General features: G+C 43.4%; 3 protein-coding genes across 4 annotated transcripts; 1 reads left to right on the top strand and 2 right to left on the bottom strand.

Moving 5' to 3' along the window:
* The first annotated feature begins 18,258 nt into the window (after positions 1-18,258).
* On the top strand, positions 18,259-73,994 carry LOC129866626 (filamin-C-like). The gene is made up of 42 exons (XM_055939388.1): positions 18,259-19,010; positions 25,925-26,173; positions 30,378-30,475; positions 33,937-34,093; positions 34,799-34,995; positions 35,545-35,707; positions 35,885-36,085; positions 38,068-38,332; positions 38,540-38,676; positions 38,921-39,114; positions 39,251-39,508; positions 39,791-39,914; positions 40,284-40,444; positions 42,167-42,548; positions 42,799-43,061; positions 43,297-43,575; positions 43,786-44,104; positions 44,457-44,630; positions 45,910-46,072; positions 46,654-46,814; positions 50,957-51,124; positions 51,269-51,389; positions 51,540-51,696; positions 51,771-51,960; positions 52,042-52,310; positions 56,354-56,450; positions 56,737-56,877; positions 58,139-58,267; positions 58,492-58,665; positions 59,008-59,169; positions 59,473-59,676; positions 59,970-60,122; positions 60,409-60,531; positions 66,604-66,861; positions 67,212-67,484; positions 67,690-67,827; positions 69,128-69,243; positions 69,677-69,809; positions 70,073-70,249; positions 72,163-72,381; positions 72,912-73,124; positions 73,224-73,994. Exons 1-42 carry the CDS (start codon positions 18,626-18,628, stop codon positions 73,409-73,411), a joined length of 8,133 nt encoding a protein of 2,710 aa, XP_055795363.1. The 5' UTR covers positions 18,259-18,625; the 3' UTR covers positions 73,412-73,994.
* A 5,620-nt stretch (positions 73,995-79,614) lies between these two features.
* Positions 79,615-87,583, bottom strand: LOC129866625 (uncharacterized). Of its 2 annotated transcripts, none has more exons than XR_008761500.1 (2): positions 80,244-87,583; positions 79,615-79,670 (listed from the first exon to the last, which is right to left on the bottom strand). XR_008761500.1 is itself a non-coding variant. In XM_055939387.1 (2 exons), the coding sequence occupies exon 2, from the start codon at positions 86,516-86,518 to the stop codon at positions 82,418-82,420; it is 4,101 nt and encodes a 1,366-aa protein (XP_055795362.1). In that variant the 5' UTR covers positions 86,519-86,776; positions 87,350-87,583; the 3' UTR covers positions 79,615-82,417. The 2 variants fall into 2 exon arrangements, 1 of the variants encoding a protein (XP_055795362.1); XM_055939387.1 differs by having other exon boundaries at positions 79,615-86,776; positions 87,350-87,583.
* Positions 87,584-107,995: 20,412 nt separating this feature from the next.
* Positions 107,996-130,527, bottom strand: LOC129866624 (5'-nucleotidase domain-containing protein 3-like). The gene is made up of 14 exons (XM_055939386.1): positions 130,033-130,527; positions 126,527-126,711; positions 124,222-124,296; positions 122,829-122,884; positions 121,926-122,016; positions 121,430-121,567; positions 117,342-117,402; positions 116,866-116,968; positions 116,262-116,363; positions 115,947-116,028; positions 115,756-115,842; positions 115,475-115,615; positions 111,314-111,378; positions 107,996-111,002 (listed from the first exon to the last, which is right to left on the bottom strand). The coding sequence occupies exons 1-14, from the start codon at positions 130,343-130,345 to the stop codon at positions 110,738-110,740; spliced, it is 1,764 nt and encodes a 587-aa protein (XP_055795361.1). The 5' UTR covers positions 130,346-130,527; the 3' UTR covers positions 107,996-110,737.
* Between the last annotated feature and the right edge of the window lie 2,168 nt (positions 130,528-132,695).

Raw genomic sequence — 132,695 nt, 5'->3', positions numbered from 1 at the left:
ATAGTGTGAGGATGTCATTTTTGGGTCCATCTTGGGTTCTATTTCATCACACTGAAACCCAGTCACATCACATAAACAGAAAAATGGCACCAAACAAGAGATCCCAGGATGCCTCATACACATCATGTAGGCTGCACATCTTGTGTGATCCCTATTGTCTTTAATGCATTGTGCTCCAGTTTTGTAACCGGGGCTGCTGTAAACATCTAACACTATAACATGATCAGGGTTGGGGTGTACCCGATTACATGTAATCACATGTAATCAGTTACATGTAATTGAATTACACTAAAACTTGAACTGTAATCAGAGGCGTCATTGCCCATAGGGGGCACGTGCCCACTCAGATTTGTCCAGTTCAATGTATTTACTTTTAAATCTTGTTGCTGTTTCTCTGTAGTAATAATAGCCACCTAGAAAAATTAATGAAGTTGGTTTTAGCTAGCCCAGATTGAGAGATTGGGAACCAATCTCATTTCAAGATATCAATCAAGTTAGTGTAGCTAGCTTGTCTGACTGGCATGCCTGCTGGCAAGTTTGGTAGACTTTAGTAATGCAAACAATAACTAAATGTATTGAATAAGATACAAATAGTTCAAGAGGATACAAACAGCTCAAGAGGTATGCTTACATACGCAGGAAAATTGACAATTTTTTTTTACATACAATTAAGCATAATGAATATGGCTCTAGATTGCAGGAAAAAAACTGTTTCAGGTGTTTAAAAAATGCAAAAGTCTCTAACTGGCAGCCATGTAATCAGTTATGGTACCAGCAAAAATATTGTAATCAGATTACAGATCTTGCAATACTTTAAAATTCCGAAAGGATGTTTGCAACAAAAAAAACAACATTATGATGCATTTCTGTTTTCTCAATGACATTCAATTCAGTATGGAAAAAAGGCCCAAGTTTAAGTTTGCTCCACCTGAGTGAGTCTGACCACAAGTCAGAGAGCACTATGATGACACGTAAAATGCGTTTGATGGATCGTTTTTGTATTCTTCTACATCCTCTTACGCAGAAAGTAATAAGAGTACGTTACTGAGTTTGGGTAATCCAAAGGTTAGGTTACTGATTCAAATTTAGGGCAGGTAGCTAGTAATTGTAAACGATTACATTTAGAAAGCCTAGTCTACAACCCACTGCCCCACGTGATAAAATGGATAGAAAAGAGCAAGAGCCGTTGCAGAATCCCAATAGTTATAACAACACTATACATGGAATGTGTTGTACTTCCTTCTCTCATGATAATGTTTGTATGGGGGCTAATGACATGAGAGGTTTAGGATAACTGATTGTGTGGGGGACAGCTCATCTGCCACCTGTGATTCATAGCCTGCATCCCCCTTAAAGGGATGTGACTGAGTATAATCTAACTCAATGTCTCCCCCTTGTGACTTTTGCTTAGAAATGCAGTTGTCATCATTGAGTATGGGCACATGCACACAATAATATGATTATTGTGAATTGTCAGATGAATATAATAGTTTGATTTAAACGTTTACATGATTTGCACAAATAATGATTTCTATTATTCCTATTTAGGACACATCTGAAATCAGGTTACCTGATGATGGGACTGATAAATGCAGAAAAATCGGCAATCAAAATGAACATTCTGCCACAGCGACCATGTTATTTTTGGGAAGCCTTTTCGATAAAGTTTGTGTGTTAACATTATTTCTAAGATGCATTCTCTCAGGTTTTTCCCGAACTCACTTCACTCGCGTAAAAGAGGGAAGCTCGTGTTGCTGGTGCTAGCACATGCACAGAAATACACAGCTGGAAATGTTTACATGTCCTAGTAATTCGAAAGATTACCCAGAAAACCTGGCAGTGGTGGAAAAGCACCCAATTGTCATACTTGAGTAAAATTAAAGCTACGTAAATAGAAAATGACTCAAGTAAAAGTGAAATTCACCCAGTAAAATACTACTTGAGTAAAAGTCTAAAAGTACACTCTAAACTAAAAGTTACCTGGAGTATCCTTTAGAGGTTCTTCAAATTTAAACTGTGGGGGAACCCCTATAAGTTTTTCGAAGAACCATAACATTAGCTAGCTAGCTTATATACAAGCAAACCTGATATGTTTGATGCATGTTGCTAGCTTGCTTTCAATATTATTTCAACTCAAACTGGCTAGCTACTGTAAGATCCCTGCTAAATAATCAAGTCAACTAGCTATCTAGCAGTTTAGGGCTTTAGCTAACCTCCAAAAAGATGCCAACAAGCAACAACATTATTGTGTATTTTCTAGGGCAAAAATAACGATCATCAGATAAGGATGCAGTGGCCAGACACCAGTCCCGTTTCAGAGTAACGGAGGACATAACCACCATTTATAATGTAACCAGAGCTGTTTGTGTCTTGTATGTTGTAAGGAGGTGCTCCCCATCCATGGACTATCAATGGACTACTCTTGGGCCAGGGTGAGTAATGCCAATCAGTGTCATGCTGCTACATGTCCCTTGTGAATTAGCTGTGAATCATAATCTCTGGTTGGCTATGTTCAACCGTGTCTTTTATGTTGGCTTCCATGACTGTATGGTCACAGTCTTTCTCTCTCTCCCTCACTCTCGTTCTCTGTGATTGGAGCTGGGTTAGATCTGTAAGTCAGGCTCCTTCATGACCAGTATCTGTGATGAGAGGAGCCTGGAGCTGATGTACTGGCACTGGCAAACACCTCAAAAGGGACAAAAAGTGATTACTAATAAGATAGGACATCACAAGTGTTTAGTAATATCAGACCCAGAATCCCCTTTATTCGCCAAATACATTTGCATGTACAGGAACTTGACTCAATAAACAGAATTTACAGGCAGACAAACTGAATTTACAGACAAGGTAACACCACCGCATGTGTCACGAATACATGTGTCACTCATGTCTACCTCGATTTTCAACAGATGGAAGACAGGAGAGAGGATTTGGTCACGGAGTCCTCTGACTGAAAGACAGGTTGATACTGATGTCTGAATTGGGAAAGACCTCATACTCAGCATTCAAATTAGACAATTAGCCATTTGTACACACTGTATATAGACTTTCTTTTTTTCTATTGTGTTATTGACTGTACGCTTGTTTATTCCATGTGTAACTCTGTGTTGTTGTTTGTGTCGCACTGCTTTGCTTTATCTTGGCCAGGTCGCAGTTGTATATGAGAACTTGTTCTCAACTAGCTTACCTGGTTAAATAAAGGTGTAATCAAAAAGAAAGAAATAAAAAACCAAGACACATCTACTCCTTTTTATTGACTTTTTTGATCCGCCAGATTTCAGTAGCAGAGAGGTAGACGAAGCTGTTAAGGATTGAACTTTTTCTCTAAGTGGTTGCAAGGTGAAATTATTAGCTGATTTGGGTAAAAAGTTGTATGATTTCACGTAGCCACTGTCTTCTCTCTCCTCATAATTTTGGCCCTCAGTGTCGGTGAGTATCCTAGCAACGGTTCCATTTTGGAATCTCAATAATGACACAGAGAGCTGTTTTTAGAAGAGAGCAGGCGAGGGGTTACTTAAATTGCTCGCTTCCTAGAGAATAGTAGACCCGATTTTAAAAAACGTTTCGGATTTGACAAGCCGAGAAGTAGGGGAAGATGAAAACATATTTTTGTCTAACTTGTTAGTGGTCAAAACGGTAGTGAGTTGGAAAGTAATGAATTTACTTGCTTCTGAAATTATTAGAAAGAGACAGGTAATTGGCTATGAAAACAGCTCTAGTTACAGATTGGTATGCTCGATTTCAAATCCGATTTTTGTTTTGACAAGCAGAGAAGTAGGGAAAGATGTCATACCTTTGAACTTTTTTCTTTAACTTCTTCCATTAATGGTCAAAACGGCAGTTGTTTGGAAAATTTTAAAAGCAAGTGGTAATACAGTTACAAAAACAGCTGTACCGTAAGTTCTGTAGTGAATATAAATGAATAGCAGAATTGTTTTATTTATTTAACCAGACAAGTCAGTTAAGAACACATTCTTATTACAATGACAGCCTACTGGGGAACCTTGTCCGCTCAGGGATTCGATCCAGGAACATTTCAGTTACTGGCCCAATGCTCTAACCACTAGGCTACCTGCCGAAAAGTAGTTGAATATCCCATATTATATCTAACTTTTTGTCTAACTTGCTGATATAGTGGTCAAAACAGAAGTTGCATGCAAAAATGTTATTGATGCGATTACTTAAACTGCTGTAACTGTTGATCCGAATAAAAGCAAGATTTTCTTAAGTGACAATCATATAACTAAACAGAATGTGAGTGTGAAAGAGTCAGTGAGAGTATGCATGTGAAAATATATCTATTTTATATATATATATATATATATATATACACACAGTTGAAGTCGGAAGTTTACATACACCTTAGCCAAATACATTTAAAGTCAGTTTTTCACAATTCCTGACATTTAATCCAAGTACAACTTCCCTGTTTTAGGTCAGTTATGATCACCACTTTATTTTAAGAATGTGAAATGTCAGAATAATAGTAGAGAGAATGATTTATTTCAGCTTTTATTTCTTTCATCACAATTTCAGTGGGTCAGAAGTTTACATACACTCAATTAGTATTTGTAGGCCTCCTTGCTCGCACACACTTTTTCAGTTCTGCCCACAAATTTTCTCTAGGATTGAGGTCAGGGATTTGTGATGGCCACTCCAATACCTTGACTTTGTTGTTCTTAAGCCATTTTGCCACAACTTTGGAAGTATGCTTGGGGTCATTGTCCATTTGGAAGACCCATTTGCAACCAAGCTTTAACTTCCTGACTGATGTCTTGAGATGTTGCTTCAATATATCCACATAATTCTCCTGCCTCATGATGCCATCTATTTTGTGAAGTGCACCTGTCCCTCCTGCAGCAAAGCACCCCCACAACATGATGCTGCCACCCCCGTTCTTCACGGTTGGGATGGTGTTCCTCGGCTTGCAAGCCTCCCACTTTTCCCTCCAAACATACCGATGGTCATTATGGCCAAACAGTTCTATTTTTGTTTCATCAGACCAGAGGACATTTCTCCAAAAAGTACGATCTTTGTCCCCATGTGCATTTGCAAAACGTAGTCTGGCTTTTTTATGGCGGTTTTGGAGCAGTGGCTTCTTCCTTGCTGAGCGGCCTTTCAGGTTATGTCGATATAGGACTCGTTTTACGATGGATATACAGTTGAAGTCGGAAATTTACATACACTTATGTTGGAGTCATTAAAACTAATTTTTAAACCACTCCACAAATTTCTTGTTAACTTCTCTAGGGTACGTGGGACGGTAGCGTCCCACCTGGCCAACATCCAGTCAAATTGCAGAGCGCCAATTTCAAAAACAGAAATACTCATTATAAAAATTCATAAAACATACAAGTGTTATACATCGGCTTAAAGATGAACCTCTTGTTAATCCAACCACAGTGTCAGATTTCAAAAAGGCTTTACGGCGAAAGCATCCCATGCGATTATCTGAGAACAGCGCCCAGTAGACAAATAGAAGTTACAAAAGTCAGAAATAGCGATAAAATTAATCACTTACCTTTGATGATCTTCATATGGTTGCACTCACAAGACTCCCATTTACTCAATAAATGTTCGTTTTGTTCGATAAAGTCCCTCTTTATATTCAAAAACCTCCGTTTTGTTGGCGCGTTTCGTTCAGTAAACCACAGGCTTAAAACCTGTTGAGGACAGAGGGCGCTGTTTTCACTTTGGGGGAAAATCGTGCCAAATTTAAACGGCCTCGTACTCAATTCTTGCTCGTACAATATGCATATTATTATTACTATTGGATAGAAAACACTCTCTAGTTTCTAAAACCGTATGAATTTTATCTGTGAGTAAAACAGAACTCCTTTTGCAGCAAACTTCCTGACAGGAAGTGGAAAATCTGAAATGGATGCACTCTTCTAGGGGCTGCCTATTAAAGTCCTTGTTATTTATTAGTTTAGATGCACTTCATACGTCTTCCACTAGATGTCGACAAAGAGTGAAAGAAGAAATGGAGTGTGGCCTCGAATTATAGCTCTTGGCATGACGTGTCACCAGTTTCCTGTTTTCTGGAGAGCGCGAGGAGGCACCTGGATTTGCCTTCTGATAAGCTGACGTTATGGATGACTAATATCTCCGGCTTTGATTTTTATTTTTTAAATTTCATCCCCTTTTCCCCCCAATTTTCGTGGTATCCAATCGCTAGTAATTACTATCTTGTCTCATCGCTACAACTCCCGTACGGGCTCGGGAGAGACGAAGGTCGAAAGCCATGCGTCCTCCGAAGCACAACCCAACCAAGCCGCACTGCTTCTTTAACACAGCGCGCCTCCAACCCGGAAGCCAGCCGCACCAATGTGTCGGAGGAAACACCGTGCACCTGGCCCCCCTTGGTTAGCGTGCACTGCGCCCAGCCCGCCACAGGAGTCGCTGGAGCGCAATGAGACAAGGATATCCCTACCGGCCAAACCCTCCCTAACCCGGACGACGCTATGCCAATTGTGCGTCGCCCCACGGACCTCCCGGTCGCGGCCGGCTACGACAGAGCCTGGGGGCGAACCCAGAGACTCTGGTGGCGCAGTTAGCATTGCGATGCAGTGCCCTAGACCACTGTGCCACCCGGGAGGCCTGCGGCTTTGATTTTATTTGATACATGTAACAATATCATCGTAAAGTATGTTTTTTCAATATAGTTTAATCAGATTATTTAAATATTTTCGGGAGTTTTGCCGTGTTCCGTTCTCTTCCGTTTGTTGACATGGAGAGATTCGCGCCACTTGGCAAGTGTGCTTGCTAAATCGAGAGGGAAAAAGGCCGTTCTAAATCCAAACAACGATTGTTACCAACAAAGGACCCCTTGTACAACATTCTGATGAAAGATCAGCAAAACTAGGACCCATTTTATGATGCTATTTCATATATCTGTCGAACATGTTGTACTAGTCGTTTGCACCCAGCTTTTGGGTACTCTCTCGCTATAACTAAGCTGTATGTCGTAATGAAGTTATTTTTAGAATTCTAACACGGCGATTGCATTAAGAACTAGTGTATCTATCATTTCCTATACAACATGTATTTTTTAGTTATGTTTATGAATAGTCATTTGGTCAGAATGTGTGTGTCAGAAAAAAAATCCGGACGTTGTGGGAAAAAGATGCTACCTTAGCACAATGTATAACCACTGATTTCAGCTCTAAATATGCACATTTTCGAACAAAACATAAGTGTATGTATAACCTGATGTTATAGGACTGTCATCTGATGAACCTTATCAAGGTTAGTCAAAAATTATATATCTTTTGCTGGTTTGTCACAATCGCTAACTTTTACTGCTGGTAAATGGCTTGTGTTTCTGGCTATTGTGGTAAGCTAATATAATGCTATATTGTGTTTTCGCTGTAAAACACTTAAGAAATCGGAAATATTTGCTGGATTCACAAGATGCTTGTCTTTCATTTGCTGTACACTATGTATTTTTCAGAAATGTTTTATGATGAGTATTTAGGTATTTGACGTTGGTGTCTGTAATTATTCTGTCTGCTTTCGGTGCAATTTCTGATTGTAGCTGCAATGTAAACTATGATTTATACCTGAAATATGCACATTTTTCGAACAAAACATAGATTTATTGAATAACATGTTATAAGACTGTCATCTGATGAAGTTGTTTGTTGGTTAGTTTGGTTGGTTCTTGGTTAGTTAGGTTGGCTTTGTGCATGCTACCTGTGCTGTGAAAAATGTCTGTCCTTTTTTGTATTTGGTGGTGAGCTAACATAAATATACGTGGTGTTTTCGCTGTAAAACATTTTAAAAATCGGACATGTACACATCTTGTGAATCCAGCCAACCTTTCATTTGCTGTATTGGACTTGTTAATGTGTGGAAGTTAAATATTTCTAAAAAATATATTTTGAATTTCGCGCTCTGCCTTTTCAGTGGAATGTGGGAGAAGTTCTGCTGGCGGAACGCCTGAGCAGTACAGGTTAAAGGCAGTCACAACAGGCAGACGAAAAATCCAAAAAGTATCAGTAAAGTTCATAGAAACATGTCAAACGATGTTTATAATCAATCCTCAGGTTGTTTTTAGTCATAATAATCAATAATATTCGTCAACATAAAAGGAGAACAAGAAAGGCGCGCGAAACAGCTCTGGGGATTTTCCCAGACCACTCATTCAGAGTCGTCTTACTCCCTCATTTGTCAGAAAACAAGCCTGAAACAATTTCTAAAGACTGTTGACATCTAGTGGAAGCCACAGGAAGTGGAATTTGAGTCCTAAGTCTAAGGAATCTATATAGGCAGTCAATGGAAAACTACACAAAAAAAAATCCCACTTCCTGGATGGATTTTTCTCAGGTTTTCAACTGACATATCAGTTCTGTTATACTCAAAGACATTATTTTAACCGTTTTGGAAAATTTAGAGTGTTTTCTATCCAAATCTACCAATTATTGTCAGCGTGTGCGCAACTGGTCGAAAGAAGTCAGGTGCAGGAGTGCAGAGATGAGTGAACAGGCACACTTTAATCAGGTATAGGAAAAACAGCCGGACGCAACTGCGTCACAACATTCCGGCCCAAGGAAAAAGCGATAGCGCACAAATTACACAAACTGGTACAAAATACAAAACCACGGGGTACAATAATACCCGGCGCAAAATCAGCCTTAAGCATCACACACGTAACGACCGAACAATACCACACACAGACATGGGGGGGAACAGAGAAAAATATAAACGTAGAGTAATGAGGGGATGTACACCAGGTGTGCAGGAAAACAAGACAAAACAAAACAAATGGAAAATGAAAAGGTGGAGCGGCGATGGCTAGAAGACCGGTGACGTCGACCGCCGAACGCCACCCGAACAAGGAGAGGGACCGACTTCGGCGGGAGTCGCTACAATTATATGCATATCCTAGCTTCTGGGCCTGAGAAACAGGCAGTTTACTTTGGGCACGCTTTTCATCCGGAGGTGAAAATAGTGCCCCCTACCCAAGTGAGGTTAACAAACTATAGCTTTGGCAAGTCGGTTAGGACATCTACTTGTGCATGACATAAGTCATTTTTCCGACAATTGTTTACAGACAATTTCACTTATAATTCACTGTATCACAATTCCAGTTGGTCAGAAGTTTACATACACTAAGTTGACTGTGCCTTTAAACAGCTTAGAATATTCCAGAAAATGATATCATGGCTTTAGAAGCTTCTGATAGGCTGATTGACATCATTTGAGTCAATTGGAAGTGTACCTGTGGATGTAGGCCTACCTTCAAACTCAGTGCCTATTTGCTTGACATCATGGGAAAATCAAAGGAAATCAGCCAAGACATCAGAAGAAATTGTAGACCTGTCACAACCGTTGTGTAAATTATTAGACCAAGGTGCAGCGTGAGTAGAGTTCCACATTTTAATAATAGTGAAACTTCCAAAAACAACAAAGATATAACGATCGTGAAACATGTAGCGCACATAGGCACTCAGGTGGGAAAAAGGACACACTAAGTATGATCCCCAATTAGAGGTAACGATTCTCAGCTGCCTCCAATTGGGAACCATACACACACACACCAATATAGAAACACAAAACCTAGAAACCCACACAGTCACAACCTGACCTAAAACACCATGGAGAACCCAGACGGCGCTCTATGGTCAGGGCGTGACAGTGTCCCCCCACCCCCCCCCCCAAAGGTGCGGACTCTGACCGCAAACCCTGAAACTAGATGGGGAGGGTTAGGGTGGGCAACTAGCGTCAGTGGCGGCTCCGATGAGGGACGTAGCACCCGCTCAGACGACGGATCCGGCCATGGAGCCGGGCTGAACGCCGTGCCCGGACTGGGCACCGGCGCAGAGGAAGGCTCTGGCCATGGAGCGGGACTGGACGCCGTGCCTGGACTGAACACCGGCGCAGAGGAAGGCTCCGGACATGGAGCGGGACTGGACGCCGTACCCTGGACTGGGCATCGGCGCAGTGGAAGGCTCTGGCCATAGCACCGGCGCAGGAAGCTCCAGGCCGTGGACCGTCACTGGAAGCTCCGGGCCGTGGACCGTCACTGGAGTCCCGGACCGTATACAGTCACTTGAGGCTCTGGACTGTGAACCGTCGCTGGAAGCTATGGACTGTGAACCGTCGCTGGAAGCTCTGGACTGTGAACCGTCGCTGGAAGCTCTGGACTGTGAACTGTCGCTGGAGTCTCCGGACCGTGGACAGTCGCTGGAGGCTCTGGACTGTGAACTGTCGCTGGAGTCTCCGGACCGTGGACAGTCGCTGGAGGCTCTGAACTGTGAACCGTCGCTTGAAGCTCTGGACTGTGAACCGTCACTGGAAGCTCTGGACTGAACCATCACTGGAGGTACCGGGCTGGGAAGGCCCACTGGAGGCCTGGTGCGTGGAGCCGGCACAGGTTTCACCGGACTGATGACACGCTCCTCAAAACGCCTGCACTGCAGCATACTCCTAGCCAACATCTCTCTCCGAGACACCACCAAAACAACCGCTATGTGGATGTCGGCTAAAGCGGACGTGATTGAATAGAGCCCCAAGCGAGGGAGAGTGTGCATGTGGGTACACATGCATGTGATAAATACCTGTATCACCTGTCGTGACCGGTGTAGCAGATACAGGGGCAAACTGCAGCTGTGAAGACTGTGGTTGAGCTAATAGGGGTGTCAAATCTAAAAGAGAGAGGAACAATTTTCTTAAGTTAAAATAATTACAGAACAAAACAGAGTGAGTGATTCAGTAAACGTGTGTTTGATAATTATCTGGGCCACATCACACTGCTTCAGGTCTACAAGCCTCTGGAAGTTCCAGCGTGCCATTCCAGGCCTGGAACAGGTTGGTGGAAAGACAGTTACCTCTCACCCACTGAGCGGGTTGGCAGATCTGAAAAATGGGCACAATATAATTTGAATGACAAAGCCTTGACTACACACTAACCTAAACAGAACAGACTATGGAAGGTGCACAGTAGTATAGAGCCATGACTACATGGAACTCTATTCAACATTAAGAAACTCATGCAAGCAGTCAAATTTGATTTAAAAAACAGATAAAAATACACCTTATGGGACAGCGGGGACTGTGAAGAGACACATGCATACACACAATAACATACGCACGTGTACACACACGTACACAAGGATTTTGTCGTTGTAGATATGTGGTAGTAGAGTAGTGGCCTGAGGGCACACACTTAATGTGTTGTGAATGTATTGTAATGTTTTTAAAATTGCATAACTGCCTTAATTTTGCTGGACTCGAAGAAGAGTAACTGCTGTCTTGGCAGCAGCTAATGGGGATCCATAATAAATACAATAAAACAAATGAATTAAGATTGGGTGTGTATGTCTGGCAACCCACACAGCAGACTTCATTTTCCCAACTGCTCATTGTACTTGCCCTTGCAATCTGATGTGTGTGTGTGTTCTGTGCTATTATGACTCAGAAGTCTCAACCTGACCACATCACTGTAGTAGGCCATTCAGTGATTAGCTTGGGAAAAATTACTATCAACAGTGTACATTAAAAAGTATATCCAATATTTAGATCTGGATTGACAAGTAGGCTAAACCATGTGAAGTTACAAACCTCTAGGGCTTAGTCTACACTCAAGTTAAATAAAGGATGCTGGACATGAGCTCTAAGACCATGCCTCAGGACTACCTGGCCGGACGACTCCTGGCTGTCCCTTTCTCCAGTCCACCTAGTCATGCTGCTGATCCAGTCTCTGCCGTTTCTGTCTGCAGCTATGGAACCCTGACCTGCTCAAGGCTCACCGGAGATACTACCTTGTCCCAGACCCGCTGTTTGATCCTGTCTCTCTCTACCGGACCTACTGTCTCAACCTCTAAATGCTCAGCTATGAAGAGTCAACTGGCATTTACTCCTGAGGTGCTGAACTATTGCACCCTCTATAAACCTCTGTTATTTGTTACCGCTGGTCATCTATGAATGTTTAAACATCTTGAAGAATAATCTGGCTAAATGTCTGGCCACCCCTTAGAGCCTGGTTCCTCTCTAGGTTTCTTCTACATCTGCACTGCTTGCTCTTTGGGGTTTTAGGCTGGGTATCTGTATTAGCACTTTGTGATAACTGCTGATGTAAAAGGGGCTTTATATAATACATTTGATAGATTGCTTGTATATGCTTCTTTTCATGTCAGTAAATCTAAACAGGACATTGAGTTGTCTTATTTTCTCAATAGGAAGTTGTACCTTAAGCAAACACTTTTTCCTAGTCTTTCCCGCTCGGGACAGGGTGCTTCAGGTTTGGCAATGGAGGGCCTAGAGAATTGGAATATTAACAATAATTAGTGTCCACATTTATGAATGAAATTCAATATGGGTTTGCTGTGTATCGCATCTGATTGAGAATTGCTGATGGTATAGTGTATATGTCTATTTTCTTTTGAAAATCTGCCACCAAACCACACAATTCTATCTAGCGAGAGTGCACACAACCATTAGCTTATTTTACCAAGTCAAAAATAACATAATTTTGTCAAGGGAGCCAACGAATAACAACGACGCTAGCTACTGCACCCCATATCAACCAACTTGCCAACTAGTAGTGAGAAGGCTATATTGTCAATCAGTAATACTGTAACGTTAATTCTTGCCTACTGTACATCTCAATATTATCCACCTAGCTAGCTAGTGATAGCTTAGCTAGCTCCAAAGAAACAACCAATGAATGACAACAGGCTTTAAAAAAAAATATCTATCTAGCTTGTATGATTGCATGTAAAAACAACTTTACAGATGATTACAAAGTTAGAAAACAAAGTTGACTTACCAGTATGCTGCTCTCTCGGGAACCCAAACCGGCTGCGCGCGTGCGCCATCGTGCATAACTTTATTTTGCCTCACCACACCAAACGCGATCACGACACGCAGGTTAAAATATCAAAACAAACTCTGAACCAATTACATTAATTTGGGGACAGGTCAAAAGCATTACACACTTATGGCAATTTAGCTAGCTAGCTTGCACTTGCTAGCTAATTTGTACTATTTAGCTAGCTTGCTGTTGCTACCTACTTTGTCCTGGGATATAAACATTGAGTTGTTATTTTACCTTAAATGCACAAGGTCCTCTACTCGTGCACGCCAACGAGCGTCTGAGTTGCCAAGCGCTAAAATAGAAGTCAGTTATTTTTCTGATGCAGCTTGCGCTGCAAGTCCTGCCTCTCCCATCTCCTCATTGGTTATAGAAGCAGGTACGCACATGCCAACTCCTCAAGACGAACGAGGTCGGTGGCGGAAATCCACCTAATTTATGAAAGTTGCCAATCGCAATATAAAGTCAAGAGAAGTAAAAGCCTAGGAGGAGAGATGACTAGAAACGATGCTGAACTAGCGGCATGGTAGAGAGGGCCTAAAACATGACTTTTGGCCAAGTTCAGGAAAATCTGCTCAAAAATATGTTTCAAATTTAAATTTGTGACCCAGAAACGGTGTCTCCCGTCATGCTGAACTAGCGGCATGGTGGAGAGGGCCTAAAACATGATTTTCGGACATGTTCATGAAAAACTGCTCAAAAATATATGTTTCAAATTCGTGACCCAAAAACAGTGTCTTCCGTCATGCTGAAACAGCAGCATGGTGGAGAAGGCATAAAACATGACCATGTTCATGTAAAACTGCTCAAAAATATGTAAAAAAAATTGGACCCAGAAACGGTGTCACCCGTCATTCTGAACTAGCGGCATGGTGGAGAGGGCCTAAAACATAACTTTCAGCCATGTTCATGAAAAACTGCTCAAAAATACATTTCAAATTTGTGACACAGAAAAGGTGTCTCCCGTCATGCTGAATTAGCGGCATGGTGGAGAGGGCCTAAAACATGACTATCAGCTATGTTCATTAAAAACCACTCAAAAATATATTTCAAATTCGTGACTCAGAAAGAAAAAAAATCACAAGATAATTATTTACAAGTTAATGGCAAGCTAATTACAGAAAATAGCTTACGGTTGTGTCACGCTCTGACCATAGAGAGCCCTCGGGGTTCTCTATGGTGTTTTAGGTCAGGGTGTGACTGGGGGGTTTTCTAGGTATTGTGTTTCTATGTTGGTGTGTGTGTATGGTTCCCAATTGGAGGCAGCTGATATCGTTACCTCTAATTGGGGATCATACTTAGTGTGTTCCTTTTCCCACCTGCGATTTGGGATATTGTTTTGTATGTGTGCTACGTATTTCACATCGTTATATCTTTGTTTCGTTTTTTAAAGTTTCACAAGCATTAAAATGTGGAACTCTACTCACGCTGCGCCTTGGTCCAATTATTTATGTGACGATTGTGACAGAATATCCCACCATTACAGGACCAAGCAGCGTGCCAAGGAGGTGAAGGAGAGTTGGACATGGGAAGAGATACTGGGTGACGGATGTGGTGGTTGAGGGATAGGGTCTTAAGGTAGACAAACATACATATTTCTGTCCAAATACCTTTCACAATTGCCTCATACAACCTTTGGATTGCTGCCATTGAGGTCTGATTCATCATACCACTGTGACGACAAAATGTTATCCTTCTTCATCTTGCTGAGGAGTAGCAGGGGGTACACTCCTACCTTGTGGAACCTATGTACCTGGAATCATTCATGACAAAATAACTTCAGGAAACACAACAAATATCAGTCAAAGAATGACATTTAGATTTACAGTCTTAAATGACACAATGAGACAACAACAAATAAGTGCATAGGGCCGATCATATCCCTAAACAAGAAATGTAGAACTCTTTTTAGAGGAAAACATAATAAAGCTTACCAGCGTGTTTGCTTTATTAACCAAGGTTGCATATCTTCCATGTTTCATTGTCTTATTTGCCCATTCATCTGTAGCTTTCATTTTTTGTGCCTCGTACTTGACCTTTAGCTGTATTGTCACACCACAGAACTTGCACTTCTTTGATGCTACTCCTGTTGATGTGTTACAACTAGGACACAGCTTACGGCTGGAGCCAGGGGCCATTCTGCATGAAAGGTGGATACGAAAATGTCAGAAAGAATAGCCTTATACACATAACTTTGACTGATGGAATGCACCAGGGAGGTCCACTCTGGCAATGGGCTTGAATTAACAAGGAGAACTAGAGATTGTGAGATAAAAACTATACTAACAATAGCAATTAATGAAGAGAGTTTGGCCAACTAAGGAGCTGATGTTGAGTTCACATGAAACATCAAGCCCTGACCCTTCTCAAACCCACTAAAGAAGTGCTGTGTGTGTGTTTGAAGGTGACATGGGTTTCAATGACTCAATCATATGGGTCCGATCTGATAATGGACCTCGCCTAGTAATAAAACTAAGCCTGAGGCTTTAACATGCCACACTGTAACGTAATGTGTCATACTAACTGTTGACTACTATTGTAACCTCGATGTAGGCTACCTGCCATGCCAATGGGAAGAAAGCTGAGTTAAAAGAGAAAAAGTTTCCACTTACTTAAAATGCAGCCAGAGGATAGATCAAGAGATCTGTACAAAGAGGATGTATAGGAAGAAAGAGAGAGATAGATAGAGAGACTAAAGGTGTCAGCCGTAGGTCTGAGTGGTCTGAAGAGAAGGATGGTAGGTGTGAAGGGTCTTTATTTGAAGCTGCAAAGTAAAGAGAATAGAACAAGTTTTGAATTGCATTTCACAGCTGTATATGTAGGATACTTATTTTTATTTTTAAATGTAACTGAGCATTAAAATGTACTTAATTTGTAAGTGGATTACATCGCAAAGAATACAGGTGGTGTATAAAAATGTAAAGAATGTGAATGATGGATAACAAGATGACCATTCACTGTGGATGGGAGCATTGCTGTCTGGTGGTTCCAATTCATCCATTGTTTGGAATTGTTTTCTCCACAAGATCTAAAACTGTCTAATTTAGAAAGACATTGCAAAGACAAGTTGAACTAGCTCTATTAGGCAGGGGTTTCAAACTCATTCCACAGAGGGCCGAGTGTCTGCTAGTTTTTTTTTCCATTTTTTTTTCCATTTCAATGAACACCTGGACAACCTAACCTGGACAACTTAACCAGGTGAGGGGAGTTCCTTAGTCGTTTGTGACCTTCATTTATCAATCAAGGGTGGGGCAAAAACCTGCAGACACTCAGACCTCCCATGGTAGGAGTTTGACACGTGGATTAAAGTAATTAACCACTCAAACGAGTTTAATCAGGTGTGTAGATGTTGCCCAGAACAAAACCCTGCGCCCACCATGAAACTCCATAGACTGTAGCCTAGCTCGCTAGCTAGCTAGCTGAAACTGTTGAGTAGGCTTATAGCTAAGATTTTGATTGAAAACCTTGACAGATCAGTGAAAATGCATAGTGGATTGAGAAATGTCGTAAAAAGCAATAAATCAATCTCCATAACATTACATACTAGCGATTAGAACCACATGGTTTATTTGCATACTTCACTTACCGGGAAAGAGAATGATGGCATGGGAGGATCGGGTACGTTCCAAGTTGTCTTCTTTGTTGAAGTCATGATGCGCATTTGTTTTGTAGGTCAAATTTACACAGATTCTGCACAGAATAAGAATATACATTCAAACTGCCTGGAAAAGCGTTTCTTAGATTCATTTAATTTTATATTCTTATATAAACTGAACAACACAGAAAGTAACCTCCTCTGCAGCCAATTGTGTTGACGAGCTGGAACGCGCTCCGCATTACATTGGGTTGAAGTTGCATATGTACAGTACTGATCTTGGGTCAGTTTTCCGTTATTTTCTCGTACGACTTGGGGAGAGAAAGCAACATCACCCGCAAGGGTTTTGATCGGCCAAAATATGTTTTCTGACTGCAATGAGCACAACACCCACAAATAATAAGTGAAATCAAGCATAGAAAACAGTATTTGCCATTGATAATGTATTTAAATGTTCCCTGGAAAATATCCCAAAGAGTGCCATTACTTGGAGTAATCTCTGAACAGTTTCAAAATGCCTACTTGTTGAATATCATCTTGTCTGCGGCAAATAAATGTATCGGAAGAGTGGAGTGGAAGATTAAATGCATTTCTTTCAATGGAAAAATCACCCATAAAATAAATCTGAAGACAGGTGTAGGCTATGTATGTAGGCTGCTATTACACATACTAATGCCTCGTTCAGGTACTATCGGAGTACTCGGGAATTCCTAGTTCCGACTGGGAAGTTTCACTTGAATGACCCTCCAAATAGGAATTACAAGTGGGAAATTAGAAAATGATGTGGCCAATCTTATTGGTTTAAGAATTGTTCAGACTTCAAAAGCACTTGAACACAATCATGTCGGAGTTACAACTTCCCATTTTCCCATTTCCCACGAGAAAGTGAAGCCAGCATAATACTGCATTCAAGTGCTAGTCGGTACTAGGAAACTGACATTTCTGACTTGCTAACTGGTTGAACGCGTTACAGTAGCCTAAGTATATAACATGAGTGACATGACCGTAATAATAATTCATGGAAAGGCCTTGGAAAGGCCATAAGTGTAAGCCAACATAATTTATTATTTTACATTAACCTGTTTACCATGCATTATGAAGAAAATTGTGTAATTTAGGCTCCACGAAATATATAATGGGTTATGAAGAAAATCGTGTACGGTTGCCTACATGACAAAAAGGCCTTCTGATTACAAGTGCACCAGTATCCAAAGTATTAAGCGAAATCAAGCACAGAAAACAGCATTGGCATTAATAAAACAATATTTCCCACGAATGAAGTCGCACGTAAATGTGCGTCTTTTCTCAAAAATTCTGTTCAGCAAGTCTAAAACAGTACATATAGGCATACAACGACACATTTTAAAACATTCTTAAACAAAGACAACATTTCCGTATATTCATAACGTTGAATTAGCCATTAAGAAGAACAAAAATGAAATATGAATTATCACGTCGATATGGTTGTTGCAAAGGCTTGTGTAGCCTACTGGTTAAATTTGTGTATTTTCGCACGAATTAAGAAGCACATAAATTCGTGTCTTTTCCCAGACAAAAACGCACAAAAACGCACGAAATGTGCTGAAATGCATTATGTAAATATATGCACGAATTGATTGTGAGACTGTGTTGCGACCCACAGTGAATGAATCGCTGCCATATCATCCCTTACGGCCAATCCCGACTCCTCCCGTTATTCACATATAGAAAATAGTCTATGATTGTAGTTATGACATGGGTGTGACGTAGTCCCATGGTCCCTTTATATACTCCACTCTTGCACACCTCACACCATTCAAGTTGAACTGACTTACTTTCATACAGAACTCAATGAACTACTGTGCGTGAAACTGCTGCTTTACTACTCACCAGCATCATTTCTCAAAAAGTGACATTATTCTCTAAGCCTATCTATTAAGAAGCAGAAACTACATTTGTCAAGCCACTGCCAATTAACAACCAGTGACCGGCTGTAAATCGGACTGTAAATCGGACCATTTAATTCATCATTGTCCTGCCTAACAAGAAGTGGCTTCTTCACATCCGAAAAGTCTTCGGGAAACATTTTCTTAAACTCATCCCTCTTAAATGTTTAACTTTTACCACAGCGAATAGTGCGCACGCTTGGCATCGACACGCGAAACTTTTTTGCAGATAATTTCACACATCGGTCTATCTTTCGGTATAAAAATCCACACACAGAAACCGCCACCATGTCAAGCAATAATGCACATTACTATGACTACAGCCATCCACCACAGTACTACCGGGGCACTGACAACTCTGAAGGGGACGAGGAAGACGAGATGCCGGCTACAGAGAAGGACCTTGCCGAGGATGCGCCATGGAAGAAAATACAACAGAACACTTTTACCAGGTGGTGCAATGAGCACCTCAAGTGCATCAACAAGAGCATCACTGACTTGCAGAAGGATGTTGGCGACGGTTTAAAGCTGATCGGGCTCCTGGAAGTTCTGAGTCAGAAGAAGATGTACAGAAAGCACCACAATAGGCCCAACTTCAGACAGATGAAACTGGAAAATGTGTCGGTGGCTCTTGAATTCTTGGACAGGGAACACATCAAGTTGGTATCTATTGGTAAGGGATAATTAAGCTTTTGGGGCAATTCTTTATTTATTGTTATTCATCTTTGAGAGAGAGGGGGAGAGAGAGGCGAGAGAGAAGGAGAGGGAGTTCAATCAAACTCCAGTGCATAATCGGGACAGAGGGAATAACAGAACAGAACAATACATGTGCCTATTTATTTTAACAAAATATATCAAAAATAATAGCTTTTTTACTGATTCCTAAATCTATTTTCTTTAGGTTACAATATAGACTCTACAGAAATGAATTCATCAATTATTAATTAATCAATGGATAATACATTCATTATAGACTGTGAGTGTCATTTCACAAAATATTTGTACTTTACATAATACACAGTGGAGTAATAACATGTGTTTACACATTAGTGGATCTTGGATTGTCGACCACATATTATTGAGAGACCAATTTGAATCATTCAGCTGAGTGACTAAACATCCATCCACACTGCAGTATTATGGCACCTCTGTAAATCCAGTTTGCAGTAGAGGTGTGTGGGTAAAATCACAGATGAAGCCAAGCCAAGCCAGTAAAAAATACATATTAGCTTGTGATAATTGGGTTGTTTGCTCTATAACCCATTCGTTCATACGCCAACGTGACATACAATAAGGCCTAGACAACAAAAAGACAAGTCACACATTGGCAGAATAAATTGAACAACACGTACGTTTGTTTCATCACACAACTGGAGAGCAGTCCATGAAGCAAATATTGCACATACCAAACAGTTATATCACCTGCAGTATGGTCAGGCAAGATTTAGAACCACAGAGTTACCGCAAGTCAGCACAAAGACAACAGGAGCAATGCCTCCGCTATTCCAGCACCATTTCATCTTAAACATTTAAACATCATCAAATCAACAAGACTATATATGCTTAGTTTAATACACTGAAAACACACTTAAAGGTACCAAAAACAATTTAGTCAAATCAATGTTGCTAAAAATCATGTGGCTGTCCATGGCACTGATTTCTGTGTGTGTATGTTTGTGTGCATGTGTTTGTGTTTGTGTTTGTGTGCGTGTGTGTGTGTGTGTGTGTGTGTGTGTGTGTGTGTGTGTGTGTGCAGGTAAAACAAAAACAAACTACTTGTAGACTAGGCCATCATCCTCTCGTTCATGTTGGCAAAATGGTCTATGGTTTTGTCATACAGTACACTTTCAGTTTTATTTGTCATAGGCTACCAAGCTAAAAGGCTTGCTAGCCTAAATTCCTCGCATGGGCAACAATGAACCAGCTAAACAGACAGACACACCCACAACACACACACCCCTCTCACTCTGCACTCACTCCGCACCTCATAATCACACTGGCTGAAGGTCAGAGGAGTCAGGCCAAGGGTTCGAGAGACAGGAAATGGGTTTACGTCGACAGCCACTAACTCCACGGCCTGCTTAACACTAAAGTAGCCTGGTGGTCCCAGATCAGTTAGGGCTGCATAGCCAAATCCTATGTTCATTGTTTTGTAGATCAGAGGAATTATGAGAAAGATGATAGGAGTTGGCTATCATACAAAACTGATCTAGGACCAGTCTAGCTGAACAGTGGGTGCATGGCCAGAATCCTCCTGGGATGGTGTTGGTTATGAGGTGAGGTTTAGGCTGGCTGCAAGCATGTGCGATGTGTTAGGGATAATCATAGAGGTATTCTGTTCAAAGAGGTAGCTAAACCCTGGGATGAGTGATTGATTGAGGCATAGATTGCTGAACCTTGGACTATGTGGACCCTGGACTCCCTTAGCAGCAGCTACTAGCTAGACATAGACACATACAGTACTTCCAGTGGGTAGAGCTGGTTGCAATAATGTCATTCTATACTGGCCAGGTTGTGTACTGGTTGAATAAGCAGGGGGCAAACTTAGCAGTAGCTTTAGATAAACAGTTATCTCGGTTAACCCAGAACTAATGCACAATAGTCAGTCGACGAGAGACTAGGTAAACAGAGATACTGAACAGTAGCCTAAGTGTATGTATGAGGTAAGAGGGCATCCTGGACATGTTGGCGTCATACCTGCGAACATTCAAACAAGTTTTAACGTATAAGCCAATTTAAATAATTGACCCAGTTGCACGTGATCAAAAGCTGTTCCCATCATGCAACCTGGTAAATGTAGCCCAATGCTAACGTCACCAGGTAGCTGTGATTATATCCGGTTCAAACTCAATATTAACCAATTAGAATCACTGACGTAATTGGAAGGGATAGAACACTTTACCACGAGAGCGTCCTTAACAGCAGTCATACTGTCAGGCCCTGACCATAGTTTGTTTTGTATGTTTATATGTTTTGTTTGGTCAGGGTGTGATCTGAGTGGGCATTCTATGTTGTTTGTCTAGTTTGTCTATTTCTATGTGTTTGGCCTGATATGGTTCTCAATCAGAGGCAGGTGTTTGTCGTTGTCTCTGATTGGGAGCCATATTTAGGTAGCCTGTTTTGTATTGTGGTTTGTGGGTGATTGTTCCTGTTTCTGTCTTTGTTCACCATACCCAGTGCGGCCTATTCCACCTCGCCGCACTGGCATGGCTACGGTGAGCATTCAGCCAGGTAGGGTTGGGCAGGCTCGGTGCTCGAGACCTGTAGAGCGCCTCCACGGTCCGGTCTATCCGGTGCCTTCTCCACGCACCAGCTTTCCTGTGGCAGCCCCACGCACCAGCTCTCCTGTGGCAGCCCCACGCACCAGCCCACCAGTTCCGGCACCACATACCAGGCCTCCAGTTCCAGCACCCCGCACTCGCCCTGAGGTGCATGAATGAATACTCACCACGCTGCGTATTGGTCCGATATCTCCTACTCCTCCTCAGACGAGGAGGGCGAAGACAGCCGTTACACAGACGGCATCATCTGCGAATGAACGTTTTTAAAAAACGTTTAGCTGACAGATTAGCTGACAGTGTTGCAAGCCTGGCTTCTGGCGATTTTTGCTATTTGCTGCAAGTTCGAATACCAGCAGAGATGTAGGTTTTTTCTTTTGAAATGTAGAATTACATTTATTGTGTGAGCATGTTGAGAAGAGAAGTGCATCCAAAATACATTTACTGAGAAGCTTCTTGTTGGAATTCCACTTGCAGACCGACATAAATAATCGTTGCTACTTCAGTACAGGCTATATTACACAGACGTGTAGGGCTACATTTACATGTACAACCAACGTTTTATACACATTTTTATAATCATCCGCTTCGTCGCATATGCGTGGACCAGCAGTGAACAGTGTTTTCCTTCACAAAAATGCTTGAAATTCTTTAGCAGTGTTTCACCATGAAAGCAGTTATGAATACAGTACATGACAGGACACATGGCTCTCGACCTTCGCCTCCCCCGAGTCCATATGGGAGTTGAATTATTTGGACAAGACTGTAACTACTAATAAAAAGTACAAAAAAAAATATATATATAAAAAATTAGAAAGGCTTTCTTCTGGCATCTCTACCATGATTGGTGGAGTTCTGCACAGATGGTTGTCCTTCTGGAAGGTTCTCGCATCTCCACAGAGGAACTCTGGAGCACTGTCACCTCCCTGACCAAGGCACTTCTCCCCCGATTGCTCAGTTTGGCCGGGCAGCCAGCTCTAGGAAGAGTCTTGGTGGTTCCAAACTTCTTCCATTTAAGAATGATGGAGGCCACTCTGTTCTTGGGGACCTTCAATGCTGCAGAAATGTTTTGGTACCCTTCCCCAGATCTGAGCCTTGACACAATCTTGTCTCTGCGGACAAGTCCTTCATGGCTTGGTTTTTGCTCTGACATGCATTGTCAACTGTGGGACCTTATATAGACAGGTGTGTGCCTTTCCAAATCATGTCAAATTAATTTAATTTACCACCAGGTGGACTCCAATCACGTTGTAGAAACATCTCAAGGATGGTCAATGGGAACAGGATGCACCTGAGCTCAATTTTGAGTCTAATAGCAAAGGGTCTGAATACCTATGTAAATAAGGTATTTGCAACAATTTCCAAAAACCTGTTCTCGCTTTGTCAGAATGGGGTATTGTGTGTAAATTGATGACGATTTTTTTTTTTTTTTTTATATATTTACATTTCAGAATAAGGCTGTAACATAACAAAATGTGGAAAAAGGGAAGGGTTCTGAAAACTTTCCGAATGCACTTTATAGCGTTTAGCAACAAAGAATAGAATATAATCTATGAATTATACATCTGAGAACAGCAATATTTCACACACACATAAATGTACCCATAAGTAATCATTTTTGATGAAAACAAATGTGAAAAATTGGTGAATATAGCGTTTTGGAAAGAAACTCTTCATAGTGACATATTGAGTCATTTCAATATTGATGTGTCACAAAGACACAGACAGAGGGTTTTTGTTTAGAAGGAAATATGCCCTTAACTGTAGTTGACTGCTGAAGAGACACCCAACAAATGAGACATGAAAAGTGCTCTTTATTAAGCACCTTGGCTAGTTATTTCTTTAATTTTGTCTACTGTACAGTATGTTTACATAACCATCTTATGATATGATAAGGGTTAGGACTATGAGAAGCCTAGCTAGCGTTTTCCAGACTCACATTTCACTAAGTAGATGGGTTATTAAACCCATGACACTGGTGACTGATTTCTCTCCCCACACGGCGCAATGAAATTCCTAGTGTGACCGCCGATTTGAGCGGGTAATTGTGAAGGGCATGGGCGTGTGTGTCGTGATGCCCGGGGGTACTCTCTATGGAGAGCGATGGACCTCATGCCTCTGGAATGTCCCAACGTCCTGCAGTATAGTGTCAGCAAAGAAGTTAGGGGTCAATCACACAATGCCCACAAAGTGTGTGTGTTGGGGAGTGGCAGGCGGAGAAGGTGTTTATACTTCAGTCTGACAGAAACGGGACTCGATAACGGCAGCGTTGTCATTCCTCTCCTGACGCCAGCCTCTTGAGGCTTGCTGCAGCAACACAAAGTGAACAGTGAAAACAAACCATGAAATAACTTTTCTGTGGTTGTCACAGCAACTGAGTACGTGATACTGAGTATGTGTCACTGGCACACACCTTTTGATAGGTGGTGATAGGCAGTATTAAAACAACATCAAACCAAACAACCCTCCTGCCTGTTGAGCTTGAAAACCCAGGCAGCGGTGCAGTTCTTGACACAAATCGATGCGCCTGGCACCCCGTTCAAAGGCACTTCAATCTTTTGTCTTGCCCATTCCCTTCCTGAATGGCACACATACACAGTAATCCATGTATTGTATACGCAATGTATATTCCTCTATATTTTTTACTACAAAACATAGAAACCTGCCATGTTCACATATGCTGATGTTGGGCTGGTGCTGTAGATGATGATTATGAAGTTGAAAAATGGCCCTTATATATACAGTTGAAGTCGGAAGTTTACATACACTTAGGTTGGAGTCATTAAAACTCGTTTTTCAACCACTCCACAAATTTCTTGTTAACAAACTATAGTTTTGGCAAGTTGGTTAGGACATCTATTTTGTGCATGACACAAGTAATTTTTCCAACAATGGTTTACAGACAGATTATTTCACTTACAATTCACTGTATCACAATTCCAGTGGGACAGGAGTTTACTTACACTAAATTGACTGTGTCTTTAAACAGCTTGTAAAATTGAAGAAAATTATGTCATGGCTTTAGAAGCTTCTAAAGGGCTAATTGACGTCATTTGGGTCAATTGGAGGTGTATCTGTGGATGTATTTCAAGACCGACCTTCAAACTCAGTGCCTCTTTGCTTGACATCACGGGAAAATCAAAAGAAATCAGTCAAGACCTCAGAAAAAAAAAATGTAGACCTCCACAAATTTTGTTCATCCTTGGGAGCAATTTCCAAACACCTGAAGGTACCACATTCATCTGTACAAACAATAGCATGCAAGTATAAACACCATGGGACCATGCGGCAGTCATACCGCTCAGGAAGGAGACTAAATGACTACTATCTCCTAGAGATGAACGTACTTTGGTGCGTAAAGTTCAAATCAATCCCAGAACAACAGCAAAAGACCTTGTGAAGATTCTGGAGGAAACCGGTACAAAAGCATCTATATCCACAGTAAAACGAGTCCTATAACGACATAACCTGAAAGGCTGCTCAGCAAGGAAGAAGCAACTGCTCCAAAACCGCTACTGCACATGGGGACAAAGATTGTACTTTTTGGAGCAATGTCCTCTGGTCTGGTGAAACAAAAACTGTTTGGCCATAATGACCATCATTATGTTTGGAGGAAAAAGGGGGAGGCTTGCAAGCCAAAGAATACCATCCCAACCGTGAAGCACGGGGGTGGCAGCATCATGTTGTGGGGGTGCTTTGCTGCAGGAGGGACTGGTGCACTTCACAAAATTGATGTCAGGAAAATTATGTGGATATATTGAAGCAACATCTCAAGACATTAGTCAGGAAGTTAAAGGTTGGTCGTAAATGGGCCTCTTTATTGTCCTACTACTTAGTTCATCTACCTGGATTTATCTCACACTAAGATAACTTATTTTCCAAAAGTACTTTCAAATCAATTGAAATACAAGTGCTGTTGACTTAGGGAAGGATTCCATATCAACATACTGTATGTCCTCAGCTGTTGAGCCCAACCATGCCCCATTGTCTGTATGTGGAATACCAGGGATACTCAGTCACTCTTGTGTTGGAGAGGAGTGTCTGGGGTGGGGTGGGGTGGGGTGAGAGAGTGGAAGTCAGGTCAGACTTGATAGATGTGATAGTAAGTCGCTCTGGATAAGAGCGTCTGCTAAATGACTCAAATGTAGACGTAATCACAAGGCCATTTTGTTTATCTAAAGACTCAGATAGAATCAGATACCAAACAGTCAATTTGGCCTGAGAAAAAGCCATACACATAACATTGCTTCTTAACATGATGAATGGGAACTCAAATCTGATTCTAGGTCTGTGTTTCTCTCCCCTCCAGACTCCAAGGCCATCGTGGACGGGAACCTGAAGTTGATCCTGGGTCTGATCTGGACTCTGATCTTGCACTACTCCATCTCCATGCCCATGTGGGAGGACGGGGATGATGAGGAGGCCAAGGAACTGACCCCCAAGCAGAGGCTGCTGGGCTGGATCCAGAACAAGGTGCCTGAGCTGCCCATCAACAACTTCCACCGTGACTGGAGGGACGGCAAGGCCCTAGGAGCCCTGGTAGACAACTGTGCCCCTGGTTAGTACATGTGGATTTCATGTTGCCCGTATATGTCCTCAGGACACACCTCCCTGACAGACACAGCACTCTCTCATGGGAAATTTAGTTCCTGGTAGGATAACATCTCTTCATCAGAACCCAATTACATACAAAACATCACAAATGCTCAAGATATCAATTTCTGGTCGAGGCAGGAATACTAACATCTCGCAACGTTGAAGATAACAATTTCAATTTGAGGCAGAAATGTATATAACATCTTGGAATGTTCAATATACACATTTTTGGTAGACAGAAAATCAAAAAAAAAATTGTATTCATTTTTACACCTTTTTCTCCCCAATTTCATGGTATCCAATTGGTAGTCATAGTCTTGTCTCATCGCTGCAACTCCCGTACGGACTCGGAGAGGCAAAGGTCGAGAGCCATGCATCCTCCGGAACACAACCCAACCAAGCCGCACTGCTTCTTGACACAATGCACATCCAACCCGGAAGCCAGCCGCACCAATGTGTCGGAAGAAACACCGTACACCTGGCGACCGTGTCAGCGTGCATGCGCCCGGCCCCCCACAGGAGTTGTGATGTGACAAGGACATCCCTGCCAACCAAACCCTCACCTAACCCGGACAACGCTGGGCCAATTGTGCACCGCCCCGTGGGTCTCCCGGTCGCAGCCGGCTGCGACATACCCTGGACTCGAACCAGGATCTCTAGTGTCACAGCTAGCAACTGCGATGCAGTCCCTTAGACCACTGCGCCACTCGGGAGCCCCGAGCGACAGAAATTCTATGTAACATCTCGGGATGTTCAAGATACCGATTTCCCTAACTGTGCCCCTGGTAAGAACTGACTCGGGAACAGTTTAGTGCTAGTTAATGTGACTAACGGAGAATGGTAGATCCCTGGTAAGTGCTGTGCCAGGTCATTTCATCTTCCATCAGACACATGTGTGGGAAGTTACTGTGGGGAGATGTCAGTGTCAGCTATGAGTCAGTTGTTGTGTTCGATATGGTATTGCTTACACAGCCTGGCAATGGCAGTGGGCCTCGTTGGCCCTGTTTAGCCAGTGGGACAGAGCGAGAGAGTGGAGAGAGAGGAATACAGAGTGACAGAGACAAGGACAGAGAGAGAAGGTGGGAGAGAGAAGAGAGAGAGAGAGTGATTGAAAAATCAACAGAGCGAGAGAGGAGAGAAAGAGCTCTAGTACGTTCCTACCAGCTGTCCCAGACGAAGTGAAGTAGCTCTCTTCAGCCTCCCCTCACAACACCCCCAAATTTGGGCACGATTCCTCTTTATCTGTCAAGGAAGATGTCCTTATATGCTTGGCATGGCGTTAAAAAGCAGGCCGTTCTGTGCTAGAGATTGATGGCACGAGGATAAGCATTGGAGCAGGAGTGGAGATTCACAGAGATGACTCGTTGACTTGAAACGCCTCCAATTTGACCAGAAGTTACTGCACACTCTGACCCTCTGACATGAAGCTTTAAAATGTCTAATTTTTGAGTTACAGGAGGAGTCTAGAATACTGTGGTTGAATGTTTACATGACTTAGAAAGCCTGACGTGATACAGCGACTTTCAGACACCTAACGAGCTACCTAACGAGCTTGGGGTCACTTAGAAATGTCCTTGTTGCCCATGAAAACATACATGAAATGAGTTGCAAAATGAATAGGAAATGAAGTCAAGACATTGACAAGGTTATAAATAATGATTTTTAATTGAAATAATAATTGTCCTTCAAACTTTGCTTTTGTCAAATAATCCTCCATTTGCAGCAATTGCAGCCTTGCAGAGACCTTTGGCATTCTAGTTGTCAATTTGTTGAGGTAATCGGAAGAGATTTCACCCCGTGCTTCCTGAAGCAACTCCCACAAGTTGGATTGGCTTGATAGGCACTTCTTACGTACCATACGGTCAAGCTGCTCCCACAACTGCTCAATAAGGTTGAGATCTGGTGACTGTGCTGGCCACTCCATTAAGAACACCAGCTGACTGCTTTTTCCCTAAATAGTTATTGCATAGTTTGGAGCTGTGCTTTGGGTCATTGTCGTGTTGTTGGAGAAAATTGGCTCCAATTAAGCGCTGTCCACAGGGTATGGCATGGCATTGCAAAATGGAGTGATAGCCTTCCTTCTTCAAGATCCCTTTTACCCTGTACAAATCTACCACTTTACCACCACTAAAGCACCCCCAGACCATCACAATGCCTCCACCATGCTTGACAGATGGCGTCAAGTACTCCTCTAGCATCTTTTGAAAAATTCTGCGTCTCGCGAATGTTCTTCTTCGTGATCCGAACACCTCAAATGTAGATTTGTCTGTTATGTCTGTTATGGACAAATTTAGATTTGTCCATCACACTTTTTTCCAATCTTCCTCTGTCTGGTGTCTGTGTTATTTTACCCTTAATCCTTTCTTTTTATTGGCCAGTCTGAGATATGGCTTTTTCTTTGCAACTCTGCCTAGAAGGCCAAGATCCCAGAGTCGCCTCTTCAATTTGGATGTTGAGACTGGTGTTTTGCGGGTACTATTTAATGAAGCTGCCAGTTGAGGACATGTGATGCGCCGGTTTCACAAACTAGACACTCTAATGTACTGTCCTCTTGCTCAGTTGTGCACCGGGGCCTCCCAGTCCTCTTTCTATTCTCGTTAGGGCCAGTTTGTGCTGTTCTGTGAAGGGAGTAGTACACAGTGTTGTACCAGATCTTCAGTTTCTTGTCAATTTGTCGCATGGAATAGCCTTCACTTCTCAGAACAAGAATAGACTGACAAGTTTCAGAACAAAGTTCTGTTTCTGGCCATTTTGAGCCTGTAATCAAACCCACAAATGCTGACGCTCCAGATACTCAACTAGTCTAAAGAAGGACAGTTTTATTGCTTCTTTAATCAGAACAACAGTTTTCAGCTATGCTAACATCATTGCAAAAGGGTTTACTAAAGATCAATTAGCCTTTTAAAATGATAAACTTGGATTAGCTAACACAATGTACCATTGGAACACAGGAGTGATGGTTGCTGATAACGGGCCTCTGTACGCCTATGTAGATATTCCATCAAAAATCAGCCATTTCCAGCTACAATAGTCATTTACAACATTAACAATGTCTACACTGTATTTCTCATTAATTTGATGTTATTTTAATGGACAAAAATTTAGCTTTTCTTTCAAAAACAAGGACATTTCTAAGTGACCCCAAACTTTTGAACGGTAGTGTATTTATACTTAACAGACTTATTGTTTTGGTACAGCTAGAGAAATCAGGTAGAACAAGAGTCGTCCCCTCCTTTGTTTGAGAAAGTATTTCTCGTGTATCCCTGACAATATTCCAGCGCCAGATCAATGTAATGTAAACGTTTAAACGTCACGATGATGTTAGAGTAACACAGCAGCTCCACGGTGTCAGTAATAACGACATACTAGACTCCCGTTGAGCTCTGGGTTCTTTGAGTCAGCGAACTCACTGCATTGATAAAAGATAGTTAAGCATTAGCAGCACAAGGCACATCATTTATGGCCTCCTGAGTGGCGGGCACTGCCTCGCAGTGCTAGAGGCGTCACTACAGACCCGGATTTGATCCCGGGTGTATCATAACCGGCCGTGATCGGGAGTCCAATAGGGAGGCGCACAATTGCCCTAGCGTCGTCCCTGTTAGGGGAGGGTTTGGATGGGGTAGGCCGTCATTGTGCATGAGAATTTGTTCTTAACTGACTTACCTAGTTAAATAAAGGTACTTAAAAGAAATACAAAAATAAGCACATAGAAATAGAATTACATTGCGGTCCACACATCGTAGACCCATTGACTTGAATGGGAATGCTAATTCTAGTAAGTCTATTTCTAGTGTTTAGCCTGTTTGCTTTAGCCCTCGGTGTCCGACAGGGAAAGTGAAAGGACGTCTGTTGCTTTAGTTGTTTTGATATTGAAGCCCTTCCATCAAGGAATAGTTAAACATCTTTCTAAACTGACTGGAGGAGAGCAGCATGGGTAAATACATGGTCTCACAGGGTGGTAGGGTGTCAGTAGTAATTAGTAGGAGTGTAGTAATGATGACAATCTTAATTCTTTCTGTTACCAGATAAGACACTTATGCAATTGTTAGAGGATGCCATCTTAACCCTGAGAGGAAGCCATCTTAATCCACTCTAAAACCCCCGTCACTTCCTCCTTTCTCCCTCTCTACTTCTCTCCCGTCGTTTCCCTCTCTCTTTCCCTGTAGGTCTGTGCCCTGACTGGCAGGCCTGGGACCCTAGCCAGCCTGTGGAGAACGCCAGAGAGGCTATGCAGCAGGCTGACAACTGGCTGGGCGTTCCCCAGGTAAGACACACTACTCTGGGGACTACTGTCCACGGAAAGCCCCTTGAGGCTTGTCAAATTTGCAGTTGAACATGTTCAAATCACATGTTCAAATGCAAGTTCACATGTGAAAGTAAATCACATGTGAAAATCTAATTTGCAGTTTCACATGTAAGAAAACTCCACGTGAAAATCTCACTTTCACATGTGGAATTGCAAGTTCAAATGTAGTGATAAAATAGCGTTATTATCCTCACATGTGAAAAGGGGGTGTTAACATGTTGCAGTAGCAATGTTACAGTATGTAATGCCATTCTGGAAGAAGGTAACTTAGACTCTTCGAGTATAATAATTAAGGTGCTTTAAAAATAATAATTTCTTATTTCTGAGCCAGTGTTACTCAATATTCTTGTAATGCTTTTTGTATAAGAAATCTTAAATTACAGCTCAATTTGAGCAAATTATGAATTTGCGATTAATTGTGATTAATCACAGCAGATCCTGCGATAAAGTCAATTACATGTTTTTATCGTTTGACAGCCCTAGTTGACATAAAAAGATAAAAATGCACATGTGAAAGTGTAGTGGACATGAGTCGGTCATGGTTCTTCATGGTCATGTGATGAAGTAGGCCCGCCTGCAACTTCAGAATTTTGTTCCTTTTGTTCGCATGGTCAAGACATTGGCTTTTCCTGTGGGAGACCCGGGTTCTAATCCCGGCAGTTACAAAAGCACACATGAGAAATGTAAAATATCACACGTGAAATGTGAAACCACATACAGGTGAAGTCGGAAGTTTACATACACTTAGGTTGGAGTCAGGCTAGGGTCCTTTTTTCTCAATTTCCGCCTGACTGACATGCCCAAAGTAAACTGCCTGTTGCTCATGCCCTGAAGCCAGGATATGCATATAATTGGTACCATTGGAAAGAAGACACTTTGAAGTTTGTAGAATGTTTTTAATAATGTAAGAGACTATAACACAATAGATATGGTAGGAGAAAATCCAAAGAAAAACCAGAGAGCCCATGCTCTTAAAATGGAAAGTATAGGGAAATAATTGAATCTATCTCCCACAATTCCTATGGCGTCCACTGGGTGTCAGCACTCAATGTTCAAGGTTTCAGGCTTGTTTCTTCCAAAACGAGTAAGAAAAATGAGTTTTACTACAGGGACACGGTCTTGGAAATGCGTGTATGTGCGCGCGATGAAGAGGAGACACATTGAACATACTTCTTTCCGTTTGAATTATTATAGTTTGATTACATTTTAGGATATCTGAGGAGTCAATAGAAAAGAATTTTGACTTGTTTTAACAAAGTTTAGCGGTAGATTTTTGGATTCCTTTCTCTGCATGTTGAACGAGTGGATTAATCAAATCGATGGCACCAACTGAACAGACTTTTTGGGATATAAATGGGCCAAAATTCACCCAACTTATTGTGGGAAGCTTGTGGAAGGCTACCCAAAACGTTTGACCCAAGTTAAACAATTTAATGGCAATGCTACCAAATACTAATTGAGTGTATGTAAACTTCTGACCCACTGGGAATGTGATGAAAGAAATAAAAGCTGAAATAAATATTTCTCCTCTACTAGTGAAAATGTCACGTGATTTTTTTATTTGTCGATTTTTTTTCAATTATGTTAATTTTTTCATAGGATTTGTTCACGTGTTCACACATGTCCGAAAACCACGTGTTTTTTCACGTGATTTATTACGTTTTTTTTGTAGCTGCACGATGTGGAGCTAGTGAATGTAATGCTATGGATGTTTTAGTGAACAGAGGGACAATACATGGCAAGGTTTCACGTTGTCTACTATGTTTCACTTTTACTGTAGTTTAATTTGTTTGAGTGTTGAGCAGGTGCATGATTATAGCATATTATAGATTTATATGCTGAGATGTAGATTTGGCAAATTAAATTCCAATACTGACACTGTCAGATGTACTATTTGAGTGCTTGTTTATCTACTTGTTCACTTGTTTATCTGATACAACACATGCATAGTCTCAGTGAAGCAGGGCCATTCGTGACATGGCATCACCCTAGGGTGTGATTCATGCTGAGATGGCCTCGGGTGTATATCGAGCTGGCCTAGGTTATACTGTATTGAGCTGGCCTCGGGTGTGTATCGTAGTGAGAGATAAGGCCAAAGGTATGTGTCTTGGATTCCCAGGTCCCAGGCCTAGGGGGCTGAATTCTCCCCGGGCTGAGGGCTGTCTTGTGAGATGTAGATGAGGTGTGGGAGAGGGCTTGGCTCTGGGCTAAGTCATGGCTTACTGAGGCCGCCGTGCTGAACCCTGCTGTACTGGGGTCAAGAAATTTACACCACACTGTGATACGGCCAAAAAAACAGGGAGGGAGGGAGATAGTGGAGGAGGAGGGAGTCCATGAAATAGAATAGAAATAGTATCTATGCAATGTGGAAATGTGCCTTATCATTGGTTTACAGAACACATAAACAATAGAGACATCAAATGTATTTTATGTCTGTCTGTTATGTCTATGTCCTCAATAAACAAATGTCTACCCTTTGCCAAGTAGACAGACTATCTACTAGGCCTACTAAGTAATTTAGTCCTGTATCGATTTCTTAAAAACTATTTACAGTAAAGACCAGATAACAATCCTCTTTAAGGGTAAATACAGATGTGCTTTGACCTATGCTTCCCATGGGGCAAAATGGTTTAAGTCAAGTAAGACAATTGTGGCTATATTGACCCCTAACCCAATGTTTCCCAACCATTTTTTTTTGTTTTTATGTGGCACACCTAAAATGTTCCTATTAATTAATTTAGTGGTAATGACCTCCTTCTTGGCAGATCCATACTGCAAATCCTCTATTTTCAGTGACAAATATTTTTTTACAGATTAAATAGGGTTCATTTGAACTATTCTCATAGTTCTTTACTCACGAAGATTAATTTGTGTGTACCTCTTTAAGAGTGTCCCGTGAATCCCCACTAGGAAGATATTTGTTTAGCTCTGGTAAAAAAAAAGTAATTTAATTTTGAACGTTTTGAGCTACAGACGAGCGGTTTTGTGCATCGGGGTGCAATCACGGACACAAAGTGTGTGTTTTGTTTCAGCTAAGCCTAATCAGACTTGCCTGTGTTAATGGTGCTCACAGGCTAAGTAAAATGATAGCCTACAAATCACTTTGCTCATGATGCGCTCCCCTCAAATGATAATGTAACAACAGTCTGAGCGCACCAGACTTGAAACAGTGATACAGATGTAACCATGTACCATTCAATGTATTATCTGAGTGGCACTGTTGCTCCCAAGTCAAAATTCCATATGCATTCCACAGGTCACGTTTATAAGTGAGTGTTCCAAAAAATTAACAAGATCAGGAAAACTTTTGCGGCACACCTGAGTTCCTCAAGGCACCGGATAAAAAATCACTTCCCTAACCCATGACTTTCTGCTTGTTGACTAGGTGAGTAACTTTTCACACTCTCCTTGTGGCCTAGGTGATCAACCCTGAGGAGATTGTAGATCCGGAAGTGGATGAACAGTCCGTGATGACTTACCTGTCCCAGTTCCCTAAGTCTAAACTGAGTTCTGGCGCTCCCCTCAAACCTAAAGGGGTTCAGCTGTACCCCAAAAAAGCCAAGTCTTACGGACCAGGTGGGTACCACTGGGATAGGGACCATACTTTACCACAGTGGTGAGTTGAATCTAGCACTGATTTAGTAGATAAAGAAAGTTTTACTTGCGATAGTTGTGAGGTTGTTTTACCTACTGTAGTTGAATGCACTTGGGAAAAAAGCATCTGCCCAATGACTAAAGTAATGTAAGTGAATCAGGATCTCTGATAAGCAGAATGTATTGTTTCATATACTGCCCATAGACTCAAACACATTTAACTGTCACGACTTCCGCCGAAGTCGGTTCCTCTCCTTGTTCGGGCTGCGTTCGGCGGTTGACGTCACCGGTCTTCTAGCCATCGCCGATCCACCTGTCATTTTCCATTTGTTTTGTCTTGTTTTCCCACACACCTGGTTTACATTCCCTCATTACTTGTCATGCATATAACCCTCTGTTCCCCCCATGTCTGTGTGTGGAATTGTTTGTTGTAAAGTGTTTGTGCACTATGACTGGTTCGCGACGGGTTATTTTGTCCCATATTTTGTTGTTCTGGGTGCCGTTGGTTTTGCTTATTAAACTGCTCCGGTTTTTACCCAGTTCTGCTCTCCTGCGCCTTACTTCCCTGCAGCCAGTCATGCACTTCTTACACTAACTCTCTATTTTACACATATTTTTCTAACTATAAATTCTGCTGGAAATTCGTGAACATTGTACAATGAAGTAATCTTCCTCTCTCTCCCATAGGTATTGAGGCAAATGGTAACATGGTTCTGAAGCCAGCAGTGTTCACAGTGGAAACTCTGGAGGCAGGTCAGGCTGAGGTGCTGGTGTATGTCATTGATCCTGAGGGACACACTGAGGAGGCTAAGGTGGTCTTCAACAACGACAAGAACAGGACCCACACCGTCATTTACATCCCCAAGGTTGAGGGCGCCCACAAGGTAACTGATCACTACCATCAATATCCCATATAGATTTATTTTACTTAACTTTACATTCTTACTTTACTTGACTTTACTATACACACATCTCATCATCACAATGTACTACTAGCCCATTGAAACTCTTTAAAGGAAAACTTAAAGGCCCAATGCAGTCAATATGTATTTTCCCCCTATTTTGTATCATATTGTACAACAGCTGATGAAACTAACACTGTAAAAGTGTGAAAAGATTTGATCAGTGTTATTTCCTGATAGCTGCTGGTTGAAAATACAATCTACACAGGACCTTCTAATCACCAGGTTTGCATGGGTGGCAGTTTCAGCTTTCCATGGTGACATCACCATGCAGTAAATTGGTTAATAAACCAATAACAAAGTCCAAACCTCTGCCAATAACAGCTAATTTTCACACCGCTCCCAAATTTTGCCAATGTAAATCTATTACAGTAAGCTAATTAATTGTTACACAGAAATTATTTGAAATATATATATTTTTTAAGTCTGTATTGGGCCTTTAAAGGAACATTTTACTGGTTCTTTCCTCAGGTGAAAGTGCTGTTTGCTGGGCAGGATATTGATAAGAGCCCCTACACAGTGAACGTGGCCAAGGCCATAGGTGATCCCAACAAGGTCCAGGCCAGAGGACCAGGGCTGGAAGCTACCGGCAACATGGTCAACAAACCCACCTACTTTGACATCTACACTGCAGGTAAGGAGTGGGGACACAGAGGTCAAGGAACACATTAGTAGCAGTGATCAGATGAGTTCCTTGCAAAACTGCTAAAACTAGAGAAGGAATTTACTGTGAGGGCCTAACGTTTCCTTGTTTTGATCACTTGGTTGGTTAACAGTGTTTTGATTGGTCTCTTCCTGTTATCCTGTCCAGGTGCTGGTAACGGTGATGTGACCGTTGTCATCGTGGACCCTGAGGGGAAGAAAGACACGGTGAAACTGATCTTGGAAAACAAGGGGGACAGTGTTTTCCGTTGCACCTACCGGCCCATGTTGGAAGGCCCCCACACCATCCATATCCTGTTTGCCGGTCAGGAGATCCTTAAGAGCCCCTTCAAGGTTCAAATCACAGAGGGTAAGTTAGCACTGAGCCAACTGTCACGACACAAATCACTGTTATTGGCACTACTGTTGCATTGTGTCATTCCGTTGTTGATCTATCACTCGCTAGTTTCACAGTTATTTCAATCACTCGCCGCAGCCAACATGTCGCCACGATGACCAGTCAGTGCTATGTTGAAGTTAAACCAACTTCCTGTCTGTGATGTTTCGCTCCTCCCTCTATCGTGGGTCCTCTTCCAGTTCAGATAAATCCCCAGTCTGCATTCACCTCTCCCTGTGGGGAGAAGGGCCCAGAGGACAAGAAGGGTGGTGTCCCTACCCTCAGAGGCAAAAAGTGTAGACCAAGTTAGTATGGGTTGTCTAGGTGGAGGCCTGCGCCCGTTGGTATGCTAGCCGGGCCCCACTATACCTATGTCCTGTGCCCTATGCCATTTTCCCGATGCCCTGTATGCTTCCTGTGGCCCTCTGAGGGCCAAGAAAGAGTGCCTTGCTTGGGCGGTTGCTACCCTGCCTGTGGCAGCTTGGTGTTGGATACAGATATCTCATACATTTCTATTATGTAGCAAAGTGAATGTTCTTGACTAGTAGGAAACTTTCCAGGAAAGTGATTTTAGTCTCAGTGAGTCACTGCTTCCCAGATTGCATTATGAAATGTTTCATTTTTAAATGTTTTGGCTTGTTGTGTTTCCTTCATTTGGGTTAGTCTTCATAGGTTTGATTGCTTCAATCTTTTAAGTGTAACCAAGCCTGCAATCAATGTTTCTAGTAGACTGAAATGTTGTTACGTCAGTTGTTGCATGGAAGCTCCATTCGTTTCTTCATGCTGCAACCAATACATGGTTGTATTGATATACAGTACTTGTCAAGTTTGGACACACCTACTCATTCAAGGGTTTTTCTTTATTTGTACTATTTTCTACATTGTAGAGTAATAGTGGAGACATCAAAACTATGAAATAACACATATGGAATCATATAGTAACTCAAAAAGTGTTAAACAAATCTAAATATATTTTATATTTTTCATTCTTCAAAGTAGCCACCCTTTGCATTGATGACAGCTTTGCACACTCTTGGCATTCTCTCAACCAGCTTCATGAGGAATGCTTTTACAACAGTCTTGAAGGAGTTCCCACATATGCAGAGCACTTGTTAGCTGCTTTTCCTTCACTCTGCGGTCCAACTCATCCCAAACCATCGTAATTGGGTTGAGGTCGGTGATTGTGGAGGCCAGGTCATCTGATGCAGCACTCCATCACTCTCTTTCTTGGTCAAATAGCCCTTACGTTTTGGGTCATTGTCCTGTTGAAAGACAAATGATAAGCGCAAACCAGATGGGATGGCGTATCACTTCTCTATACCACCCCTACCTTGGCACAACACAACTGATTTGCTCAAATGCATTGAGAAGGAAGGAAATTCCACAAAGTAACTTTTAAGGCGGCACACCTTTTAATTGAAATGCATTCCAGGTGACTACTTCATGAAGCTGGTTGAGAGAATGCCAAGAGTTTGCAAAGCTGTCAGCAAGGCAAAGGGTGGCTACTTTGAAGAATCTCAAATATAAAACACTTTTTGGTTACTACATGATTTCATGTGTTATTTCATAGTTTTGATGTCTTCACTAGTATTCGACAATGTAGAAAATAGTACAAAAAGAAAAACCCTGGAATGAGTAGGTGTGTCCAAACTTTTGACTGGTAATATATGTGTATTATACAATGTGAGTGTACTGCATTCAGAATTGTGATATTCCTATACTGCATTGTGTCAAAGTTCAAAGCTAGCATCCTATGGAATTAATTGACTGATTATGTTCGTTGACCTTAATAATGAAAGTCATTATAGCATCTTGCCTGCATCATGTTTGCATACGACATTGTATCGTATGCGAATGCTCCTGCCAGCTCCATTTGGTCATACACTGCTAGGTTAGTCTGTCAGTCTGTCAGTCGGTGTACCACTCTCCTTAACCACCCCTTTCCTTCTCTCCAGCCATCAATGCCGACACGTGTCGTGCCACGGGCCGAGGCCTTCAGCCAAAAGGGGCGAGGGTCAAGGAGGTGGCAGACTTCAAGGTGTTCACCAAGGGAGCTGGCAACGGAGAGCTCAACGTCTCAGTGACTGGGCCATGTGGAGATGAGGAGCCAGTGAAAGTAAAAGATGTTGGTGATGGTGTCTATGAATGTGAATATCTTCCTAACCAGACTGGTAAATACACCGTCCACATCACCTGGGGAGGACAGCCCATCCCACACAGGTAAGGACTTTCAATAAGCCGTTTTAAATGCTTAGAAATGTGTAGAAATGCTTATTAATTATAATGCTTTTTTAATGTTCGATTAGTGTTTGTTAATGATTCTCATTAATAATAGCATATAAAGTATTTATAAAGTTATCATAATGTGTTTACTACACTTCCCAATGTCCAGCACCTACATAGTCTACTGCAACACGTCTCTTTCAGCCCCTTCGATGTGGAGGTGAGTGAGGTGTCAGGCCCTCAGAAGGTGAGAGCCTGGGGTTCTGGTCTGGTGACCGGCCGGGTGGGCAAGTCGGCTGACTTCGTGGTGGAGGCCATCGGCACGGAAGTGGGAACTCTGGGTAAGTCAAGACATGAGGGACATGGGGCATTATGGGTAGTTGAACAAGTAGAGTAATGGATTAGATGACAGTAACAAAATCAAACTTCTTTAGTGGAATTTATCTTGACATTTTCTAAGAAAAGGCACATTACTTCTTCTTTATAGTCACAAGTACAGTTGGTGTTCTAACAGGTGTGCAGAGGAAAATGACTTATAGGCCTCTTGAGTGATCGGGAGACTAAAGTCAAACGTTCTCTCTCCAGGCTTCTCTATCGAGGGACCATCCCAGGCTAAGATAGAGTGTGATGATAAGGGTGACGGCTCCTGCGATGTCCGCTATTGGCCCACTGAGCCAGATGACTACGCTGTCCATGTCATATGTGATGACGAAGACATCAAGGACAGCCCCTTCATGGCACACATCCTCTCTGCAACCAATGACTGCTTCCCTGAGAAGGTTAGCTCCTCCCACCACACCAGCCTAGCTCCACCCTTACAGGAGTAGTTTTTATGACACACAGATGTACAAACAAACACACACAAATGTAATTGTACCTCTATGCAACACATTAATGTTTACCTCTCTGTTGCAGGTGAAAGCTTTCGGTCCAGGCCTGGAGCCCATAGTGGTCATCGTAAACAAACCAGCAGAGTTCACCATCGATGCCCGCGGGGCTGGCAACGGCCATCTGAAGATCTACGCCAAGGATACAGAGGGCGTCACCATCGACATTAAGATCACTGATAAGGGAGACGGGACCTTCTTGTGTGTGTACGTCCCCATTAAGCCCATCAAACACACCATCCTCATCACCTGGGGAGATGTCAACGTGCCCAACAGCCCCTTCAGGGTGAGTAGGACCGACCCACTGAGATTTGAACCCGGGATCTCCTGTGTGTCACTAAACCGTGTTAGCCCACTGAGCTAAAGCCTAGGCATTAGGTAAAGGACGGGGAGCCAATACAAGTCTTCAGGTCTCAGACAAGTGTACATAAGCCCAGCCAGCGTACTCTTATTTAGGGATAATGATACTCCACTAGAAATGGATATGAGTACTTTAGGTAGCAACAATAGTGTTGTGTGTCAAGTGTTGCCTCTGTCTGAATAACACTGTGTGTTTCTGTGTGTATAGGTGATTGTTGGAGAGGGCTGCCACCCAGACAAGGTCAAGGTGTATGGTCCAAGAGTGGAGAAGACAGGACTCAAGGCCAACGAGCCCAACTTCTTCACTGTGGACTGCGCAGAGGCTGGACAAGGTATGTGTGTTAATAGGAAATACTACTCAAAGTGTTCTTTTTCTTCTTCCTGTAGAGAATCCTGTAGGGTTCCAGGTATAACATTTTCACCCTGTTAGAACCCTTTTAAAACCGTTTCTTCCATAGAGAAGGCAGTTTATTTACATTTTATTTAACCTTGATTTAACTAGGCAAGTCAAATTCTTACGACGACGCTGGGCCAATTGTGCGCCGCCATATGGACGAGCATCGTCTTGCACTTGTTCTGCCAATACCAACCTAACTTTAGTGCCTGCAACGGTAAAAGATCAGAAAGTGATTGATACTGATAGGCACAGTATAATGAGATTTCTTCATATGTAGATATACATATCTATTGACCTCCCACAGGAGACATCAGCATTGGGATCAAGTGTGCTCCAGGAGTGGTGAGTCCAGCCGAGGCTGACATCGACTTTGACATTATCAAGAACGACAATGACACCTTCACCGTCAAGTACACCCCTCCCGGTGCAGGGAAATACACCGTCATGGTGTTGTTCGCTGAGCAGGTGAGACTAAAACTACACTACCCAGGGTCCTTCAGTAGAGAGTTACTGTTACAAGGGACATAAAACGTGGAGACACTGTGGAGGCCCTAATCTAAAGCGCCCAGTTAAATTGTGTTTGAATTATTTTGCCATATTCAATTATTGTATATTTTGCACTCATTTCTCTAATGTGGACAGTTGTTTTACTACCTTACACAATCTTGCATTTTCACCATAACATTTAGTGGAATTCAACATCCTTTTTACCTCGGATTGGTGATGTCAGAATAAAAGTTTAGTCATCATGATAACATAAGATTGATTGCTTAAAACAGATCAATATCTTTGATTTTGTACCGTTGAGTTTGTCACACGTGCTGGGATGCGCCGGACTTAGAACGCGGAGTGGCCAGGAAATGGCACAGAAAATTAGTGGGTGGTCTCTCTATAAAAGTTGCTGGCCACACACCAATACATGGTTTTGACAGTCAAACTAGCAGTTAAAAAGCAACCAACCGTTGTCACTGTTGATATCCTATGCCGCGTCGTGATATGTTGAAGTTAACTAACCGAAAAAGTGATGTGTTCCCTTTTCCGTGATGGCAGCCTCCCAAAATCAACATCCGCCATTCTAAAATATAGAAATAAACAAGTTCTCATCGAACCAACCATGTATAGGTTATTCTAAGTTTCCTTGTGGCCTTTGAATAGTGTTAGTTTAAATAGTGCAACACCCCAAACCTTTGTCCCCTGTTCTATAGATTTTGGCGTAATATCAATGGAAGTGATTAACAAACAAGAAGTGTTGTGTTACACTTACCGGGTTGGCGAGCCACCTGAATACAAATGCAACACTTCAAAATGTGGCTAGCTGTCCTTTACAAATTGTCCTCTAACCAGTAATGTACACATTATTTTGAGATTCCGTGTGGTATTTTTCGCTTTTTTTTCGCTTTCTCCCCCCACTAGCGCCATTGAACTCAACATGACATCGACATGAGTGATTGACAAATAGGTTATGTTTCTCTTTCCGTTTTGGCGACCCCCCAAATCAAAATGCATCACTCCGAAATGTAGCTGTCTGTCATCGGCAGGTTGTTCTTTAACCAGCGATGTAGATAATAACTCCAGTTTCCATGTGTTTTTCTAGTTGTGTTAGTTTCAGCAACGCGTACAACCTGATTTTCTCCCTAATCGATGGTGGTTTTGGTGCAGTTTATAAGGTGCTTGTTTCCAAAAACACAAGTAATATGACTACTATTGTTGCACATTTACTTCATGTGTAGATACGACATTTTATATTTAGGTTTTCAATACAGTATATCACAAATTGTTTCTGCGTATTGGTTATTGATTTGAACATGTTAAATCTGTGTTTTAACATTGGGATTCTTCTCAAAATGTCTTCTCAACAGGAAGCAGCGACAGCATCATTTTCAATTTAAGTTTTAGGAATATAAATTGAACATTCAACATTAATTTGATCAGGTAAAAACTCCTGAATGAGTCCAAAAACGTGATTTGGTTTATTTATTTTGATGATATACCAGAAATGACCAAAACGGGTTTGCCCTGCCTACTGTTACTATGTGGCTTAGCATTGGAACTATAATAATTATAACTATTCATTCTAAGGATGACCCGAATGGCACAAAAGTTGCCGTAGTCGGGATCTCGATTTGTGTTCGAGTTTTTATTTAAAAAATCGTACAGCAGCAAAACCATTCCATATTTGTGTTACAGGAAATCCCAATTAGTCCGTTTAGAGTGAAGGTGAATCCTTCCCATGATGCTGGCAATGTGAGGGCTGAAGGCCCAGGACTCAACAAGACAGGCGTGGAGACGGGCACTCCCACCCACTTCACCATCTTCACAAAGGGAGCAGGCAAGGCCAAGCCAGAGGTCCAGTTCACAGCAGCAGAACTGAAGGGAGAGGCTGTCAGGGACTTTGAGATCATAGACAACCATGACTACTCCTACACCGTTAAGTACGCCGCTGTTCATCAGGGTCAGACGACCATCTCCGTCACCCATGGAGGGGACCCCATTCCCAAGAGCCCCTTCAATATTACTGTGGCTCCTCCTGTAGATCTGGGAAAGGTCAAGGTTACAGGACTGGAAACCAGTAAGTTCTCAACATTGTACACAGTAACTTTGCAACGTAAAGCCCAAAATGTAATTGATTTGAAAACTGGATCTTGTTATCTTATTCATTTTCTTCCACTTGGGACCATGTACATCTGACATTGCCCTAGATTATAGCTATATACCTTAGATAATTCTTATTTGCAATGGTGTTGTCAATAGTTTGAATGAGTAGCTGTTAAAACTGATGAATATATGATTTAAGCGTGTTTGTTCTTGTTATTTTACAGAGGTGGAAGTTGGCAAGGATCAAGAGTTCTACATCAACACCCAGGGAGCCGGAGGACAGGGCGAGGTGGCCGTCAAGATGACCTCCCCCTCTGGCCGACCAATCCCTTACAAGCTGGATTCGGACACAGCCAATGGAGCCCACTCGGTGAAGTACATCCCCCCAGAGGAGGGGCATTACAAGGTGGACGTCAGCTATGATTGCAACCCCGTCCCTGGATCCCCCTTCGCTGTGGAGGGAGTGATGCCTGCTGACCCATCAAAGGTAAAAGTGACTACATTTGACCCTATGAGCTTCAGTGGGATCTATTTTAATGCGAGGCTCATGAAAAGGCAGTAACTGTCCGCTGACTGATACTCCGAAATGTAATCTGTACTGAAGCTTAATGAAGCATTATGGATGTTTTTTTGTCCTAATGTTTACACTACTGGCATTGACTTCTTCTTGCTTCTTCATGACATTATGAGTCTCTCTAACACCTATTAACTTTATCCTTCAGGTGCGCGCATACGGCCCAGGCCTGAAGGGAGGCATTGTGGGTAAACCAGCCCCCTTTGCCATTGACACCAATGGAGCGGGCCCCGGCGGGCTGGGCCTGACTGTGGAGGGGCCGCGCAAGGCTAAGATCGAGTGCCAGGACAATGGACAGGGTACCTGCTCGGTGTCCTACCTGCCTACTGAGGCTGGAGAGTACGCCATCAATATCCTGTTTGGAGAGCAGCACATCCCTGGGTCTCCTTTCAAGGCAGCTGTTAAGCCATGCCTGGACCCCAGCAAGGTGAGATGAGACGATACTTTATTTAATATACGTTATGCCTTCGATATGCCTAGTTATTGATTTACTGACATGCCTATCGGTTGTATATTCAGGCTGATTATATCGTTTATATATTTTCCATGTTTTTTTAGGAATGTATGGCATCAAATGTGAGATTGTATGTTTCTGCATCTGTAAAAATATCAAATAAACCTATCCCTAAACCTACAGGTAACAGCCAGTGGTCCAGGCCTAGATAAAGCCAAGGCAGGGGAACCAGCCTACTTTACAGTGGACTGCACCAGTGCCGGAGAGGCTGAGCTCGCCGTCGAGATCATCTCCGAGTCCGGGGCTCAGGCCGAGGTCCACATCCAGAAGACAGCCGAGGGAACCTTCTCTGTCACCTACATCCCACCTTTCCACGGCACACACACCATCACCATTAAGTACGGGGGTCACGTGGTTCCCAACTTCCCTGCGCTCATCCAAGTGGAGCCGGCTGTTGATACCAGCGGAGTGCAGGTCTATGGACCAGGAGTGCAGCCCAGAGGTAAGGAGGAGTAGTTGTGGAGTGGTTAGGGCATATTACCCCTGCTTAGGTAAAGTAGGCCAAAGGCTCCTATAGCGAAAGGCTACTTAAGCTATTTAACTATAATTTGCTAAATGCCTCAATCTAAGGCTAGCTACCTACTATACACAGTAGTTTACAAGCAAAGCATAGATTACTGATAAAGGCCATATAGCTACGGCTACTATAGCATACTGGCAAAAAGCTACTATAGCTAAAGTATACTTTAGCTTACTGGAAAAGGTTACTCTACCTAACACTACAGTAGCTAACAATTACATGCTAACAATTACAGTAGCTTGCGATCCTTCCTTGCGATCATCCATGTCTATAGGAGTCATCAAGGAGGTTACCACTCACTTCATTGTGGATGCCCGCAAAATGACCGAGACCTTTGGTGACCACTTGAAAGCGTGCATCATCAACCCTTCAGGCACCAACACGGACACCTACATCACAAACAAGGGAGACGGAACCTTCCGAGTGGAATACACCGCCTATGAGGACGGTAAGAACATGTAGAAAATGATAGCTTTCTGATAGCTAAAGTTCGGTTGCTTGGTAGGATATGTTTAATAGCTATCCGACTCCAAGGACCATAAAGGGATAACGTAGATGTACACAGGGCAAGCCCATCACATGTTACTTGCTCTTTTATTCAGTTTTGTTCAACAAGGAATCCTTGAAAAGAGTGATAGCGAGATATTATCAAATCCAATCAAAGTTTATTTGTCACGTGCGCCGAATACAACAGGTGTAGTAGACCTTACAGTGAAATGCTTACTTACAGGCTCTAACCAACAATGCAAAAAAGATATTTGGTGAACAATAGGTAAGTAAAGAAATAAAAACAACAGTAAAAAGACAGTGAAAATAACAGTAGCGAGGCTATATACAGTAGCGAGGCTATATACAGTAGCGAGGCTACATACAGGCACCGGTTAGTCAGGCTGATGAGGTAGTATGTACATGTAGATATGGTTAAAGTGACTATGCATATGTGATGAACAGAGAGTAGCAGTAGCGTAAAAGAGGGTTTGGCGGGTAGTGGGTGGCTGGACAAAATGCAGGTGTTTGAGCGGAGGGTTCATTTAGAACTAGGTAGATAGAGTAGATAGAGAGGGTATAAATACAGAAGGAGGCAGAGGAGGTGATCTGAGGGGTTTAGAGAAGAGAGGCAGAGAGGGGAGAGGGCTTCATAAATAGAGTTAGTGCTGGAACAGAAACGAAGATCAGGTATATATGCTCTGCTCTGTCCTGCTCTGAGCCTCTTCTCTCAGATACAGGAGTAATGGCTAGCTGGAGGTATTCATAGAGTTCGGTCAAGTTAATGTTATTACGGTATAACAACGGGGGGGAAGATGTGTTATTTTTGTGTATTAATGATTAGTCTCACATCTCCATAGTTACCACAAGTCTCATTCATTATCTGAACGAATCTTAGGAAGAAAGGTTCACTCGTGATAAAATATCAGAAATGCACTGAAAATCGTCTTTGATAGATATAACTTAATTGCCCTGCACAGTAAAACCAGCTTGGCCATCATACAAGATCATGTTCAGTATATCTGCCATAAAATCACCTGTAATCATGTGTATCTGTCTACTGAGAACACACACACACACACACACACACACACACACACACACACACACACACACACACACACACACACACACACACACACACACACACACACACACACACACACACACACACACACACACACACACACACACACACACTGTGAGATATTGAAACCATCTGGTTGGTCTGTCTATTCCAGGTATGCACGTGATTGAGGTGCTGTATGACGAGGTGGCCATCCCTAAGAGTCCCTTCAGGGTGTCAGTGGTGGAGGGATGTGACCCCACCCGGGTCAGGGCCTACGGGCCAGGGCTGGAGGGAGGACTCATCAACAAACCCAACTGCTTCACCGTCGAGACCAGGTACAATCACAGCAAAGGAAAAGATTGCATACACACAGCCAATGTTTCTGAACAGGTGCTGGATATCAAATAATCAAATCAAATCAAATGTATTTATATAGCCCTTCTTACATCAGCTGATATCTCAAAGTGCTGTACAGAAACCCAGCCTAAAACCCCAAACAGCAAGCAATGCAGGTGTAGAAGCACGGTGGCTAGGAAAAACTTCCTAGAAAGGCCAAAACCAAGGAAGAAACCTAGAGAGGAACCAGGCTATGAGGGGTGGCCAGTCCTCTTCTGGCTGTGCCGGGTGGAGATTATAACAGAACATGGCCAAGATGTTCAAATGTTCATAGATGACATGTTCAGTAAATGCTAAAAAGAGACTGCACTCTGCAATCTATGCTCCCATGTGGTTTATTGATGACAATGTTTCGAAACATTTTAGCTAGTTAAGCACATACGAACACATGGTCACAGGAAAATCATTCACAAATCCAATGTCTTTCAATTCTTCCAATAATGAGAACGCCTTTCCTATGAAAGCAATGTAATTGATGTGAAATTACCATTTAAAGTTGATCATTGTCTGTGTTCTCTAGGGGTGCTGGTACTGGAGGCCTGGGCATGACCATAGAGGGAGCGTCAGAGGCAAAAATTACCTGTAGAGATAACAAAGATGGCAGCTGCAGCGTAGAATACGTTACCTTCACACCTGGAGAGTACGACGTCAATATTAACTTCGGAGGACACCCCATTCCAGGTAACGCCTCATACACATACAAATTCTAGTTTTATTAGTCGTACGTACAGGATACACATGGTATATATCAAGGATGGGCAGCTGATGGGGGTGGGGGCCACAAAACATCTGAACTCATCATGAGGGGCCGCAGTGGCTCGCGGGTCTGTGTACCCACATCCATTCCCCCACATACAGTCGAAGCCAGCCATAGCCTGGCTGGCTAAATGACTGCGGAGAGAAAAAAAAAGTTTTAAAGTGAATTTCCTGCAATTCTATACATGTTGCGGAGAGAAGATTTATTTTAATTTATTTTTACTTTCATGCAATTTTGCTATGGGGCAGAGAGAATAATTTGCAGTTTAACAGCTAATTTCCTGCAATTCTATTTTGCCATAAGGTGGAGAGACATGTTTGTAGTTTTGATTGTGATATATTAGTGAGCGTGACTAACAAAATCATTGTTAGATCCCGGTCGGTAATTTTACCATGATTACTAGAAGTTTAGATAGCTGGCTAGACATTGGCTAAATTGAGTGACAGTCAGTGACTGACATAACAATAGAAAATCTGCTGATACACAACCAAATTTCGAAATTGTGTATTCTACTATTTTAACTTACCTGACTGAGTCCCCCCCCCCCCCCAAAAAAAAATCTCTATATATACAGTACACTGAACAAAAATATAAACGCAACATGCAACATTTTAAAATATTTTACTGAGTCACAGTTCATATAAGGAAATCAGACAACTGAAAAAAAGTCATTATGCCCTAATCTATGGATTTCACATGACTGGGAATATAGAATGCATCGGTCACAGATACCAAAAAAAGGTAGGGACGTGGATCAGAAAACCAGTCAGTTTCTGGTGTGACCACCATTTGCTTCATGCAGCACGACACATCTCCTTCGCATAGAGTTGATCAGGCTGTTGATTGTGTCCTGTGGAATGCTGTCCCACTCCTCTTCAATGGATGTGCGAACTTGCTGGATATTGGTGGGAACTGAAACACGCAGTCGTAAACGTCGATCCAGACCATCCCTAACATGCTCAATGGGTGACCTGTCTGGTGAGTATGCAGGCGAAGTACTGGGACATTTTCAGCTTCCAGGATTTGTGAAACATGAGGTGATGGCGGCGGATTACGTTGTCCTTAGCTTATACATGCCCATACAATAACTAAACCACCACCATGGGGAACTCTGTTGACAACGTCGACAAGAGCAAAACGGTTGCCCACAGGATGCCATTTGCCCGGTACAGTTGAAAACGTGATTCATCCATGAAGAGCACACTCCTCCAGCGTGCCAGTGGCCATGGAAGGTGAGCATTTGCCCACTGAAGTCGGTTATGACGCCGAGCTGCGGTCAGGTAAAAACCCTGGTGAGGACGACGAGCACGCAGATGAACTTCCCTGAGACGGTTTCTGATAGTTTGTGTAGAAATTCTTCGGTTGTGAAATCCCACAGTTTCATCAGCTGTTTCGTGGCTGGTCTCAGACAATCACGCAGGCGAAGAAGCCGGATGTGGAGGTCCTGGGCTGGCAGGGTTACATGTGGTCTGCGGTTGTAAGGCTGGCTGGACATACTGCCAAATTCTCTAAAATGACGTTGGAGGCGGCAATTAACATTAAGAAATTAACATTAAATTCTCTAGCAACAGCTTTGGCGGACATTTTTGCAGTCAGCATGCCAATTGCACACTCCCTCAAAACTTCAGACATCTATGGCATTGTGTTGTGTGACAAAACTGCACATTTCAAAGTGGCCTTTTACTGTCCCCAGCACAAGGTGCACCTTTGTAATGAGCATGCTGTTTATTCAGCTTCTTGATATGCCACACCTGTCAGGTGGATAGATTATCTTGAGACAAATGCTTCCTAACAGGGATGTAAACAAATTTGTGCACAAAATTTGAGAAAAAAATAAGCTTTTTGTGAGTATGGAACATTTCTGCGATTTATTTTTTTCAGCTCATGAAACATGGGACCGACACTTTACATGTATACAGTGCATTCGAAAAGTATTCAGAACCCACATTTTGTTACATTACAGCATTATTGTACAATTGATTCAATTTTTTTTTCCCTCATCCATCCTTGCCGCAGAAATGTTTTGGTACCCTTCCTCAGATCTGTGCCTCGACACAATCCTGTCTCTGAGCTCTACAGACAATTCCTTTGACCTCATGGCTTGGTTTTTGCTCTGAGATGCACTGTCAACTGTGGGACCTTTATCTAGACAGATGTGTGCCTTTCCAAATCATGTCCAATCAATTAAATTTACCACAGGTGGACCAATCAAGTTGTAGAAACATGATGAATGGAAACAGGGTGCACCTGAGCTCAGTTTCGAGTCTCTGAATACTTATGTAAATAAGCTATTTCCCTATTTTTTATTTTTTATTGGACAAATTTGCAAACATTTCTAAAAACCTGTTTTTGCTTAGTCATTATGGGGTATTTTGCGTAGATTGCTGAGCATTTTTTTTATTTAATAAATTTTGGATTAAGGCTGAAACCAAACAAAATGTGGAAAAAGTCAAGGGGTCTGAATACTTTCTGAAGGCACTATATATATATATTTTTTTTGTGTGTGTGTAGTTTTTGAAAATTGATCCGCGGACCTACTGGCGCCTCACGGGCCGCCAGTTGCCCATCCTTGGTTTACACCGTCCAACGAAATGCTTACTTGCAGGTTCCTTCTCGACAATGCAACAACAATAAGATTTAATAACAGATAAGACTCCTAACATAAAGTGAATGGCTCGGTAGAATAGAATAAACATTTTAGCATAAGTATAATACAGGGATTACCTCTCTGGGATATGTGGGATGCTAGCGTCCCACCGGCCAACATCCAGTGAAAATGCAGAGCGCCAAGTTCAAATAAATTACTATAAAAATTTTCATGAAATCACACATGCAATACACCAAATTAAAGCTACACTTGTTGTGAATCCAGCCAACATGTCAGATTTCAAAAAGGCTTTACGGCGAAAGCAAACGATGGTATTATCTGAGGACAGCACCCCAGTAAACAAACACAGACAATCCTATTTCAACCCTCCAGGCACGACACAAAACGCAGAAATAAAGATATAATTCACGCCTTACCTTTGATAAGCTTCTTCTGTTGGCACTCCAATATGTCCCATAAACATCACAAATGGTCCTTTTGTTCGATTAATTCCGTCGATATATATCCAAAATGTCCATTTATTTGGCGCTTTTGATCCAGAAAAACACCGGTTCCAACTTGCGCAACGTGACAACAAAATATCTCATAAGTTCCCTGTAAGCTTTGTCCAAACATTTCAAACTACTTTTGTCATACAACTTTAGGTATTTTTTTACGTAAATACTCGATAAAATTTAAGACAGGATGATCTGTGTTCAATATCGGAGGAAAACAAAGTGTAGCTAGCTTTCAGGTCACGCGCCTCTAACAAAGAGTACACTTCCCTCGAGCCTCATTCTGAACAGTGCTACTTCTTCATTTCTCAAAGGAAAAACCTCAACCATTTTCTAAAGACTGTTGACATCCAGTGGAAGCGATAGGAACTGCAAGAAGGTCCTTTAGAAATCTGGATTCCCAATGAAAACTCATTGAAAGAGAGTAACCTCAAAAAACAATCGAATTCTGAATGGTTTGTCCTCGGGGTTTCGCCTGCCAAATAAGTTCTGTTATATTCACAGACATGATTCAAACAGTTTTAGAAACTTCAGAGTGTTTTCAATCCAAATCTACTAATAATATGCATATCTTAGCTTCTGGGCCTGAGTAGCAGGCAGTTTACTTTGGACACGCTTTTCATCCGGACGTGAAAATGCTGCCACCTATCCCAGAGAAGTTAACAATTGATAGTCCAATAATTAATAGTCCCTACATAAACGCACATACAAACACATACACTTACACACTGCATGGAGAAGAAGAAGCAGAATCATCACCATAATACAAGTTTCAAGTTTATTTGCTATGCATAATAAATAGTGAAAATCTTACCCCAGCTCTCACGATAAAAACACCATAAAAACACAATATCCAATACTTCTCAATATCTCTCTCTTCTACTGGCTGCCGCTGATTGCCTTCTTCCCTATCATCCTAATAAAAATGCTGACCATACAGTGTCTCTCCATGTGTCTCCTGCAGGCAGTCCGTTCCGCGTGCCAGTGAGGGATGTGGTGGATCCCAGTAAGGTGAAATGTTCAGGCCCAGGTTTGGGTGACGGAGTCAGAGCCCACATACCTCAGACCTTTACTGTGGACTCTACACAGGCAGGACAGGCAAAACTGGAGGTCAGTCTCACAGGACCATCAGGTAAGAGGAACTCTACATACTTTACTTTACTCACACATGCACACGCTCAAGCATAAAAAACACCCATAAACACACACATACACATGAATGTTTACATATAGTGACTTAATTGAATGTAGCTAATCTGTCCTCTTTTCCTCATAGGTTCAGAGCCTGTTGCTGTAAAAAATAACAGTGATGGTACACATACAGTCAACTACACTCCAGTTCATGATGGCCTTTACACTGTGTCAGTTAAATATGGAGACCAGGAGGTTCCTCGCAGGTGAGACAGACTGGACAAAACTCGATTTACCAGAAACCTTACTGTAATATCCTCATTTACTTTTCTGTAGGCATTTCATATATTTTCAATAGGGTCATGAAATATATATTTTTTTTTTTTTGCTCTCTCTCTCTCTCTCTCCATCCACAGTCCATTCAAGGTGAGATCTCAGCCTGGTCATGATGCCAGTAAGGTTTGTGCAAGCGGTCCAGGTCTGGACAAGTCAGGTGTGCCCGCCAGCCTGCCAGTGGAGTTCACCATTGATGCCCGTGACGCAGGAGAGGGACTGCTCACTGTACAAATACTGGTGGGTAACCCCCCCCCCCCGCCGCCCCACACACACCCCACCACACACAATAATAACATCCTCCTCCCCTGTAGGACTCAGAAGGCAAGCCAAAGAAGGCTACCATATATGATAACAGAGATGGGACCTACACAGTGTCCTACGTACCAGACTCCACCGGCCCTTACACCATCATGATCAAGTATGGAGGCGATGAGATCCCCTACTCTCCCTACCACATCTTAGCCTTGCCCACTGGAGACGCCAGCAAGTGTCTTCTCACTGGTACACCTCTCATTTTCCCTTCTCTTCTATTTTATCTTCTCTTTTCAATAGTCTGACAATTTTCTCTTTCCTTATTCCCAGTGTCCATCGGAGGACATGCCTTGGCATCAGGTCTGACTAAGATGCAGGTGCACGAGGAGGCCATCGTCTCTGTGGACGCAAAGGCTGCTGGGAAGGGCAAGGTGACCTGCTCGGTCACAACCCCAGAGGGGGTGAAGCTAGACATGGATGTGCATGAGAACCGTGATGGAACCTTCGACACCTACTACACCGCTCCAGAACCCGGAAAATATGTAATCACCATCCGCTTCGGAGGACAGCACATACCCAAGAGCCCCTTCCATGTTACGGTTGAGTACATATTAGTAATATAGATTTGTGTATTAATTAATATATATACACACTACTATTAAAAAGTTTGGGGTCACTTAGATTTTAAAAGAAAAGCTCATTTTTTGTCCATTAAAATAACATTAAATTGATCAGATATACAGTGTAGACATTGTTAATGTTGTAATTGACTATTGTAGCTGGAAACGGCTGATTTTTTTATGGAATATCTACATAGGCGTACAGAGGCCCATTATCAGCAACCATCACTCCTGTGTTCCAATGGCACGTTGTGTTAGCTAATCCTAGTTTATCATTTTAAAAGGCTAATTGATCATTAGAAAAACCTTTTGCAATTATGTTAGCACAGCTGAAAAATGTTGTCCTGATTAAAGAAGCATTTAAACTGGCCTTATTTAGACTAGTTGAGTATCTGGAGCATCAGCATTTGTGGGTTCGATTACAGGCTCAAAATGGCCAGAAACAAATAACTTTCTTCTGAAACTTGTCAGTATATTCTTGTTCTGAGAAATTAAGGCTTGCTCAGTCGTTTAAAGGGGCCTCCCACTCCAATTTGTATTCAGGTTAGAGCCAGTTTGCGCTGTTCTGTGAAGGGAGTAGTACACAGCGTACATTTCTCAGAACAAGAATAGACTGACAAGTTTCAGAAGAAACGTCTGTGTCTTTTGCAGACGTTTTTACGCAGAGCAACTTACAGTTAGTGCATTCATCTTATTAAGATACTGTAGCTAGTTGGGACAACCACATATCACAGTCATAGTAAGCGAGTGCGACGGAGGGTGCTGTGGGATTATTTAAGATACTCTTTCAAGAGGTAGGGTTTCAGATGTTTTCAGAATATGGGTAGGGCCTCTGCTGTCCTAGCTTCAGGGGGAAGCTGGTTCCACCATTGGGGTGCCAGGACAGAGAAGAGCTTGGACTGGGAAGAGCAGGAGCTGCCCTCCCATAGGGGTTGGAGGTCCAAAAGACCAGAGGTGGCAGAAAGGAGTGCTTGGATTTGGGTGTAGGGTTTGAGCATAGTCTGAAGGGTAGGGAGCGGCAGTTCCTCTTGCTGCTCAGTAGGTAAGTACCATGCTCTTGTAGTGGATTCGAGCTTCGACTGGAAGCCAGTGGAGTGTGCGAAGGAGTAGGGTGACATGGGAGAACTTGGGAAAGTTGAACACCAGGGTTGGCTGCAGCGTTCTGGATTAGTTGCAGGGGTTTGATGGCACAAGCGGGGAGCCCAGACAACATCGAGTTGCAGTAGTCCAGATGGGAGATGACAAGTGCCTGGACTAGGACCTGCACCCCTTCATGTGTGAGGTAGGGTCGTACTCTACGGATGTTGTAGAGCATAAACCTGCAGGAGCGAGTAACTGCTTTTATGTTGACAGAGAACGACAGGGTGTTGTCCTGGGTCATGGCAAAGGATTTGCACTCTGGGATGAGGACCCTGTGGAGTTGTCAACCGTGATGGAGAGGTCTTTGATTGGGCAGGCCTTCCCCAGAAAGAAGAGCAGCTTTGTCTTGTCGAGGTTGAGCTTGAGGTGGTGGGCCGACATCCAAGCTGATATATCTGCCAGGCACGCAGAGATGCGTGTCGCCACCTGAGTGTCAGAAGGTGGGAAGAAGAAAAGTAGTTGAGTGTCATCCGCATAGCAATGATAGGAGAGACTATGTGAGGATATGACGGAACTGAGTGACTTGGTGTATAGAGAGAAGAGGCCGAGCCCTGGGGGACAAGTACGTGGTGCAGACACAGATCCTCTCCACATTACCTGGTAGGATCAGCCAGCCAAGTAGGATGCAACCCAAGAGTGTGCAGAGACATCCAGCCCTGAGAGGGTCGATATGATGTTTCAATGTGTCGAAGGCATTGGATAGATCTAGGAGGATGAGAACAGAGGATAGAAATTTAGCTTTGGCAGTGCAGAGAGCTTCCATGACACAGAGAAGAGCAGTTTCGTTTGAGTGACACAACTTGAAGCATGACTGGTTAGAGTCAAGAAGGTTGTTCTGAGAGAGATAACGAGAGAGTTGGTTAGAAACAGCATGCTCAAGAATTTTGGAAAGTACAGAACACCTGTCTGTAGTTTTGACGTCAAAGGAGTCGAGTGTTGGACACAGTCATTGGTCAGGGATGAGTTGATGAGGGAAGTGAGGAATGGGAGAAGGTCTCCAGAGATGGTCTGGAAAAGGGGGGGGGGGGGGGTCGAGCGGGTAGGTTATCGGGCGTTCGGACCACACTAGTTGCAGGATTTAATCTGGAGAGAGAGGGGGAAAAGAGGTCAAGAAGTAGGGTAGTTCTGTGTGAGTGGGACCAGTGGACTCAATAGGCTGAGTGGATGAGGAGCGGATGTTGTAAACCTTCTTTTCAAAGTGGTCGACAGTCTGCGGAGATGGAGTGACGGGGCAGGAGGTGGAGAATTAAGGAGGGATGAGAAGGTGGGAAAGAGTTTCCTAGGGTTAGAGGCAGAAGCTTGAAATTTAGAGTAGACAGTGGCTTTAACAGTGGATACAGAGGAATAGAAGGTAGATAGGAGGGAGTGGAGGGATGATAGATCCTCCGGAATTTTAGTTTTCCTCCCATTTTGTTCAGCTGCCCACATGCTGTTTCGTAAGCGTGCAATGAGTCACTCAGCCACGGAGCAGGAGGGGAGGGCCATGCCGGCTGGTAAGAAAGGGGACAGTACGAGTCATGGGATGAGAAAAAGGGAGGAGAGTAGGGTTGAAAAGCAGAATCAGGAGACAGGAGGGAGAAGAATTTAGCAGAAGGGAGAGATAATAGGATAAAAGAGGAGAGAGTAGTGGGAGAGAGATAGAGCGAAGATTGCGATGGCGCAGGACCATCTGGCTAGGGCCTGAGTGGCTAGGTTTGGAGGAGAGGAAGACAGAAAAGGAAACACGGTCGTGATCAGAGAGCTGGAGCGGGGTTGCAGTGAGATTAGTAGGCAAACAGCCTTTAGTAAAAATGAGGTTGAGGTCAAAGGTTGAGGTCAAAAGAGGCAATAAGGGGAAAGAGAGAGTTGGAAAGAAATGAATCGAAGGCAGACGTCGGAAGGTTGAAGTCACAAAGTACGAAGAGAGGTGAGCCATCGTCAGGAAATTAGCTTATCATGGTGTCAAGCTCATTGAGGAACTCTCTAAGGGCACCTGGTGGGCGATAGATGACAACAATGTTAAGCTTGAGTGGACAAGTGACAGTGACAGCATGGAATTCAAATGAGGGGATGGACAGATGAGGGGCAGAAAAATCTAAAATATCCACTTAGGAGAAAGGAGTAGCCGTGTGCCACCACCGCGATGACCAGATGCTCTCGGACTATGGAATAAAACATAATCAGATGAAGAGAGAGCAGCTGGAGTAGTAGTGTTGTCTGGTTTGATCCACGTCTCTGTCAGGGCCAAAAAGTCAAGGGACTGAAGCGCAGCATAGACTGAGATGAACTCGGGTGTTCTTGACCGCAGATCGGCAGTCCAGAGAGCAGGAATTCCACATGGGTTGTGCGCACAGGGTACACTAAATTAGAAGGGTTGCAGCCAAGGAGTGCGGAGCGTCTGTATAGCCTACAGGGAGAGGAGCGAACTGGGATAGAAAACAGACACATAGTTGCCAAAGCTACAAAATAGCAAAAATTTGATCATCTGAAAATAACTAATTAAGATACTCTTTTTTTTTTTTTTTTAGATTTGCATTTTAGTCATTTAGCAGACGCTCTTATCCAGAGCGACTTACAGTTAGTGCATTAATCTTAAGTAGCTAGGTGGTGCAACCAAATATCCCAGGAACAGAAGAACATTTTTCCTGAATCAGAGAAACAAATTTGGGGGGGGGGGTCTGTTGAGAGAGTGGTTTGGAACATTCTGGGGGACAATACTAAAATTGGGTAATACTTTACTTAATGCTTTATAACTTGTTGTTATCATGTATGAATCTTTATAATGTTTTAAGGGTTTAACAACATTTTAACGGACTCAAAAAGGCTGCATTAAAGTAAAATTTGTACTTTGTATAGACATAGCTTGCTATAGTTACTCGTACATGTATCATGTGCCCTTTTAGGCAACAAAGGAGCCCATTACCCTTAGTGACGGCATGGATCAGTTCCCCCCTCTCAACCTGGTCATCCCGTTCACTGTACAGCAGGGACCGATCACAGGTACAGGGACTTTTCTGGTACCTTTCCCAAATTTCCCAGGTTTTCCCCCGAAACCCCAGTTAAAGGATTCCCTCTCTGCTTATGCAAGGATGCAAAGATTCCTTCCTGATTTCAGGAACTCTCCTATCAGGATTTTGGGGACACCTTGGAAATTCGGGAAACTTTACAGAAAGTTGTAATCCTAACAGATACTCATTGACACATAAAACAGTACACAGGTACCTGTAGATACTCTGACTATTTCTGACACAATAACACACTCACTTTCCTTTCCTGTAATTTCCAGGTGAGGTGCGTATGCCCTCCGGTAAGACGGCCCGCCCCTACATAATAAACAACAATGATGGGACCATCACAGTTAAATTCGACCCTACTGAGAAGGGTCTGCACGAGATGGACATCAAGTATGAAGGAAATCACATCCCAGGTACAGTACGCTTCTGTCTGTCAAAACCAGAGGAGAAAACACCTTGTGTTAGCCTGTCTTCAAACTAAACCCAGACTCAATTTAAGTAGTTATGCTCAATTAAGATTCTTATGTTTATATTTCAACAACAAAAAATCCAGCTCATGTAACGATGTGCGCTGAGAGCCGGGAAGAAAGTTCAAGGAGTGAGTGTCTTAATAAATAACGCCTGGGGAATGAACAGCCTGGTGACCTAGAGGCCAGAGAGGGAGCACATGTGACAGTACCGCCTCCCCGACGCGTGGCTCCAGCCGCAGGACACCGACCAAAATGACAATCCCGGGGATCAGGAGCGGACCGATCACTTCTGCTGAGGCGCAGGAAACCTATCAGTCCGGCTGAGAAGCGGGAGCATGGCAACCTAGAGCGCCGGAGAGAGCGCATACGTGACGGTACCCCCTCCCCGGTGTGTTCGGCTCCTGCCGCAGGACGCCAACCAAAGGGACGTTCCCGGGGATCAGGAGCCGACCGGTCACCCCTGCTGATGCGCGAGAACCTGTCGCTGGCAGGGGCGCTGGAACCTGATAGACCCGCTGAGGCAGGGGAGCCTGGCAATCCGGCTGAGGCATGAGAGCCTGATGAGCCGGTAGAAGCAGGGGAGCCTGGCTATCCGGCAAAAGCATGAAAGCCAGACGAGCCGGCTGAGGCAGGGGAGCCTGGTGATCCGGCTGAGGCATGAGAGCCTGACGAACCGACGGAGGCAGGGTAGCCTGGAGGCATGAGAGCCTGTAGCGGCTCCCGGACCCGAGGTCATTCCCACCAAAACAAAAAAAACTAAAGAACACTCCCTGATGCTTCCCTTAGGTGAGGCGTTTTTTGTAACAATGTGCACTGAGAGTCGGGAAGCAAGTTCAGGGAGTGTTTTAATAAATAAACACAACATAATGCAAAAATAAGAAACACGAACAACGCACAGAACTGACACAGGAACCGAAACAATAACGCCTGGGGAAGGTACGAAAGGGAGTGACATATATAGGGAAGGTAATCAGGGAAGTGATGGAGTCCAGGTGAGTCTGATTATGCGCAGGTGCGCGTAACGATGGTGACAGGTGTGCGCCATATCGAGCAGCCTGGTGACCTAGAGGCCAGAGAGGGAGCACACGCTCAGGTGTTTAAACAGGCATATTTATGTAAATGAATGTTAAATAAACATTGTTGAACATTGAACAAACTTTTTTCTGATGGTCCATTCCCTCCATTATCTCTCTCCCCCTCACAGGAAGCGCCCTCCAGTTCTATGTGGATGCTATGAACAGTGGTCTGGTGACAGCATACGGCCCTGGTCTCTGTCACGGGACCATCAACAAACCTGTCACTTTCATCGTGATCACCAAGAACGCTGGAGAAGGTACTTCTTCTGACTATTTTTCTTATTTAAACCAATACTTTTGGAACACAGTTTTAATTGACTTGTATCCCCCCCCCCCCTCCCCCCCTGTCCACAATGATGGGAAAACATTTCTCCATCTAATCCTATGTAGACAGTTGAGTAAAACCCCATCTCCCTCTCTCTCTCTCTCTCTCTCTCTCTCTCTCTCTCTCTCCCCTTCCCCTCTCCTACCCCCCCTACAGGTGGTCTGTCCTTAGCGGTGGAGGGTCCTTCTAAGGCAGAGATCACCTGTAAAGACAATAAGGATGGAACCTGTACTGTATCCTACCTGCCCACCTCACCAGGGGACTACAAGATCATTGTCAAGTTTGACAACAAACACATAGCCGGCAGCCCCTTCACTGCTAAAATCACTGGTGAGTGGGTCTGGACCAGAACACTCAGGGGTGGAACCACATACAGCCACAATGCCACTCATACTTTCGCCGTGAAATCACTGGTATATTGATCAATCATATGTGTGGTAGGGCTCTAAGTAAAATGGTATTTGGGATGGTTAGTAAAGGGTTAGCAAATGATTTGTAAGTGTAAGTAAAAGGTCAGTCGTTGTGAGTGAATGTTCGTAATTGTTTGTGCATGTTAGTAACTATTAGTTAATGGTTAGTAAATGGTTAGTAAATGGTTAATACATGTTATTATGGAGTTAGTAAATGTTAATAAGTGGTTTGTCAATCCATTTTCCATTTCTCTCCGTCAAGGTGATGACTCTATCAGGACGTCGCAGCTCAACGTGGGGACAGCAGCAGACTTGTCACTGAAGATCACAGAGTCGGACCTGAGTCTGCTGGCGGCTAGTATCAGAGCTCCATCAGGCAACGAAGAGCCGTGTTTGCTCAAGAGACTGCCCAGCAGACACATAGGTGAGACACTACCCACTAGTCTGGCCTGAGCCAGTGACTTTCAATAACATGGCTCTGGTGGGTAGAATAGATGGTTTAGTTTCCTTACTCTGAAGCAAAGTAACCTTTCTCTCCGCGTGAACCATCAGTCTTGGGACTCACGACAGACAGACAGACAGACAGACAGACAGACCTGAGTTCAACTTTCTTGAAGCACAAGACGATGACAGCACTGTCAGAATTTGTGAATCCTTCAACTAATCCCTGTTTAAATCTTCTGTTCAAAATATCTACTTACACACTCCTCCATCTCTCCATCTGCAGGTATCTCCTTCACCCCTAAGGAGGTGGGAGAGCACGAGGTGAGCGTGAAGAAGAACGGTAAGCACGTGACCAACAGCCCTTTCAAGATCCAGGTTGGCCAGTCGGAGATTGGCGAGGCCAGTAGGGTCAAGGCCTTTGGTAAAGGACTGGTGGAGGCACACACCTTCGATATGGCTGAGTTCTTTGTGGACACTAGGAATGCAGGTGAGGCATGTTAGGCATATTAAAAGAACGATTCACCCATTTTGAATGTTGTATAGTTTTTGTGCATCTCTGAGCGATGTTCTATCGATTCCCAGAGTCATTTCAAGTGTTCATGTGTGTCTGAGCTATTCGCCGTTCAAGCAGGCAGAAATACAGCCGGTATGACGAGTTTTGCATCAACTTTCAAAATGGCTGTATCTTTCCTTTAAACGAATCTAACCCATATCTGCTAAAGTTCATAGACAAATACAATGCTCTCTCCGTTGCCTTACAACTTTATCTCTTTTTCTCAGGTTATGGTGGTCTGGGGTTGTCGATCGAGGGTCCGAGTAAAGTGGATATTAACTGTGAGGTTGTGGAGGATGGGACGAGCAGAGTCAGTTACTGCCCCACAGAGCCAGGCAACCACATCATCAACATCAAGTTCTCTGACAAGCACATCCCAGGTTAGTGTTCCTTTGTCTTACTTCAGTTTTGTAAATGTTATCAAAAATGTGTAAAATCCATAAATTAACTTGGTTTAGGTGAGATTGCGTTTCGTTATCGAACAACATTGTCAACATTGTCAACATTGACATTGTCAACATTGTCAAACACTGTTACCTGTGTTTTTTTTCTGCACCAATTCCGGTTTCGGACCTCTCATTGGCTAATACACTTCTCCCTGACCTCACTAATGGCCTGTTGCTGGTACTCTCTTGCCTCTGATTGGCTGATGCTCTGCCCCTACAGGAAGTCCTTTCACAGTGAAGGTGACAGGAGAAGGAAGGATGAAGGAGAGCATCACCAGGAAGAGAACTGCTCCCACCATCGCTTCTGTTGGCAGCGCCTGTGGCCTCAACCTCAAAATCCCTGGTGAGCACAGCCTAACAACAGCTGGTGCGCGATATCTAATGTCAAGGAAGTCTCAGGTTTTTGCTTGCCTGAATTACAATACCTCATGATAAGCTGCAGACCATACTATTTACCAAGAATTTTCATCTATATGTTTTGTAGCGGTCTATTTACCACCACAAACCGATGCTGGCACTAAGACCGCACTCAACGACCTGTATAGGGCCATAAGCAAACAAGAAAATGCACATTCAGAGGCAGTGTTTGTCATGGCCAGTGATTTTAATGCAGGAAAACTGAAATCCGTTTACCTAATTTTTACCAGCATGTCACCCGTACAACGAGTGGTGACAAAACTCTAGATTACCTTTACTCCACACACAGAAACCATAATCAGACCATAACTCTATTCTCCTTCGTCCTGCTTACAAGCAAAAACTCAAACAGGAAGTACCAGTGACGCTCAATACGGAAGTGGTCCGATGAATCGGATGCTAAACTACGGGACTGTTTCGCTGGCACAGATTTTAATATCTTCCAGGATTCAACCGATAACATTGAGGAGTTTACCACATCAATAACTGACTTCATTAATAAGTGCATTGACGACATCGTCCCCAGAGTGACTGTACAGTACGTACATACCCGAACCAGAAGCCATGGATTACAGGTAAAAACTCAAATAGATGCAAAAATACTGAATAATTCCACTGGAGTACGACATTTACACAAGTTCTTGTCCATCTGATTACTGTATAATAAGCTAGAGCTAAAGGCTAGAGCTGCCGCTTTCAAGAAGCGGGACCCTAATACGGACGCTTATAAGTAATCCCGCAATGACCTCCGATGAGCCATGAAGTAGGCAAAGCGTCAATATAAGACTAAGATTGAATCCTACTACGCCGGCTCTGATGCTCGACGGATGTGGCAGGGCTTGCAAACTATCACGGATTTCAAAAGGAAACTTTTGTGCCCAGTGACACAAGCCTACCAGATGAGCTAAATGCCTTCTATGCTCGCTTCGAGGCAAACAACACTGAGCCATGCATGAGAGCACCAACTGTTCCAGACAACTGTGTGATCTCTCTCTCCGTATGTGAGTAACACCTTTAAACAGGTTGGCATTCGCAAGGCCGCGGGGACAGATGGAATACCAGGCCACATACTTAGAGCATGCACTTGAAAGGGTCTTCACTGACATTTTCAACTTATCCCTGACTGGGTCTGTAATACCATAGTCCCAGTGCCATAGTCCCCACCATCGTGCCTGTGCCCAAGGACACAAAGGTAACCTGCATAAATGAATATCACCCTGTAACACTCACATCTATTGCCATGAAATATAAGAATGCTGTTCATTGACTACAGCTCAGCATTAACTTCTACTTGGTCACAATCCCGGATCCGGGAGCACCCTCATCAGTAAAAAAGCTGACTAGCATAGCCTAGCATAGCACCACAAGTAAATACTAGCATCTAAATATCATGAAATCACAAGTCCAAGACACCAGATGAAAGATACACATCTTGTGAATCCAGCCATCATTTCCGATTTTTTAAATGTTTTACAGGGAAAACACAATATGTATTTCTATTAGCTAACCACGATAGCAAAAGACCCAACCGCATATTTTCACAATTTTTTTACTGCATAGGTAGCTATCACAAATTCGACCAAATAAAGATATAAATAGTCACTAACCAAGAAACAACTTCATCAGATGACAGTCTGATAACATATTTATTCTATAGCATATGTTTTGTTCGAAAAATGTGCATATTTCAGGTATAAATCATAGTTTTACATTGCAGTAGTCTCACCAAAGCAGCTAGAATAACTACAGAAACCAACGTGAAATACCTAAATACTCATCATAAAACATTTATGAAAAATACATGGTGTACAGCAAATGAAAGACCAACATCTTGTGAATCCAGCCAATATTTCAGATTTTTTAAGTGTTTTACAGCGAAAACACAATATAGCATTATATTAGCTTACTACAATAGCCTACCACACAGCCCCATTCATTCAAGACACGTTAGCGATAGCGAATAAACCAGCAAAATATATAAATTTTTTCACTAACCTTCTCAAACTTCATCAGATGACAGTCCTATAACATCACATTACACAATACATATATGGTTTGTTCGAAAATGTGCATATTTAGCGGTACAATTCGTGGTTGAACAATGTGAATACTAGCCAAACAGCACAAAATAATCCGGATATATTTCTGACACGCACATCATCTAATCAAATAACTAATCATATACTTTACTAAAAAATACAGGTTGGACAGCAAATGAAAGATACACTGGTTCTTAATGCAACCGCTGTGTTAGATTTGTAAAAATAACCTTATTACGACATACAGCTTACGTTATAGCGAGACAGCGCCCGAAATCTGGGCGGAATATAGTCTGAACATTTTCGACAGAAATACGAAATAATATCATAATTAGTTCCTACTATTTGATGAGCTTCCATCAGAATCTTGTACAAGGTGTCCTTTTTCCAGAATAATCGTTGTTTGGTTGTAGAATGTCGTCTTCATCTGTCGATTTAGCTAACAAAGATGGCCATGCGGCATGGAAGTGCCCAACTCACAATAACGCAGAACAAATGAAATACCGAAAATCGCAATATACTGATATAAACTGATATAACTCGGTTTAAAATAACTACCTTATGATGTTTTTAACACATATATCAAATAAAATCAGAGCCGGATATATCTAACTTCTAAAATGAAAGCTTTTCTGAACGCAATGCAAAGGTCCCTCCTGCGTCAGGCCAAATGGTGAAAAGACCAGACCTTCCGTTCCAAGACGTCTTGTTCAGCCTCAGATCTAGCTAGACACCCCATTCCAACTCTCACTGCCTACTGACATCTAGGGGAAGGCGTATGCAGTGCATGTAGACCCATAGATTCCATGCAAATTAATAAACTGACCCTGGAACAGAGCCCTCAATTTCAGATTTCTCACTTCCTGACAGGAAGTTTGCTGCAAAATGAGTCCTGTTTTACTCACAGATATAATTCAAACGGTTTTAGAAACTAGAGAGTGTTTTCTATCCAATAGTAATAATAATATGCATATTGTACGAGCAAGAATTGAGTACGAGGCAGTTTAATTTGGGAACGATTTTTTACAAAGTGAAAACAGCGCCCCCCTATTGAGAAAAGGTTTTTAAGCACCATAGTCCCCTCCAACTTCATCACCAAGCTCAGGACCCTAGGACTGAACACCTCCCTCTGCAACTGGATCCTGGACTTCCTGATGGGCCGCCCCCTAGGCGGTGAGGGTAAGCAACAACACATCCGCCACGCTGACCATCAACAGGGGGGTCTCTCAGGGGTGTATGCTTAGTCCCTCCTGTACTCCCTGTTCACCAACGACTGCGTGGCCATGCACGACTCCAATACCATCATCAAGTTTGCTGATGATACGCCAGTGGTATGACTGATCATCAACGACGATGAGGTAGCCTACAGGGAGGAGGTCAGAGACCTGGCAGTGGTGCCAGAACAACAAGTTATCACTCAACAATAGCAAGACAAAGGAGCTGATCATGGACTACAGGAAACGGAGGAGCATGCACGCCCCCATCCACATCGATGGGGCTGTAGTGGAGTGGTTCGAGAGCTTCAAGTTTCTCGGTGTCCAAATCACTAAGGAATTAACATGATCCACACACACCCACACAGTTGTGAAGTGGGCACGACAGCGCCTCTTCCCCCTCAGCAGGCTGAAAAGTTTGGGCATGGGCCCTCAGATCCTCAAAAAGTTCTACAGCTGCACCATTGAGAGCATATTGACTGGCTGCATCACTACTTGGTACTGCAACTGCTACAGAGGGTGGTGAGTATGGCCATTGCATCACTGGGGCCAAGCTCCCTGCCATCTAGGACCTCCATACCAGGTGGTGTCAGAGGCAGGCCCAAAGAATAGTCAAAGACTCCAGCCACCCAAGCCATAGACTGTTCTCTCTGCTACCGCACGGGAAATGGTACCAGTGCATCAAGTCTGGAACCAACAGGACCCTGAACAGCTTTTACCACCAAGCCATAAGACTGCTAAACAAACAAGACTGCAAAATAGCTAATCAAATGGCTATCCGCTGCTGCTACTGTCTATTATCTATCCTATTTCCTAGTCACTTTAACCCACCTACAGTGCATTCTGAAAGTATTCAGACCCCTTAACTTTTTCCACATTTTGTTATGCTACAGCCTTATTCTAAAATTGATAAAATTGTGTTTTTCCTCATCACTCTACACACAATACCCCATAATGTCAAAGCAAAAACAGGTTTTTGGGATTTTTGCAAATGTATAAAAAATACAAATTTACATAAGTATTCAGACCCTTTACAAGCTCTGTCAGGTTGGATGCGGAGCGTCGCTGCACAGCTATTTTCAGGTCTCTCCAGAGATGTTCGATCGGGTTCAAGTCCGTGCTCTGGCTGGGCCACTCAAGGACATTCAGAGACTTGTCCCGAAGCCACTCCTGTGTTGTCTTGGCTGTGTGCTTAGGGTCGTTGTCCTGCAGAAATGGGAACCTTCACCCCAGCCTGAGGTCCTGAGCACCCTGGTGCAGGTTTTCATCAAGGATCTCTCTGTACTTTTCTCCATTCATCTTTCCCTCAATCCTGACTAGTCTCCCAGTCCCTGCTCCTGAAAAACATCCCCACAGCATGATGCTGCCACCACCATGCTTCACCGTAGGGATGGTGCCAAGTTTCCTCCAGATGTGACGCTTGGCATTCAGGCCAAAGAGTTCAATCTTGGTTTCATCAGACCAGAGAATCTTGTTTCTCATGCCCTGAGAGTCCTTTCGGTGACTTTTGGCAAACTCCAAGTGGGCTGCCGTGTGCCTTTTACTGAGGAGAGGCTTCCGTCTGGCCACTCTACCATAAAGGCCTGATTGGTGGAGTGCTGCAGAGATGGTTGTCCTTCTGGAAGCTTCTCCCATCTCCACAGAGTGACCATTGGGTTCTTTGTCACCTCCCTGACCAAAGCCCTTCTCCCCCGATTGCACAGTTTGGCCTGGCGGCCAGCTCTAGAGTCTTGGTGGTTCCAAACTTCTTCCATTTAAGAATTATGGAGGCCACTGTGTTCTTGGAGACCTTCAATGCTGCAGACATTTTTTGGTACCCTTCCCTAGATCTGTGCCTCGACACAATAATGTCTCGGAGCTCTACGGACAATTCCTTCAACCTCATGGCTTGGTTTTTGATTTTACATGCACTGTCAACTGTGGGACCTTACCAAATCATTTCATGTCCAATCAATTGAATTTACCACAAGTGGCCTCCAATCAAGTTGTAGAAACATCTCAAGGATGATCAATGGAAACAGGATCCACCTGAGCTCAATTTCGAGTCTCATAGCAAAGGGTCTGAATACTTATGGAAATCATATTTATTTTATTTTCATAAATTTGCCAACAATTCTAAAAATCAATTTTCGTTTTTTCATTATAGGGTATTGTGTGTAGATTGAAGAGGATTCTTTTTTTAAATCAATTTTAGAATAAGGCTGTAACGTAACAAAATGTGGAAAAAGACAAAGGATCTGAATACTTTCCCAATGCACTGTATTGTACATAGCTAATTCAATAACATCATACCCCTGAACATCGACTTGCTACTGGTACTCCCTGTATATAACCATGTTATTTTTACTCGTCATTGTTATTCAGTATTCTCTGTGTATTTATTCCTCTTGTCACTATTAAACATTTTTGTTAACATTTTTTCTTTAAATCTGCATTGTTGAAAAAGTACCAGTAAATAAGCATTGTTTACGAAGCATGTGACAAACACATTTCGATTTTTTATTTAATTTTAAACATGGTCACAATGTGGTCAAGTATTACTCACATGGTGCTGAAGTGTGTTAATATCATCTATAGAATTAACACAACGGTGGTCGTTACCCCTATCACTCGACTCTCAATCAACTTTCATACAGCTTTTGCTCGCTGGCTTAAAAGCTAAGCTAGCTAGCGCAAGTCTTCAAGTACAGCTTGCATCTAAGACTAACCAAACACTAACCATCCCTGCTTTCTCTCCACCAATAGGAAACTGGTTCCAGATGGTGTCAGCCCAGGAGAGGATGACGCGCACATTCACACGCAGCAGCCACACGTACACGCGCACGGAGCGCACGGAGATCAGCAAGATGCAGGGGGGCGAGACGAAGAGGGAGGTGAGGGTCGAAGAGAGCACCCAGGCGGGAGGAACAGGAGGAGCCAGTCCATTCAGAGATGTTTTTGGAGAGTTCCTGGGAAGAGAGAGTCTGGCTAGCTTCGCTGGGATACCCGCTACAGTCACACCAGGTGAGAATGAATGAAGAAAAAATACAAATTTACTAACACTCAACACTTGTACTTGTTTTATTTTTACTGATTTTACAGATAGAGACAATATTGAACAAGGTTTTACTTGCAATGATCATAATCGATATGTGGTTTGTTTTAACTACACTCGTAAAAGAAAACTGATAACAAAAGGTTTCTTCAGCTGTCCCCAGATGAGAACTCTTTTGGGTTCTACATGGATCCCAAAAGTGTTGTATCTGGAACCAAATAGGGTTCTTCAAAGAGTTCTCCTATGGGGACAGCCGAAGAACCCTTTTTCTCTCCCAGCCAGTCTGACACCCCCTATCCTTCGCTCCTCCCTCCCCCAGGTGAAACCGCTACCAAGGGTAGTATGATGGCCCAGGTTACCAGCCCTGGGGGTAAAACGGAACAGGCAGAGATCATAGATGGAGGGGACAGCACCTACAGTGTCCGCTTCGTGCCCCAGGAGATGGGGGCCCACACGGTCAATGTGAAGTACAGCGGGCAGCACGTCCCAGGTAGTCCCTTCCAGTTTACAGTGGGACCCCTGGGAGAAGGAGGGTCCCACAAGGTTCGGGCCGGAGGCACTGGGCTGGAGAGAGGAGTGGCAGGAGCACCAAGTAAGTAGTCTGACCTGACCCTCTCTGTTTCTGAAGAAAAAAACACAACTGTTTTATTTGTCCTTTCTTTTACACTAAATAGCACTGATTTTGCATACAGCACATATATTTTTGAAGAATGTTTTACTTTCACTACGTGATTTTTTTTTGCCTATTTTAGTTGAACCAGGTCTCTCTCTCTCCCTCCCTCCCTCCCTCCCCGTAGCTGAGTTTAGTATCTGGACCCGGGAGGCCGGTGCAGGCGGTCTGTCCATCGCTGTAGAGGGGCCCAGTAAGGCTGAGATCTCCTTTGAAGACAGGAAGGATGGATCCTGTGGTGTGGTCTACATCGTACAGGATCCAGGTGAGATAGGGTAGAAAAACCCCATCCAGCTCCAAGGACCAACAACTGAACAAAGTATTTGGACAGTGACACTTTTTTTGGCGGGGGGGGGGGGGGGGGGGGGGTGGCTCTGTACACCAGCACTTTCAAAATATACTATGAGAATGAGGTTAAAGTGCAGACTGTCAGCTTTAATTTGAGGGTATTTTAATCCATATCGGGGGAACTGTTTAGAAATTACAGCACTTTTGTTGATAGTCCCCACATTTTTGGGAACCTAGAGTATTTGGACAAATTCAGGATGTATTCAGGATTATCCGTAATCATGGTAGCCTCCACATTAATGTAGAAGTGTTCCGAAACATATTCTGTCCTTATTTACAATTTAAATGACTCCAAAATGACACAATACATTATTTACCATTTATTTATATTGGGAACAAAATAATCTGAAACGCAACCAAAACAAACTGCCAATCCATCCAACAAATTTGTAGAGTCACAAGCTTGATGGAGTCATTGCGTGCTAGGAATTTGTGACTAAATACCTAGCTTTTGACTACACATATAAGTAAACTTGTCCAAATTATTTTGGTTCCCTAAAATGGGGGGAACATGTACAAAAGTGCTGTAATTTCTAAATGGTTCACCCACATTGTATCATTTAAAAACCAAAGAAGCTACATAGCACTAAGAAGCTACATAGCAGTAGGCTAGGCAGTAGTTGGTCTAAGAAGCTACATAGCACTTGTCCCCAGTTAGAGGGATGAGGACACAGTAAGAAACAAACACACTGACTACAAGGTGTCAGTCTTTCCCACAGTTTATCAAAGAAACAGATAAGCTCTCATATTCAGCAGAGACAATGACAGCTATTGATTACATTTTTGACATTTTAGTCATTTAGCAGACGCTCTTATCCAGAGCGACTTACAGTAGAGTGCATACATTTTATTACATTTTTTTACATACTGAGACAAGGATATCCCTACCGGCCAAACCCTCCCTAACCCGGACGACGCTATGCCAATTGTGCGTCGCCCCACGGATCTCCCGGTTCGCGGCCGGCAGCGACAGAGCCTGGGCGCGAACCCAGCCCAGCCTGGGCGCGAACCCAGAGACTCTGGTGGCGCAGCTAGCACGGCGATGCAGTGCCCTAGACCACTGCGTCACCCGGGAGACCCATTGATCTGATCATACTAAACTGAGATCTTTTTTTGTCATTTACGCCGTGTTTTTCTCCTTTCCTACTACTACATTTCAATCATCTGATCACTGATATTTTGGCTTCTAACTCCCTGGTTCCGCTGTGTGTCCTCAGGTGACTATGAAGTGTCAATCAAGTTCAACAACGAGCACATCCCCGACAGCCCCTTTGTTGTTCCCATAGCAACGCTGTCTGATGAGGCATGCCGACTCACTGTCACCAGCCTGCAGGTAGGAACACACACACACACACACAATCACAATCACATAATTACGAATTGTGTTAGAACACTCCTCACAAGACCATCATTTAGCATAACAATAGTCGCTTGTTGGTCGGGCTTTGTTTGTCCTTGGAAGTGTAACTGGAGGCGTGGGCTGTAGCAGTAACCAAGGCTATTTCAATGTGTTGTTGTTTAATGGTAAGTGAGAAGGATGTGGGGTCTTACTCATGGCCATCAGTACTGCTCGTCACCCCCCACTAGGAAACACATGAACACCTTCTCCCTCTTACACACACTCATCCCGGGAATCTCTCTACCTATCTCCTTATTGTTGTTTCATATACAAGATGAGTCACAGTCACACACATTCTACACACACAAGACAAGCTTACAGAGCTTTACCAGGTCCTGACCCTGTTCTTCCTTCCTCCTCCCCTCAGGAGAAGGACCTAAAGGTGAACCAGGAAGCGTCGTTCGCTGTACAGTGTAACGGGGCAAGGGGCGTGGTCGATGCTAAGGTCCATACCCCCTCCGGCTCAGCAGAGGAGTGCTACATCACAGAGCTGGACAGTGGTAAGATATAAGGATGGGTTTGGTATTAGACGTCACAGTTATATGGTTCCTTACTCTGAAAGTAGTCCATGGGCCTGGAGAGACTGTAATTCGAGGTTCGGATTTCTGTACACACTATTCCTAACTTCAGCTAACTACAGCCACCACTAATCAAAATTACATGGGAGAGATGGGGACAAATGTGTTACTTAATGTTGAACAAAACATGAACTTTATACCTTTACCATTATATTTATTTATATCTAATCACTCCTAATCCCCAGACAAGAACGCCATCCGCTTCATTCCCCGTGAGAATGGCGTGCACTCCATCGACGTCAAGTTCAATGGCAGCCACATCCCTGGAAGTCCGTTCAACGTGAGGGTGGGGGAGGCCGGACAGGCTGGAGACCCAGGCAAGGTGACAGTGTATGGGCCTGGACTGGATGGAGGATCCACAGGTACATACACTACTCTATATCTTCTTCTTATCTTCTTACTCCTGCTGTACACAGACCCTCTTACAATCAACAATACCGGACAAGGACATGGGGGGAACAGAGGGTTAAATACACAACATGTAATTGATGGGATTGAAACCAGGTGTGTGGGAAGACAAGACAAACGGAAAATGAAAGGTGGAACGGTGATGACTAGAAGACCGGTGACGTCGACCACCGAACGTCGCCCGAACAAGGAGAGGGACTGACTTCGGAGGAAGTCATGACACTGGGCCTGCTGTGGCTGTGACACTGTCCTCTGAAGTCTCTCTCCCTGGCTCTTTCCCTTTCACCACCCTCATTGACTCAGTCTGTCTCCTAGAAAAGAAATAAGGTGTTTGGCATACTCCTAACTACCGGTACACAAAACTACACAATTAATCACAACAGCAATATCATTACCTTAAACAAATCTTAATTCAGTTTAAGTTGAGAGTGGGGGTATCCATGGCATTTTTCAATTATTTTACAAGTCTAAAAATGAGAGAACCTTTCATAATGTTGCCAAACAAAGACCCAACAAACTGTCCCTGCCTATCTGTCCCCAACTCTGCTGTCTGTGTGCCATCTGTTGCCTGCTCTGCCTAATGACATCATTATGAAACATTTCCATTAGCATTTCACTTCTTTCCTCTGAACATTTTATCAACTAGTCTTTGAGATACTAGGCTACTAAGGTTCCTACTTTGCGTTTTGGTGTACTGAAAAATGCTCTGTCTTTTTTATTTTTTCTGCCATTTTTACTACCTGACTGACTGACTGGCTGGCTACGCGCACACACACACACACACACACACACACACACACACACACACACACACACACACACACACACACACTGTGCAGGCTATTTACAGTAGCAGTAGGAGATGGGCTTCTATCATCTATTATCTTCTATTATTCTAAAATGGGCTTCAATCATTGCGTATTATTAATATTATTGAAATTACATACAGTAGTTATGTTTACAGTGATATATTGGGGGGGACAAATCATATTTTTCCCAGGATGGGGGGGGGGGGGGGGGGGGGGGTCGTGTCCCCCCGGGGATTTCCGCCTATGGCCTTAATTGACTCAAGAGATTTCCTTGTCTCGGTTGGCTCGGCAGGCTCCCACCCCAAGTCGGGCTCCCCCGCCTCAGCCGGCTCGTCGGGCTCCCACGCCTCAGCCGGCTCATCCGGCCCGTCAGGCTCACCAGGTGGCGCCCCTAGGGGGGGGTTACTATCACGTCTGCTCCCGCTCACCCTCTCTCGCCAGGCTGCCCATCATTATGCACACCTGTCACCATCATTACGCGCATTGGCGCGTCAGTGGAGTCACCTGGACTCCTTCAAATCTCATTTGGAGAAAATATCCTTTCCATTTTATTTAGCTTTGTTCAATTGTATTCTTCATACTATAAAATAATGCCATGGAATTCTAAGTAAATCTTGTCTTCTAAATGAACTAGCCCACAGCCATTTGACATAGCCAGATCAGGACCTAACATAAGGACAACTCAGAGTATGCTATTCTGTTCTTCTAAATAGACTACATTTTCTTCACATCATGCTTCTTTAGACCTGTCTAAAAAATAAATCATGGATTTATTGTGAAGGTGTAGGCTATATTACATTGATTTACTAGACTTTTCTAAATGTATATGTTCCAAAGGTCTGCATCAGTGTCTTGTAGGCTATGTGTGGAAGCCAGGAGATGCTAAATGTGTTTATGTTAATTAACGGTCAATTACCGTTAGACCGACAGTTATTTGCTTGACAATCACTGGCTGACACATTTGTGACCGCCACAGCCCTAGTTGTGATGCTGTCTTAAAATGATGTATTATGAATGCTAGGTCTCCTCACCATGTAGTCTTTTCTCTCTCCCTCTAGGTGTAGCTTCAGAGTTTATAGTGAACACCTGTAACGCTGGGTCAGGTGCCCTGTCCGTGACCATCGACGGTCCCTCTAAGGTGAAGATGGACTGTTCCGATTGCCTTGATGGCTACAAGGTCATCTACACACCCATGGCCCCCGGCAACTATCTCATCGCCATCAAATATGGAGGACCCAACCATATAGTGTGCAGCCCATTCAAAGCCAAAGTCACAGGTGTGTGTTCGGTGTGTGACGCGTGTGTGCAGCTTGACTGCCAGATCTTGATGAAAAGGTTGTTGGAGGTTTTCGGTATAAAACGAGACACTCTGAAAAGTTCAAAGTTCCTAGAAATTCTATAATGAATACGTAGCATATAAATAACAAATTACATAAATGGTACATAAGTAAAAAAATTCTCTCATCGGGATTGTAAATTGAATAGTCACTGACTTCAGTGCTGAAGACTGTGTGCATCCTCTGAAGCACCGGCAAAATATAGAAAATAAGGCTAGATACTGTATGTTGTTGTGAAGTTACAAAGAATCCCTCCGAGTATGAGAAATCTATGCTGTATGAATATGTTGAGATGGGGAAAACAGTAGCCTAGAGGTTAACAGTGTTGTTCTAAGTAGCCTCCCTCACTCTCATAAGAAACCCCCGTTCATGGTGCTCTTGTCTGTTCTGAGGAGGGGACGTGTTAGATTATGTAATGTCTGGTTTGAGCCGTGACTGCAGCTCTTTTGTAACATGTCTCCCTCCCTCAGGTACCCGTCTGTCTGGTGGTCACAGCCTTCACGAGACGTCCTCGGTCCTGGTAGAGACGATCACTAAGACGTCCAAGGTAGCAGGAGCGTACAGTACCTCGTCCCCCTCAAAACTGACCTCTGACGCCAGCAAGGTGGTGTGTCGCGGCGGCGGGCTCACCAAGGCTCTGGTCGGACAGAAGAATATATTCAATGTGGACTGCAGCAAAGCAGGTGAGAAGAACAGACTCGAGGAATAGATCCACACACCAATATGTAACACACACATACACACACTCCTCTAGTACCATTCCTAACCCTCCCCTCTTCCAGGTACTAACATGTTGCTGGTGGGATTGCACGGTCCCAGGACGCCCAGTGAAGAGGTGTACGTTAAACACATGGGCAACCGCCTGTACAACGTCACCTACACTGTCAACGACAAGGACAACTACACCGTTATTGTCAAGTGGGGGAATGACAGTGTCCCTGGCAGCCCCTTCAAAGTAGCTGTGCCCTGAAAGAACTCTGTTCTCCAACCCTTAATCTTACCCCTGACCCCCATTTCGCCCCCACCCTGCTCCGCTACTCCGCTACACTCTTCACTGGACGACTGTAGAACGAACCTCCTCTCCCAATGTGCACAAAAAAATGCAAGGAAGTTTCTCTCCTCTCCCCTTAAAGGAAAAAATAAGATTTCAACCTTTATTTAAAAATGATTAACTCTAACTGTTACTGTTTAGAGAAAAGTTGTTGGTGACTAGTGTGGTGTCATAGAGTTGGAAAGAGGGCACTCCTATATTTTCCCATTAATCGCTTCTGTAACTGCATGGGCAGTGCGCCGTCTATCGATCTCTATGTGTACTGTAGACGTGTTCCAAGTCATGTTGGTATTTTGATTGGTCCCAAGACCCTGTTTGACCAATAGAAAGGGATTGTTGTGTAGCAAAGGATGGCTTAATGTGTGAATGTTATAAACAGAAGATAATTTGCTATTAAACAGTATTAAATCTCATATGGTTTTGTATGCTTAAAAAAAGAGAAACATGTCTTTTTTTTTTATTAACCTATATGTTTTGGTAAACTTTGCAGATATAATAAAGATTTAACTGCTGCCTTGACAAAACACAAGTGGGTTTATTTAGTGATTTTGACTGAATGTGAGTGTCATTATGAACACGCCTTGGGGCTTTTCTAGGATTTTAAGACATTTTGGGCTTAGCCCAGAGCCAGTAGGGGGATCCGGGGGCATCCTCCCCTGGCAAAAGAAGGAATTTCAACAGTTAAATGCATGAATTTTGATGCACTTTGAGATGAACATTGAGAGTGTAGAACATTGAGAGATTAGATATTTTTCATGTAATTTGCACCTTCCCACCTGCCACAGCAGACACTGCCAGTACTCAATTAACCTCTCTAGGGTATGTGGGACGGTAGCGTCTCACCTCGTCAACAGCCAGTGAAACTGCAGGGCGCCAAATTCAAACAACAGAAATCCCATAATTTAAATTCCTCAAACATACAAGTATTTTACACCATTTTAAAGATACAGTCGTTGTAAATCCAGCCACAGTGTCCAATTTCAAAAAGGTTTTACGATGAAAGCACACTAAACGATTATGTTAGGTCAGAGCCAAGTCACAAAAAAACACAGCCATTTTCCAGCCAAAGAGAGGAGTCACAAAAAACAGAAATAGAGATAAAATGAATCACTAATCTTTGATTATCTTCATCAGATGACACTTATAGGACTTCATGTTACACAATACATGTATGTTTTGTTCGGTAAAGTTCATATTTATATCCAAAAATCTGAGTTTAGACGGGACGCTACTGTCTCACTTGGCCAAAAGCCAGAGAAAATGCAGAGCGCCAAATTCAGATAAATTACTATAAAAATCTAACTTTCATTAAATCACACATGTAAGATACCAAATTAAAGCTACACTGCTTGTGTAACGGCTGTCTTCGGGTGAAAGAGAGGAGGACCAAGAAGCAGCGTGAATATAATCTATATTTAATGGGAAAATACTTAAACACCGAACAAAAACAACAAACCGACAAAAACGAACGAAGACGCTACAGTCCTGAACATCGGAACACAGAACAGATGAACACACGAACAGGAACAATCACCCACAAACAAACAGTGAAAACAGGCAACCTTAATATGGTTCCCAATCAGAGACAATGACAAACACCTGCCTCTGATTGAGAACCATATTAGGCCAAACAACAAACCCAACATAGAAACACAAAACATAGAATGCCCACCCAGCTCACGTCCTGACCAACTAAACAAAGACTAAACAAAGGAAATAAGGAACGTGACAGATTGTGAATCCAGCCAACATGTCCGACTTCAAATAGGCTTTTCAGCGAAAGCAAACGATGCTATTATCTGAGGATAGTACCATATTAAACAAAGAGAGAGAAGCATATTTCAACCCTGCAGGCGCGACTCAAAACGCAGAACTAAAAATATAATTGATGCCTTACCTTTGACGAGCTTCTGTTGTTGGCACTCCAATATGTCCCATAAACATCACAAATGGTCCTTTTGTTCGATTAATTCCATCGATATACAGTGGGGAGAACAAGTATTTGATACACTGCCGATTTTGCAGGTGTTCCTACTTACAAAGCATGTAGAGGTCTGTAATTTGTATCATCGGTACACTTTAACTGTGAGAGACGGAATCTAAAACAAAATCCAGAAAATCTCAGTGTATGATTTTTAAGTAATTCATTTGCATTTTACACACAGTATGGATCATGTGCACTGTGGAATTGTGTAATAATGACATGCCCCCCATGGTTATTCCCTTAGGTGTGTCCCAAATGGCACCTTATTACCTACACAGTGCACAGCTTTTGACCAGATCAAAAGTAGTGCACTATATAGGCAATAGGGTGCCATGTAGGATGCAACCTTACTGTTGTTCTCTACACCTGCAGTTATTAGCTTCCTTCACCTGAAGTAGCAAAACCATTTCTCATCATGGCCTTTCTGTTGTCAAGTGCTACTGGGCTGGGCTGTTGACTGTCAAAGGGTCATGTGTACAGATGCAGGATCCTAATTTGACCTGTATTGTGGCAGAAAAATAATCCTGCAGCAACAGGATTTGAACGTTTAGTCCGCAAAGTTGCTTGATCGGTGGTTATGTTATTAGCTGGTCGAAATGACACTACATTCAAATTGGAATACTGTTAATATAACTGTGTGTTAGTGCGGTTTTTAAGTGAATTTCTGTAAATCACCAAGCTCATCTGCATTTCCTGCGACACAGGAATCTCTCAGCAACAAAAGGTTGTTCAAATTAAGATCTTACATCTGTACAATGACCACTGCTGAGCAGCTAGTACACACACACACACACCAGCTATAGTCTAATCGTCTAGTCTTGTTTGGCATGCATTCTGAGTCCGAGGTACATCTCTACGGGGACCTTCCATCCAGTGCTTATTTGAGCCGGATGCTGCCGGAACAGGATCTGGCACCTCTCAAGATTTGACTTTCTTTGTTCCGACACTTATTTGACAAGATCCGGTATCTCTCGTGGCATGATTTATTAACTATTTCACTGTTCGCACTGTAGACATTCTAATAAAAGCGATCCGCATTAAATCAAGTTGCCTCCTCGTTATTTCTCCCGCCCCCCAGAAAGACCTTCATGTAAAAGTGCGGTGATCCTTCTATGTAATCATCCTATCCTGCTACACAGATTCCAGACCTGCTCTCTTATTCGTACATAGACGTTATGGGGAGGGCCAGTGGGGTAAGAAACTAATCTCGACACAGGTCTTGGTAGTGGTGGTCAGCTAGTGAAGAGGTCCCTACGTAATCACGTCACACAGCCTAGTCTAGTCGTCTCCCTACTGAAGTCAGACTGTGGGAGAGGGAGATGGGGAGTTGGGGGGGGAGGGGGGTAAGTGCATCCATCGACGAAGTGCTCGGAGCAGGTGCAATTTGCAGATGAAGAACAAGCCCACGTATAACCCTTGGCTTGTCATGCAGAATTCAAAGTTGGGCTGTACAACATGCAAAAAGGTATGGGATCTTCGGTCTAGAAACAACTGGAGGGATTTAAACTAGCAAAAGATTGGGTGGAATTTACAGTAAATGAACATCCTATGCATCAGACGAAAAAGAAGAAAAAAAAGAGCCCTCCAAAAAAGTTTTGGGAACATGGCTGAATCAAGGTGCATTTGGTGGCACCAAGAATTGAAGACAAGGCTAAAGAGGAAACCCAGGTTAACACTCAAAATTGAAGAAAAAAAATTGATACTACAGCCAGAGTTTTACGAATATTCTTAGGAAGCTAAACATCACAGCCACATGCTCGCTCATGGCTTTGAGCAAGAAGTTGACCTTCAGGGGATAAATGGACTTAACACGGTGGATAGTGATTGCGGGAGGTTTTGAAAACTAAGGATGCCTTTTTTTCCTTTACCTACACAGCACAGAACACATTTGTAATCTGAATATGTGCTTTATATTATCACATAGGCAGGAGACCTATACATTCTCATATTTGTGTTCTGCTGTAGCCTACATTGATATATTTTATTTGAAGTTACAGTTGAAGTCGGAAGTTTACATACACTTATTTTGGAGTCATTAAAACTTGTTTTTCAACCACTCCACAAATATCTTGTTAACAAACTATAGTTTTCGCAAGTCGGTTAGGACATCTACTTTGTGCATGACACAATTCATTTTTCCAACAATTGTTTACAGACAGATTATTTCACTTATAATTCACTGTTTCACAATTCTATTGGGTAAGAAGTTTACATACACTAAGTTGACTGTGCCTTTAAACAGTTTGGAAAATTCCAGAAAATTATGTCATGGCTATTGAAGCTTCTGATAGGCTAATTGACATCATTTGAGTCAATTGGATTTGTACCTGTGGATGGATTTCAAGGCCTACCTTCACACTCAGTGCCTCTTTGCTTGACATCATGGGAAAATCAAAAGAAATCAACCAAGACCTGAGAAAAAAATTAGTACGCAAGTATAAACACCATGGGACCATGCAGTTGTCACACCGCACATGAAGGATACGCATTCTGTCTCCTAGATATGAACGTACTTTGGTGCGAAAGGGCCAAATCAATCACAGAACAACAGCAAAGGACCTTCTGAAGATGCTGGTGGAAACAGGTACAAAAGTATCTATATCCACAGTAAAACGAGTCCTAAATCTGTCACGAATCCCGTTTCCTGAGTCTGGTTGTTGCCTGTGTTCTGTTCTGGAGTGTTTTTCCGGTGTCCTGGAACGCACCCTGTCTGGTTGCCGGGCGTTTTAGCTAGTTGGGAGATCTCAGATTAACCGCACCTGTATCCCATCAGCTATCTGTGCACCTGGTCCTGATCATCATCTCTCCTCTTCATAAGCCCGGACCTGACATCCAATCCCTGCCGGTTAGCCTTAAACAGTAGGTTGTGCCAGCGTATCAGCCTCCAGCTTGATAGAAATTGTTTTGTTGTTTTTGTACGTCTTGCTTGCCTGAAACTTACCCCCCGTTTGTTCTGTCTTCAGTTATTCACCCGGATCACTTACCCCATTCCTGCCTGGTCGTCGGAGGCTTCCGCTACTCCCTTGGATCCACCTATTCACTCCCATCAACTCACCACCGCTGTCCGTTACGCTACCTGGATATTTCTACCCCCTTCATATTCACTTGTAAATAAATACTCACCTTCTTCCTACTCTCCTTGTCCTGGTCTGCTTCTGGGTTCGATTTTGAAAGAACGTGACAAAATCGACATAACCTGAAAGGCTGCTCAGCAAGGAAGAAGCCACTGCTCCAAAATCACTTTAAAAAAGCCAGACTACGGGTTGCAACTGCACATGGGGACAAAGATCGGACATCGGAGAAATGTCCTCTGGTCTGATGAAGCAAAAATAGAATTGTTTGGCCATACTGACCATAGGTGTGTTTGGAGGAAAAATGGGGAGTCTTGCAAGCCGAAGAACACCATCCCAGCCATGAAGCACGGGGGTGGCAGCATCATGTTGTGGGGGTGTTTTGCTGCAAGAGGGATTGGTGTACTTCATGAGGCAGAAAAATATTGTCGATACATTGAAGCAACAATAACTGTTGTTGGTAACTGTACCTCACCGGGATTTGATTGAGACCTCGATAGTCAATGCACGGGTGCAGATCTCCATCCTTCTTCACAAAAAAGAAACTCGAGGAGGCGGGTGAAGTGGATGACTGAATGTACCCCTGACGCAGGGATTCGGAGACATATGTCTCCATAGCCACCGTCTCCGCTTGCGAAGGAAGCGTCTGATATACATATCATATATATATATGAGGTTGGAATAATACTGTGAAATTGTGAAAATTATGATCATGCATTTTAGTGTAAGAGCTGTTTGAAAAGACCGCCTGAATAAAAGACCGCCAGAAATTGAAGCCTGTTTTGGTAGAATGGAGTTTTGGCCTGCCTGGTGACATTACCAGATGGTAAATTAGTTAATAGGTCAATAAGAAAAAGAGTTCCAAACCTCTCTGCCAATAACAACACATTTTCAGTTTTCCCCTCCCTACGCAGGCCACTCCCAGACAGTCCTAGCTAAATTCTTGCTTGAGAAATTACTCTTGCTGTCAAGTTTTGACCTCTTTCTTGTGCAATTCCCCACTTGAAAAGGACAATCCCTCCACGTGAAGATTTTAACTGGATTTCACTCAATAAACAGCCATAGAATCAGTTGTTTGTCTTTTATTTACCATTCTTTGGTTGGCAGTAAACAGGTGAAAAACCTCAAAAAAGAGATGACAAATACAAGTGATTATTTGAGTTGACAGCCTAATTAAATACACAAAATTATCCACATTCACCTCAGAAACACATTTCTGCCATTATCAAATACAAGGTTTCCACTGTTAAGCAAATGTTTCCCAAAATAGAAACCCACCATTTTTAATCAAATGAGCAGAATCAGTACACTTTTATCCAAATTTGCATTTTAGCCAAACACATTCAAAATACCTCTAGTAGCCTAAAACCACACTTATTTTCTAATCAGCAGTTAAGCAGACAAATCCTACATCTTTTAGCCAAAGATTTTCCAGACTATACATTTGTTACTGAATTAAGAACTTGGTTTACTAAGATTTCTACAAAGTTTAAATTACTTTTAACCATTTCAAACAAGTTCTATCAACAATGAATTTGGCTCTTCTTACTTTATACCCCACAAACAACATTTGAAGTTATAAATACCACTGCAAAAGTCCTATCAAAGTTAAGAGTTAAGTCTGTGTTTTCCAGAGTATCATTAGCAGTGCACTGCTTAAGTCAATCTAACAAAACATGGCCAATATGGCGCTTACCGGCTGTCTTTCACAGTTTTGTGGAGGGCTTGGACTTGCACAGTCACCTTGATCACATAGATGAAGTTTCCTTGGTCTTGTGGTGCTATAAATGCTCCTTTCACTGCGTTCTAAAGACAACAGCAGAGCCAGGTGCTGCACGCCCAGATTGCCTGGAAGATTTGTTCCACCTGGTTCACCACTGATTGAAGGAGGAGGAGTTTCACCACTGAGGAGCTCCCAGGCAGTTTGACAGCACACCTCCCACTCAATCTTCCCACGGGAACCGATGGAAAGATTGTAAATCAGCACCTACATACTGCCGGTCAGCTCCGAGTTTGATCCTCAACTGGTAGCAAGACAACCAAGCGTCGAACATCTCTGTGCAGGACTGTTGTTTGCGTAGCTTCTTTCAGGACTTTGGCCGATGGTCGGTTTAGTGCGGGTTTTGTGACAGGAAGGCAGGAGCTTTGGACCACTTTGACGTTCACGTCTCGAACAATGCCCTTAGCATCTGGATTAACGCTCATCACCCGTCCTAGTTTGAATTGGCCCCTCATTGCATTTTGGTCACACAACCAGACAATATCTCCGACAGCAACGTTGCGATATGAAGTGTGCCATTTACTTCTCAGAAATAAGTTTGGGCCGGCAAGCTGGCTCCAAGACCTCCAGCTTTTGCTGACCTGGTTCTGCATCTCTCTGAGTCTCTTGTAAGGGTAGTTCGCAAAGTCAAATGTTCTGATCTCACCGCTTGGAGAGGCCCAGCCCAGGAGAAGTGTGTTGGGTGACACATACTGCACGCTTTCTTCATGGCTCTGCACCCTGGCATCTATTGGGCATTCGTTGGCAAGGTTTGCAGCAAGTTGTAGTGTTGTCTGAAGCTCGCTGTAGCTAAGGCCTGTGTTGTTGCCCAGGCTCTGCAGTGCCTTCTTGAGAATGCAAACAGCGGCTTCAGCAGCCCCATCGCGGTGAGGTGAGTCAGCAGGGTGAATTGTCCACTCCCATTTGTTACCTTTTTGAGCCGACATCTCTTCTATTGAAGTTCTATTCTGAGCATCCAGGAACTGGTACAGCTCTCTTCGGACAGGTTTGGCGCCGATGAAGTTTGTCCCCGGGTCGGACCAGATCTTTCTTGGGTGCCCTCTAATTGCAGTAAAGCGTTGGTAAGCCATCAAGAAGCTCTCTGTCGACATTGTGTTGACCAGGTCTGCATGAATTGCCCTGCTGGCCATACAGCTGAAGACGACACCCCACACTTTCATTGAGACCCGTTTCTTGATGTCATCTTTGACAAGGTACGGTCCGAAGAGGTCGACTGTAGTGAACTCGAACGGAGCTGCAGGTGTGGCTCTTTCAGCAGGTAAGTCAGCCATTACCTGTTCGCACCTTCTTGCTCTTGACTTTTTGCAGAAAAGGCAGTTATCCACTACTTTTTGGGAAATTTTTCTTCCTTGGATGACCCAGGCTTTCCTACTCATTTTCAGCAGGGTTGCAGCCACACCTTCATGACCCTCATCGTGCGCCTCCCGTGCCAATAAAGTAGAGACCCATGCATTGAAAGGCAGAAGGGGAACTGCAGCGCCATCCTCCCTGAAGCCATGGATTCTCCCACCGCAGACTAGTAACCCAGATTCTGGCTCTCTGTACACAACCAAGCGGTCCGTAGTGGTAGTTGGGAACGTCACCCCCTCTTGAGCAGCAAGATAGATGTCTCTTATTGCCTCTTGACGTTCTGTGGCGGTGATAACTCCTTTTGTGGGAATCGCCTCCCACTTTGGGGTCTCAATGGATTTTGTTGCAGATCTAAACTTTTTGGCGGCTCTCCAGATCAAAGCAACCGTCTTGATTAGACACTTTAGGCTACTAAAGCGCCTCTCATCCACCAAGTTTAGGACAGCTGCACCTGCAGGAAATCGTCCCACAAGACTTGGAAGACTTCTTTTCGCTTGGGCTCTGGTGAGTGCTGCCACAAATGACTTCTTTTGCATATTGTTAATGCTCTCTCGAGCTGTCACAGACACATCTTTTGACGACATAATTGGCCACTCGCTCTCTGGAAGATATAGAAACTCTGGCCCTTGCTGCCACTCTGAATGGGCATCAAGTTCCTTTGGCCCAGCTCCTCGAGTGATAATGTCGGCTATATTGAGTGGTCCAGGGATCCACCACCAGTCCTGTAGCCGTGTGCTCTCTTAAATCTCTCCAATTCTATTAGCGAAGAAAGTCTGAAATCCATAGCTTTCTCGCTGGATAGCTCCAAGAACAGTCTGACTGTCTAACAAATGGTACCACCTTTTTATCTGGATCTGGGTATGCTGTTCAAAGTACTTTTTCAGGCGGCTTGCAAAGACTGCACCGCAAAGTTCTGCTTTGACTGCATCCCCCTTCTGGTCTAGTGGTGTCAGCTTTGCTTTTGACTCCACTAGTCGAATTGTTAATTGTTTGTTGCAGTTCCACCGCAGGTAGAGGACAGCACCATAGGAGCTTTCACTGCCATCTGAAAAAGTGACAGCGACTGGTTCAGTTGTTGCCTTTGGTGGAGTAAGAGCTCTTGGGAACATTACTTTGCTTAGCTGGACGTACTCCTCAAAAATTCCAATTGCATCTTTGCGGAGCTCATCCGACAGGGGAAGGTCCCATGTGTCCTTGACCATGCTGCCCTTTGATTTTGCCTCTTGGAATGCCCTTCGGACCAAGATAGCCCCTCTTTGCTTTGATGGCGTTGTCAGGCCAACTGGGTCGTACAAACCAGCAACTTGACTCAGCAGTTCACGTCTTGTCAGCGGGTCTGGTGTCTGTGCTTGTACTTTTTCTAGCAGTAAGTCTTGCCCAAGTCTCATCTTTTTCTTCCGCCTGGAGAAGTTGACCTTCACCATGACATGCAACATGTCTTCATCCACAATGTACCTGAGACCGAGCGCCTTGTTGTCTTCCTCCTTAAGCTGATTTGGCAGGACAACAATATTTGGTGATGCCTTTTCTCTTTCTCCTTTATTTTGGCCTGAGAAGACCCAAGGCTTCAGTGCAAACCCTCCTGCTTTTAGAATCAGCTCCACATTCTTTGTGATGACTTCGAGTTTTTCACGGCAGTTGTGGGATGTCAAGATGTTATCGACGTAGCTGTGCTCATGTAATACTTGGCATTCATCTGTGAGGTGGCTGAATTGAGGCAGGTTAGCCGTCTCCCTCATGGCCAGTTGTGCTATGCACTCTGCTGGCTTGTCCCCGATATTCACTCTGGTTATGGCGTATTGTTCCACCTCATCGCCCTCTGAATCCCGCCACAAGAACCGGTGTAGATGGACTTCCCTCTCCTCGAGCCACACAGAATTGTACATTTTTCTGACGTCTCCTAAAGCGGCGTAGGAGCCTTGGCGGAACTTGAGGAGGACAGCTCGAATCGGATTGAGAACGTCAGGGCCTTTCATCAGAAGGTCATTCAGACTTTGGCCTTTGTACTTCTGACTGCTGTTCCAGACAAGTCTTACCGGAGTTGTAACAGGGAGGGGGTTGGGTGCGATAAGATGACTACTATACCAGACAGGTCCATTCCAGTTGGTTAGATCCTCTTTGGTCAGCTTTCTTGCAGCCCGGCGGTCAACCATTTCGTGGACTTGAGCACCATAGGCTTTTTTCCACTGCGGTTCTTTGGCGAGCTGTCTCTCTGTTCTGAGAAAGGTTGCCTCCACTGCTTTTATGTTGTTTGGCAATGTAGATGGGTCAATGAGCCATGGATACCTTGCATGCCAGTGTGGACTATCACTGTGGTCATCAGCACCAACATAAGTCAGGCCACCCTTAACAACTTCCAGCTCCCTTTCTTCGGCCAGAGTCATTTCTTTGCCACCAAGTTGACAACTGCCGCAGCGACATCCTCCACATTTTGGGGTGCAAGGGGCGCCAATGCTATCCCATCTCCACCACTCAATAAAATCCCGAGTGGAAATAGCAGAATAAGAAGACTTGATGGTAGGTTTGGCGCAGATATGTTCTTCATACATCAATGCTGCTGTTCTCATGGATCTGGCGAAGTGCGCTCTGGACTGGTGTGCTGTAACTGTAGCCTCTTCAAACAGACCAGGGTGTGTCCCTGCAATTGTCTTTCCCAATGGCCCATCCCATAGTACAAGGTCCCCAACGGTGCGTATTTTCTGTGGGACCAGTCGCCCTTCCTTATGGCTTATCAAAAGCTGTATCTGTCTTGGTCTAACAAGTTCATTTTGGGGGACATCTGGAAAGAATTTTTGGAGTCTTTTGGCTGTCACATGTTTGTGAATCTCTGCAATGCTGTCCAAACCATAGCAGAGGAGTTGGTGGGATCTGACATTGCCTTGCTCTGTGCGGACCCGGATCTTTAGGAGGTACCGTTTTGTGGTGACTTGAACTTTCATTCCTCCCACACCATGGACAACAAGGGTTATGGCTTCACTTCTAAGGTTCAAACGATCAGCTGCATCATGAGTTATATAGTTTGTATCCGATGCCAGGTCGATCAAAGTCCCAACTTTTTGTCCTGCATTGGCCGTGACCTCTAAGAGCATCATGATGACGGGCCACTCCACTATTCCATTCTCTGCTAGAAGACTGGGTTGGTTGGACACAAGAGAGGTTCTGGCTATAGTGTTGCAAAAGGCATTGCAACACTTCTCTGCAAGTTCAGGTGAGAGACTTTTAATGAACTCTTCTTGGGCTTGGGTATAACGCTCTCTTGTGTCACCTCCCACTTTGCTGTTATTGGACCTCTGGACGACATTCCCTTTGGATGTACCAGCTCTCGGGCAGAGGTAATAGTGGTGTTCTGCAGCACGCTGTTCTATGCAGTCTGGCCTCCTGCACAGAAACTCTGATTTACAACAGTCACCTTCCTTGTGAATCTCCAGGCATCTTTTGCAGGCTCCCAGCTTCCTGACAGCATCTCTTTTCTCTGACAGCTTAAGCGTGCGAAACTTTTGGCAGAAATATAGCCTTTTCTTATGCTTGCCGTCTCCGCAGACCACACATCCTTGAGCCTGGTTGCTTAGTTGGGTGGAGGTTCTGGTTCGAGCTTGCCGAGGTTCAGATTTCGGTTTTGGTTCCTCCTCTCTCAGTTGGTCCAGCTTCTCATAGATGGCTTCTTGAACTTGAAGAAACTTGTGGAGGTAGTCAAATCGCTTGTCTTCTTCAGCTTCATCACCTTTGCCAGCTACATGAAGAAGCCATTCCTTCTTCAGGCCATCAGGAAGTTTACTCTCTATTGTCTTTGTTACAAGAGGGTTCTTTATAGCACCGGTCTTGCCAAGCTCGTTCAGATCGACCAGGGCTTTTTCTACCGATTGGATGAGCTCAACAATCCTCCTGGGCTGGTTACCTTTAACTGCTTGGAGTCTTTGGAGCTCTTCTACTATCTCAAGGGCTATAGTTGTCTTATTTCCAAAGCGGTTCTCCAAGACCCGGAAAACCTCCTCAGCAGTTGTGTAAGTTGTCAGGTGAAGGTCTCGTATGGTCTTCTCATCCACACTGTCGAGAAGTTGGAACTTTTTAACCTCTCTGGATCCAGTAGGTTCTCCCTGCATCTGGAGCGCTTCCCAGTCTTTTTTCCACCGGTGAAACTCTCGGCGGATGCCAGAAAACTTTGGGAGGGAAGCAGGCTTTAATTTAATTGCTGGTGTGGCCACAGAACTGTTTGAAGTAGTACTCAATCTGCTGGTTTCTCCTCTAACGTGTGCCCCTGTAAAGTCTGCTTGTCTTATTGTGAGATTTGGCAGGATAGTTTCAAGGTCTTTGATACGACTCTGGAAATGTTGTTGCTCTGCAGGGGGGGCCCAGCACTTCCAATGTTTATGCACCTCTTTCGCAGCCTTCACAAGTTTCTCTAGTTGTCCGATCATGAAGAGATATGCATCTGGGTTTTTACTTGGGTCCACAGCTCCCACGTTTTCTGCTTGCGACTCTGCTGTTGTAATTGCTTGTGTCAGTTCATATTCCCCGAAATTGGCCCACAATGTCTTTTGTATGAGGTCCTTTAGCTCTTGCAGTTTTTTCTCACACTCATTGGCTGTTTTGACCAAGTCAGACTTCTGCTGCTCGCTCAACTCCTCTGCATCAGAGTTTTCTTCAATACATTGCCTCTCTACATCATCGTTGGCTTCCAGGACTCTGCCAGCTTCTGCAGTGAGCTTCCTAAAATTGTCTCTGAGCTCCTCTTCTGACATCATTGTATGCATTCGTAGCACATTATTGGCCAGACGGGAAAACTGACGCTTCGCTGATGTCCTTGCGGTCTTTAGCTGCTCCACCAGTAATGAATCAGCCATTTCAATCACAGCAGCAGGCGGGAACAGTCTTTAATTGTCTCTCTGGACACGTGTGGTCACTTTTCTTGTCCTTTTCCAGTCTTGAGCCACGGTTTTTCACTGTCAAGTTTTGACCTCTTTCTTGTGCAATTCCCCACTTGAAAAGGACAATCCCTCCACGTGAAGATTTTAACTGGATTTCACTCAATAAACAGCCATAGAATCAGTTGTTTGTCTTTTATTTACCATTCTTTGGTTGGCAGTAAACAGGTGAAAAACCTCAAAAAAGAGATGACAAATACAAGTGATTATTTGAGTTGACAGCCTAATTAAATACACAAAATTATCCACATTCACCTCAGAAACACATTTCTGCCATTATCAAATACAAGGTTTCCACTGTTAAGCAAATGTTTCCCAAAATAGAAACCCACCATTTTTAATCAAATGAGCAGAATCAGTACACTTTTATCCAAATTTGCATTTTAGCCAAACACATTCAAAATACCTCTAGTAGCCTAAAACCACACTTATTTTCTAATCAGCAGTTAAGCAGACAAATCCTACATCTTTTAGCCAAAGATTTTCCAGACTATACATTTGTTACTGAATTAAGAACTTGGTTTACTAAGATTTCTACAAAGTTTAAATTACTTTTAACCATTTCAAACAAGTTCTATCAACAATGAATTTGGCTCTTCTTACTTTATACCCCACAAACAACATTTGAAGTTATAAATACCACTGCAAAAGTCCTATCAAAGTTAAGAGTTAAGTCTGTGTTTTCCAGAGTATCATTAGCAGTGCACTGCTTAAGTCAATCTAACAAAACATGGCCAATATGGCGCTTACCGGCTGTCTTTCACAGTTTTGTGGAGGGCTTGGACTTGCACAGTCACCTTGATCACATAGATGAAGTTTCCTTGGTCTTGTGGTGCTATAAATGCTCCTTTCACTGCGTTCTAAAGACAACAGCAGAGCCAGGTGCTGCACGCCCAGATTGCCTGGAAGATTTGTTCCACCTGGTTCACCACTGATTGAAGGAGGAGGAGTTTCACCACTGAGGAGCTCCCAGGCAGTTTGACAGCACACTTGCTAAGAAGCTTTTTTTGTTTCTTTTTGACAATTTTTATTAAAAACAATCACAGTAAGGTACTTAATTGTTACCCAAAAAGTATTTGATAGTGAGATAAAAACTGCTGCATTGGGCCTTTAAATTAATTTACCTTTAACTAGGCAAGTCAGTTAAGAACAAATTCGTATTTACAATGACGGCCTAGGAACAGGCCTTGTTCAGGAGAAGAACAACAGATTTGACCTTGTCAGCTCAGGGATTTGAACTAGCAACCTTTCAGTTACTGGCCCAACGCTCTAACCACTAGGCTACCTGCCATCCCAAAGAAGAATAGCCACTGAATATCCATCGTCTACTGGTTAACGTCTTGCTCGATGAGTATACACTGCTCAAAAAAATAAAGGGAACACTTAAACAACACAATGTAACTCCAAGTCAATCACACTTCTGTGAAATCAAACTGTCCACTTAGGAAGCAACACTGATTGACAATACATTTCACATGCTGTTGTGCAAATGGAATAGACAAAAGGTGGAAATTATAGGCAATTAGCAAGACACCCCCCAAAACAGGAGTGATTCTGCAGGTGGTGACCACAGACCACTTCTCAGTTCCTATGCTTCCTGGCTGATGTTTTGGTCACTTTTGAATGCTGGCGGTGCTCTCACTCTAGTGGTAGCATGAGACGGAGTCTACAACCCACACAAGTGGCTCAGGTAGTGCAGTTCATCCAGGATGGCACATCAATGCGAACTGTGGCAAAAAGGTTTGCTGTGTCTGTCAGCGTAGTGTCCAGAGCATGCAGGCGCTACCAGGAGTCAGGCCAGTACATCAGGAGACGTGGAGGAGGCCGTAGGAGGGCAACAACCCAGCAGCAGGACCGTTACCTCCGCCTTTGTGCAAGGACGTGCACTGCCAGAGCCCTGCAAAATGACCTCCAGCAGGCCACAAATGTGCATGTGTCTGCTCAAACGGTCAGAAACAGACTCCATGAGGGTGGTATGAGGGCCCGACGTCCACAGGTGGGGGTTGTGCTTACAGCCCAACACCGTGCAGGACGTTTTGCATTTGCCAGAGAACACCAAGATTGGCAAATTCGCCACTGGCGCCCTGTGCTCTTCACAGATGAAAGCAGGTTCACACTGAGCACATGAGCACATGTGACAGACGTGACAGAGTCTGGAGACGCCGTGGAGAACGTTCTGCTGCCTGCAACATCCTCCAGCATGACCGGTTTGGCGATGGGTCAGTCATGGTGTGGGGTGGCATTTCTTTGTGGGGCCGCACAGCCCTCCATGTGCTCGCCAGAGGTAGCCTGACTGCCATTAGGTACCGAGATGAGATCCTCAGACCCCTTGTGAGACCATATGCTGACAGATGCACATTTGTGGCCTGCTGGAGGTAATTTTGCAGGGCTCTGGTAGTGCACCTCCTTGCACAAAGGCGGAGGTAGCGGTCCTGCTGCTGGGTTGTTGCCCTCCTACGGCCTCCTCCACGTCTCCTGATGTACTGGCCTGTCTCCTGGTAGCGCCTGCATGCTCTGGACACTACGCTGACAGATGCAGCAAACCTTTTTGCCACAGTTCGCATTGATGTGCCATCCTGGATGAACTGCACTACCTGAGCCACTTGTGTGGGTTGTAGACTCCGTCTCATGCTACCACTAGAGTGAGAGCACCGCCAGCATTCAAAAGTGACCAAAACATCAGCCAGGAAGCATATGAACTGAGAAGTGGTCTGTGGTCACCACCTGCAGAATCACTCCTGTTTTGGGGGGTGTCTTGCAAATTGCCTATAATTTCCACCTTTTGTCTATTCCATTTGCACAACAGCATGTGAAATGTATTGTCAATCAGTGTTGCTTCCTAAGTGGACAGTTTGATTTCACAGAAGTGTGATTGACTTGGAGTTACATTGTGTTGTTTAAGTGTTCCCTTTATTTTTTTGAGCAGTGTATTTTCCCCCATACTGAAAGTGTTTGGGAAATATTCAAAGTGAAATTCTGATATTCTAAATTCTGATGTTCTCAATCGATGTATAGCTTAACTGTAAGTGCGTACCTGACTTACTGATAGGAACATTGATGTAGCATCAATTTCACAACAATTTCTCAGAATTCATTTTTACCTCAACTGACGTTCATTGAAGTTATAAAAAGTAGATGTTAGCTACCAGGTAGAAATAAAGTTGTATAGTATAAATAAGTTATTACAAATAGGAAAGCACTGCCACTACTAGAATCCATGTAGATGTGTCAATCTAAACCTGGAGAGAAATCACTGTCCTATCTTCCTACGTATGAAGATCTAGACATTAAGTATTAATGAGGAAGTTCAGCATTTTAGAACATGCTCACATGCTCCTATCACTTCCATTGATTGTGGTGGCTAAAGTTAGCTGAAGTTTGTAGTGGCTGTTTAATGAAAACCAAACCATGGATTACAGTTGCCCATAGACTACAAGGGTGATGAACCATTTTACATCAGCTGTAAAATCCTGAACTTCCCCTTTTAAGGTTGGTTGCATTTGAATACTTGTCAAAAGAGGCCAATGGGTTAAGAAACAGAAGCCATAATGTCCTTTTTTTTTACATTCTTTAAAAGCAAGACCTAGGTAGACTTACTGTGTTAAAATAGTACAAGCTGTACATTGTTGGTAAATATATTTCCCAGTGGTATCTTCATAAAACATCCTTATACCATAACTCCTCTGATTTCTAGGTTTAGTTAAGACAGTTGTAACACATAATATAGTAGTTCTGTTCATAACTGGTGGAGGTTTGCATTTTGCATGCTCCCATTGAATGTGTCTAAGACTCATGAGGTTTGTGAGTGATAACATGAGAGACTGATGGGGGAGATAAATAAATATAAAATGGTACATGATGTGAAGATGTAAATTGAAGAGGACACGGCGAATTTAATTGATCTAATTATAGACAAAATATATAGATTGATAAGGAGAAGGTGAAAAATTCACAAATTGAATTGTGTGTTTTGGTGCAGTGGATAGAATAAATAAATAGTTATATTAAAACACTCAATAAGACCAAGCTAAGTCTCTTAATTTATTTCTTACAGCTGATGTTTATAATAATGGTGGTGGTACTGGTTTCATTGCAGTTTAGAGAGTTCACAAGTTATCTAATGCTTATGTGTTCATTCTAGACAACAAGTGAAACGCAAACTCTCTCTTTCGTTCTATTGGTTTCATAGCGTTAGCCCTTGATGCCCGGCTGTGAAGTTCTTGACATAGGCTGTCTTCCAAATGGCATCCTATTCCCTATATAGTGCAGTATTTTTGACCAGGGCCCATAGGGTACCATTTGAGACACAGCGCAGCCATAGATGGCTGTGAAAGGCTGTGAAACTTGGCCCAGTGAGTAAGACTCTGTACAGGGTAATAATGAGGTCTCCTAGCCTGTCTATCCAGGGGGGCTGGAGGACGTGTGAGGGCCTGACAGACCCACTGGTTGGTCCAAGGTGGAGGGCCTACAGAGACAGACCAGGAGTCTTTGATTAACACAGGCAGAAACACACACGTGATGAAGAGACAGGGGATGAAGTAAGGCTCTGTCATGCCTGCCTGTAGCTCAACTGATCCGTATAACAACACTAGAGAGACTTAACCATAGCAGTAGAAAGCCTGTTTATTTTGGTCCACATTTTGGTCTAGGTCCCACAGCACAGCAGGTAACACCTCAGAGTTCATTAACTGCTGAAAATGTGTGACAGCTGTTAACCCACCTGAGAGGCAGCCAGCCAGCCTGGTACCCCAACAAGGACACACTTTATATTACCTGAGAGCCTGGTACCCCTCTTGATTTGACACACACTGAGGGGCACAGCCAAAACTAATGAAGGTATAAACACTTTATTGATCTGGCAAAGGGTGAGGATTTTTTGATGTGTAAGGAAGCCAACAATGCTAAGAGTACTGTAATGAAACAGGCAGGGAGCAGGTCTCGAACCCTCGACCTTCTAGCCCTAGGTCCGGCGCGCTATCGACTGTGCCGCAAAAGCATGCTCATGCGGTAGAGTCGATTCCTGCGCTTATAAACCCAGGGTCGTTACAGTACTATAAGATCTTTAGGTACATATTCTTGTGTAACCCTCTCACCAAAGACTCAGATTGGCCTGAGAATAGTGATGAAAAGGCCATCTCAGTAAATGAACTTGTATGATATTGACTCACTAGGGGATAATGCAAAAAGCTAGCGATATTACTAGTAAATATTTAAAGCTTAGACTACTGTTTCTAGAATGTTCTCCCATGTAATAAGAATGAATGATCAGTTACACAACATACAGAAATAAAAAATATAAACCCTAGGTACTCTTAAACTCAGTCTTGCAAGCTAACATTGGCGTGCGTTGGAGCTCAATGATGATAGAATGAGCACGCACCCCTGAGGGGCCCACGTGTTGAGGATCAGCATGGCAGATGTGTTGTTGCCTACCCATACCACCTGGGTGCGGCCCATCAGGAAGTCCAGGATCCTGTTGCAGAGGTGTTTAGTCCCAGGGTCATTCTCATATAGGTGTTCCTTTTGTCCAGGTGGGAAAGGACAGTGTGGAGTGAAATTGAGATTGCATCATCTGTCGACCTGTTGGGGTGGTAAGCGAATTGGAGTGGGTCTAGGGTTTCCGGGATGATGGTGAGCCATGAGCAGCATTTCAAAGCACTTCATGGGTACAGACTTGAGTGCTGTGGGGTGGTAGTAATTTTGGAAGGTTACCTTTGCGTTCTTACTCACATCAGATACGGAGAGTGTGATCACACAGTCGTCCGGAACAGCTGGTGCTCTCAAGCTTTCTTCAGTGTTGCTTGCTTTGAAGCAGGCATAAAAAGCATTTGCCCATCTAGTAGGCTTGCGTCACTGGGCAGCTCGTGGCTGGGATTCTCTTTGTGCAGTGGTTCCTCCTTTAATAGTGTGTCATACTGCGGCACACCTTGCTTGCTGCCGCTGCATTCTGTGACACGTCATTTAATTGTCAGCCAGTTTTGCTGTTACTGCAAGTTATTGCTAGTTTGACCACCAGAGGGCATCTTTGAGAAGCATTTGATAGTATTCCGTATTGGCATTACCAGATCATTTAAAACCTTTTTTGTAATAACATAGTGTATAGGTTTGATTTTAAGAAATTTGGCTTAATATTATGGTGTTTCTATTCAGAGAAAAACGAAAAACAAAACCCTCATGGTTTCCGTTAGAATGGAATGGAAAATATAGCGCTGTACAACGTGACGGTCGGGAGTAGGCTACAGGTTTGGAGGATTCTAAATTGTTTGCCTTCATTAGAAAACTTTGTTCCAATATTTCTGTAAATCAGTGACATTTATTCCCATAGTAATTCATTATGGATCCATAACTAAATCAACATCTGCATTTTGAAAGAGTATTTTTTAGCATTATCAACAAAATGTGTTTATTTATTTATTAGGCTACTGTACATACTGTAGTAAACATGGGAAAGTGCCTAATTCCTTACATAAGGGAGAGCAAGCCATGTCTGTACTACAGAATGCGGGGCACGCGGGAGACCAGTGTTATTTCATAGTTGTGCTGTCTTCACTATTTTACAATGTAGAAAATAGTAAAAATAAAAATCCTGGAATGAGTAGATGTGTCCAAAATTTTGACTGGTACTTGCTAAATGAATTTGAATAATATTATGGTGTTTCTATTCCATGAAAAATAAAACCCTCAGGGTTTCTGTTAGGATGGAATGGAAAATATGGCGATGTACAACATGACGGTTGGGAGTAGGCTATCGGGTTGGAGGATTCTAAATTGTTTGCAATATTTATGTCATCCAGAAAATATACTTCCCTGTTGATATCACATACATTATCCTACATTTCACACATATAGTCCAATTACTGATCTTTAGCATTTGGTGGTCTATGTTAACTTCCTACGAGAATAGGCTTTAGGTGAGGCAGATGAACCTGTAGCCATATTACTTCCACATCATCTGACATGAGATCGTCTCTCAACCTAACAATAATATGACTCTGGACATATGGTGCATTTGGAAAGTTTTCAAATCTCGTGACTTTTTCCACATTTTGTTATGTTACAGACTTCTTCTACAATGAATTAAATTGTTTTTTCCCCTCATCAATCTGCACACAATACCGCATAATGACAAAGCAAACACAGGTTTAATTTATTTTTTGCAAATGTATTAAATATGAAAAATGAAATAACACATTTACATATCACCTTTGGAAGTGATTACAGCATCGAGTCTTCTTGGTGTTACGTTTCCAATGGTGAATGAAGGAGTCAGGCGCAGAGGGCAGGGTAGTTTCGAGCATGTGGATATACTTTAATATTCCAAAATAGAATATAAATGAGACGGCTACGCCACACAACAAAAGGGCGCGTCAACATCCAGTCCACAATAAACAAGGACAAAATCCACACGAATACAAACACCACAAACAGAATAACAAGCCCGCACAAAAGCAAGCGGGCCTACTGCCCTTAAGTAGCCTACCCACAAAACTAAACTCAAAACAGGTGCACCCAATCAGCCCAAACTAACAGAAACAAAAAGAAGAGAATCGATAGCAGCTAGTAGGCCAGTGACGACGACCGCCGAGCGCCGCCCGAACAGGAAGAGGCACCATCTTCGGCGGGATTCGTGACAGTACCCCCCCTCTGATGCGCGGCTCCCGCAGCGCGACGACCCGGAGGGCGAGGCGCAGGGCAATCCGGGTGGCGGCGGTGGAAATCAACCAAGAGGGAAGGATCTAAAATGTCCCTCCCCGGTACCCAGCACCTCTCCTCCGGACCGTACCCCTCCCAGTCAACGAGGTACTGCAGGCCCCTCACCCGGCGTCTCGAGACCAGAATAGCTTGTACTGTGTACGCCGGGGACCCCTCGATGTCGAGAGGGGGCGGAGGGACCAGTTGAAGGCACGGTTTACTGAGGCTCCCTTCCTGGCGCATCCGGACCCTTCATTAGCGTTCATAGTGGAGGTGGATGCGTCCGAGGCTCGTGTTGGAGCCGTGCTATCACAGCGCTCGGGCACGCCACCGAAGGGATCTCCGGTACCTCACCTTCCTGAAGGGGACCAGCTACCACCGGCCTGAGGAGAGACACATGAAACGAGGGGTTAATACGATAGTAAGAAGGGAGTTGCAATCTATAACACACCTCGTTTATCTGGTGCGAACACAGGGGCCTCACTGCGGTGGAGGTCAGCGCTCTTCTTCTGCCGTTCACTGGCCTGCCTGAGAGAGTCCTGGACTGCCCGCCAGGTCCCCCTAGAGCGCTGTACCCACTCCTCCACCGCAGGAGCTTCGGTCTGGCTCTGATGCCACGGAGCCAGGACCGGCTGATACCCCAGTACGCATTCAAATGGCGACATGTTAGTTGAGGAGTGGCGGAGTGAGTTCTTGGCCAACTCTGCCCACGGAACGTACCTCGCCCATTCTCCTGGCCGGTCCTGGCAATACGACCTCAGAAACCTACCCACTTCCTGGTTCACTCTTTCCACCTGCCCATTACTTTCGGGGTGATGCCCAGAGGTAAGGCTGACCGAGACCCCCAGACGCTCCATAAACGCCCTCCACACCCGGGACGTGAACTGGGGACCTCGATCAGATACGATGTCCTCCGGCACCCCGTAGTGCCGGAAGACGTGGGTAAATAGAGCCTCGGCAGTCTGTAGGGCCGTAGGGAGACCATGCAATGGAAGGAGACAACAGGACTTAGAAAACCGATCCACAACGACCAGAACGGTAGTGTTCCCCTGAAATGGGGAAAGATCAGTCAGAAAATCTACCGATAGATGAGACCATGGCCGTTGTGGAACCGGGAGGGGTTGTAACTTCCCTCTCGGCAGGTGCCTAGGAGCCTTACTCTGTGCGCATACCGAGCAGGAGGAGACATAGAGTCTCACGTCCTTAGCCAAGGTGGGCCACCAGTATTTCCCCCTAAGACCACGCACTGTCCTCTCAATCCCCGGATGACCCGAAGGAGGTAGGGTGTGAGCCCACCGAATCAATCGATCACGAACACCAAGCGGTACGTACCTAAGGCCAGTCGGACACTGGGAAGGTGCAGGTTCTACCCTCAACGCCCGCTCGATGTCCGCGTCCACCTCCCATACCACCGGGGCCACCAGACAAGAGGCTGGAAGGATGGGAGTCGGATCGATGGGCCGGTCATCCGTGTCATAGAGACGGGACAGCGCGTCGGCCCTAGTGTTGAGGGAACCTGGTCGATAAGAGATCGTGAATCTAAAGCGTGTAAAGAACATGGCCCACCTGGCTTGACGCGGATTCAGTCTCTTCGCCGCTCGGATATACTCCAGATTGCGGTGGTCAGTCCAGATGAGGAAAGGGTATTTAGCCCCCTCAAGCCAGTGTCTCCACACCTTCAGGGCTTTTACCATAGCTAGTAACTCCCGGTCCCCCACATCATAGTTCCGCTCCGCCGGACCCAGCTTCTTAGAAAAGAAAGCACAGGGACGGAGCTTCGGTGGCGTGCCCGAGCGCTGTGATAGCACGGCTCCAACACGAGCCTCGGACGCATCCACCTCCACTATGAACGCTAATGAAGGGTCCGGATGCGCCAGGAAGGGAGCCTCAGTAAACCGTGCCTTCAACTGGTTGAAGGCTCCATCTGCCTCGACCGACCACCGTAGACGCACCGGCCCCCCCTTCAGCAGTGAGGCAATGGGCGCCGCCACTTGGCCAAAACCCCGGATAAACCTCCGGTAGTAATTGGCAAACCCTAAAAACGGCTGCACCTCCTTTACCGTGGTTGGAGTCGGCCAATTACGCACGGCGTTAACGCGGTCACACTCCATCACCACCCACCAGGTGGAAATGCGATAACCCAGGAAGGAAACGGCTGGTTTGGAGAACACACATTTCTCAGCGTTGACGTATAGGTCATGCTCCAGCAGTCGCCCAAGCACCCTGCGCACCAGAGAGACATGCGCGGCGCGTGTGGCAGAATAGATCAAGATGTCATCAATATATACTACCACACCCTGCCCCTGCATGTCCCTGAGAATCTCATCTACAAAGGATTGGAAGACGGCTGGAGCATTCTTCAACCCATACGGCATGACGAGGTACTCATAGTGGCCTGATGTGGTACTAAACGCTGTTTTCCACTCGTCTCCTCCCCGAATACGCACCACCCCGTGAAATTATTCCATCGCCGTAGCGATGAGAGGTAGCGGATAACTAAATCCCACTGTGATTGAATTTAGACCTCGATAATCAATGCATGGACGCAGTCCTCCCTCCTTTTTTCTCACAAAAAAGAAACTCGAGGAGGTGGGTGACATGGAGGGCCGAATGGACCCTTGTCTCAGAGCTTCCGTGACATATGTCTCCATAGCCAACGTCTCCTCCTGTGACAATGGGTACACGTGACTCCTGGGAAGTGCAGCGTTCTCCTGGAGGTTTATCACGCAATCCCACCGTCGATGATGTGGTAATTTGGTCGCTTTTTTCTTACTAAAAGCGATAGCCAAATCGGCATATTCTGGGGGAATGCGCACAGTGGAAACCTGGTCTGGACTCTCCACCGATGTGGCACCGATGGAAACTCCCACACACCTACCTGAACACTCCTCTGACCACCCCTGAAGAGCTCCCTGTCTCCAAGAAATGAGAGGATTGTGAATGGCTAGCCAGGGAACCCCCAACACCACTGGAAACCCAGGTGAATCAATAAGGTAAAAACTGATCTGCTCCCTATGATCCCCCTGTGTTACCATGTCCAGCGGAATCGTGGCCTCCCTGACCAGCCCTAACCCTAACGGTCGGCTATCTAAGGAGTGCACGGGGAAAGGTGGGTCTATCTGCACTAGCGGAATACCCAACTTACGGGCGAGTCCGCGATCCATAAAACTCCCAGCTGCGCCTGAGTCGACTAGCGCCTTATGCTGAAGAGAGGGGAAAAACGCAGGGAAAAAAATAACCCAAAAAATGTGACCAACAGGGAGCTCTGGGTGAGTCTTGTGCCTACTCACCTGGGGTGGCCGAGGAGTATTCCGCCTGCCATCTCGACTCCCAGATGGACTCCTCCAGCACCGGTCCGAAGTGTGTCCTCTCCGGCCACAGTAGGTGCAAGAGGAGCCACTTCCTCCAGCCCCCCTAGATGCAGCTCCTCCCAACTCCATCGGAGTTGGAGTGGAAGGGCTGGGAGGTGGAATTGACAGGGCCCCCTCTGAACGCCCGCGGGCAGCTAGCAGGTTATCTAGTCGGATCGACATGTCTATCAGTTCATCGAGGGAGAGTGTGGTGTCCCTACAAGCTAGCCTGTCTAGCCCCGGGGTGCCGCTAGCGGCACACCCCCCCCACCCCCACTGAAAAGGCAGAGCCGAGAAATTCAATTATTTTTTTTTTTTTAAATATTTAACTTTCACACATTAAAGTCCAATACAGCTAATGAAAGACACAGATCTTGTGAATCCAGCCAACATGTCCGATTTTTAAAATGTTTTACAGGGAAGACACAATATGTAAAGATGTAAATCTATTAGCTAAACACATTAGCATAATCCACCATTTTTTCTTTGTCCACCAACACCAGTAGCTATCACCAATTCGGCTAAACTAAGATATTGATAGCCACCAACCAAGAAAAAACCTCCTCAGATGACAGTCTGATAACATATTTATGGTGTAGGATAGGTTTTGTTAGAAAAATGTGCATATTTCAGGTAGATGTCATAGTTTACAATTGCACCCACCGTCACAAATGGACTAGAATAATTACAATGAGCAACGTGTTTACCTAACTACTAATCATCAAAAATTTCGTAAAAATACACAGCATACACTAATCGAAAGACACAGATCCTGTGAATACAGACAATATTTCAGATTTTCTAAGTTTCTTACAGCGAAAACACAATAAATCGTTATATTAGCATAGCACATGTGCAAACATTACCCCAGCATTGATTCTAGCCAAAGAGAGCGATAACGTAAACATCGCCAAAATATATTAATTTTTTCACTAACCTTCTCAGAATTCTTCAGATGACACTCCTGTAACATCACATTACAACATACATATACAGTTTGTTCGAAAATGTGCATATTTAGCCACCAAAATCATGGTTAGACAATGAGAAAAGTAGCCCAGCTGGTCAGAAAATGTCGTGCGCCATATTAGACAGTGATCTAGTCGTATACATAAATACTCATAAACGTGACTAAAAAATATAGGGTGGACAGCGATTGATAGACAATTTAATTCTTAATACAATCGCGGAATTACATTTTTTAAATTATCCTTACTTTTCAATACAGTTTGCGCCAAGCGAAGCTAAGTCAAAAAAAATGGCGTCCTAAGCCACTAATATTTTTCGACAGAAACACGATTTATCATAATAAATTGTTCCTACTTTGAGCTGTTCTTCCATCAGAATCTTGGTCAAAGAATCCTTTCTTGGGTCTAATCGTCTTTTGGTCGAAAGCTGTCCTCTTGCCATGCAGAAATGCACATTGCGTTTGGCATGAACTGGAACGGTGCCCAGAGATTCACAGTGGCTCAGAAATAAATGTCCCAAAATCGCACTAAACGGATATAAATTGCTATAAAACGCTTTAAATTAACTACCTTATGATGTTTTTAACTCCTATAACGAGTAAAAATATGACCGGAGAAATATAACTGGCTACACTAATGCTTGGAAAAACAGTAGGTCGGTATCCTCCGCGCGCATGACGCACCAAGAAAAGAGTTCCTACCTAAAGGGTTTTTTCATTTATAGTGGCTGTGATTGGGCAATCGATACCATTCAAAGCGTCATCACGTAAAGGCATCCAGGGGAAGACGTAAGCAGTGTCCGTATACTCATAGGAATAACAGTGGCCTTAAAACTGACTCCAGAACAGGGGCCAAAATGTGTGAAATCTGACTCCATGTCAGGGAAATTGCTGTAGAATGAGTTCTGTTCCACTTAGAGACAAAATTTCAACGCCTATAGCAACTATAGACTGTTTTCTATCCAATAATAATAATAATATGCATATTGTACGATCAAGAATTTTGTAGGAAGCCGTTTCAAAAATTACACGATTTCCATAAATAGTGACAACAGCACCCCCTAGCCTTAACAGGCTAGCTCCCGACGGACGTCCTCCCTGAGGCTGCAACGGTAATGGTCTATTATGGCCCTGTCATTCCACCCCGCACCAGCATCTAAGGTCCGGAACTCCAACGCGAAGTCTTGCGCACTCCACGTCTCCTGTCTGAGGTGGAACAGTCGCTCACCCACCGCATGGCCCTCCTGAGGGTGGTCAAATACGGCCCGAAAGCGGCGGGTGAACTCTGGGTAGTGGTCCCGAACCGAGTCTGGGCCGTTCCAGACCGGGTTGGCCCATTCCAGCGCTCTACCCGTCAGACCGGAGATGAGGAGGCTAACACTCTCCTCTCCCGAGGGAGTTGGATGAACGGTAGCCAAGTAGAGCTCCAACTGGAGCAAAAACCCCTGGCACCCAGCCACCGCGCCGTTGTACTCCCTCGGGAGCGCGAGACGCAATGCGCCAGAACCCGACGCTGACGTGGATGGAGTGATGGAGGAGACAAAGGAGAGAGGATTCACAGAGGATTCACAGAGGCAGCACCTTGCTGTGGATGCTGATCCCTCGGCTCCCTGTGCCCACGGTGCTCATCAGGGTCATTGAGTGCATGGTGAGGGTGTCGGTGGCCGGGCCGTGGTGGATGCAGTGCCCACAGGAGAGGACCTCTAGAGTGGCATCACGGAACTACAGGGAGTACAGACAGATGCCAACTGTTTGCAAACCACGTACAAAATGTCTGGTAAAAAACGATGAATAAATTCATACAATCTTCAATACACCAGACAATCCACAAGACATTACTGATTGTAAATCGCTCTGGATAAGAATGTAATCTACTTAATAACCAAAATGTAAATGCATATCATAATTGAAATTAAGACCACAGGGAACTGATCAGCGGCGGTCAGTGCCATTTGAGACGAGGGAAAAAATGTTTTCATGAGCATGGCCTTATTTCTATTACAGCATATTGGATGACTGTCATTCAGATTCCATTCACCCAGCTCAACGTAACATCAATAGGTTTAGGCTACTACATGAAACCAAAATGTTCCCTATATCCATCATGAGGTTGCTACAACCTAGCCTATGAATGAAAGTTTACAATGTAGGAGCACACAGGTCGAGAGATTTGAGGTGACAGACAGCGACATTAAATACCGCCTTGCACACTCTTGCCTGAATGTAGATAATATAGTGATATAGTTAAGAAACAGAATGGAATGAATACACCCCTGATCACACGTAAACAGAGTTAACAGCCACGTTGTATTCATTATCTTCCCTTCACTTGTGGACTTCAATGCACAACAAATCAGCTGTATGTGACCATGCGAAACAACCTTTCCAAGCCAAACCTCTACAAACAGCCTACGTCGTTGTCGCCATATTAGCTAAAGTAACGTCATAGTCAGCATAGCTTGTTAGTAAATCTGCTACAATCATGCAGTAACGTTAGTGTACAGTCAGTAAGCAGTTACACCGGCGTGCACAGAGGGCAATACATTAGTAATACCAAAAGTTTACCTTGACTTGGAGGAGTTCCAGTGTTGTGTTGGAGAGTCATAGCCAGCTAGCTAACATATAATCCCTCTGTTTGAGCAGGGTGTTTCAGTAGGCTAAACTAGCTAGCTGCACCTGCTTGTTAAAAACCTCTAACGCCTCCCTAACCCGGATCCGGGATCCCCCCCAACACAAAAGCTGACTAGCATAGCCTAGCCTAAAGTTACAGGGATATCATAAAATAAAATGTCATGAAATCACAAGTCCAAGACACCAAATGAAAGATACAGATCTTGTGATTCAAGCCATCATCTCTGATTTGTAAAATGTTTACAGGGAAGACATAATATGTAAATCTATTAGCTAACCACTGTTAGCAAAAGACAACAATTTTCTTACTCCACCATTTTCTTACTGCATCAGTAGCTATCACCAATTCGGCCAAATAAAGATATTGATAGCCACTAACCAAGAAAAAACCTCATCAGATGACAGTCTGATAACATATTTATTGTATAGGATAGGTTTTGTTAGAAAAATGTGCATATTTCAGGTATACATCATAGTTTACAATTGCACCCACCATCACAACTCGACTAGAATAAATACAGAGAGCAACGTGTATTACCTAATTACTAATCATAAAACATTTCTTAACTTCTTGCAACTATAGGGGGTGCTGTTTCGCATTAGCATAATTTGCTCTACAGATCAAACTGCCTAGTACTCAATTCTTGCTCGTACAATATGCATATTATTATTATTATTGGATAGAAAACACTCTCTAGTTTCTATAGCCGTTGAAATTTTGTCTCTGAGTGGAACAGAACTCATTCTACAGCACTTTTCCTGATATGGAGTCAGATTTCAGATATCTTGGCCACTGATCTGGAGTCAGTTTAAAGGTCACTGTAAATGCTATGGAGAAACAGACACTGCTTACGTCTTCCCCTGGGTGTCAGTACGTGATGACGCTTTGAATGGAGTCGATTGCGCAATCAGTGCCTCTATAAATCACCAAATACCAGAAGTAACTTCCTTTGGCTGCCTGCGCCTGGCGCGCGAATGACATCGGACTCGCCTCCTTCCAAGCTTTAGTTTAGCCAGTAATATTTCTCCGGTCATATTTTTACTCGTTATAGGTGTTAACAGCATCATAAGGTAGTTAATTTGAACCGTTTTATAGCAATTTATATCCGTTTAGTGCGATTTTGAGGCATTGCTTTGTTGTGCACTTTGAAGCGCCGGGCACGTTTCGGGGTCCCGGTCGAACGTTAGTGGGCATTTCGACAGACAAGAGGACATCTTTCGACCAAAAGAAGATTAGACCCAAGATAGGATACATTGCCCAAGATTCTGATGGAAGATCACCTCATAGTAAGAAATATTTAAGATGATAAATCGTTGTTCTGTAGAAAAATGTTAAACGCACGTTCCGCCATTTTGTTAGGTGTAGCTTTGCTTGGCGCAACCTGTATTGAAAAGTAAGGATAATTTAAAAAATGTAATTCCGCGATTGTATTAAGAATTAAATTGTCTATCAATCGTTGTCCACCCTATATTTTTTAGTTAAGTTTATGAGTATTTATGTATAAGACTAGATCACTGTCTAATATGGTGCACGACATTTTCTGACCAGCTGGGCTACTTTTGTCATTGTCTAATCATGATTTTGGTGGCTAAATATGCACATTTTCGAACAAACTCTATATGTATGTTTTAATATGATGTTACAGGAGTGTCATCTGAAGAATTCTGAGAAGGTTAGTGAAAAAATGAATGCCCTGTTATAAGACATTATACCTGGATGCTTTAAGAAGTGTTACCAACAATGACCTTCAACACATGGCCTACATGCGCTCGTGGCAAACTCTCCTCACTTTCCTCATTCTAATCTACACTGCCTTACCTTTTCAATAAAAGGTCTGAAAAGTACTCAGTGTTACCAACCAGTCCTGCCAGCCAAGAAAGCAGGATGTCTGGACAAATGTGTTGTTACAAGACATTATAAAGGCTCATGCTTATATCAAGTTACCAAGCCTTTTAATAAAGTGTTACAGACCTCTTCTCTCCCAGCCCAGGATGGATGTCTGGACGCCCTTGGGGTGGGAGCTCCAGCACGATAAAAGGTTCATACATGCATGCTTACAGTACAGCATGCTTATAACAAGTTATATGACATTATAGAGACCTCTCCTACCCAGCCCAGACAGCAGGATGTCTAGACCCCCTCGGGGCCGTAAGTACTCCAGCCCAGCAGCGGGGCCACAGCCCAGCAAAAACAGAACAGCCAGACACCCAGGAGCCCCTGGTAGCTCCGACGTACGTTCATCTTGAAGCCTGCCATGGGCTTACACACCGCGTTGTACCGCTCGTATGCCAGCAGGGTCAACGTGGACATAGACACCAGACCTGAGGAAGAGGAGCCCAGGGGCTGTGTGTTCATAAGGTATATCAGAGTAGGAGTGCTGATCTAGGATCAGGTCCAGGTCCTGTTCATGTAATCTTATTCAATATGATCTAAAAGGCAAAAATGATCCTAGATCAGCACTCCTACTCTGAGATGTTTTATGAATATGGCCCTGGATTCACAACCACAAAACTACAAAGATCTGAATAAACCCCCATGAACCTAATTCAACACATTGAGTTAACTCGATCAAATTAAACTTGCATTTTTAAGACCTGTATATGGGCTTGCCATAATATGGACTTGGTCTTTTACCAAATATGGCTATCTTCTGTATACCACCCCTACCTTGTCACAACACAACTGTTCGGCTCAAATCCATTTTAAGAAGGAAAGAAATTCCACAAATGAACTTTTAACAAGGCACACCTGTTAATTGAAATGCATTCCAGGTGACTACCACATGAAGCTGGTTGAGAGAATGCCAGGAGTGTTCAAATCTGTCATCAAGGCAAAGGGTGGCTATTTGAAGAATATCAAATATAAAATATATTTTGATTTGTTTTACACTTTTTTGGTTACTACATGATTCAATGTGTTATTTCATAGTTGTCTTCACTATGATGTAAAAAATTGTAAAAATAAAGAAAAACCCTTGAATGAGTAGGTGTTCCAAAACTTTTGACCAGTAGTGTATATTCAGGCACTGGGTCAATAAAAACATTATTTATACCCCTTGACTTATTCCAAATGTTTTTGTTACAGCCTGAATTCAAAATGAACAAAATATTTATATCACCCATCTACACACACTACCCCATAATGAAACATGTTTGTAAAACTGGAAAACATGTTTTTAGAAGTTTTTGCACATTTATTGAAAATGAAACATGAATATCTATTTGACATAAATATTGAATCAATATTTTGTAGAAGCACCTTTGGCAGAGATTACAGCGGAGTCTTTTCTGGGTAAGTCTCTAAGAGTGTTCCACACCTGGATTGTGCAACATTTGCCAACTACTCTTTTCAAAATTCTTCAAGCTCTGTCAAATTGGTTGTTCTTGCTAATTGCTAGACAACCATTTTCAGGTCTATAGATTTTCAAGCGGATTAAAGCCAAAACTGTAACTCGGACACAGGAACATTCACTGTCTTCTTGGTAAGCAACTCCAGTGTAGATTTGGACTTGTTTTTTAGATTATTGTCCTGCTGAAAGGTGAAAACCTCTCCCAGTGTCTGATGGAAAGCAGACTGAACCAGGTTTTCCTCTAGGATTATGCCTGTGCTGAGCTCCATTTAGTTAATTTTTTATCCTGAAAAACTCCCTAGTTCTTAACGATTACAAGCATGCCCATAACATGATGCAGCCACCACTATTGCTTGAAAATATGGAGTAGTACTCAGTAATGTGTTATATTGGATTTGCCCCAAACATAACACTTTGTATTCAGGACAAAAAGTGAATTGCTTTGACACATTTTTTGCAGTATTACTTTCGTGCCTTGTTGCACACAGGACGCATGTTTTGAAATATATTACTCTGTACAGGCATATTTATTTCCACTCCGTCATTTAGATTAGTATTGTGGAGTAACTACAATGTTGTTGATCCATCCTCTGTTTTCGCCTATTACAGCCATTAAACTCGAACTGTTTTAAAGTCACCATTGGCCTCATGGTGAAATCACTCAGCAGTTTCGTTCCTCTCCGAGAATTTAGTTAGGAAGGACGCCTGTATCTTTGTAGTGACTGGGTGTATTGATAAACCATCCAAAGTGTAAATAATAACATCACCATAATCAAAGGGATATTCAATATCTGCTTTTAAAAAATGTACCCATCTACCAATAGGTGCGCCTCTTTGTGAGGCATTGGAAAACATCCCTGGTCTTTGTGGTTGAATCTGTGTTTGAAAGTCACTGCTCGAATGAGGGGCCTTTACAGATAATTGTTTGTGTGGGGTACAGAGATGAGATGTGACTTGTTAAAACTTCTTAATTCTAGGGGGCACTATTTTCACGTCCGGATGAAAAGTGTGCCCAAGGTAAACTGCCTGCTACTCAGGCCCAGAAGCTAGGATATGCATATAATTGGTAGATTTGGATAGAGAACATTCAAAAGTTTCAAAAACTGTTAAAATTATGTCTGTGAGTATAACATAACTTATTTGGCAGGCAAAACCCCAAGGACAAACCATCCAGGATTTTTTTTTTGAGTTCACTCTCTTTTCAATGGGTTTTCTATGTGGATCTAGATTTCTAAGGCACTTGCTTGCAGTTCCTATCGCTTCCACTAGATGTCAACAGTCTTTAGGAATTGGTTGATGTTTTTCTTTTGAGAAATGAAGAAGTAGCCATTTCCTATCTGGGTGGATAGCCAAGTGTACTGTTTTCGTCCGGTATTGAACACAGTTTAATCCCGTCTTAAATTGTATGGATTATTTACGTTTAAAAATACCTAAAATTGGATTAGGAAAGTTGTTTGAAATGTTTGGATCAAGTTTACAGGTACTTTGTAGTCATGTTGCATGAGTTGGAACCGGTGTATTTTCTGAGTCAAACGCGCCAAATAAATTGACATTTTGGAGATATAACGACAGAATTTATATAACAAAAGGACCATTTGTGATGTTTAATGGACATATTGGGGTGCCAACAAAAGATCTTCAAAGGTAAGGCATGAATTATATAGTTATTTCTGACTTTTGTGTTGCGCCTGGCGGGTTGAAATGTGATTTTCATGTGTTTGTTTGATGGGGTGCTGTCCTCAGATAATAGCATGGTTTGCTTTCGCCGTAAAGCCTTTTTGAAGTCTGACACTGTGGCTGGATTAACAAGAAGTTCATCTTTAAACCGATGTATGACACTTGCATGATTCATGAATGATTATTATGAGTATTTCTGTTTTTGAATTTGGCGAGCTGCTATTTCACTGGGTGTTGTCAAATCAAACCCGTTAACAGGATTGGCGCGTGAAGGGATCACTAAGAAGTTAACCAAAGATTTACTCTTTAACTTATTTAGGCTTGCCATAAGACAGGGGTTGAATACTTGACTCAAGACATTTCATCTTAAAATGCTTACTTAATAATTCCACTTTGACATTATGGGTTATTGTGTCTAGTCCAGTGACAAAAGAAATCTCAATGTAATCAATTTTAAAATCAGGCTGTAACAACAAAATGTAGAAAAAGTCAAGGGGTGTGAATACTTTCTGAAGGCACTGTAAAATCACATTGGGAGCATGACATGAAAATAGAGCTCTTGGGCCACACTCCAGTGGTGGGTTTGGTGTCGAAATGAGAATGCATGAGCAGAAAAGAACCCCATACCTACTGTAAAATATGGTGCTGGATGATGTTATGGTTGATTTTATGGGGCTAGTTTGCTTCCACTTGTCCTGGGGCCCTAGTTAAAGTCAAAGGCATCATGAACTTTATCCAGTACCAGGATATTTTAGACAAAAACCCGGTTGTGTTACACCCTGATCAGTTTCACCTGTCCTTGTTATTGTCTCCACCCCCTCCAGGTGTCGCTTGTTATCCCTGGTGTATTTATCCCTGTCTCTCTGTGCCAGTTCGTCTTGTATGTTCCAAGTCAACCAGCGTGCTCCTGCCTTTTATATTCTCTTTTACTAGTCCTCCCGGTTTTGACCCTTGCCTGTTTTCTGGACGCTGTACCCGTCTGCCTGACCATTCTGCCTGCCCTGACCTCGAGCCTGCCTGCCACACTGTACCTCCTGGACTCTGAACTGGTTTTGACTTTTTGCCTGTCCACGACCACTCTTGCCTACCCCTTGCGGATATAATAAATATCAAAGACTCAAACCATCTGCCTCCCGTGTCTGCATCTGGGTCTCGCCTTGTGCCCTTATAGGTTGCCTCTACCAGGAGGCTAAAACTTAGCCGCAAGTGGATCCCGTGTGGCTCAGTTGTTAGAGCATGGCGCTTGCAACGCCAGGGTTGTGGGTTCAATTCCCACGGGGGGACCAGGATGAATAAGTATGAACTTTCCAATTTGTAAGTCGCTCTGGGTAAGAGCGTCTGCTAAATGACTTAAATGTAAATGGATCTTCCACCTAAACAATAACACCAAGCACAGCTCAAAATCCACAAAGAAATGGTAATTGGTCACAAAAATCAACATTTTGCTATGGCTGCAATCGCCAGACTTGAAACCAATTGAAAACCTGTGGTTTGAACTGAAGAGGGTAATCCATAAGCGAAGACAACAGATATCTATGATCTGGAGGTATTCTGTATGGAGGAATGGTCTAGGATCCATCCAAATGTGTTCTCCAACTCATGAAACATTTTAGAAAAAGGCTCAGTGTCGTTATCCTCGCAAGGTGAGGTATTAAAAAGGTATTGAAAACAGGGGTCTTAATAATTTTGACCCCTACCTTTGAGAGAATGTTTTACTCGATAAACAAAATCTTTCTCTGAGCAATTTTATTAGTATAATTTCCCTTTTTTTTTGCATACAATTTAAACACACAAAATACACATGTAAAAGTGTTTGTTTCATGAGCTGAAATAAAAGATCACAGAAATTTTCCATACACACAAAAAGCTTATTTCTCTCAAATTTTGTACACAAATTTGTTTACATCCCTGTTAGTGAGCGTTTCTCCTTTGGCAAGATAATCCATCCACCTGACAGGTGTGGCAAATCAAGAAGTGGATTAAACAGCATGATTATTACACCGGTCCAATTGGCATGCTGACTGCAGGAATGTCCACCAGAGCTGTTGCCAGATAATTTAATTTTCATTTCTCTACCATAACCCATCTTCAATGTCATTTTACAGAATTTGCCAGAACGTCCAACCGGCTCACAACCACAGACCATGTGTATGACGTCGTGTGGGCAAGCTGTGTGCTGATGTCAACATTGTGAACAGAATGCCCCATGGTGGCGCAGGGGTTATGGTATGAGCAGGCATAAGCTATAGACAACAAACACAATTGCATTTTATGGCAATTCAAATGCTCAAAGATACCGTGATGAGATCCTGAGGCCCATTGTGCCATTCATCCACCACCATCACCACATGTTTCAGCAAGATAATGCACGGCCCCATGTCACAAGGATCTGTACACAATTCCTGGAAGCTGAAAATGTCCCAGTTCTTCCATGGCCTGCATACTCAGACATGTCACCGTTTGAGCATGTTTGGGATGCTCTGGATCGACGTGTATGAACGCGTGTTCCATTTCCCGACAGTATCCACAAACTCCGTACAGCCATTGAAGAGGAGTGGGACAACATTCCACAATCAACAGCCTGATCAACTCATTGTGAAGGAAATGTGTTGCGCTGCATGAGGCAAATGGTGGTCACTCCAGATACTGACTGGTTTTCTGATCCAAGCCCCTACATTTTTAAAAACGTAGATGGATATCCAACAGATGCATATCTGTTTTCCCAGTCATGTGAAATCCATGGATTAGGTCCTAAGGAATTTATTTAAATTGACTGATTTCCTTATATGTACTGTAACTCAGTAAAATTGTTACATGTATATTTTTGTTCAATATAGCTCAGTATTTGAATTTATTCATTTATGAAGTCATTTTTACTCATCTTTATCAAGGATGTCAATAATTTCAGACCACACTGTATATCGCAAACAATAGATTTCCAAAACATTAAGCCTCATCGATGATCATAAACAATGTCATTTTCTTGTTCGTTTCCCCCAAAAACAAATAAATCTAATTTCTGAACATTGCAATGCAAAATAAATTATTTGAATACACTTTTATATTTTTTAAAGCACAATGTTTATGAAAACAAACAAAAAAGATAGCCAAGCAACACTGGACGATGATAAATACATTTGTCAATGAAATACAGCATATTACCCTTTTCTATGAAAAATAAACTGAGTTAGGTCGGTTGTGTCCGAGTGCTATTAATGTGCTTAGTACCTGAACTAGTAAGGACTACTAATAACAATAAAGCCTTTGTGAGAAATATGATTTTAGGGTAGGCCCATCTCCCTTATTACCAGGGAATAATATATTCTAAACTAAAGCATCACTAATATATGATCTACAGTGCAGTTCTAGTGACAGACGCGTAAGGCATGTCTTCGAAAATGTCATGTCATATTTTCAAACAATTCAACTCCACACAAAAACTCCTGTGCTGGATAATATCAGGAGTCTGTGTTTCTCTGTGCTTACAGGTTCAGAGACCACCTGTTTTAGGTGGTCATCCCTTATTACCCCTTTATAACCAACTTCCCCTTATTTACAGATACTGTATATAGTTAAAAAGGCCAAGAGCATCTTAATACACAGCTAACTAACAAGTGCATATCATACATTTACATAAATGTAGGATTACCATGACTGTTACAGATAATGCCCCGACATCTTTCAAGACTGCTATAAAATAAACACTATTCACTCTGTACGGACAAATCATACTCTTGCTCTCTCCCTCACACCCACACATACTTACTAAGAAATTAGAGATCACAATGACATATTTTGACATTGTTTGGATGAAAGTGAAAGCTTGCTGATCTAAGTAAATCTCCATTTGGTTACATACTGTATGTCTGTCAAGCACATTCATCAAACTTAATACTTTGTGTTTGGTATACTAAGCAACTCTGTTAGTGGTTCTCTTAACGATAATAGAATTGCATTGAAACATTGCAGAACTATTAAAGAGGGTATGTACTTACTGTATATTATCTAACGTTCTAAATCTTTATAGATAGATGAAACCTACACGTGTAATAGTGAGATGTCATGACAAGATTTTAAAGAGGAGCAGCAGTATTCAAGTTATTGTGAAAAAGCCAGCATATGAGATGGAGAATGTACAGTATCTAGTGAATGGCCTGTCCACATGCCCTAAATATGTAATGAACGGTTGAAGTCCAAGTCAGCAATGTCCAGAACCCATCTCAGAACAGTATTCTGACTTGAAGACAATGCACTTAACTTACAATTTTATGCCAGTCTCCAATTTACATGAATGAATGAATGAATGATTGGCGCAAAACTAGTTGTGCACACACTAATCTCAACTCTGAATAGGGCCCACAGGAAGCTCTGTGTCCAGACCAGGTCCGGACGGAGTGGGTCGCAATGAAACCCGTCCCCCTCTACTTTGAGCAGGTCCGGATGGAGTGTTACACTGAAACCCTACCCCTCTCTACTCTTCAGTCGTGGTCCTGTTGTGTATGAAGGGCATCTTCAGGGCTCCGGCGCTGGTCTGTTCGGGCCAGAAGGGTGACTCGTGCTGCAGGGGGGTCCGGCGAGGGAAGAAGGTGTGCTGAAAGTCATAGTTCAGCAGACAGCTGAGGGAGGCCATGTAGATGTCAGCGAAACGAGACAAGCGGCGGGAGAAGTAAGTGGGGTTGTGGTACGTTCGAAAGAGACTCCCAAACTGGCTGTTGAAGATGTCCTTAGTCTGCGATCTGTTGCATGATAAAATACGTAAGATATTTGTTATCAAGTGACAGTGCTCATTTGCATTGCACGTCAAGAAAAATATCGGTAAGACTTTATTTGAAGGGTAGCTACATCATATGGAATTCTTATGTAGAGTATAAATGTGTTATGAAGTCCTTATGTACTATAGGTGCCTTTCAAAGAAAGTATTATCAAAATATCTATAGCATAACTTCTAGACTTTGAACAAATAAGAGGACTCATCACAAATTATATAATGTTTCTCTTGAGATTCTTGAAAGGCTCTATGCACATTACAAGTAATTCCCCAAGGTACCTCATGGCTTCTCTCTCTTTGATCCACTCCTGGACAACAGCTTGCGACGCTGGGTCTCTGTGGACCTGGAACGGAGGGAGAAGAGGAGACATACTGAGAATACATATCTGTGGAGCTGGGAAGTAGGGACATGGTTGGGGAGTAACTGATTACATGTAATCTGATTACAAACTAAGTGTAATCAGTACATTACCAGCAAAAATATTGTAATAAGATTATAGATACTTTTTAAAAACTAGATGATTCATTATTGGATTACTCTTGAATTCAGAAAGGATGTTTGTGGAAAAAATACAAAAAGTCAAAGATTTTTGAATTGAATTTAAAATTTTAGCTTTATTTAACCAGGTAAGCTAGTTGAGAACAAGTTCTCATTTACAACTACGACCTGGCCAAGATAAAGCAAAGCAGTGCGACACAGACAACAACACAGAGTTACACATGGAATAAACAAGCGTACAGTCAATAACACAATAGAAAAAAATATATATACATATACAGTTTGTGCAAATGGCGTGAGGAGGTCAGGCAATAAATAAGCCATAGTAGTGAAGTAATTACAATATAGCAAATTAACACTGCAGTGATAGATGAGCAGATGATGATGTGCAAGTAATACTGGTGTGCAAATACTGGTGTGCAAAAGAGCAGAAAAGTAAATAAAAAGAATATGGGTATGCGGTAGGTAGATTGGGTGGGCTATTTACAGATGGGCTATGTACAGCTGCAGCGATCGGTTAACTGCTCAGATAGCTGATGTTTAAAGTTAGTGAGGGAAATGTAAGTCTCAGTGATTTTTGCAATTTGTGGCAGCAGAGAACTGGAAGGAAAGGAGGCCAAAGGAGGTGTTGGCTTTGGGGATGACCGTTGAGATATACCTGCTACGGTTGGGTGTTGTTATGGTGACCAGTGAGCTGAGATAAGGCAGAGCTTTACCTAGCATAGACTTATAGATGACCTGGAGCCAGTGGGTCTGGCGACGAATATGTAGCGAGGGCCAGCCGACTAGAGCATACAGGTCGCAGTGGTAGGTGGTATAAGGCTCTTTGGTGACAAAACGGATGGCACTGTGATAGACCTAATCTAGTTTGCTGAGTAGAGTATTGGAAGCTATTTTGTAAATGACATCGCCGAAGTCGAGGATCGGTAGAATAGTCAGTTTTACGAGGGCATGTTTGGCGGCGTGAGTGAAGGAGGCTTTGTTGCGAAATAGGAAGCTAATTCTAGATTTAATTTTGGATTGGAGATGTTTAATATGAGTCTGGAAGGAGAGTTTACAGTCTAGCCAGACACCTAGGTATTTGTAGTTGTCCACATATTCTAAATCAGAACGGTCTAGAGTAGTGATGCTAGTCGGGCGGGCAGCAAACGATTGAAAAGCATGCATTTGGTTTTACTAGCGTTTAAGAGCAGTTGGAGGCCACAGAATGAGTGTTGTATGGCATTGAAGCGTGTTTGGAGGTTAGTTAACACAGTGTCCAAAGAAGGGCCAAATGTATACAGAATGGTGTTGTCTGCGTAGAGGTGGATCAGGAAATCACCCGCAGCAAGAGCGACATCGTTGATATATACATAGAAAATAGTCGGCCCAAGAAATTAACCCTGGACAACAGGCCCTCCGATTTGACACACTGAGCTCTGTCTGAGAAGTAGTTGGTGAACCAGGCGAGGCAGTCATTTGAGAAACCGAGGCTGTTGAGTCTGCGATAAGAATACGGTGATTGACAGAGTCGAAAGCCTTGGCCAGGTCGATGAAGATGGCTGCACAGTACTGTCTTTTATTGTACCTTGAGCCTGGCTGAGGTGCACCCGTGACCGGCTCGGAAACCGGATTGCACAGGGGAGAAGGTTAGGTGGGATTTGAAATGGTCAGTGATATGTTTATTAACTTGGCTTTCGAAGACTTTAGAAAAGGCAGGGCAGGATGGATATAGGTCTAACAGTTTGGGTCTAAAGTGTCACCCCCTTTGAAGAGGGGGATGACCACGGCAGCTTTCTAATCTTTAGGGATCTCGGATGACACAAAAGAGAGGTTGAACAGACTGGTAATAGGGGTTGCAACAATGGCGGCGGATCATTTTAGAAAGAGAGGGTCCAGATTGTCTAGCCCAGCTGATTTGTACGGGTCCGGTTTTGCAGCTCTTTCAGAACATCTGCTATCTGAATTTGGGTGAAGGAGAAGCTGGGGAGGCTTGGGAAAGTAGCCTCCGAGCGTGCGGAGCTGTTGGCCGGGGTTGGGGTAGCCAGGAGGAAAGCATGGCCAGCCGTAGAGAAATGCTTATTGAAATTCTCGATTATCGTGGATTTATCGGTGGTGACAGTGTTACCTATCCTCAGTGCGGTGGACAGCTGGGAGGAGGTGCTCTTATTCTCCATGGACTTTACAGTGTCCCAAAACTTTTTGGAGTTAGAGCTACAGGATGCAAGTTTGTTTGTCAGCCAAGACAACAACAACAGGTAAAATGGCGATGAATGGGCAGAGTGGTTCGGTAAACTACACACAGGGCCTGAGTTCCAGGCTGGGGCCGACAGATAAACAAAAAATAAACTAAATGGAGTACCGTGATTAATGAACAGTCCAGCAGGCATCAGCTATGTAGCCAGGTGATCATAGGATCCAGTGAACAGCAATAGATGGAACAGGGAAGCTGCGGGGTAGTCGTTACTATGCTAGCACGTGGGAGACATGGTGTTTAAAGTTAGCAGGCTGGGTAAGTAGAAGCGTCTGCTCCAACGTCCGGCAATGGCCGGTTGAGGGCACAGCGGATGGAGTTACGTCGGCAGACCAGTCGTGGTGGTACGGCGGGGCGCCATGTCGACAAAGGGTCCAGGCCAGATGGCGAGAGAGGTATTGTAGTTGTAGTAATTTTGTTTGCTATCCGGGAGAAGCGCCTGGTTCACGGCTAACTGGTGCTAGCTTCAGGGCAGGGGCGTTAGCCACTTTTGCCACTCGGTAGCAGCTAGCTAGTAGCGATGATCCGATGCAAAGGTCCAGAGCTTACGGCAAGGATCCGGTGGAGTAGTGGATTCTAGCCGTGTTGGGGTAGAGTCCGGGAGGCATCAGCTGTGTAGCCGAGTGATCACTGAGTAGGTTGGGAGGTGGACCTGGCTCAGGGCTAGCTTTGGGGCTGGTTCACTCGGTGGCAGCTAGCTGTGATGATCAGGAGTAATGGTCCAGGGTTTACGGCAGGAATCCAGCGTTGTAGTGGAGAGAACAGTCCAATACTGGCAGGCTGGCAAGTATTATCCAGGCTAAAAAACAGCTGGTGTCTGTGCAGAAGGTAAAGGCCGCTAGCAATGACTAAATAGCTAGTAGCTAATTAGCTGGTTAGCTTCTGATGGCTAGCTTCTTTCTGATGGAGGTTCTGGCTATAAGGTCTAAAACAAAAATAGCGGATCCGTATCACATTGGGTGAGGCGGGTTACCGGAAGGTATATTTAATAAAAAAATGGAAAAGAGATTGAAAATAAATACCAAAAAAAAGACGAAAAATACAAAAAGTACACGAGAGGACGACAAACCACGTCTGCACTGCTACGCCATCTTGGAAAAAGATAGGGTGAACTTCGCCAGGGATGGCCTAAATCAATGCTTATGACAATTTCAGCTCCAGGACCAGCGAAAGGGCCAGCTGGCTAATCTTTTGAATATGGTGTAGTAAAAAAAATAACATAATATTAGCTAGGGAGATAAGGTTAGCAAGATAGCTAGCTAGCTAGATAAGGTTAGCTAGCTACACTGACAGCTGTCAGTGTCCAATTTGTTGATGTTTATCAACTCCACGCGGAAATTCCCACATACATTCGTGAATATGTATAAGCAGCCCTCGTCATTCTTCGCAGGCGGAACCTAAATGTGCATTTCATCAATTGGACAGAAAACTACGTTGAAATAGTGGCCCCAACTTCCTCTGGGAGGGGGGATCGTTTAAGGCAAAAGTAATCCAAAAGTAACTGAAAGCAATCAGATCACTTTACTGAGTTTGGGCAATCCAAAAGTTAAGTTACTGATTACAATTGTGTAGGTAGGCATAGAGCTACCACCCACACCAACATACCTGAATGTGTTCTATGAGCCCCGTCAGGCCCTGTAGCCAGGTCATTAGGTGGACGTACTTCTCAGTATTCAACACACACACACCTCTCCCCGCCCCCACCCACCTGCATGTGCTCTATGAGTCCAGTCAGGCCCTGTAGCCAGGTCATCATGTGGACGTATTGCTCAGTGTTCATGATCTTGATCTCCTTCCTCAGCTCTGGGATGATGGCTCCTGTCCTCCAGCCGTGCTTCAGAGTCAGGTCCTACAGGGAGACGCATAACACCTCAAATAACCAGTTACTTTTATGACCTACATTGTATTTGTACTGTATGTCGAAATGTTTTTCACTTTGAATGACTGCTCGTTGCAGCTAAAGCATTTGCAAATTGTTGTTGCACTTACAGCCAGGTCGCTGTAAATGTGATCTCCAAAGTACAGCACCTTGGACCCCCTCCAACCAGTGAGTCTCAGGAACTCGTATAGGTTTCCCTGAAACAAACACATACCTGTATCAAAGAAAAATGCAATAATTCCATAGACCCCACAAAGGAGTTTTAACTCACATTCAATAGCTAAAGTGAATTGTCCTGTACCTGTTTGTAGATCTTCCCCTTCTCCAGCTTGTGAATCCTGTCCCAATGCAGCACCCCTTTATCTGTTACTCGTCTGAAGGGCCTAGGATGGACAGAGGAAGAAAGACGCTAACACTTTATTTGAAGAGTACTTACTTTCACGAGGACTTCAACTTGCGGTTGTTGACATAAAGCATTTACGGAACGCTCATGCACTGCTTGTGAACGTGTCATGCATGGTTTATTAACGTGTTATGAAGTCTTTACGTAGGTAACCTGTGGAGACCAAAAGGGACATGACAGAAGTTGAGGTCTTTATGTCGTTCCAACACTTACTTCCTTCTGTCGTTGAAGAAGCCTGGTTTGTCGGCCTGCACAATGACAATATCAAACAAATCTCTCCAGTCCTTCCCCACGATGTAGTTCATTCCCCGGTCCCTGGGAATTCACAGATTAGATTTTATATTAGAATTCACACAGTACACACCAGAATATAGCACACACAGCACACTCTGCCAGCATCAAACATATCTGCACACTCATGAGGGTAATTCCTCAACCATTTGTTCTATTTTTTTTTTTAAATCAGTCTTGTTTCAAGACGTTGCCATTTCATCACAGTGAGGACTGAATGTTGCTAGCAAGACTGTAGCTAACATTCCTCTAACCATGACACGAGTAGGTGATGAAAGCTCTTTGATTTAGACCAGTGGATTTGGGTCAAGCCTCCACGTGAATCTAACAAATGTCGTGGTTGTAAAGCCTAGCTCAGTACTGACGGACAATCTCAGAGTAACTTACAGTACAGTGATAAAACATTTTGTATTGTACGCGATATCATCAGAACTTGAACCCACAACACTGCCGTGTGCTAGTGCCAAGGTCTTACCAAGCGAGCCACACAGGACCACAAGACGCCCGAACACAGGTTGACACTCACACAAAGTCAAAGGGGCTGTTGGTGATGAGAAACATCTTCTTGCCATCCTCGTAGAGCTTCTTCAACACAGCGTGAGTCTGTTCCCCATAGGAAATATAGTTCTCTACAGACAGAGAGAGAGAGAGAGAGAAAATAAAGAGAGAGAAAGATAGAGGGGTAGTGAACATACAGTATAAACTGAGCTACACTGTCAGACAATTACTATTGTCTACAGAAAATACATTATATCTAGGAACTACAATAACAATATTTCATAGTAATCTCTTTGAAGATACGAGCAATGGCAATGACCTTGAAGTAGAACTCTCCTCACGGACATTCATACACAGTAGCACAAACACCTGAGATCATTTGTAAAGATACCACATGTAGCATAACAGACTGGGTTGCCCAAATCAGAGCATACACTCCCCTCACTCCAATGATCATAAAGGAACTATTTTAGAGAACTAAACAGAGATCCTTGTTATCCTTACCCATATCTGCCTCCACAGCTCGATACATAATACCCTTCACATGGACATCTCCTATCGCTGCCTGTCAACACAGAGAGAGGATGAGATGTTACAACGGTTGTATTTTGTGGCAGGAGGAATCTTTTTCACAAAATACAGCACTTTACAAACAGTGAGAGGGACAGAAAGAAAGTTAAACCATACTACATTGACAAAGACACATTTCCTCGAAGAACAGTGCAGACGTAAAGTAACAGAATGATGGTAAAATCTCCTGCAGTTTTTTTTATGTGACAACGTTTTCCAAAAAGCGTTAAATATCTACTCCGCATTAAGATTCAAATATCTGCAGAAGGAATAGGAGGTCATCTATGATTTGACACATTTGAGTTTGAAAAAATCTATTTTGATTATTGAGCAACAGCAAGAGAAGTGGATTAACACCCGGTAACAGAATGACATCATGGGTCCCTGATCTGTACAATACAGAAATGCATGGTGATGTATCCTGAATAGGTACACATAGGTAGAAAAATGTAAAATCCTCTTTTGCATACTGGGGTATTATTCTAATGAGCTCCGCACCCAAACAGGACCAAATTTGTTTGGTCCGGACTGGACCATAACTGTACTAATCATAGACATCTATGTTTCACAAGTTTGGACATCACAGTACAGCACAGTAAAGTAGAGTTCAGTACAGTAAATTAAAGTGTGCTCTACTGTACTAAACTACTTGACTTTTCTGTGGTGTATAAACATGTGAAACAGACATTGACTGGTTCAGATGTGGACTAAATTTCAACTACTTTTCAACGGACGTCCGGAGTCAGTGCTCAGTGGGTGAGAGTGCTGATTAGAGTAAATTAAATTTAAAAAAGGGGCTCATGGGTTGTTGTCAGTAAGAGCCGGGGAAAGTGACAGTAACTGGAGAGGGAGAAAAGAGAGAGAGAGAGAGGGGTTGTCCAGACTGTTTTCACACTCTTGCTTTGACCACCATGTGACAGAAAGCGAAAGAAAACATTGAGCTGAACATAACAGTATGCCAGTGGAAGGGAAGCTAGTAACAAGTGACCAAACGGTGGTTTGTGCCTACTAATTCAGTTGCAGTCTTTCTGTAACAGATTTTGGGGTAATTCTGTTAACAATTTGTGCGGGGATACAGGTTAGTTGAGGTCATTTTTAAATGTAGGTATGGGTAAAGTGACTATGCATCGATAATAGACAGTGCGTAGCAGCAGTGAAAAAACCTCATATAGGGGAGGGGTGTCAATGTAAATAGTCTGGGTGGCCATTTGATAAATTGTTCAGCAGTCTTATGGCTTGGGGGTAGAAGCTGTAGTAGTATTTGTGATCTACAGCTGTTCATATTAGTTACTATGCAGTTACTAAACAGTAATGTATTACGGCAGTGTTATGTTACTACACCTAATAGGAAATGCACATGTGCACTATTGGGCCGGGGGCTGTAGAGCACAAGTTTTTTGACTAAAGGAAACTAACTGTACTCCCGTCTACTAACTGGTCATTTCTCCACAACACAAATATTACAGCTGTTAAGGAGACTTTTGGTCCTAGACTTGGCGCCCCAGTACCGCGTGCCATGCGGTAGCAGAGAGAACAGTCTATGACTTGGGCGACTGGAGTCGCTGACAATTTTTTGGGGCTTTCCTCCGACACCGCCTAGTATGTAGGTCCTGAATGGAAGGAAGCTTGTCCCCAATGATATACTGGGCCGTACGCACTACCCCCTGTAGCGCCTTACGAGCAGATGCCGAGCAGTTGCCATACCAGGCGGTGATGCAACCGGTCAGGATGCTCTTGATGGTGCAGCTGCAGAACATTTTCAGGATCTGGGGACCCATGCAAATCTTTTCAGTCTCCTGAGGGGGAAAAGGTGTTGTCGTGCTCTCTTCATGACTGTCTTGGTGCGTTTGGATCATGATAGTTCGCTGTTGATGTGGAAACCAAGGAACTTGTGGTCCCGTGTGGCTCAGTTGGTAGAGCATGGCGCTTGCAACGCCAGGGTTGTGGCTTCAATTCCCACGGGGGGACCAGGATGAATATGTATGAACTTTCCAATTTGTAAGTCGCTCTGGATAAGAGCGTCTGCTAAATGACTTAAATGTAAATGTAAACTTGAAACTCTTCACCCGCTCCACTACAAACCCGTCGATGAGAATGGGGGCCTGTTCGGCCCACCTTTTCCTGTAGACCACAATCAGCTCCTTTGTCTTGGTCACATTGAGGGAGCGGTTGATGTCCTGGCACCACACTGCCAGGTCTCTGACCTCCTCCCTATAGGCTGTCTCATCATTGTCGGTGATCAGGCCTACCACTGTTGTGTGGTCAGCAAACTTAACGATGATCTTGGAGTCGTGTTTGGCCACGCAGTCATGGGTGAACAGGGAGTACATGAGGGGACTAAGCATGCACCCCTGAGGGGTCCCAGTGTTCAGGATTAGCGTGGCAGATGTTGTTGCCTACCCTTACCACCTGGGCGTGGCCAGTCAGGAAGTCCAGGATCCAGTTGCAGAGGGAGGAGTTTAGTCCCAGGGTCCTTAGCTTAGTGATGAGCTTTGAGGGCACTATGGTGTTGAACGCTGAGCTGTAGTCAATGAATAGCATTCTCACATAGGTGTTCCTTTTGTCCAGGTGTGAAAGGGCAGAGTGAAGTGCAATAGAGATTTCATCATCTGTGGATCTGTTGGGGCGCTATGCAAATTGGAGTGGGTCTCGGGTTTCTGGGATAAAGGTGTTGATGTGGGCCATGACCAGCCTTTCAAAGCATTTCATGGCTACAGACGTGAGTCGAAGGGGTCAGTAGTCATTTAGGCAGGTTGGTGTTCTTGGGCACAGGGACTATGGTGGTCTGCTTGAATCATATTGGTATTACAGACTCAGACAGGGAGAGGTTGAAAATGTCAGTGAAGACACTTGCCAGTTGGTCAGTGCATGCTCGGAGTACACATCCTGGTAATCAGTCTGGCCCTGCGGCCTTGTGAATGTTGACCTGTTTGTGATCGGCTGCGGAGAGCGTGATCACACAGTCATCCGGAACAACTGATGTTCTCATGCATGTTTCAGTGTTACTTGCCTCGAAGTGAGCATACAAGTTGTTTAGCTCCCTTTGTAGTCTGTAATAGTTTGCAAGCCCTGCCACATCCGACGAGCGTCGGAGCTGGTGTAGTACGATTCGATCTTAGTCCTTTATTGATTCTTTGCCTGTTTGATGGTTCGTCAGAGGGCATAGCGGGATTCCTTATAAGCTTCCGGGTTAGAGTCCTGCTCTTTGAAAGAGGCAGCTCTACCCTTTAGCTCAGTGCGAATGTTGCCTGTAATCCATGGCTTCTGGTTGGGGTATGTACATACAGTCACTGCGGGAAGGATGTGGTGTACTCCTCAATGCCATCGGAAGAATCCCAGAACATATTAAAGTCTGTGCTAGCAAAACAGTCCTGTAGCTTAGCATCTGCTTCATCTGACGACTTTGTTTTGACCGAGTCACTGGTGCTTCCTGCTTTAGTTTTTGCTTGTAAGCAGGAATCAGGAGGATATAATTATGGTCAGATTTGCCAAATGGAGAGTGAGAAAGAGCTTTGTACGCGTCTCTGTGTGTGGAGTAAAGGTGGTCTAAAGTTTTTTTCCCTCTGGTTGCACATTTAACATGCTGTTTTAAATGAGGTACACTGGACTGTAGTGTCGACCTGGGAATCAAACAGGGGTTATTTACGTCAAAGGATAGGTAGAGCCTTCCGCCTTCTCCTCACATGTACAGTAGAATATCATTCCTGTAAGATGAAAAATGAAGGCAGAAGCTCTGCACTTTAAAATTGCTGTGTTCCTATGGGAATTTGCACATGTTTAGAGCTCCACCATCAGGTAAAATTTCTGACCATTTTCTGATCTTTATTTCATTTAAAACCTTTTTGAACAGTAAAGCACATTTTGAAAGGAGATTCTCCATTGAACATGATTCTAACTAGTCCTGAACTAGGCTTAACCGGTGTCTGGGAAACTGCCCCTCCTCCCTATGAGGTTTCCCCCACCGGCTGCAGCTCCAGTCCAAAGAAGGCGTCTTTGGAACACCACTGTTCTGGTCTCTTTACCTTGACGTCTTTGTAGAGGTGCACAGGCTCGTAGTCGATGTTGTGCTTCATAAAGTAGTCATTAACACAGCACAGTAGGTTCATCTCTGGAAGGGAGAAGATATCCATGAACTGTTTCATAGTGTGGCCATGGGAACTCTGTGGAGGATAGAGGGGAGATTATTAAAGATCAGATAGGACAAGACACAAGTAAAGCGAGGGTGTTACTAGGGTATGCAAAACAGAAGTGTATCCCTAACCTCTTCCCACAGAAGTACATTTTGTATATAGTTAGCTAGCACATGTAAGATTTGCTTCTGGGTTCACTGATTACAGGGTAGAAACGTAATACTACAGTATCGTGTGCCAGACTGTAGGGGTGCAAAAAGTTCATGACCGGAGTGACTGGGATAAACAGAGTGGCCTTGCTGCAAAATGTAAAGGGGTAAGTTTATCACGGTAAATGAGGCTTATCTGTATATAGTGAATGTGGAAGGGTAGAGGAGATGAGCCCTACCTTGCCATAAAAGTCACTCATATTCTCCAGAGGAACGTGGCAGCCTTCGTACATGGCAATCACCTCCTTGTCTGGCACCGGGTGAAGACCCCTACATGTGACAAGAGAACACTTCCAGACTCATATTAAGCATCTCCAATCCAAAATGAAATCTAGAAATCGGCTTCCTATTTCTCAACAAAGCCTTCTTCACTCTCACTGCCAAAAATACCCTCGTAAAACTGACTATCCTACCGATCCTCGACGATGTCGTTTACAAAATAGCCTCCAACACTCTACTCAGCAAACTGGATGCAGTCTATCACAGTGCCATCCGTTTTGTCACCAAAGCCCCATATACCACCCACCACTGCGACCTGTATCCTCTCGCCGGCTGGCCCTCGCTACATATTCGTCGCCAGACCCACTGGCTCCAGGTCATCTAGAAGTCTTTGCTAGGTAAAGCCCCGCCTTATCTCAGCTCAACACCCACCCGTAGCAGGTATATCTCACTGGTTATCCCCAAAGCCAACTTCTCCTTTGACTGCCTTTCCTTCCAGTTCTCTGCTGCCAATGACTGGAACAAATTGCAGAAAAATAAATAAAAAAAATTATTCGCTGAAGTTGGAGACATATCTCCCTCACTGCAGCTGTACATAGCCCATCTGTAAGTAGCCCATCCAACTACCTACCTCATCCCCATATTGTTTATATTTACTTTTTTGCTCTTTCGCACAGTAGTATTTCTACTTGCACATCTATCAGTGTTAATTTGCTTAATTGTAATCACTTCGCTACTATGGCCTATTTATTGCCTTACCTCCTTACTCCATTCGCACACACCGTATATAGATTTTTCTATAGTGTTATTGACTGTACTTTTGCTTATTGATTGTAAACTGTGATGCTGTTGATAGTACATACCTGTATACTGTCCCCAACTGGATGTAGTGAAAGGCATCTATCTTCATCAGTAATGCCTGGAACAAATAATTGATTAACACAAATTAGAAAAAGATTGGCTGACAAGTGCCAATCAGAAATGTAATATTCACACAAGCAGTTATATAAAGCCTTATAACAGATACAGATAACTAGCAAAATAAAGGAAACACTATATAACCAAAAGTATGTGGACACCTCTCGTAAAACATCTCATTCCAAAATCATAGGAATGAATATGGAGTTGGTTCCCCCTTCGCTGCTACAACAGACTCCATTCTTATGGGAAGGCTTTCCACCAGATGTTAGAACAATGCTGTGGGGACTTGCTTCCATTCAGCCAAAAGAGCATTAGTAAGTTCGGGCACTGTTGGGCGATTAGGCCCGGCTCACAGCCGGCGTTCCAAATCATCCCAAAGTTGTTCGATGGGGTTGAAGTCAGGGGTCATTTGAAGGCCATTCAAGAATCGTCTAGAATGCCATTGTATGCTGTAGCGTTAAGATTTCCCTTCACTGGAACTAAGGGGCCTAGCCCAAACCTTGAAAAACAGCCCCAGACAATTAGTCCTCCTCCATCAAACTTTACAGATGGCACTATGCATTCGGGCAGATAGGGTTCTGGCATCTGCCGAACCCAGATTCGACCGTCGGACTTGCCAGATGGTGAAGCGTGATTCATCACTCCAGAGAATGTTTCCACTGCTCCAGAGTCCAATGGCGGCAAGCTTTACACCACTCCTGCAGATGCTTGGCATTGCGCATGGTGATCTTAGGCTTGTGTGTGGCTGCTCGGCCATGGAAATCCATTTCATGAAGCTCCCGACGAACAGTTCTTGTGCTGACGTTGCTTCCAGAGGTAGTTTGGAACTCGGTAGTGAGTGTTGCATCCGAGGACAGACGATTTTTATGCGCTACGCGGCCACGCTCTGTGAACTTGTGTGGCCTACCACTTCACTGGCTGAGCCGTTGTTGCTCCTAGACGTTTCAATAACAGTAACAGCAATAACAGCCCTTACAGTTGACTGGGGCAGCTCTAGCGGGGCAGAAATTGTACGAACTGTCTTGTTGGAAAGATGGCATGCTACGTTGAAAGTCACTGAGCTCTTCAGCAAGGCCATTCTCCTGCCAATGTTTGTCTATGGAGATTGCATGGCTATGTGCTCGCTTTTATACACCTGCCAGCAACAGGTGTGGCTGAAATAGCTGAATCCACTCATTTGAAAAGGTTGTCCACATACTTTTGTGTATATGTAGTACATATTGAAAACAGGTGCTTCCATACAGGTCTGGTCCGTGAGTTAAGTAATTAACACCATGTGTAAAAATGCCCAGTTGCTCATTATACATAACATGTTATAACATCAACCATGCTCACCTTTTGGACATCATAGTGCAGTCCCCTGACAACAAAGTTTGGGATGTACTCGTACTCACGCAGGCCCTCAGGGTACTAAAGAGGAAGGAAAATAGATGTTATCCGAGCTTTGAGTGGAACACAAATGTCTCATATCAACTAATTGAGAAGTGTGCAGAGTCTACTGAAAAAGTTAACGTCAGTGTCATTCAATCATTGAAGAAAAACTCATCATAGAAGACCTTGAAAGGAATTGAAAGGAAAGAGAATCCAGAAAACTTCCCACAACTACAAAAAAAGTATTTGTCAACTTGAATAGGGTGACACTGACACCAAATAGAATATCTCACTATGGAAGAAAAATTGTGAGTGTTGAATCAAATGGAGGGGGAGAATTGTCAAGGTTACGAACAAGACGCGGCCTGACAAGTACAACAGAATTACATAGCTTTCTGTTACTATGATTATTATGTATCCGGAGCAGATTTCATCGTCACATGAAAGAGCAGAGGAAAAGCAGATAAAAATAAACCTGGTCAGATATGTTAATGCTGTCTGGTCAACTCCTATGATCTGGCATGCCAAGGACTAGAGGAGCTGTTTCTGCCTTCTTACCAACTCATATGTGACCAACCGGCTCAATTCGGTCTTATGTAGCAAAATATAAAATTGTGTTTTAAAAATTGTTTTTTTACATTGGATAAAAGTAGCTACACAATGGTATATCATACACTACAGTTAAGGAACAATGGGAAGGTAATTCTGCTTTGAAAGTTGTAACCTCACTTTTGAGAAAATGTCCTTTGAATGTTTTGGTACACCTACAGGAGAGCTCTTCTTTGTCTACACCCACTCAGCATTGTTCACACCCTCTTAAGCTTTAGCCATCTCTTTAAGGGTTGATCTGAGCGTTCTGTCCTAACAGGCAGTCAAGCACCAAGCTAACTGGCTAATGTTGGCTAGCTTGCTAGCTACTTCCAGACACAAATAAGAGAAGAGCTCACTGACCATTTAACTTGCCCTAGCAGAGCTGGTTAGGCAGTTTTTATGCTATCCAGAGCGTTGGTGACTGCAACTGTGCTGCTGTTAACAATTAAAGCTTTTTTGCCAACGTTTACTGACACCGGCCATATTCAAAGGGTGGTAAGCGTTCGTAAATGTGTCAGTTATTCTGTGCTCTGGTACACTCAGATGAGAGTGCTCTGAAATCGGAGTAAATATCTGGTAAATTCGCTCTGGCTAACTCTATCAACAGTTGTTGCAGTGACATCATTAACATTCTACTTGCATAGCGGAGTCTTTTGTTAAGACATGTTGCTAGCTAGCTAAACAATTAACCATAATTCCAAATCATGACGTCACTCCCCTGCATGAATCTGCAGGTAGCTAAACAACCAGGTTCAATGTTAGCTAGCTAACAGTCTATAACTAGCAAAGCAAATGGCTATGAGATACAAATAATATTGCTACACAAATCATACACGTTAGCTAGCGAGCCAGCCAGCCAACCAGCTAGCTAACTAACAGTACACTAACTTGAAATGAAAACGACTGACAAAATTAGAAACGTGTATTATCTGAAAATGTAGCCAGCTATCTTATCCGTATACATGGATGGACACTTCCCTCTCTGCCACGGATGCCATGGTTGCCCTTAGTTTGAAGATGTAATCCAGAGACAGGCGTTTTCTTTATCTCCTTAGCCTTTTTCTGTGGCTAAACCAACTAGGGTCGTAATTTAACAATTCATTCGTATTTACAGAAGGCATACATGTTTGGTATTAAGGCACATGAAAGTTCACATGTTCGAAAGGCATTTCTGCCAAAAAACGCATTCAAATGGCTCTCCTGCGAAATAGTGACGCGCGACATATGCCTAGTTTCCGGAAACAAGTCACATATGGTTTTTGTCATGCCGGTGGCAGTTTGGCGTGACAATGACTGTAGGAGATGGCTACACAGCACAAATAGATTTGGCATGACAATGACCATAACATTTGGCTATTTCGTATCTGCTGTCTTGCCAAGTCCTACTGATAAGACAGCGCAAACATATCTGGGACAGCATGCTAGAGGAACAGACTCTGGTCCCAGATCAGTTTGTGCTATCTTGCCATTCATTGTCAAGCCAACCTTGGCCCCAGTGAGCAATTGGCAATACGGCACAAACTTGGTATGACAATTAACGTAAGTGTTGTCAAGAGAGCACTAACAGATCCGGGATCAGGCTACTGTTCCTCTGCTCTACCTCTTCATCCCTGTCACATGAATGACCCCTCTGCTACAGATCTGAGTTCAGCCTCGACTGGAGGAACAGACTACGTACCCTGTGCTCCTGGATGAGGATGTCCCGTGCGATGTTGAAGATGAGGGTGTGGAGGTGTCTGGAGTAGAAGGCCAGAGTGTAGTCATAGTCAAACCCATAGATCTCTATATCGTGCAGACTCATCTCATTATTGGCAAAGATAGTGTTGGGGTTCACACTGTTCTTAGATATCACTGGGATCAAGGCTAAAATAGAAGGAAGAAATGGGTGAAGAACAGGAACACGTGCATTTTTACATTGCATACTCAACCTTCCTTGCTAGTTGTGTTGTATCAATGTAAGCTAAATCGATTTCCACTGACTCTGCAAATTAATACAGGCCTCTGCTTCACTGTCCCATGCCCTTCAGGACATGAATCATGACTAGAGTTGCAAAGTTCGGAAACTTTACGGTAAATTTCCGTGGGAAGTTAAGCCCTGGAATTTTGAAAATGTTGCTTGAATTCATCAAAAAAAGTTAGCTTATAACAGTGAACCTTTATGTGGGATTACACATAAGGCAGTTCTAGGTCTGTGGCATATTTTGGTTAAACTATCCCCAATTCAATGGAATTGCAACCCTCTGCATGCACAGTATATTCTTCCATCACATGTACAGCTGATTCTCAAGATCTTGCACACTAATGAGATGCTATTGAGCCCACTACTACACTGTCTGAGCCAAGGACTGCATGCTTTCTGGTAAGTTTTGATTACAATACTGGGTGGGGTGAATATTTTTTATGACATAACTAGTTTTTTGTTAACTAGTAAATAGTTGCCTACAGCAAAGTGTGTTTAAATCCTTTCTAACTTGTTAACAATTTCTGCTAGTTAGTTTTTGCTACCATGTGGGTTTTAGCTTGCTTGAGCCTGCAAACTGAGGAGTGTTAATTCACCTGTTTCCAAACATGTTTCATTTTAAAACATTTATCTTACAAAAGAGTTGCTTAAAACCTCTTATGGATCCCTTCACGCGCCATCCCTTTAGCGGGATCGATTTGACAACATCCAGTGAAATAGCAGCGTGCCAAATTCAAACTACAGGAATATCAATATTCAATATTCATGAAAATATATGTGTTATACATCAAAATAAAGCTTCACTTCTTGTTAATCCAGCCACTGTGTCAGATTTCAAAAAGGCTTTACGGCGAAAGCATTCAAACACATGACAATAATTTTTCAACCAGGAAGGTGCGACACAAAAGTCAGAAATAGCCATATAATAAATACCTTACCGTTGAAGATCTTCTTTTTGCAATCCCAAATGTCTTATTGACACAATGAATGGTCGTTTTGTTCAACAAATTCCTTCTTTATATCCCCAAAATGTCAATTTATTTGGTGCGTTTGATTCAGAAATACACCGGTTCCAACTCGCCCAACATGACTACAAAGTATCGAATAAGTTACCTGTAAACTTGGTCCAAACAACGTTCCTAATCCAACCTCAGCTATCCTAAAATGTAAATAATCGATCAAATTTAAGACGGAATAAACTGTTTCTAATACCGGATAAAAACAACGTGAAGCGCTTTCCAGTTTACGCGCACCAAAACAGTAGAGTCCACCTGGAGTGACACTTACAATGAATAGGACTACTTCTTCATTCTCAAAAGAAAAACACCAAACAATTTCTAAAGACTGTTGACATCTAGTGGAAGCCATTGGAACTCCAACCAGGTTCCTCATAAATAGGGCTTACCATAGAAAACCATTGGGAAATCCTATGACCTCAATTTTCTTCCCCCCTGGATGGGTTGTTCTCGGGGTTTTGCCTGCCAAATCAGTTCTGTTATACTCACAGACATTATTTTAACCGTTTTAGAAACTTTAGAGTGTTTTCCACATATGGACCCGATATGCATATCCTAGCTTCTGGGCCTGAGTAACAGGCAGTTTACTTTGGGCACACTTTTCATCTGGACGTCAAAATACTGCCCCCCTAGTCTTAAGAAGTTTTAATCTAACTGCTTTTCTATTGAACTGTACATGAAATTGTATGTGTTTTTTAGACTATTTTTTTCCATCTTTACATGAAAATGCAACGGGCACTATCTGATGTGTGGAGATATTTCACTGCAGCTAATGTAGAAGGAAAAGCTGTGTACATTTGCAAATGCTGTGCCAAATCATATGTGAAGAATGCAACAAAGATGCAGAATCTGGCCAAGTGCATAAAGTTCCCCCAGCGCTCACAACAAGCAACCTCTGACAAAAGTCCCTCTACTTCTATTCGAGGTGAAAATTATGAATCAGACACCTTATCGATAGCAACAGCTCATGGTCCTCCTGGAATCATTCGGGTTTTTGACTCGATGGAGGAACGTAGTCAGAGAAATGCTGACGAATATCTTTCTCGAGCTCTGTATGCAACTGGTTCACCTCTGATGCTCACAGGCAATATGTATTAGAAAGGATTTCTGAATGTTCTTCGCCCATCATACACCCCTCCAACCAGACATGCTTTATCTACTAATTTGCTGGATGCAGATTTCAACAGAGTTTAAGTGAAGGTCAAGCAAATCATAGAGAAGGCAGATTGTATTGCAATCATCTCTGATGGGTGGTTGACTGTTCGTGGGCAAGGAATAATTAAGAACCCCGACGCTTGCTATAAACATTAACACGTATCGCTTGCGGTATGTTTTTGGAAGCATAAGGAACAAAACTTTCATATAAGCAATAAATTATTTTTAAAAACAAAAAGGTTAAAATTACTACACACATTTATATGGTTAGGGTTAGTGTCCCCATATGGCCATATCTCCATGTTACATCACTTGTTTACGGAAGACAGACGGAAGACATAGTAAGCCACCTGCACTATATAGTGTGCTCCAAACACCTGTGTGTGTATGCGTAACTGGGGAGGTGTAGTTTGTCAACTGGTGGCACACAGCTTGAGGATCTGTGCAAAACCGGTTTGAAAGTGATTATCATTTACTTTTCTAAACTTTAAAACACATTGCTGGAAATGTGGTTCACATGGAGCCAAATGTCAGTGAATGTACCTGCTAAAAACCCAACATACAGAGAAGGGTTTTCAAGAGCTTGGTGACCCCTGGCCCCTTCTATGTTGGGCATGATGAGTCCACTGCCCATTTGCTGGGTCTCAAAAGCCTGTATTCCAGAGACTACGGGAGGGACAGCAAGCAATCACAGTGTAAAACAACATGCCAGTGTCACAGTCTATGTCCATTCAGTCAGTCAACAACAGTTCAGGATGCCTTTGACAGTGTGCCATTGACAGTGGTCAGCAGCAGGTGAAATGTCCAGTGTCTCTGGTACAATAATAAGTACTTGTAAGTGGTAGCTACAATAATAGGCACCCGTTTTTAACTGGTACAATAACTGGCATACAATAAGTACTTATTATTGACATGACACCAGTAGCTAGCTAAGTGAAAGTTACACAACGTCTTTCAAAGGAATATGCTATAGAGTAATGAGTTATTGGACAATATTGCTTTGCATCCTAAACCGCACTTGTCTTCATTGAATTCAACAAATGCTTGCCCTACCTTCGGTCTGTTTTTTGGTTTCGTTGTAAATAGACCACAACCAGTTGGTCATGTCCTGGCCACTTGCGGAACTGGTACACATAGTAGCCTCTCTATAGTTTTTGGCACCGGATTGTTGCGCCAAAACCTTCCCGGTGACCCTACCACGGAACACTGCACGGAAATTCCTTTCCAATAACCGAGCGAGTCGAGTCTTCTGCGGCGCCCGATCGCCGAGGTGTAGTGATGTTCCGTGCGTATGTAAGTAGTTGTAGCAAATTAACAACTTATTCTTTTTTAGCAGACTACACAAGTACAGTGACAACGGCGTCATGACTAGTCGCCTTCGGTTTGTCAGTAACCAGCGTGTAGGTCGTGGGCTCTAGGTAAATTTTCTCGGTTAGAGCTCTCTTCTGTAAATACAGAAACCGAATCGGTCCATGCTCTTCCGTGGCAACGTCACTTCCTTGGTTCCACTCACAACACCGTAGATATAGATAGAGGACGAATTGTTGTATCTGTGTCATTATAGCGCCTGGGACGGCATGGGCAGAGCCATTGAGGCTGTCTCCATGGTGAAGTAGTAATGTTTCTTCTTCACGATTGGCTGATCCCTCCTGATGACCCAGGTGGACATTATTCCAACAGGGTCACCAGGACCGATCAGCCAATGAAGTTGGAAGTACCAGCCAATGAAGTTGGAAGTACCACCCAGTTGACTACGTGAAAATGGTGGAAGCCCTCAATGGCGCTACCCATTCTCATAAATAGCATTTTGGCCACTTAGAGGCTTCTATCATTCTCTATGGTCAACACTCAAAATGACAGACCTTCTTATTCTTCTTCAAAAAGTATTATAGCGTCATGCAAACAAAGGTGCGTGCCGCCACTGCAGGCTGAGGGGCATTACAGCGAACACCCGCATTTAACCATGGCAAGGTGACTGGGAATACGGTTGAATACAAACAGTGTAGTTATTCCCTCCGTAAAGCAATCAAACATGCAAAACGTCAGTAAAGAGACAAAGCGGAGTTGCAATTCAACGGCTCAGACACGAGACGTACAGTACCAGTCAAAACTTTGGACACACCTACTCATTCCAGGGTTTTTCTTTATTTTTACTATTTTCTACATGGTAGAATAATAGTGAAGACATCAAAACTATGAAATAACACATATAGAATCATGTAGTAACCAAAAAACTGTTAAACACATCAAAATATATTTTATATTTGAGATTCTTCAAATTTGCCTTGATGACAGCTTTGCACACGCTTGGCATTCTCTCAACCAGCTTCATGAAGTAGTCACCTGGAATGAATTGCAATTAACAGGTGTATCTTGTAAAAATTTATTTGTGGAATTTCTTTCCTTCTTAATGAGTTTGAGCCAATCAGTTGTGTTGTGACAAGTGTAACGGATGTGAAATGGCTAGTTAGTTAGCGGTGCTGCACACTAATAGCATTTAAATCGGTGACGTCACTCGCTTTGAGACCCTGAAGTAGTGGTTCCCCTTGCTCTACAAGGACCGCGGCTTTTGTGGAGCGATGGGTAACGATGCTTCGTGGGTGACTGTTGTTGATGTGTGCAGAGGGTCCCTGGTTCGCGCTCGGGTCGGGGCGAGGGGACGGTCTAAAGTTATACTGTACATTGATGCTGTTGACCCGGATCACTGGTTGCTGCGGAAAAGGAGGAGGTCGAAAGGGGTGAGTGTAACGGATGTGAAATGGCTAGTTAGTTAGTGGTGCTGCGCGCTAATAGCATTTCAATCGGTGACGTCACTCGCTTTGAGACCCTGAAGTAGTGGTTCCCCCTGCTCTGCAAGGGCCGTGGCTTTTGTGGAGCGATGGGTAACGATGCTTCGTGGGTGACTGCTGTTGATGTGTGCGGAGGGTCCCTGGTTCGCGCCCGGGTCGGGGCGAGGGGACGGACGTAAAGTTATACTGTTACACAAGGTAGGGGTGGTAGACAGAAGATAGCCCTATTTGGTAAAAGAGCAAGTCCATATTATGGCAAGAACAGCTCAAATAATCAAAGAGAAACGACAGTCCATCATTACTTTAAGACATGAAGGTCAGTCAATACTGAAAAGTGCAGTCGCAAAAACCATCAAGCGCTATGATGAAACTGGCTCTCATGAGGACCGCCCCAGGAAAGGAAGACCCAGAGTTAGATCTGCTGAAGAGGATAAATTCCTTATTGTTATTAGACTCAGAAATTGCAGCCCAAATAAATGCTTCACAGAGTTCAAGTAACATACATATCTCAACATCCACTGTTCAGCGGAGACTGTGTGAATCAGGCCTTCATGGTTGAATTGCTGCAAAGAAACCACTACTAAAGGACACCAATAAGAAGAGACTTGCTTGGGCCAAGAAACACAAGCAATGGACATTAGACTGGTGGAAATCGGATGATCTCCGCATGTGTGGTTCCCACCGTGAAGCATGGAGGAGGAGGTGTGATGGTGCTTTGCTGGTGACACTGTCTGTGATTTATTTAGAATTCAAGGCACACTTAACCAGCATGGCTACCACAGCATTCTGTAACGATACGCCATCCCATTTGGTTTGCCCTTAGAAGAACCATAATTTGTTTTTCAACTCAATGACCCAACACACCTCCAGGCTGTGTAAGAGCTATTTAACCAATTTTCAATTTTCTAAAATATTGAACGGCATGAC

This window comes from Salvelinus fontinalis, chromosome 12, assembly GCF_029448725.1.
Source record: "Salvelinus fontinalis isolate EN_2023a chromosome 12, ASM2944872v1, whole genome shotgun sequence".
Classification (NCBI taxonomy): Eukaryota; Metazoa; Chordata; class Actinopteri; order Salmoniformes; family Salmonidae; genus Salvelinus; species Salvelinus fontinalis.
The sequence above is the reverse complement of the archived record's forward strand: the minus strand, read 5'-3'. Positions and strand labels throughout refer to the sequence as shown.

Bases quoted from the DNA above. Each gene is read 5' to 3' on its own strand.
- LOC129866625 (XM_055939387.1), bottom strand. From the start codon at position 86,518: ATGGCTGATTCATTACTGGTGGAGCAGCTAAAGACCGCAAGGACATCA.
- LOC129866626 (XM_055939388.1), top strand. From the start codon at position 18,626: ATGTCAAGCAATAATGCACATTACTATGACTACAGCCATCCACCACAG. The intron at 34,094-34,798 runs GTGGGTACCACT...TCTCTCCCATAG, and splicing joins AGCCAAGTCTTACGGACCAG to GTATTGAGGCAAATGGTAAC. The intron at 56,451-56,736 runs GTACAGGGACTT...TGTAATTTCCAG, and splicing joins ACAGCAGGGACCGATCACAG to GTGAGGTGCGTATGCCCTCC.
- LOC129866624 (XM_055939386.1), bottom strand. From the start codon at position 130,345: ATGACGCCGTTGTCACTGTACTTGTGTAGTCTGCTAAAAAAGAATAAG. The intron at 117,403-121,429 runs GTAAAGAGACCA...CTGTGTTGACAG, and splicing joins ACCTCTACAAAGACGTCAAG to GCAGCGATAGGAGATGTCCA. The intron at 115,616-115,755 runs GTAAGTGCAACA...GTCTCCCTGTAG, and splicing joins ACATTTACAGCGACCTGGCT to GACCTGACTCTGAAGCACGG.